We start from the raw sequence: 144,179 nt of genomic DNA on the forward strand, positions 1-144,179 counted from the left end.
CTGAGCATCTGAACCATGCAAATACAGAACAAAGCATAAAGGGACAGTTGAGAGGCAAACACAGGACATTTCCTCTGAGATTCAGGCCTTGTTAAATTAATAGTTCAACCCAAAAATGAAAATTCTCTACTCACCCTCATGCCATCCCAGATGTGTATGACTTTCTTTCTTCTGCAAAACACAAAGATTTTTTAGAAGAATATCTCAGCTCTGTAGGTCAAATGCAAGTGAATGGTAACCAAGTAAATGGTGACTTTAAAGCACAAAAGCAGCTTACAAGTAATGCATAAGACTCTGGGGGTTGTATCCATGTCTTCTGAAGTGATCCAATCAGTTTTGGGTGTGAACAGAGCAAACTCCTTTTTTATTATACATCTTGACATCAGCAGATCATGATTTCAAGCTCAATTACACTTTCTAGCTCCATCTAGTGCTCTGCACATAGAGATTGCAATGGCAATATGTTCAGTGAAAAGGAGTTACATTTTGGTCTGTTCTCACCCAAATCAGATTGGATCACTTCAGAAGACATGGATTTTTCCACTGGAGTCACATGGATTACGTTTATGCTGCCTTTATGTGCTTTTTAGAGCTTCAAAATTGTATTCACCATTCACTTGCATTGTATGGACCAACAGAGCTGCTATATTCTTCTAAAAGTTCTGTAGGTAGTTCAAAGCTGTCTTGGAATAGTTTCAAGGATAGATTCAGAACAACTACCATGTTCTCTGCTTGGCTCAAACAAAAAATGTCTCAGACAAAAAAGTATCTCATCCTTTGGGTGACTTCAAAACATCACAAACACACTTCCAAACGAGGCAATACATTTGTAAAAGTGCATTGTCATCGTTTGTCAATTGACTGATTACTGCAGAATATGATAGTTCACAGTTGGATACGACAGCTCTGAGCACAAGGAGCTGAGTTCAGTTACTATTGTTTCAAGTGGAGGAATGGAAGGGAGGGAGAAAGAGAGAAATGCTGAATATTTGTGCATGGGTTGAGGTCAAAGTTCATGACCCATCATTGACTTAGGAAGGAGGGGGTAGTCAGAAAAAGAGGTTTGCCTTGACATGGGAAAGAAAAGGAGGATATTTAAAAGACAAGTATAAGCATATTGATGACCAAATTATGGTGTTTGACTTGTTTACATATTTAAAGGAATATTCTGGGTTTAATACAAGATAAAGGAATATTCAGGATTCAATACAAGTTATGCAGAATCGACAGCATTTGTGGCATAATGTTAATCTCTCTCTCTCTCTCACACACACACACACACACACTCGTCACTCCTTTTCTTAAAAAAATAAACCAAAAATCGAGTTGACAGTGAGGCACTTGCAATGGAAGTGAATGGGGTCAATCTTTAGAGAGTTTTAAGGCAGAAATGTGAAGCTTATAAATTTATAAGAGACAAATGAATTCTTCTGTTAAAACTTGAGTATTATTTGAGCTGTAAAGTTGTTTAAATCATTGTTTTTACAAACATAGAAGGATTTAGGGGTTTATGGCATTATGTCGTCATGGCAACAAAATTGTAAAATTGGATTTTTTTTACTTTACAAAGAAAGGTTAGCAAGTGATTTTATCACACTAAAATCATGTTAACATGCATATTGTTTATGTCTTGTGGCTATACTTTTGAAACAGTGAGTATTTTAACATTTATGTATTAACCCCCATTCACTTCCATTGTAAGTGCCTCACTGTAACCCAGATTTTTACTTTTTTAAAGAAAAGGAGGGACGAGTCTAAATTAATTTTTGTGGTAATCAATTTTATGCCACAAATGCTGTCGATTGAGCTTAACTTGTAACATTCCTCCAGGAGGGCTATACATGATGTAATGTGAGGTAAATTGGATATTTTTGCTATCTGTTTTTAGTTGTATGTCCATCCTCAACAACACTGAGCTATCTGGTTGGAAGTGTGGTTAAGTCCAAGCTTCATACAACTTATAGCATATACATATACATTATATACATAAATGATAGGCTATAAGAAGTATAATACATACAACTGTTAAGGTCAATCGATCAGCATTTGTGGCATCACTGTTTCACAATTATAACCACAAGATGTTAACATGATTTTAGTGTGATAAAATCACTTACTAACCTTTTCTGTGTGAAGTTATAGCCATTTTTACAACTTCGTTGCCATGATGATATAATGTCAACAAACCCTAAAACAACTGTAAAAATGACAATTTAAACAACTTTACAGCTCAAATAATACATGAGTTTTAACAGAAGAATTAATGTAAGTGCTTTTATAAAATTATAAGCTTTCCATTCACTTCCATTGTAAGTGCCTCAATGAATCCAGAATATTTATATTCTTGATATCAAATATATCTAGCAGCAGCTGACTATTGCAGATTTATACAATAAGAATGACACAAATTTCTTTTCAAACCATGTTTTATTCCTAATATTAGATGTAGATACACAAACAAGTCTTTTTCTTGTTAACATCAGCAATGAAAAAAAAAATGCTTCACAGCACACTTTCCCCCAAGTGGTGGGGTTTGGTATTACAGACTAGAAACTCAGCAGGAATAGGCTGCAGATTTTACACGAGGTGCAGTTGCAACAGCAGTAGTATTAATAATGGTAATATTAATAATGAGTTTTATATAATAATAACAATAACATATAATAGTAGTGATATTAACAATTGATATTCTTTAACATATGGTTCTTCAATGAGTTGGTGGGATTATTTTTGAAGACGCATTATAATGTTGCACAATATCCTATTAATGGATGAGGAAAAAAAGACGCTTAAAAATAAGATTTTATCTAATTTAATGCCCAGCACTATGAGGAAACACTCTCTCCTACTGAGAGATGAGTTTTCACTCTTAGAACTGACTGTATAAACATATTACAATAAAATTATCATTCATTCTCCGTTTGCCCTAAAATTTCACTAACCAGATCTTTGAAATTCACATAAATCGACTCTTCTCTGGATTCTCTTATATTCCACAATGCAGCTGACCATCTAGCCAGTGTAAAACATCCCCACTCAAGAGATTAAAAAAAAGATGAGGGGGAAGAAAGAAGACTAGAACTTAGTGACAAAGAGGAAAATAACAGAAAAGAAAATCAACAGCGCAAATAAGTGAGACATAAACTATAACCCAGTGCATTTTGGAACTGATCTCGGGAAACAACTAAAAGTAGTGACTAAATTCAGTAGCACATATAGTCTCAAACTTATCTGCATGTAGGCTCAGGCTAAACAAATCTTAATGCTCAATGACAGTGTTCAGTGAGCAAAATCACTAGTCTACATCTTTCAACCTCAGTGGCGCTTTTATTCTTTAGGGAGGAGAACATCAGATCTGATAAGATGCCTTTCTGATCTTATCAAAATCAATTTTAAGTTTGTTTTGGTGACATTCTCCAGACACTGAAAACTGGAAAGATGGTCATTGGCTGTTTTAGAGGGCTGGACCAGGTTTAATAGGGAGTCTGTATAATTTTGCATCACATCAAACGTCACAGAAAAAACAGCAGCTTTCTGTTTACCCCCTTAAATGCATCTCCATCTAAAAAAAAAAAAAAGATTGACATAAGAGTGTATACTCCACTCATATCAGAGGAAGGGGCTTCATTGTATGACATCAAAAAACCTCACAATAATATCAACACACCAAGGCAAGCTTTCTCACAATCATAGGCAGAAAAATCTTTATCTTACAAAAATACTGATTTCATGCCACAGTACATTTGTAACCTACACATCATGCTCTTGAATAACTGCAAAAGTATGTTTGAAATCTAGTCTGGTTGATTGTAATGGATCCTGCCTTATGTTACTTTGCTGTTACCAGGAGATAATTCCCTCCTGCCCCGCAAGTATAAAACCTGCAATTATATATTTATGCTGTAAAAATTTCACATTCCTCCAAGGAAGATAATCTCTTGTAACTCATACTCTTACAAATAAAGGGAGCAGATTATCTCATTCACCATGAAGGGGGAAAAACTGTTGATTTGGTCCACATAAGAATGCCTAAGTCATTTTGTTTCACATTCAGAGTTTAAGCACATTCACAACTGATACACCTGAAAGCAACTTCTGTGTACACACACACACACACACACACACACACACCTAAAAAAACAGCATCAACCTTCAGGAGCATCACTGACACTAATCCCTACTTCAGCTATCAGAAAAGATGCTAATCCCTATAAAAATATGTAAAGTTTAGGGTTAAGAGAGAAAAACGTGCACGCCTGTGTGTGAATGGTAAAACTGATGCCTGAGAATCAATCCGAAAAACTCTTTAATAGGAAACTCGGTCATCTACATATTCAAATCAAACTATCAAGAAAGAGGAAAAAATATATGTCCCTCCTCACAATTCTTTGTAAGTTTAATGTTGGCTTGTGCAAGGGATTCTTGTGTTTTGTCTGTTTGCTTTAGAGCAAGAGTAAAACCAAAGTCTAAACCACAGCATCACACCTCAAATTCCAATTTTCACCACAAACACTGTCTTTTCAACAAGAGATGAGGTTAAGGGAACAGATGAACTGATGAAAAAGTCACACAATGTAGAACCCATACATCTCAAGGTATCACTCAATCAGAATGAAAGAGGGAGAACAGAGAATCTTAGCTCCAAGATAAAATAAAACTAAAACCGTTATAAATAGTTTTTTTCCCTCTTAAACTTGCAAGCCAAAAATAACTATAATTTTTTTTATATAAAAAGCATTCAACACAGTCATATCTAGTAAAATGAACAAATGCAAAAATTGTCAGTTAGAAGAGCATGTAGTTGACCAGCGCAAACCTTTGACTCATGGCCGTTTTTGTTTTCTCTGAACATGACCCATACCTAACTATACTTACAATTTTTTTTTTAAATAATCAATTTTAAATGGACTCAGAAACGCAAATAAACAATATTAATAGTAGCAATAACAATTAAATCTTTAGTTATACCAAAACAATGCCAAAAAAGGATTGTGGTCCTTCACAAAGAAAGTGAGAAGTTGAAATTCAGACAGAAAAATGAAATAATCAGGTGAAAACAACAAAACAGCACTCTTGGTCTTTCAAACATTACAGTATGGAAAAGCTATCTAGTGCAAAGCTAAAACTATTTTGAGGGGGAAAAACAAAGTGAAGAGGAAACTAGTCAAATTGAAAGGTATGAGCTGAACTTTCACAAAGCCTCTACTGCGTTGGCTCTTAGTTTGGGAGCTGGTCTTAGTCAGAAATGTCACTCCCTCCTCTCCAGAGAAGCCCAATTAACAGGGCTAACTCTGTGGATTTACAACACTTCGGGCCAAAAGTGCCACGATAGCTAGGATGCGAAATTGAACAAGATCCATGTGTGAAATGAGACGAATAAAAAACAAATTGAGTTGAAGAACGTAAAAAATGTATCACATTGTGACATGCGAGTTTGCTGCCCCTTTTCTATCATTTTCAGTTTCTTTCGAGTGTTGACAAACTTCCATCTCTTGTTTCCCTCATTGTGGAGATCGGTGACATATTTGGGTGCTTATTTCTTCTTGCCAAAGAAACTGAAGCGTTTTTCGCGGTCTCTCTCTTTGCCTTCTTTGTTGCGCATGACCACACCTCCTGCTTCGCCCGAGCTGGGAGAGATGGGTGGCATGGTCATTGCCCGACTCAGACCCCGTGTGCCACCTGGCGAACGTTCGTCGGATGACATGGATGTTTGGATTGCTCGAATCCAAGAGCTCATTTCAGCCTGGGGGAGAGAACGATAGTATTACAATATGAAATTATGTCAGGACACAGGAACGTCTTTTACCAAAACTATATGTAAAAATATAATTCTGAAACTGGTAAGAAATCTTGTTTTTTCCCCTTTCATTTATGGAAAAACTCACCTCATCCTTTGCTTGAAACAAGAACTCCTTTCCATCTCCAAGCCTGTAAAAATGTAAATACTGGTCACATGCTAATATTTTTACAGAATCTTGTTAATTAAGTATTTGCAGTTTAAAAAAATAAAAATAAAATACTAATAAAAACTATTTCCCCATCTCTTTCTCACCTAAGTTTAAATACATGTTTCCTCTTCTTGTAGTCATGGGCAACCTCACAGACAGCCTCATTGAGGCTGATGGGAACTTCTCCATGGTAAGGGATTCCATTTGAGGCACTTTTGTTGTCCTTATAGAAGCCCATACTGCCTTTACGTAATACACAATACACATTCTGCCACGATCTTAAAATGCAGAGAAAGAGAATGCCATTAGTCTATAACATCTCAGTAACGCCTTTTCAATTGCAAGTTCACTCAGTAACACTCCAATGGAAATTTTTCAGTGTAGCGCCATCTTTAATTTTTGACTGGAATTACACAGAGGCTGTGAGGGATAGACCTAGGTATAGGTCTCTTCAATGGGTTATACTCATATCTATACATACTGTAGATCCCTTATTAGCAGTTGTTCCTATGGACCGCAATACATCGGCATATCCACCATACTGGAAAGGTCAAGAGCCATCCATCAACACATGAAAGTAAACTGACAGATACGGTCTGCAACAGTCTTGAGTCTTTTCCAGCAAACTTTCAGATGATCTGATTTTCCATAAACATTGGGCAATATTTAGATGATATAAAAATTCCTGACTTCACTTCTAAAACAGTTTTAGAAGTTTTTTTTTCCCCATAGCAAACTGCAAATAAAGTCCTCTTCAAATGAATATATCTTGACAAACACATTGAAAATTAGCACCCAGTCTGTCATTGCATGATGAAATGTTTCCACACAAAAGCAGTTAATGCAGCAGTCTGAGGCTTCTTCTCTATTCACTTGCATTTTAACAGCTCTCCTTGTTGACCGTTCCAAGATGGCGCCTCGGTTGATGTATCCGAACCAGCCGAATGAGGCATCTACGTAGGTATATCTATGGTTATACTGTTGTTTAAAACATTTTGAATAGTTTCGCTGATGAAACACTGAAACAAAATACAAAATCTTTCCAAAAAATTTCAGTGCACAAAATACTCCAGATAACATGAGAAGTGGTTTTATACAAAAATCTTTGGATTTTATACAGCTTTTTACAACGCATGTCACCAGTCTATCCCTCACAGCCTCGTTTTCATTCACGTAAAAAATTAAACAGAGCAAGACCCATCTTCTTTCCATAAGCTCTTGTCATTTATCTGCTTCCAGTTTTACCTGGTGGCTGCTTTTTTGCTGTGCGAATCCATTTCCTGTTTCCTGCAGAGCATGCCCTCCATTGCTTCTGTTGCCGCCTCTGCTCCTCCTCGCCCTGGCAGTGTTGCTGAAGGGTCTTGCCGTGATGCTGAGTCCAGACCACTGTCACGGCCTGGACCATTTACAGACTCAGATTCTGATCCCTGGTTGACAAAAACATGCTAAAATTAGACTTAAAATGGGACACTTCTAATTAGGAGACTTCTAAAATAATGCTTATGTCACTAAGGTCACTGCTGTGCTGGTAAATACTACTGTTATTCATTAAAGGCTTTTTTTGTTCATGGCCTGTATAACTTGTTTACTATGTTACATGCAATACACATTCTGAAATTGCATGTTACATATTAATTGGCAGGCTACAAACTTGCTTTAAACTATTCATATATATAAAATACGAGTATATTCTATCTAAAATAAATTGACCTTATTAGAAATAAATAAATAAATAAATAAATAGATAAAGAAAGAAAGTTAAAGGGTGTTCAGACCAGTCGTTTCTTCATGACAATCTCATATTTTGTCATCTAAAACACATCTAAATGAAACTCCTAACTCAATAAGCATAATATGAACATGCACACAAAAGGAAAGCAAATGCGTACTTTAAAGGGGTTTTCACACTGGCAGTTTAGTCCAAAACAGAGCACGGTTCACATGAAAAATTGGTAATGTGAAAGCTGTTTTGCGAACCGGGCAGCGGACTGTGGTACCGAACCCGAGACTACCTGTAGAGGTTGGTCTGAGTTTGGCTGCAAGGGAACTGTGGTGTGGTTCCCATGAGTGAGAAATCAACCAGTCCAGGTCCTCACTTGTTTAGGAAGTAAAATTACTTGCGCATGTGTTTTTGCTGATTTCAGCATGATGACATCATCAGTTGCACAAAAACAAACACACACGTGCACCATGAGTGGCAGGGGAACATTGTGGGATGCAGAAGAGGTGAGGTGCCTTTTATATAGGTGCGTGAGCGAGCGTGCAACCAGCTGTGTCCTCAAAAAAGACTGTTTGTGAGCATCAGATATAGTCTCCATCTCCTGGACAAGTGCTGAATTACGGCATGCGACGCAATGTTTTATTCACTCTGGTGTGCCTAATGACGTCAGATTAATAAAAAAACACAAATATAGCGACCTGTGTCGTGTTTTCCATCACGTGCATGTTTGTGATGACGGAAAAGCTGCAGGTTTGACAATCATACGTGAGTCTGAAACCAGACCAACGGTGGGGGGGGGGCGCCATGAACAATCACGCTCATATTCGGACCGCAGCAAACCTGCCCAGTTTGAAAACCACCATAGACAAACACACAAAAATGCAACAACACTGGCATGTTACACCAAGGACAAACTAGGGGTAGTATGGAAAAGCAAGGGTAATGTGGGTATAATAATGAACTAACAATGCCACAAGACACTGGGACACATCTACCTGCAAGTTCCTCAAAAACTAGCCTATTTTTAGCAAGTACTGTACATACAATACAAGGAAAAATTGTTGCTTAAAAAAAAAAAAAAGAAAAGCTACTAGCCTTAGAGAAAAATAAAATCCGATGAGACTGAAGGAAATCAGAAGACAGACATTAAATTACGTATGAGTTGGATTAATAGGGAATATTAGTTCAGTTGTTATGATGCACCCCAACAATCATGACAAACTCACACTAGCTACAATACAAAGACAGCTGGCTACAAACAACAAAACTTTACTACAGAGAAAAAAGTTGCTCAATAACATCAGCACATAGAAATTTGATTTGAACTGGGAAACTGTGTGATAAAGTGCATCCCAAACATTGATGTTGAAGCTCAGCCATAAGCAAACAAATCTTTTACAAGTTAAAAAATTACAGTAGCCAAATAGAAGAAAATCATACGAAACAAACACAAAATGATCCATTGACAGCAATAGAAAGCAACAGAGTGTTTTGGCCCTCTAGCTGGTGTGGTATAGCTGCCGCCATGCTGCTAGGCAGTTGGGTTGTTAAGCACAAGCAGTGATGGGGCAGCAATGCTACACTACGGCTAAAGGCTGGCACTAGGGGGTTAGTACTCACACGCTCCTGTGCCTTGTGTGGTTTAGGCACAGGCTTAGAAACTGGGTTAGACTGAGGTTTAGTCTCTGGTTTAGGTTCAGGTTTCTTGAGTTCAGATACTGAGACCGATAATGACTGTGGATAAGAGATGTCACAAGAATATGTGTTAACATACGAGTATGTTAACGAGTTGTTCTGACATTTAAAAGAACATCCACACAATAAGACCACGAAAACATACTGGTCGTTTTGTTACACACTTGGTTGTTGCAACATTCTCACCACAGACACACTCTTCACGGACTCACGAGTTAGATTAAGCTTACGCCAGGATATTTATATCAACAGAAAAAATTGAGAGGAACACGAAAAGGACACTGAACACACAACAAGACAGCACAACTGAGACTGGACTGTGATTTGTGTTGTGATGGGAATTTTAAAACCGTGTCTGCATACTAACATATACACATAAATTGTCTATGTGAAAGTGAAGGCATAACTGGATCAAATGTGGATTTGAGACAACAGAGTGGATTCATGTCTGACCTGTGATGTGTCCTGGTCACTGTAGGCACCATTGACAGATACTGACTGGTTCAATGTCGTCTGGTCCAGACTCGTCCTTAAAAAGAAGCAATTGAGAAATATAAACATGTAAAAGAAAAAACAGAGTTACAAGGTAAAACAAAGAGAGTGTGGGATAAACTAACAAATACAAAAGGTAAGAGTTAGAAGTGAATGGAAAAAAAATGACCATTCCCTAGTGATTACAAATCAGGGGCACGGGGGCCTGGGTAGCTCAGCGAGTAAAGACGCTGACTACCACCCCTGGAGTCGCAAGTTCGAATCCAGGGTGTGCTGAGTGATTCCAGCCAGGTCTCATAAGCAACCAAATTGGCCCGGTTGCTAGGGAGGGTAGAGTCACATGGGGTAACCTCCTCGTGATCGCTATAATGTGGTTCTCGCTCTCGGTGGGGTGCGTGAAGCCTCCACACGCGCTATGTCTTCGCGGTAACACGCTCAACAAGCCACGTGATAAGATGTGCGGATTGACGTCTCAGACGCGAAGGCGACTGAGATTCGTCCTCCGCTACCCAGATTGAGGCGAGTCACTACGTCACCACGTGGACTTAGAGTGCTTTGGGCATTCCAAATTGGGGAGAAAAAGGGAGAAAAAAAGTACAGTTAGTGTTACTATAGTAAATTCAAGGGTGGTGATGTAGAATTCTGTGCCGAATTCAAATGGTTTCCGCTTCTCACGCCATGCTTCTCACTGGTTCTTGCAGAGCTGCGTGTTTAAGAGCTCGAGCTTTAAGAGATTTGTGCTTGCGTTGCTCTGTCCATTGAGCTGTATCCATCTACAGAGCCATACAGGTGCATTAGCCGAGGTTGTGCCTCCGCTTGTGTATTTGGCGCTGCTAAACCAGATACTTCAGATGTGTCGCTAGACTTCAAAATCAGGAGAACCATGTTACAAATGCGTACCAACCCGTAAAATTGAGAACCAACTGATATACTCCAAGTCTAGATAAACATTTTAATGCAAAGAGGAACTATAGATTTGATTAATTTGACTGATAAATGCACCCCATTTGTAACCTAATGCCCCCCTCTCTACTAATTTGCTCTCAGCGCCCCCTGGCATCCTTTAAACGCCCCCTGGGGTTACCACGCCGGTTGAGCAGCCCTGAAAGGAATATTCCGGGTTCAATACAAGTTAAGCTCAATCGACAGCATTTGTGGCATAATGTTGATTACCACAAAAATGTATTTCAACTCATCTCTTTTTTCTTTAAGAAAAAAAAAAAAAAAAAAAGAAAAAGGCAAAAATCTAGGTTATAGTGAGGAACTTACAATGGAAGTGAATGGGGCCAATTTTTGGATGGTTTAAAGGCAGAAATGTGAAGCTTAAAATTTTATAAAAGCACTTGCATTAATTATTCCATTAAAACTCATGTATTATTTGAGCTGTAATGTTGTTTAAATTGTCGTTTACAGTCGTTTTAGGGTTTGTTGACATTACATTGTCATGGCAACAAAGTTGTAAAATTGGCTATAACTTTACACAGAAAAGGTTAGTAAGTGATTTTATCACACTAAAATCATGTTAACATGCATATTGTTTGTCTTGTGGCTATACTTTTGAAACATTTAACATTTATGTATTAACCCCCATTCACTTCCATTGTAAGTGCCTCACTGTAACCCAGATTTTTGCTTTTTCTTAACCAAAAGGAGGGACGAGTCGAAATTCATTTTCAATTCATTCAAATCAATATCAAACCACAAATGCTGTCGATTGAGCTTCACTTGAACTGAACCAGGAATATTCCTTTAAGGAGGTTATTAACAATTTCTATTCGTTAAGCCTATTAAACTGAAATTCCCAAGTCATTTCTTTATTTGTATTTATCTCATGTCTTTCTCTGAGAAAGCTACTCAAGAAATGCCCCTAAAATCATAAAATTACATACAAGCTCAGGTGTCTCATTAAAGGGAAAAGGAGCTACTTGTGTTTCTGTAAACGTTCTGCAAATCTTTCCACTTGCAGTATCAACTGTTTTATTTTCAAAAGTAAATCAAGGTTCCATCAGAGCCTTACTGATGTGGCTGTAAGGGTACATATAAGAAAACAGTTTGGGAAACACTGCTCTAGTTGAATAGACTGATACAGTCTATATTTTTATACCTTGCAGCAGAATCATTCAACTCGGATGGTACCACTTCCTCTACAGGAGGAGGTGTGGGTGGTCGCCGGGCTCTTTCTTCCTCTTCCCTTCTTCTTTGAATCTCGTGTTCCTCCAGCTGACATAGAAAATGAAATGAAAGAGCGGGAAAATTAAAAGACGAATGATGCCATGAATGCATATTTATTTGTGTGGGTCTGTTTTTAACAAACCGTGGTGAGCTTCTCTAACAGTGTGAAGCGTTCTTCCCAGCCTGCTGCCAGTTTTTCAAAGGCTTCGTGGCGTTTGATGAGACTCTCGACCTCGTCTACATTAGATCCCAATTCTGCCGCCCTGACCAACGGCTCCTGCCCCGCCAGCCATGACTCAGCCATGGACGCATCCCGGCTAAACTGTAACACCTCCAGAACTAACACACAGAAAAGAGTGCTTGGATATAGTATGAGCAATAACATATAGAGAGGATGTGTCACACTGTCAGACAATTTCATCAAATACACATTTTTCTACATTTGAATCTGCTGCCTTTGATGTACACATCCTTAGGATGCCACTAGTGACAGAAATAAGCTTACTCCCACATACTCACCGATCTGTAAGTGGTCCATTTTCTCTTGCCACTTCTGATTAATTTCAGTGCGTTTGGCCTGAAGCTGAACCAATTTCTCTTGAATCTAGAAAATCACAGACATCCAACTTAAGACCTCAGCAACTCAGGGAGTGAGTGTGTGTGTGTGTGCGCATGTGGGCTTTCTTAGCTAACATGCAGTTGTTAATATGTTTAAATATGTATAAGTGTTTGTATATATCATATGTACAGCTCCATGCAGGATAACACAGTTGCATGCATGTGTTATCCTGCATGGTGCATAGAGAATATGCACGTGTTCCTTTTGAGTTACAGTGATTCGTAATGATATGAAAGTGTGAATTAGTGGCTCTTCATTTGTATGAATTTCCAGAGAAAGAGAGACCTCATCTGAAGCATAGTGGTTATTGTCCATGAGGGTGCGTCCCATTTCGCTGCTAGAAGTGAAGCTGTCTGCTCTAGTCTCTATCTCTGACTTAATGTCCTGATGGTTGGCGATGACCAGACCAGCTGAAGAGACATCCCTACAACACACCAATACAGCAACTCGTAATTAATAAAACAACTCATCAGTTGTTCACATACTTATAAATAGACCTTATTCACGGTAATTCCATGTTTGATTTTTGACATGAATGAAAACAAGGCTGTGAGGGATAAACTTACGGGCTCTTCAATGGCATGCACTGTAAAACGCTTTATAAAGCTCCTAGATCATATTTTATTTTCCACAACTCGTGTTTTATGGAGTTTCTTCTCTTCTAAAATTTCTTGGAAAGACGTTTTTTCCCCAAATTTTACTTCAGCAGAATGATTCAAAATACTTTAAACAACAGTACAACCCATTGAAGAGACTGTAAGTCTATCTCTCACAGCCTCTGTGTCATTCCCATCAAGAAAAAGTTCTAGTTACATCATTCATCTAGTTATATTGCCCAACTAATTTCTTATTAAACTGATACATAATTGCAATTTTGTGCGCTATATACAAAAAAATAATACTTAAAACTTTGTACAGTGGGGTCCAAAGTCGGAGTTCAGAATCTTTCTACTGGACCTCATTTTTACACGTACCCGTACCAACTCAAATATTCTTGTTACTCCCTTACATGTCTCTGATCACTACTTTGTTCAATTCCACATGACTCTCCCATCTACATTAAAACAGACTCCACATTTGGTTTTCTTTTGCCGTAACCTCCGTTCTCTTTCACCCTCTCACCTTTCCACTGCCGTCTCTACCTCTCTACCTACACCAAATGTATTTTCCACGCTTGATGTAAACACTGCCACAGACACACTAAGCTCTACTTTAACAACCTGTCTAGACAACATCTGTCCTCTCTCCTCTAGGCCAGCACGTGCTACACCACCCAGCCCCTGGATCTCTGAAGTCCTTCGTGAATATCGGACTGACCTCAAGGCAGCTGAGAGGAGATGCTGGAAATCTAAAGATCCAGCAGATCTAGGTAAGTATCAGTTCTCTGCTTGCAACTTTTTCAGATAATGTTAAAACCACCTATTACCAGAACAAGATCAACAGCACCACAGACACTCGCAGCTTGTTTAGAATATTCAACACACTTCTCTGCCCTCCCCCTCCACCACCTGACACATCACTGACAGCAGATGTCTTCGCCACATTTTTTACTAATAAGGTTACAACCATCAGCAATACATTCTCAGCACCACACCCTGTTAAACACCCATCTCCTGTATGCAACTCTTCTGTCTCTATGTTCTCTCCCCTGACTGACACTGAGGTCTCTAAACTCCTATCCAACCACCCCACCACCTGTTCCCTTGACCCCATTCCTTCTCACCTTCTCCAGGCGATCCCTCCGCCCATCTTACCTGCACTCACTCACATAATTAACACATCTCTGCTTACAGGCACTTTTCCCACTACATTTAAGCAGGCTCGAGTAACCCCGCTGCTGAAGAAACCCACACTTAACCCCACAAAAGTAGAACACTACAGACCAGTCTCTCTCATCCCATTCATGGCAAAAACACTTGAAAGGGCAGTTTTCAATCAAATCTCTGCCTATCTCTCAAAGAACAAGCTGCTGGATGATAATCAGTCAGGCTTCAAAAGTAGACACTCCACCGAGACTGCCCTGCTGTTTGTCACTGAGTCGCTGAGACAGGCGAAAGCTGAATCCAGATCATCCGTCCTGATTCTGCTGGACCTTTCTGCAGCCTTTGACACAGTCAACCATCAGATCTTGCTCTCCACCCTCTCTTTGCTGGGCATCACAAGAACTGTGCTTGACTGGTTTAATTCCTATCTCTCAGGTAGGTCCTTCAAGGTAGCCTGGAGAGGAGAGGTATCCAAGCCACATCAGCTATTTACTGGGGTACCTCAGGGATCTGTGCTTGGGCCACTTCTCTTCTCTATATACACAACATCACTGGGACCCATCATTCAGACACACGGTTTCTCTTACCACTACTATGCTAATGACACACAGCTCTACTTGTCTTTCCAGCCCAATGACACCACAGTGACTGCTCGAATCTCTGCCTGCCTGGCAGACATCTCGGCCTGGATAAAGGAACACCACCTGCAACTCAACCCAGCCAAGACTGAACTCCTTGTCTTTCCAGCCAACCCTGCTGTTGAACACAACATCACCGTGCAGCTGGGTGCAACTACAGTAACGCCTTCCAAAACGGTCAGAAATCTAGGGGTAACCACCGATAACAAAATACATTTCACAGACCACATCTCAAAGACAGCACGATCATGTAGATTTACACTCTACAATATCAGGAAGATGAGACCCTTCCTCTCTGAACATGCCACACAACTTCTTGTTCAGTCACTTGTCATAACTAGACTGGACTACTGTAACGCTCTCATTGCAGGCCTCCCTGTAGGTGCAATTAGACCCCTACAAATGATCCAGAATGCAGCAGTACGTCTGGTCTTTAATGAACCAAAGAGAGCAAGTTACACCACTCCTTGTCTCTCTCCACTGGCTGCCGGTTGATGCACGTATCAAATTCAAGGCTCTGATGCTGGCATACAGAACAGTCACTGGGTATGCTCCAGCATACCTAAAATCATTTCTGCAGAGCGACACGCCCACTAGAAGCCTGCGGTCGGCTAAGGAACGTCGCCTTAGCCGAACACTTTCCCGGACTTTCGGCTTCATCATACCACATTGGTGGAATGACCTTTCCAACTCCATCCGTGAAGCTGACTCACTTTCTGTCTTCAAAAAAACGACTAAAAACACATCTTTTCCATGAGCACATAACCAGTCACTAATTTATATATTTTTTAAAATATTGTTGCACTTTAATCTGTTTTGAATACTATTCTGATGCTAGTGAAACTTTTGTAATATGGCACTTTTTCGTACCACTGTCTCCTTTAGATGATTCGCTTAGGTTTTCCTCTTTTGTAAGTGCTTTGGATAAATGCGTCTGCCAAATGAATAAATGTAAATGTAAATGAATATATATTATATGAAGAAAATTTATTTTTCATTTTATGTCAGAACTTTTCTGATTTACAATTTTCAAAATCCTCATTCCTCATCATTAAAACAATCCCATGTTTTCAATGTGAACTTTTGTACCCCATTGTCTGTCCTGCAGTTGTCTGTATTGTTGTTCATGCAGACCTTACAGTATGTGTCACTGTTTGATTTAGACTTCACAATGTGTTTGTGTGTGTACATGAACCTCGGACTGTCATGTGACTGGATCTGTAAGTTTATTCCCTCCATCCACAGCATGAGATCTCTGACCATGTTTAAGAACCGGAACTTCTCAACTGTGTCCAACAGGAGCAGCCGCCTGGCTTGAGTGGCAGACTGAAGTCCCTCCCAGGCCTCTGTGACCGCACGCTCGTGGCGTTGGATGTCCTCAGCTTTCTCTCCTGCATATGCTTTTTGCAGACGTGCTGCATCATCCTGCACCTGCATGACCTGCAGTGAAGGGGCAAAGAATGATTGTTAAAAGAGGGAGAACAGAGAAGGATGATAAACAGTTCAAACCAGATGTGTTTTTGCATTCAGCCAAAGAGCACAGAAAGGAATAGAAAACACATGTCTCAAGATGTGCTTTTACAAGTTGCATATTTACATAGATGAACAATTAAAAACCAGCGCAGATGGATGTAAGAATGCATCCAGTGTGAACAGCCCCTGAGAAGCACAAGCAAACACTCACTCTCACCTGCCCACTGAGTGCCTGCACATCATGTTCATAGGCTGTATGCTGTCTAAGCAGGTGCTGGACAGTGTTCAGATCTCGCCCAAGTTTGGCCCCTGCTAGCGTTTCCTTCTTCTCCCGTATGAGCCCCAGAGCTTCTCGGGCATCCTGATGGAATCGGTGCAGCTCGTACGAGGCAGCCAGCATTTGTGTGCGTGTGTCGATGAGCTCTAGCAGGTCAGCCCAGGCCTCGTTGAGCCCATCCTTCCACTCAGCCACACTGGCGTTCTCTGGATGACCTGACTCTATAAGTTCATCTGCCTGAGCATTTACTGCATCCACACGCTCCTGACCAATTGTGCTGGTGTCCCGTGCAAACTCCCGGAATTTATCACGCAACATCTGCAAGATCGAGAAAGAACAGCCAAAATGTAAGATTATAACTGCATGGAATAATTTGTGGGTCAGAAGTTAACCAGAACTGTGGGGGCAAAAAACTTTCATGTAGTGAATTTCTTAGTTTTGTTTTTTCTGTAACCTTACTTTTGATACATTTCATAATATTCTATTCTAGGGCTATCTAGTAATTGGTTTAGACACTGTAGTGACCATTTCAATGAACTGATTCCACTGAAGTATTTGACAAGAATGTGAGACACTGTGAATATCTTAGCAAAAAATATACTCTTTTGAAAGGTAAAATATTTACTTTTTGGGTGAAATCAAAAAGCCTCAGTCACCTTTCACTTTATTTGCATCTTTTTTCCTTACAATCAAAGTGAATGGTGAAAAAGACTAACATTCTGCCTAATCTCCTTTTGTGTTCCACAGAAGAAAGAAATACTTTTTTTTTTTTGGTGAACTATCCAGGGGGGAAATATCTCCCTTAATTCAAGTTAACTTTTGAGACTGGTTAAATCTTCCATTTACATAAATATTAACCATGAAATTTAAAGGAATATTCCGGGTTCAATACAAGTTAAGCTCAACTGTCAGCATTTATGGCATAATGTTGATTAACACAAACATTTATTTTCTTTAAAAAAAAGCACAAATCAGGGTTACAGTGAGGCACTTGCAATGGAAGTGAATGTGGTCAAGAGTTTAAAGGCAGAAATGTGAGGCTTATAATTTTAGAAAAGCACTTGCATTAATTGTTCTGTTAAAACTCATGCATATTTAAGCTGTAAAGTTGTTTACATTCAATTTAGAGTTATAGGGTTTGTTGACATTACGTCGTCATGTCAACAAAGTTGTAAAATTGGCTATAACTGCACACAGAAAAGGTTAGTAAGTGATTTTATCACACTAAAATCATGTTAACACACATTGTTATGTCTTGTGATTATGCGTTAGAAAAAGTGAGTATTTTAAAGTAAAAATTTAACTTCCATTGCAAGTGCCCCACTGTAACCCAGATTTTTTAAAGAAAAGGAGGGGCAAGTCAAAATTTATTTTTGTGGTAATCAATATTATGCCACAAATGCTGTGGATTGAGCTTAACTTGTATTGAACCCAGAACATTCCTTAAAGTGCTGTTCCCACAGCCAACAATTCCTTCATTTCTGTGAAGATTAAAGGGAAGAAAAGACTAGTGTATTTCATACCGTCACATGTTCATAGTCTTGTCCGAGTTCATGAGATCCGGCTACAACTTCCCTCTCTGCGATCCACTGCTCTAAATCATCCACCTCTCTCTTCAGCTGGGTCAGTCTCAGTCTCTCCTGCAGTTTGCTTCTCCTTTCTTCTGCCAGATCCTTCAACCCTGCATACAGTTTATCCACCTGAGCCTGCCTCAAAGTGATTCTTTCACTACAAGAGGAAGACAAAGGAAATTGAATCAATACTTCATTTCACATTCAGCACTGACTGACATCTGACAGTCCTAAGATATCCAATCAAGCCCCTCACCTCTCTGGGTGTTCGCTGTTCACCATCAGTCTGCTGCTGTTGGCCAACTGGTGGATGGTCTGGGCGTAGTCCTCCAGAGCCTGCTCCAGAATCTGGTGTTTCTTCACCATCACCAAAGCGCTCTGCTCATCCTACAACAATTGTTCAGATATGTCAGCAAAGTATTTTAAAAATATTTATATTTCCTGCTCTTACAACCATCCAAAATTGTTCCCCAGTATCACCAATTGCACCTACAGTCAAAAAGTTTGAACACACCTACTCTTTCATTTATTTATTTTTTTCCTTTTTTCTCCCAATTTGGAATGCCCAATTCCCAATGCGCTCTAACTCCTCGTGGTCGCGTAGTGATTCACCTCAGTCCGGGTGGCGGAGGACGAATCCCAGCTGCCTCCGCGTCTGAGACAGTCAACCCGCGCATCTTATCACGTGGCTTGTTAAGCGCGTTGCCACGGAGACATAGCGCGTGTGGAGGCTTCACGCCATCCACCACAGCAACCACGCTCAACTCACCATGCGTCCTACCCTCCCTAGCAACCGGGCCAACTTGGTTGCTTAGGAGACCTGGCTGGAGTCACTCAGCACACCCTGGGATTCAAACTAGTGAACTCCAGGGGTGGTAGCCAGCGTATTTTACCACTGAGCTACCCAGGCCCCCCACCTACTCTTTCTTTATTTCTATCATCCATATTTTAGAATAATAATAAAATCATCAAAACTGAAAACAAAAATGGAAGTATAGGAATTATGTAGGGACCCTAAAAGTGTCAAACAAATCAAAACTATCTTATATTTTAGCTTCTTCAAAATAGCCACTCTTTGCCTAAATTACATCTCTGCAGACTCTGGGCATTTTCTGTCAGCCAACCAATTTTTAACAATATTGAAGGAGTTCCCTTGTTGGCTGCTTTTCCTTTATTATCCAGTTCAACTCATTCATTTAAGAATAAAAAAATGTAAGTGACATTTTAGTTGTGTAAAGACACTCATACTTAGGCAAAATTAATATTTGTCTACAAAACTCATTTTAACTTTTTTTGTTTAAGCATTTAGATCAAAAGGTTTTTAAGATTTTAAGAAACAAATTCTGTCAAGTCTGCTGAATCCTGTGTACATGTTCATCAGACTCCAAATGATCATCTTTTTAAAATTAACCTTTTATAACAAACCATTGAGAAAACATATTTGAAGCACCTTAAATTAATCATTGTAACAAACATCTACAACATACAGTTGACTCTCACTGACCTTTGCCTTCTCCTCTGACATCATATGAAGCTCTTGTTCTCCCATCCAGGCCTCGGCCTCTGCAGCATCTGCGTAAAACTGCTGTGCTTTGTTTGCCTCTGTTAGCCTCGCATGTCTTTGCTCTGTCTCAGAAATCAGGAGGGCCCACAATTCCCTCAGCTCTGCCAGACGACCATCTAGAGCTGATTTCCTCTCCTTGTCCACCTCGGACTCCTTTCCAGGGGGCATGTTCATACCATGAGCCTGGATGTCATCGATACGCGGCTGATGACCCTGAATCTCCTTCCGCAGAGTCTGAGGGAAGAATGGAACAATGGTCAAAGAATGAAAAAGAAAAAAAGTCTTTAGGGCCATCAAAAAAAAAATCAGTATTCATATCTTCAAAAACACACTGATCAAGTGATCGATTTACCTGGTTCTTCTTGATGAGCAGCTGGACGCTCGGCAGGTCTTTGCCATGCTCTGTGGATGTGGCGAGGGGCATCCTCTCCTTCACCCATAACTTTAGACAAAACATAAGATGTCACTCTCCAAAGTTTGTTTCATAATTTCTTTTAACCCAAACAAATCTTGTGAATGTGCGTATGAGAGTGAACTGCTCTTGCTTGTGACTCACTATCTCATCTTCAAGGTCTCTGTTGAACTGATGAGCCTCTTTTGAAGCGAGGAGATGCTGCCTCCGCTGTTTTAGAGGGTCCTGCAGCTGAGCGAAGCTGTCAGTCACCCTTCTCTGCTGTCCATCCACCTCCATTATCCCAGTATCCTCTTGGGCCAGAACTAGGGCCTGTGACTGCAGAGACTGGACCTCTTTCTCACGCACCTCCATCTGATGCTCCAGCATCTATACGTGAAAGTTCACATAAGGGTTCATAAGATTTAAAACATCTTACAAGATAAATTGGTTAATGGCAGTCATAATTATCCTATGTAAAAATAATTCCACAAATTTTCTTCAGGAACTTTCACAGTTGGATCTGGCACACTGAGAGAATTACTGCACATTTAAAATGTTTTTTGTGATTTCCATGCATTGCAGGACAGTTTGATTTCACCTAAAAGTGATCTGTGAATATATCGAGTAGTGATCATACTACTCGATCTTTGACTTACCTGGTGTTTCTTGAGCAAAATGTTGACGCTAGTGAGATCTTTTCCAAAGTCATCGCTCTGGAGTTGAGAGGAGATGTTCTGAAGCCAGGAGTCCAGCGCCGAGCAGCTCTGTGTGAAGAGCTCGGCTCGGTTAGCGTCAAACAGACACTGAGCTTTGGCTTGGGTGGTGCTCTCCAGCTCGTCCCACTGCTTCTGCAGACCACTCAGAGTCTCAGATACTGTCTGCTCCAACTCAGGCTTCTCCTTTACTAATGCCTGACCCTCCTAGAAGAAAGAGAGGCAGACATTAAGTCATTGCAGAAGCCAAGACTAAAAGTTACACTCACCAAACACTTTATTAAGAACACCTGTACAGCTACTTATTCATGCGATTAACTAATCAGCCAATCATGTGACAGCAGAGCAATGCATAGAATCATGCAGATATGGGTCAGGAGCATCAGTTAATGTTCACATCAACCATCAGAATGGGGAAAAAATTTATTATCTCAGTGATTTTGATCGTGGCATGATTTTTGGTGCCAGACGGGCTGGTTTGAATATTTCTGTAACTGCCGATCTCCTGGGATTTTCACGTCCAACGGTCTCTAGATTTTACTCAGAATGGTGCAAAAAACAAAAAACATCCAGTGAGCGGCAGTTCTGTGGACAGAAACACCTTATTGATGAGAGAGATCAACAGAGAATGGCCAGACTGGTTCGAGTTAACAGAAAGGCTATGGTAACTCAGATAACCACTCTGTACAATTGTAGTGAGCAGAATAGCATCTCAGAATGCACAGCACATCGAACCTTGAGGCTGATGGGCTACAACAGCAGAAGACCACGTTGTACACTTTATTAGGACCATAGTGTTCCAAATAAAGTGCACAGTGAGTGTATATCTTCTAATTTGACAATTGCATTTTCCATTGTAAACAATTTGCCTGTGGTTGCATTGGTTTAGAGGTACATCAGCAATATAAAAGCACTGGAAGATGATGTGTATATGTGTTTATACCTTGTCGATCTTGTCCAGCCAGTCTTTATTGGAAGCGAGCTCAGCCATGAAGGCCTGGTGCTTCTGCCACTTGCTGTGAAGGTTTCTGGCCTCATCATACGACATGTCCTGAGCCGTCAACATCTTCTCATTTATCCACAGAGTCAGCTATAGAGATGGGGTGGAAAGAAAACTAAATTTTCAATTCAAATGCTCTGAATGGGGCATCACTGGTTTCATTCTGTTGGACGTGCAGTGGTTTCATGCTGAAGCTTTTTTTATTAAAAGTCTCTTTCTATAATATTTAGCACTTTTTCAAAGAACAGCTATGGTAAAGTTTCTCAGTGCTAAAGCTTGATCATTTTCCACCCCAATCCAGTTTAAACATTTGCTAAATGTGCTAAAATTGTGCTGCGTTGTGAGTAATTTAAATAATTCATTATTTTCAGCACAACCACGTCCGTTTTAAAGAGCCAGTTCCAGGTGCCTGCATCACAGTGTTGGGGTGATGCTGTACAGGCTCAGTACAGTGTATCAGTCTGCATCATCCTCCACAATTAAGCACTTTGAAGTGTCCCGCAAGATCAACATTTTTGGCTGTGTTTGTGCTGTAACCGAATTTGCATGCAAATAAACTGTGCTATAGGCTGGTGCAATTCTTCTTTTATATCTTACGTAGTCTTTACATATATACTGTATGTATTTGTTAATCCTGCATGTATGTAGTATTATTACTTCTTGTCCATCCTGTAGGAAGTGCTGCAGCTCTCTGTTATCCTTCAATTTGGTCAGCAGCTCATTAGCAGCTTCCTTGTTCTTCTGGTGTCTGAAAGAAATTGAAAGAGAAGATGAGATAAGAAGAAGACTGGGCCTTTATTTAATGGATATCCCTGTTGGGATCAAATAACAGTGATACTTCAAGCATGTCTTATTCTGTTCCTGCTCACCTCTCCTGAATAGAGTCTGTCTTCTCCTGAATTTTGTCTTCATAGGTGTTACCATCGGATACAAGTCTCCGCCCTGACTCAACCACACAGTTGATCTTCTCCTCACTGGCCTCCATGGTGGTGAGGAAGTCCTCATGTTTCTTGATGGCCTCAAGTGCCCCTTGCAGGCTGGATGGCATCTCTGTGTGTGACAGGACATACTCCTATGGGCAAAGAGATATGTGAATGGGTTATTTCTCTCATCAAGGCTTCATCCTTCAATGATAAGTATTTATTTGCAAGACATGCAACTTATTAAAAATGGATTCCTCTGCAAATTGGTGGCATGTTAAAGTGTTTTAAATGTGAAGTGTTTAGCTAGAAACAAACACAAACAAAAAAGCAAACATATAACGTGAACTTACCTGGCTGTTGAGAAAGCCCTCTGCCTGTTTTGCATCTCGTAGCAAGGTTTGGAAGTCGAAGGCCTGAGCAAGGACACAGTGGCGGCTCTCCCACATCCTCCTCAGCTCATGCCAGCCTGTGTCCAATGCTTGCAGCCGCTGGGCTAAGAACATGTACTGTGCATCCGTCTGACCCTGTGTTACCTAAACACAGATAGAGCAAACTCATTTACCTTATTCACTTCAATTCTCTTCAAAACAACAAGAACCCAATCAGATCAGTACCCTAAAAATCTGTTTTATGTTACATGGAGTTGGGCTGCCTCATGGGGACTGCCATGTTGAGATCACATTACCAGCCAAATACTACTTATTTCACGTGAGAAGTACTCATTAACCCCCTGATTTTCATATACTTTCGTTAACGGAATAAATGATTTATGGCTGATACAAAAAGCATGTTTCTACAATGGCATCAATAACAAAAACTATTGCTTCTGCATGATACTGCACTGTGCCGTTAGGTTACTATAGCAGACCAAGAATACTGCCATGTAAGCCAGCACTACATAAACAAAAACTACAGAGTTCACTTAACCCTGTAAAGCCTGACTTATGAAAGAATTGTCAGAAAATATTAGTTTTTTTTTATATTACACTGTTTTTAGTGCCACTAGACAAACTATAAAAAATATTAGTAACAATATAATCATTACTATTACTTTATTAAAATAAGCTGTCATTTATCCCAACATAAGAGTCACTTTTCTTGCAAGTCCGCCATTTTAAATGGATCGATATAAACATTAAAACCACTTTTTTTTCAACAAATAACCACTAGATGGTCCAATAAACATATGAAACTTATATACACCATACGTTTTTTGGCTTTTAAGCTTGAACAGAGAGTGAAACAGGAGCCATCAAATGTTGTGTATCATATTTGATCATACAGCGTTATAGGGTTAAAGTGTATGCAACTGACCTCAGCTCCGGTAGCTCTCATCTTCTCATAATCTTCCTTGTAATTGTCCACTTCATTTTTTATGGCCTCATGTTGACCGAGCAGATGTTCTGCTTCTGCCAGAGAAGTAGGCGTGTCTTCAGAAGCCACAGTGGTCTGTGTACGAGACAGCCAGGCCTGGAAGTCATCAAGGTCTCTGAGGAAGCCCTGGAGCTTGGAGGCTTCACCCAATGACTCTTCGCGCCGCTTCATGGTGGCTCGAAGCTCCTCCCACACCTCCTGGATTTCAGCCAGACGACCCATAATCTCCTCAGCCTGGTCAGGATGCTCAGACGTCAATTTCTCAGCCTCGGAACGCAGGTCATCCAGCTTTCCCTGTGGAAATGGGCAAAAGCGAATGTGTAACAGCAAGAAAAAAGGACAGGGAAAAGTCAGAAATTATTAGAAGAAAACAGAAAGCCAGAATAAGATGGTTGGCTGGTCTTAGCAGGTTTAAGCTGGACTTATCCTGGCTGAGACGGTCTTTAGCTGGTCTGTCTAAATTCTCAATCTTACTAAGATGCTTTGAAGTTAGTCTAGCTGGTTTCCCAGCCTGGCCAACTGACAAGTGCCCAAAACCTCTCTAAAACCAGCAAACAGACTAGGCTAAACAAAATGGGAGACCAGCTAAGCCAGCAAAGAGTTTTTTTCTTTTCAGCAGGGTTTTTTTATGGTTGCAATGCATGCATAATTCTGCATTGTTTATTTTTACCTGTATAGCCTCGAGGTCTCTCTCCATACCAGTAAGCTTGCGTTGCAGGGCCATGACACCAGCCAGGTCGTTTCCAAGGCTCTGTGTGGACTCAATGACTTTGGTCTTCTCCTTCATCCAGCTCTTGATCTCATTACACTCTAGATGATAGTTCTGGATATTCAGTGCAGATTCTAAAGCTTGCTTACGCTGGTTGGCCAAACTCTGGAAATCAGACCACCTGCGGAAGGGGGAAAATGAAGAGGGAGGAGACGTGTAAGGCCATGTATGTGTTTGCTGTGTTTTCATGATTGCACTTGCACGAATCATTACATGACTTCATAAAACATTTGATCTGACATAATGGATACTTTTTTTGTGTATTTGAGTTGGTTTTGTAAGTTGTTAATCTCTCCTTTGTTGTGGTTTTGTCTGTGTAAGGGCATACAGGTGCATCTCAATAAATTAGAATGTCGTGGAAAAGTTCATTTCTTTCAGTAATTCAACTCAAATTGTGAAACTCGTGTATTAAATAAATTCAATGCACACAGACTGAAGTAGTTTAAGTCTTTGGTTCTTTTAATTGTGATGATTTTGGCTCACATTTAACAAAAACCCACCAATTCACTATCTCAAAAAATTAGAATATTTTGACATGCCAATCAGCTAATCAACTCAAAACACCTGCAAAGGTTTCCTGAGCCTTCAAAATGGTCTCTCAGTTTGGTTCACTAGGCTACAAAATCATAGGGAAGACTGCTGATCTGACAGTTGTCCAGAAGACAATCATTGACACCCTTCACAAGGAGGGTAAGCCACAAACATTCATTGCCAAAGAAGCTGGCTGTTCACAGAGTGCTGTATCCAAGCATGTTAACAGAAAGTTGAGTGGACGGAAAAAGTGTTGAAGAAAAAGATGCACAACCAACCGAGAGAACCGCAGCCTTATGATTGTCCAGCAAAATCGATTCAAGAATTTGGGTGAACTTCACAAGGAATGGCTGGGGTCAAGGCATCAAGAGCCACCACACACAGACATGTCAAGGAATTTGGCTACAGTTGTCGTATTCCTCTTGTTAAGCCAATCCTGAACCACAGACAACATCAGAGGCATCTTACCTGGGCTAAGGAGAAGAAGAACCGGACTGTTGCCCAGTGTTCCAAAGTCCTCTTTTCAGATGAGAGCAAGTTTTGTATTTCATTTGGAAACCAAGGTCCTAGAGTCTGGAGGAATGGTGGAGAAGCTCATAGCCCAAGTTGCTTGAAGTCCAGTGTTAAGTTTCCACAGTCTGTGATGATTTGGGGTGCAATGTCATCTGCTGGTGTTGGTCCATTGTGTTTTTTGAAAACCAAAGTCACTGCACCCGTTTACCAAGAAATTTTGGAGCACTTCATGCTTCCTTCTGCTGACCAGCTTTTTAAAGATGCTGATTTCATTTTCCAGCAGGATTTGGCACCTGCCCACACTGCCAAAAGCACCAAAAGTTGGTTAAATGACCATGGTGTTGGTGTGCTTGACTGGCCAGCAAACTCATCAGACCTGAACCCCATAGAGAATCTATGGGGTATTGTCAAGAGGAAAATGAGAAACAAGAGACCAAAAAATGCAGATGAGCTGAAGGCCACTGTCAAAGAAACCTGGGCTTCCATACCACCTCAGCAGTGCCACAAACTGATCACCTCCATGCCACGCCGAATTGAGGCAGTAATTAAAGCAAAAGGAGCCCCTACCAAGTATTGAGTACATATACAGTAAATGAACATACTTTCCAGAAGGCCAACAATTCACTAAAAATGTTTTTATTATTGGTCTTATGATGTATTCTAATTTTTTGAGATAGTGAATTGGTGGGTTTTTGTTAAATGTGAGCCAAAATCATCACAATTAAAAGAACCAAAGACTTAAACTACTTCAGTCTGTGTGCATTGAATTTATTTAATACACGAGTTTCACAATTTGAGTTGAATTACTGAAAGAAATGAACTTTTCCACGACATTCTAATTTATTGAGATGCACCTGTATTTGTTTGTGATGGTTCTGAGTGTGGTTAATCTATTCTTTGTTTCGGAGAATGTACCTGTTATTGAGTTGGTCCTGTGTCTGGTTAATCTGCTCTTTGTTGCGGTTGTCTGATCCAAGCAGCTGTTGGGCCACTTCATTGACATCAGATACACGAGAGCCCAGTGTGTTCATCTCTGGCTCTAGAGTTTCAAACCTTCAGTCAAACAAAACATCATTATTACAATATATCTACAACAAAGAAAAAACTATTATACCAACAAATTACGACAAACGTTTTTTGCTCTCACCTCTGCTGGACCACCTCCAGGTCTTCTAGTTTGGAGGGGATCTCCATGTTGTGCAGCCACTGTTCTTTTTCTCCGACCCACAGCTGACAGGCGCTAGCTTCACTGAACATGCGGTACAACGCAAGCGCTCCATCTAAGACCTGTTTCCATGATGATGACAACCCCTCTAACTCCTCATACTGCTGCTTTATCGCTGGGAGACGGCCTTCAACCTGTCGAAGAACGAGTGAGACTTTTAAATACATATTCTGGGTAATATACATGTATATAATTTATTTAGACTATCAATTCTTCTTTTTCTGATGTGTGTATGCACCTGTGGGGACTGTGCGTAAGCTGCAGGTAGTGTTGAGGCTTGTTCATGCAGTGAGTCTGTGAGTGATTGGTGACTCTGAATCTCCTCCTCCACCTCTCTCTGTTTTCTGGCCAGAGTCTGTGTGGAAAACTCATCATGGCCCACCTCTTGACTCGACACCTACAATGTCAGGAACAGAGATTAACAAAAGGATTCAGTCTGAAGAAAGAACTACTAAACCACTTAAATGCTGATAAACAAAGGTCTGAGCACAACCACTTTTGCAATACATAACAAGTCAATATACTATTTGAACATAACAAAATTAAACACAGTGTCCCACAGCTTTTGACCAGTTAATTTTCATAAAATTTTCATGATCCTTCTAGTCATTTGTGATTTCTAAATAAGACATTTCTTTTAATCACTTTACAGGGATTTTTCCATTTTACAAAGATTTTTTACAGAGGTTTTCCATGACGGTGGAAAGCCTGACAACAAAGCAGATAGACCAAAATACAATAGAACAAAGCTGAATTCACAATCCAGTAGTATCAAATAGTCAATAAAACAGAGTATATTCTTACAGGCTGTTTTATTCTTTCTGGAGAGTATACTGACCGCGTGTCTTGTTAAAAGAACAGACTTAAAGGAATAGTTCAACTAAAAATGAAAAATCTCTCATCATTTACTCACCCCTCATGCCATCCCAGATGAGTATTACTTTATTTATTCTGCAGAACACAATTAAGATTTTTAGAAGAATATGTCAGCTCTGGTCCATTCAATGCAAGAGAATGTTGACCAGAAATTTGAAGCTCCAAAAAGCATATAAAGGCATCATAAAAGTAATCCATAAGACTCCAGTGGTTTAATCCATGTCTTCAGAAGCAATATGATAGGTGTGGGTGAAAAACAGCTCAATATATGTCCTTTTTTACTATAAATCTCAACCTTTGACCAGCCCTGACCAGTAGGTGGCGATATGCACAAAGAGTGAGAATCGCCAAAAAACTAAAGAAGAAGAATGTGGAAGTTAAAGTGGATATAGTAAAAAAGCTCTTATATTGATCTGTTTCTCACCTATTATATCGCTTCTGAGGATGATGGATTTAACCACTGAAGCGATATAATGGGTATGGGTGAGAAACAGATCAATATAAGTGCTTTTTTACTGATCTGTTTCTCACCCACACCTATTATATTGCTTCTGAAGACATGGATTAAACCACTGGAGTCTTATGGATTACTTTTATGATGCCTTTATATGCTTTTTGGAGCTTCAAAGTTCTGGACACTATTTGCCTGCATTGTACGGGCCTACAGAGCTAAAAAATCTTCTAAAATTCTTTGTTTTTGTTGTGCAGAAGAAAGTCATACACATCTGGGATGGCATGGAGTAAATGATGAGAGAATTTTTATTTTTGGGTGAACTATTCCTGAAAAGTTGAATTGAAGTTAGAAGTCAGACATCTATGGTAGTAAAGTTGCCAAGATGAGTGTAAAGCTAAGTATCATGAAATTAAGTTGACATGAGCAGAGTTCTGCAAAGAAGAGTTGTTCAGTAGATTCTAACACATAATGGGAGAAATCTGAGTTACCAGTCTTAGTGTTTCCAGTATCCAGGCCTCCATGTCATTTGCATCTGTCTGGAACTGATGAAAAGCTACAGACTCTTGTAGCCTCTGCTCACGCAACTTAGAGACCTGCAGAAAGAGAGTTTAAAAGGTGACTAAGTTTTTGTTTAATACTGCAGTTAAATCATTGAGTTCAAGTCTTCCTCTGGTTCTTTACCTCCTCCAGGTGTTCCCACTGTGCTCTCACGTCCATAATTCGCTCAGTCACCTCAGGTGCTCCAAAGTGCCCTTCCTTCACCAGAGCCTCTCCCCCAGCAATGCTGTTCCCCAGAGGGCCATACCGGGCTGCCATCTCATCTCGGAAGGCCTCGTGTTTAGAGAGGAGGTGAAGAGCGGAGCTCAGGTCCTTTCCATAGTCTCCTCCGGAGAGGATCTGCTCCTGCTCTCTGATCCAGGCTGCCTCCTCTCCCAGCTCCCACAGGAACTGCCACAGCCTTTGCGAGTCATCCAGACGAGCTCTTCTTTCCGCTGCCAGCTGGCCCAATTCTCCATATGCTTGGCCCAGTTGATCCACCTTCTCCTCAACCAGCGCCGGGTCACAGGGCTTATAGTCTAGAGAAAGAGAACACAAATTGAAAAAAATTAAATTAATTTTATATATATATATATATATATATATATATATATATATATATATATATATATATATATATATATATATATAAAAATAAGGACCATTTTTGATACAGTTAATCTCATGATGAGCATATGTGTGGGGGTCATATACTCACTCTGTTCGTTTGACGTAAATCTCTTGGCAGAAGCCTGCACGGCTTTCACTCTTTCAGCCTGTGCTGATATATCAGCTTCCACAAGAGTGTGTTTTTGCAGTAAGTCCTGTACGTCATGAAGGTGTTTCCCACTGTCCTGAGATTGCAGACGACTCTGAACACATTCGCACACACAAAAATGTCTAAACACAAAATGCCCTCAAGAGACTAATCTAAGAGATGTTTACATCACCCACTTTTACACTGCTAGCAAGGCATCACTGCTTTTACATTCTGACTGCTTAATGTTAACCTTTGTTTTGTAGATAATTTCAGCTTTGAATGTGCTATTTTTTTGTAAACTTTGTACTTTTTAAAGGAATATTCCAGGTTCAATACAAGTTAAACTCAATCGACAGCATTTGTAGCATAATGTTGATTACCACAAAAATTAATTTAGACTCGTCCCTCCTTTTATTTATAAAATACAAAAATCCAGATTATAGTGAGACTATGGAAGTGAATGGGGTCAATTTTTGGAGGGTTTAAAAAGAAATGTGAAGCTTATAATTTTAGAAAAGCACTTGCATAAATTCTTCTGTTAAAACTCATGTATTATTTGAGCAGTAAAGTTGTTTAAATTGTCATTTTTACAGTCACTTTATGGTTTATTGATTGGTCGGATGTCCCAGTCTGTTGCAATTGGTCTACCGCTTAGTGCAGTGTTTGAGGGCGGGTCAAAGTTGTTCGCGAGCAGCCAATGAAGACCAGAGGTGGGTTTTTTGTTACCATATTACGTAGGTTAGTACAGGAACTAAGTCTGGAATTACTAACGACTCATTTTAGGTGTTCAGAATCAGTTCTTTCTTTTGGGAGTCAATAACTCCATTTGTCGTGCACTTTGATTTTTGAAACTTTGCAGACTTTTTTACATTCATAAACAGCTATATAACACACTACAGGAAAGGTAATATTTGAAAAACCATAATAGGTGCTCTTTAAGAATTAAAGAATTAAGAATTTAAGGAAGATTAAAGTGTGAAAATCTCCTATCGACTTAAATTGGTAAAATGTGCAGCATTCAAAATGTAACCGACAGAGATGGCATCATCGTTATATTTACATCCTGAATTGTGACTGGTCTTCTTTCTTACATATATTTGCAGTATTGAAATACTGGAAACACTAAGACTGGTAACTCTTTGAATTTTGATTGGTCTTTTCCTCTTTGCATATATTTATCATCATCTTTAAACCACAAAGTGACTATATGTTGATTCTTGTATCAGCACACTCTGGATTCTGGGGTGGTAGTCAGCAGCGATACTCACTGAATTACCCCCGCAAATACAGTTTTAAACTGTGACACTAAATCCCCATCTTCTTTCGGCTGCTCCCGTTAGGGGTCGCCACAGCGTGATCCACATATTTGACATGGCACAGGTTTTACGCCCTTCCTGACGCAACCCCCAGTGGCTGGGGGACTCTCAATCATCCGGGCAATTTAGAGTCTCCAATTCACTTAACCTGCATGTTTTTGGACTTGTGGGGTAAACCGGAGCACTCGGAGGAAACCCACGTGAACATGGGGAGAACATGCAAACTCCACACAGAAAGGCCCAGTTGAGCCGGGACTCGAACCCGGGACCTTCGTGCTGTGAGGCGACGGTGCTAACCACTGAGCCACCGTGCCGCCCCAACTGTGACACTGAATCTGCAATACAGTATACACTTCTCAAGAAACAAACATTTCCATCTCACATTGTGAAAGAAGAATGTTGGTCTGTCTGAGTAAGTACCTTCATATCTTCCATCCAGTCCATGATGTATCTCATTTCCTGCAGGAGGCGCTGCAGGTCTCCGTGTGCCATCAACCTCTCTCGCCGTGCCGCAAGTAGTTCCTTCAGATACTCCCACAGCCTGAGCACATTATCCCTCCGTGCCAGTATGCGCCGCACTTCATGATATCCCTCCGCCTCTAGTTCTCGAGCAACGGCTTCTACGGCAGCCACACGCTCACCGTACGCCTGGATGTCTGTCTCGATGGCCTCGTGTTTCCGAGTGGCTGCTTCCACAGCACCCAGGTCAACACCAAAATTGTCCTACAGGGGGCAATAAAGGGAAGTGGAAGATGTACTAAATGCTAAAACATAAATTATATTATGGTACTACATTTCCTCTTTCTCTCACCTGTGACACTAGTCGTTGGTTCTCGCTAAGCCAGGTCTCTCTCATAGCTGCTTTGCGGTCAAAGCGTGCGGCCAACATCTCCAACTTCTCCTGACGAATCAGCTCGTTTCTCAGTGCCAACTCCCTTTCATGTTCTGCTTTCTCCAACCTCTCCCATGCCTGCTCAGCCAAGCAAAAATACAACCAGCCATCTATAACACCAGAAAACACCAGCTACGTTTGGTGCCGTTTCACATCTAGAGGAATTTGTTGTGTATATACCTTGTTGATGTCAGAGATGAGTTTGCCCTCTCTTGGCATGTAGACTTTCTGATTGTTTGCTCTCATTTTACTTTGAATAGTGAAGAGCAAAACCTCCAAATTTCCCTTTTCAGTGAACCTGCCATACACACACAGGAGTAAAGTAAGGTACTCAGTCTGTACTCAGTTTTTTAATTAACCTTTAAAATATGCTTTTACAGTTTTCCCACACTTTTGACCAATGAACTTCCATGACCTTTCCATTTGTTTGAGATTTTTGGATAAATGTTATTTTTTTATTTTTTATCATTGTGATTTAGAACAATTCACTAATTCAAAGTCATTGATTTGTGAACCTGGTTGACCAAATAATTGAAAATAACTGCTTTGAAAGAATGATTTTCACCCAAATGGCTTGCAAACAAGTTTTAGTCTATACAAGATACTATACTATACAATATCTAGCAGATACAATATTTAAGATCAGAGCATACCAAGAAAAATCTATATTCACTATAGAAATTTTGATGACTTAAAAGACTGGTTTCATTTCCATAACTTTTCCAGACCTGGAAACACAATTCTCTGATATTTTCAGGTTTTCCTTGGCCATGGGAACCAAGCTTTTACAGTTTTGGACATAAGCATGTGTGGACATGTGCTCACTTAGGTGGTTTCTCTACGGTGCGGTAGGTGTTGAAGGCCTGTAACTGGTTCTGAACCCCACTGAGTGAGTTAGCGAGCTGGCGGTCATTCAGGGTGAAAATAGTCTGTTCAATCCACTGCAGCAACTCTGAGGCCAGAGTCTCATATTTCTCAATCAGCTGATCAGCCTCGATAGCATAGTCCAGCACCTAAAAAAAACAGAAACAGTCAAATATAGTTGCATTCACTTTAAAGACTGATAACTCACATTTATAGCTAAAGTCACTTATTGAAACACCTCAGGATATGGTTTTGCCTTTGTAAACATAAGGGTGGAATAACTTCAGAAATACATAAGAGTTGTTATTGAATGAAGTTGTTTTATCTCTCTCTCTACCCACCTTGCCAATTCTCTTCCCCTCTACAGCGAGTGCCTTCATTTTGCTGAAGTAGTGGTAGTATGTGGCCACATATGTGATGATGGATTTCTCATCAGGCTGGTCAACATTCACATCTAGAAAGAAAGAGATTTGCAGGATTTTTGTGTGTTTATGATAAAAGGTGTCAGTGAGCTAAATAATGGCCTTAATTCAAAGGGATAGTTCACCCAAAAATGAAAACTGTCTCATCATTTACTCCCCCTCATGCCAGCCCAGATGTGCATGACTTACTTTCTTCTGCAGAACGCAAACGAAAATGTTTTAGAATATTTCAGCTCTGTAGGTCCATACAAAGCAAATGGATGGGTGCCAAAATTTTAAAGCTCCAAAATGCACAAAGTCAGCATAAAAGTAATCTATAAGACTCCAGTGGTTAAATCGTTATTTTCTGAAGTGATGTGATAGGTGTCGGTGAGAAACAGGTCAATATTTAAAGTTGCGACCGACTTTACTTCCGTATTGTGACGTATTTCTGAGTTAAACAGCTTATTGAACAAGAAAAAAATGTAGGGCGGGGTTTATCCATTGGTTGTTAATTGGATTGTGAAAATATTGGCATTGCATAGTGGAATGGAGGCAGATCTGAATGTGAGTTTGCAGCGGACACACACACCCCTACCTCCGTGCTGCTTGAGTCAGAGCCGGTTATCGGTGAAATTGAGCAGCGATCTCAACACATTTATGATCAAACTGACAACATAAATGTATGAGCACATCGAGGTCTTTGCTAATGAAGAGGCTGTAGCCATTGAAAAATGAGTAAAAGTTATTAACGTTTTGAATCACAATACACCAAGTATAAAGGGGGAAAAAACACTTATTCGTGATAATCCCTTATCCCAAGATAACTGCATTAAAAAATACAAATACTGTACACTCCAGAGGCATCTGAATCGTTGTATTCATTAGTGATCACCTCAGCAAATCAGTCGTGAAATGTCTCGAACACAACCACGAATTCGCCATTATTCCTTCTCATTCGAAATGTAAATTCAAGCCAGCTGACCCGTAAACCAAGGAAGTTTGGATTAAGGAACGATAGTTTTGAAGGAAAACAGACAAAAATACACCTTGCCATCTTCACCAACATGCTATTGACACTTCGTTCAACTCTACGCAAGGTTGTGGAATTTATAAGAAAGGGGTGGGGTTTAAGTGGACTAAATGATTGAAGAAGTCCTGCATATGTTACTAGAGAGAAATCTGTCGTTTCAACAGAAGATCGAGTTATGACATTTTGATTAAAGATTATGAGGTAAAAATAAATAAATAAATAAAACTTATGCATAGATGAATCGTTAAAGATAAGATCAATAACATGCATTTAGAACAGGGGTTGGCAACCTGGAGTGCCATTTTTTTATTTTCCTAGTTAATGGCTGCGCCAACGTCCACCCGATACTGCATATCGCGGCGCCGTTTTGCGGCCCTCTTCAGCCTGTCATGACCTGTTCAGCTTATCACGGCCCATTTGGCCCTGTTTCTCGGCCAGCCCACTGGAAAAAGTTTCAGTTCTCCCTATGGACAGTCCGCCATACTGATTTAAGAAACATTTGGAGCGGGGACCTGGGTAGCTCAGTGGTAAAGACGCTGGCTACCACCCCTGGAGTTCGCTAGTTTGAATCCCAGGGTGTGCTGAGTGACTCCAGCCAGGTCTCCTTAGCAACCAAATTGGCCCGGTTGCTAGGGAGGGTAGAGTCACATGGGGTAAACTCCTCATGATCTCTATAATGTGATTCATTCTCGGTGGGGCGCGTGGTGAGTTGAGCGTGGATGCCGCGGTGGGTGGTGTGAAGCCATGGCAACGCGCTCAACAAGCCACGTGATAAGATGCGCGGGTTGACAATCTCAGACGCGGAGGCAACTGGGATTCGTTCTCCGCCACCCGGACTGAGGCAAATCACTACGTGACCACGAGGACTTAGAGCGCACTGGGAACTGGCCATTCCAAATCGGAAAAAAAAAAAAAAAAAAAGCATTTGGAGTGCTCTCTTAAATTTTTCTTACATTTTTATATATGTTCATGTATGTGATTTTCCAAAGTTTGAGTCCACTTGTGAAAATGTTTCTATTTTGCATTTTTCTAATTTGTTTATTTTTTTTTATTACAAATGATATTATCAGCATAATAGTTTGAGTGAAAACCCGATGATTTTGATATAATCATGATCCTTTATGTGAATATTCACAGAGCATCTTACATGCTTTAATGAAAGAAAACCTGTCCTTTTGTAGGCTGCTAAATGAGATACAGTTAATGTCACAAATGTGCTTATTTGATTACTGATCACAAAATTTTGTGCAATCTTAAATATTTCTTATATTATGTCATACTACATTTTCAAAATCACACAGAGGGGTAATCACTAGCATGCAAGCAACAGCGAGAGAGGAGCATTTGAAGTTTGTCGCACGTGCATTCCAATCTACATCTTGATGTAATCCTTCCTCATGATCATGCAGCATGTTTTCATCACCTGAATCGGAGACTAAACACTATTAAAGTGTAACGAGACTCACGCTGCGTACAAGCCATTCACACATCACAAGCCGATCAACTATTTAGCCATTTTCGGTGAATCACACCTACAAAATCCTAAAACTTTATTTCCAAGTTTAATGTATATTTTGATTAGACTCCGATTTTTATGTTTTCTCTTTTAATCTTTGAATGTAATTTTGAGTGTTTAATGTAATAATGATTGTTTTGAGAAACAAATGAAATACGGAATGTAGGCTGTCATTCGCGCAGCCTGACCAAAGTGAAGCAGACGCGATTACTCACGTGATTAAGTGAACGTGAAGCACTGCCGGCTCGTGATGTGCGAATGGCTTGCGTGAGCTGCACGAGTCTGTTGGGTATACTGCAGTCTCGTCACATTTTAACTTTCTGTTTAGTCTCCCATTCAGCTCATGAAAACATTTTGTGATCAAGAGGAAGGATTACATCAAGATGTAGATTGGAACGCAGGTGCGGAATTTCATCTAAATAAAATAGTCTACTCCTCTCGCTGTTGCTGGCGTGCCAGTGATTACCCCTCCGTGTGCCAATGCTGGCAATAGATAGGGTGAATTTTCATTTCATGCCGACTTTAAGTCAGTTTTTACCATACATTCTCCTCCCTGCCCAGTAGGGGGCGATATGCACAAAGAATGCAAATCACCAAAAACAAAAATACTGAAAATACTGAACTGTTTCTCACACACACCAATCATATTGCTTCAGTAGATATGGATTTAACCACTGGAATATTCTGGTTTAATTTTATGCTGTGTTTGTGCATTTTGGAGCTTCAAAATGTTGGCACCCATTCACTTGCATTGCGAGGACCTACAGAGCTGAGATATTTTACCAGAAAGTCTTCATTTGTGTTCTGCAGAAGAAATAAAGTCATACACACCTGGGATGGCATGAGGGTGAGAAAATGATGAGAGAATTTTAATTTTTGAGTGAACTATCCCTTTAAGTTAATCTTTCAATCAGTCTCTTCATTAGGCAGATTGTCTCTCTTTATCTGTGATTACATCACAGCTATTAAGCGGTGGTGCACACAAAAACAAACATACAGCATGACCAGTGTAGTCAGAATCACAAATGTTTGACTCTTATGGGCAGGTTCTTTAAATTAATCCGTCAAAAAGACTCATTATCAGAATTATTACAACAAATTACTTGTTGAATCATTAAACATCTGACTGACTTACTGAATGGCAAGTCATCATGACTAAAATTCATGTCCAACTCAAAATGAACTGAGCACTGTTGCTGTGCCAAGTGTACTTAAGGTTTTGTTACAGTTAATCAGTGTAATTTAATGACTGATTTACATATTGAATTACATAAAGAATTCTGCTTCACAGACAACTTCCACCCAAAGATTTAGTGTGTGTATTGTTGTATAGTGTGTACTAACCATCTGAAGGCAGATCTCTTTATGTACTTTATTTATTTCAATGTACGGGGAGGCAGTGAGCTATTCTTGTGTGTAGTACAAATGTGATTACATGTATTTGCTACAGATGCAAAAGTCTGTATCTCACCTTCTGGGTCTAGTAGCTTTGTAAGACCCAACTCCTTCTCGGCCACGTTAAAGGCATTCTGCAGGTTATAGTGCGCATTAGACCGCTTGAGATTATCAAAGTCAATCAAGTCTGACCTAAGAGAAAGAGAGAGAAATCAAGAACAGATAAAACGATTGTTCTTTGCAGTTTAGATGCCATAAAACACTTTGCTATGAGAACATTTCAGTTTGCCATCATAAGATTACATAACACTGCAGTGCACTTCTCCAACAACAGAGGGAAGCACTTAAACACTCCATTAGGAAAGAGATAAAGAGGGCTAGAGATGGATTTCTTTTCTCCCTATTTAGGCCAACTTTATTAAACTTTTCTTTTTCTTCTCCTCTACATGAAAAAAAAAAAAAAAAATGAGTGAACAGAAAGAACAAAGGTGCTGGAAGACAGCTGAGAGAAAAAAAGAAGCAAAAACAAGAGGCTGGTGGGACAGATGAGGGGCAGAGCAGGCGATCTTCCAGGGCCCACCTAGGGCCCACAGAAGAAAAACAATGTCACCACAAATGTGAAAATCATGCAATATAGAAAATACTTTTACTTCAGTGTGTTAAAGATATAGAGAACTAGTGTTGCAGTGAAATTATCGAAATGATGGTCTGCTGACTATAAGTCTGGTGTGACTATATGATATCAAAATAAAAACTACACTCAAAAAGAGTTTAATATTTACACAGAATCTCCATTTTTGATATCTGAAAACTTCTGGATACCTAATTGAATACCTAATCACCATCTGAAAATTAAAAAATGTAAAAGTGACCTACGCTCTAAAAGATGATCACAGTACAATATTTCAGATTCTGTGTGGAGTTCATAGCAATTTGTCATGCAAGTTTTTTGTGCTGCAAATCTGGACTTGGAGTCAAAAGGCTTTTACACCTTACATATCTTGGAACATGCAGTTTTAGGGTAAAAGGATTCCATCAGGTATTCCATGTAAATGTATACCATTATGGGCAAAGATTGCATACATTTCTAGAATGCAGCTGGTGGATGAAGCCCCTGCAGGCCTCTCTCTATGTGTGTGGGAACATGCTAAAGAATGTCTATTGAAATCGTAGTTATCAAAGCCTGTCATGTTTGAGAACAAAGGCCTTGTACCAGTGTACTTGTGTGCTGTGTGTGCTCAAATCAATACCTGTGTTTGTGCACAATGGCGTTGAACGCTAGACCATCTCTCCAGCTGGTGGTGAAGTTGTGGACGTTGACATTCGGGTACCTGGAGAGAAAGCAGGGTTTATTAGTACAGAACCAGAAATAGTGAGTGTGTTTACTAAAGCACTAGTAGAACGGACACATTATACTCATTCATGTACTCATTCTTTTCCACTCTTTCGTTCTCCTCCTCTCTTACCCTGCAGTCTTCATCTGACACCATAGCAGCAGAGCGTCTTTGGCTGATTTCTTCTCCTTGTTGTCTTCCGTCTCAACGCTAATATCTTGGATCTGTTCAATATAGCAAAACATAAAACAATAGTGTAAACTGATGTGGATGTCTACACAACAAATCTTTACCTCTTACAAAAAGTTAGTATGATTTGAGAGTGATTTAACCCAAACAATTTCAACCACTTGATCAATGAAGCTTTTCACTGCCAATCACATCATCTTCCACTAGTCTTGAATAAACATTTCCATATTGTGTTTTAGACATACAGGTGCATCTCAATAAATTAGAATGTCGTGGAAAAGTTCATTTCTTTCAGTAATTCAACTCAAATTGTGAAACTCGTGTATTAAATAAATTCAATGCACACAGACTGAAGTAGTTTAAGTCTTTGGTTCTTTTAATTGTGATGATTTTGGCTCACATTTAACAAAAACCCACCAATTCACTATCTCAAAAAATTAGAATACATCATAAGACCAATAAAAAAAAAACATTTTTAGTGAATTGTTGGCCTTCTGGAAAGTATGTTCATTTACTGTATATGTACTCAATACTTGGTAGGGGCTCCTTTTGCTTTAATTACTGCCTCAATTCAGCGTGGCATGGAGGTGATCAGTTTGTGGCACTGCCGAGGTGGTATGGAACCCAGGTTTCTTTGACAGTGGCCTTCAGCTCATCTGCATTTTTTGGTCTCTTGTTTCTCATTTTCCTCTTGACAATACCCCATAGATTCTCTATGGGGTTCAGGTCTGGTGAGTTTGCTGGCCAGTCAAGCACACCAACACCATGGTCATTTAACCAACTTTTGGTGCTTTTGGCAGTGTGGGCAGGTGCCAAATCCTGCTGGAAAATGAAATCAGCATCTTTAAAAAGCTGGTCAGCAGAAGGAAGCATGAAGTACTCCAAAATTTCTTGGTAAATGGGTGCAGTGACTTTCAAAAAACACAATGGACCAACACCAGCAGATGACATTGCACCCCAAATCATCACAGACTGTGGAAACTTAACACTGGACTTCAAGCAACTTGGGCTATGAGCTTCTCCACCCTTCGTCCAGACTCTAGGACCTTGGTTTCCAAATGAAATACAAAACTTGCTCTCATCTGAAAAGAGGACTTTGGACCACTGGGCAACAGTCCGGTTCTTCTTCTCCTTAGCCCAGGTAAGACACCTCTGACGTTGTCTGTGGTTCAGGAGTGGCTTAACAAGAGGAATACGACAACTGTAGCCAAATTCCTTGACACGTCTGTGTGTGGTGGCTCTTGATGCCTTGACCCCAGCCTCAGTCAATTCCTTGTGAAGTTCACCCAAATTCTTGAATCGATTTTGCTTGACAATCCTCATAAGGCTGCGGTTCTCTCGGCTGGTTGTGCATCTTTTTCTTCCACACTTTTTCCTTCCACTCAACTTTCTGTTAACATGCTTGGATACAGCACTCTGTGAACAGCCAGCTTCTTTGGCAATGAATGTTTGTGGCTTACCCTCCTTGTAAAGGGTGTCAATGATTGTCTTCTGGACAACTGTCAGATCAGCAGTCTTCCCCATGATTGTGTAGCCTAGTGAACCAAACTGACAGACCATTTTGAAGGCTCAGGAAACCTTTGCAGGTGTTTTGAGTTGATTAGCTGATTGGCATGTCACCATATTCTAATTTTTTGAGATAGTGAATTGGTGGGTTTTTGTTAAATGTGAGCCAAAATCATCACAATTAAAAGAACCAAAGACTTAAACTACTTCAGTCTGTGTGCATTGAATTTATTTAATACACGAGTTTCACAATTTGAGTTGAATTACTGAAATAAATGAACTTTTCCACAACATTCTAATTTATTGAGATGCACCTGTAGTTCTTATAAAATAAAACAATTAACTGCATGCAAAATAAACTCAGCAAAAAAAGAAACGTCCCTTTTTCAGGACACTGTATTTTAAAGATAAATTTGTAAAAATCCAAATACCTTTACAGATCTTTATTGTAAAGGGTTTAAACAATGTTTTCCATGCTTGTTCAATGAACGATAAACAACTAATGAACATGCACCTGTGGAACGGTCGTTGAGACACTAACAGCTTACAGACGGTAGGCAATTAAGGTCACAGTTATAAAAACTTAGGACACTGAAGAGACCTTTCTACTGACTCTGAAAAACACCAAAAGAAAGATGCCCAGGGTCCCTGCTCATCTGCGTGACTGTGCCTTAGGCATGCTGCATGGAGGCATGAGGACTGCAGATGTGGCCAGGGCAATAAATTGCAATGTCCGTACTGTGAGATGCCTAAGATAGCGCTACAGGGAGACAGGAAGGACAGCTGATCATCCTCGCAGTGGCAGACTACGTGTAACAACACCTACACAGGATCGGTACATCCAAATATCACACCTGCGGGACAGGTACAGGATGGCAACAACAACTGCTCGAGTTACACCAGGTACGCACAACCCCTCCATCAGTGCTCAGACTGTCCGCAACAGGCTGAGAGAGGCTGGACTGAGGGCTTGTAGGCCTGTTGTAAGGCAGGTCCTTACCAGACATCACCGGCAACAACGTCGCCTATGGGCACAAACCCACCTTCGCTGGACCAGACAGGACTGGCAAAAAGTGCTCTTAACTGACGAGTCGCAGTTTTGTCTCACCAGGGGTGATGGTCAGACTTGCGTTTATCGTCGAAGGAATGAGCGTTACACCGAGGCCTGTACTCTGGAGCAGGATTGATTTGGAGGTGGAGGGTCCGTCATGGTCTGGGGTGGTGTGTCACAGCATCATCGGACTGAGCTTGTTGTCATTGCAGGCAATCTCAACACTGTATGTCACAGGGAAGACATCCTCTTCCCTCATGTGGTACCCTCCCTGCAGGCTCATCCTGACGTGTCCCTCCAGCATGACAATGCCACCAGCCATACTGCTCATTCTGTGCGTGATTTCCTGCAAGACAGGAATGTCAGTGTTCTGCCATGGCCAGCGAAGAGCCCGGATCTCCATCCCATTGAGCACGTCTGGGACCTGTTGGATCGGAGGGTGAGGGCTAGGGCCATTCCCCCCAGAAATGTCCGGGAACTTGCAAGTGCCTTGGTGGAAGAGTGGGGTAACATCTCACAGCATGAACTGGCAAATCTGGTGCAGTCCACGAGGAGGAGATGCACTGCAGTACTTAATGCAGCTGGTGGCCACACCAGATACTGACTGTTACTTTTGATTTTGACCCCCCCTTTGTTCAGGGACACATTATTCCATTTCTGTTAGCCACATGTCTGTGAAACTTGTTCAGTTTGTCTTAGTTGTTGAATCTTTTTATGTTCATACAAATATTTACACATGTTAAGTTTGCTGAAAATAAAAGCAGTTGAATGTGAGAGGACATTTCTTTTTTTGCTGAGTTTATAATATTGCAGAAGAAAAAATAAGAGTAGTTAAGCTTCCTTGCTGCAAATAATAACATGCTCCTGTTTACTCATGTAAAGCTATCTACAGACTATAGATCTTTGGCACAAAGGAGACCTCTTGCTGAGAGAAATCTTAAACCAGGCATCCCATGACCTGAATAACCCCAATCACGTGCACTTAGAGTAGATAACACTGGCAAGCTCAATTAATTAAGTAATCTTGATCCATTCCAGAGTATATCAGTACAATTGTTTATTATATGCTTGAATTCTTTCAGCAAAGAATGCAAAATTGTTCAGTGGTTCAATCTATAATTCTGTCATTTCAGCAATGTAATAAAACGCAAATCACAAACATCTCAAACTAATCGAAAGCACTCACAAAAAGTATCATTGGGATTTGATAATTAGCATGTTTCAACTGAGTGAATTTTGAGCAGATAAATGTTTTATTCAAGCCATTTAAAAGGGCAATGAAGCCATACACAATAACATGCTAATTAGAACTGTGATGAATAAATAGATTGATAGAGCTGCTTGGAAGACAAACAAAAAGAACAAAACTGGGCTCAGGGATGAGACATAAGATCTCATCGAGCTGAAGCAGATAATAATAAATTCTGACTAAAAAGACCATTTATGGTTATGCATGTATGTTCGTGTAGATCTGATTGAAATATTCCAAAGTTAGGATTATATTTTACTGTGGAATCGACTGGACAGCACAATATAATGTCAAACTAAAACCATGCACTGACATAAGACTGAGCTTAGATTTAGTTTTAGTAATTGGGTTTAATCAGAGATTGCAACTATGACCTCAGCCTTCCTCATCAATAACAGTAATTCAGCAGTAATTTCTTTGATCACTGTTTCTCTTCACAACAGAATCACTATTTCTACCTGTCCCTCTTTCCATCTCTTTCACCTCTAGCAGATGCCACACCCTCCTTCATAGTATAACCTACCTGGAAACGAAGGATTATGGTCCAGATGAGACCGAGTGTGAGACGGTGGTTTCCATCAACAATATCGTGAGACCCCATGTTCTCCAGATGAACCTTCTGTTCTTTCAGGAACTGCAAAGCCTTGTCAACATTCTCCAGACAGTGGATGCGCATACGGCCCTTGGTGGGCTTTGGCTGAGGGAGAGAGTGTGAGGAATTAAGCAAGTGCATGGATAGGCAAAGAAAGTCAAAGAGGATGGATGGATGGATAGATGGGTGGATGGATGGATGGATGGATGCTGACCAGTTGTTCCCCGGAGAGAACCTCCAGCAGCCGGATAAGCATGCGCCCATCGCGGAGGTCGGTGTACAGGTCACCGATCCTACAGGTGACACGGCCCAGGTGAGAGTTCACCCATTTAGTGAAGGTCTTCTTCTGCACTGCTTCTCTCTCATCTGGAAGAGAAAAAGGAGGTTTGGAGGTCAAACAACACAAATTTCTACTATTATTCGGGTACACTGATGTCCGTGCACACACTCACACTTCATAAATACTGTATTTATATCGACTCATAAAAGACGGTTACAAAAAAGGACATTTACAGAAACCTTGCAGGTCACACATATTAGTACCCAATCACTAATATCAGATACAGATAATAATGCCTTCTCCACACACTACAAGTACCAATTAAGACACACATAAATGCACACACCCTGAACAAAATTCATAAGCAGCAAAGACTGCAACTGAATCTCAAAGATTACATATAAACAAACAAACAAAAAACAAATTACGCTGAGAAAAATTATGACCCTTATTATATTACTTCCAGGCGGAACAAACAAGACATAAATTTAACCGCTAAATCCCACGACAGGCACACATTTACAACTCGTCATAAAATTAACAATCATAAATTTGTGCGGTGGCCAAGGACTGACTCTAACTCTAAACTCTATTAAAGCAACTCAATTACCACAGAGCACTGATAGCTTTGACTGATTACTGCCTACATTAATCAGAGCAGACTTCACTCAAACCAGCCAGTTATTTGAGAGGAGGTGCGGAACTTCACGGAACAGTGGAGCAAGAGCTGTGTGACATGATAAAGCATCCTGTTTAAAGAAAAATCTTTATCCGACCATAACCTAAAACAATGAATGATACAGGGAGACAGGCAGAAAGAAAGACTAAAATGACAGGACTGTGAATAGGAAAAGAACACAATAAATGGAATGAAGGCAGGAATGCTTGATGTGACTGTGGACAGATGAGTGTCTAATGAGCAAAGGAGATGTTTCTCGAATGCAGTATTAGTGTTGCCATACTCTGTGAAAGCATATGGGGCTGGTCAGTAAGAGGCTCAGCCCACTGCTGTCATCTGCTTGACCTTTACAGAGGAACAGCAAGCTGTTTATCACAAACACTATTACATTCTCCAACTTATATACCACCTATATTCAGAAAGACAGAGTGGGACAAAGAGAGAGTGTGGCATGTTGTGTAGCATGCGCTAATACAAGATAATTCCTGTAACAAGTCTAAATGAAGCATGCTAATTCAATCGCTGGTAAGAAAAATGTTATGAGCTCAACACGCCTCAGCCATAAATAAAAATAAACACTGCTCTAAAGTCTAAACACTGAAACACACATGCCAAATAACACAAGAACATAAGAGCAAGAAGTAACACAAGGTCAGCATTAGAGCCATCTGGTCGCAGATCTTTTCTCTCCACACACACACACACACACACACACACACACACACACACACAAGGACTGAGCTAGCTATTACACCTGGTTTTGGGCCGTGTCTTGTCTCACATCAGGATTCACACATGCGCACACTGTTAATGCTTCTGCCCCTTTCCTTTCAGCTTATTAATGATGGAGAGCATTAAATACGTCTCTTAAAGTATCAAGTCAGGCTGAGTTGATGAACGCAGTTGTTTGTGAAGCACTGTATCAAGTTCTGTCCTTTTTGTTGTTGTGTTTGTACAACTGGTGATGTTAATCCTATTCAGTTGTAGTAATGTAAGAAAGTTCAAGTTGTATGTCTTTGTTGCTGTTATGGTCTTCGTTACCCGTTTCAAATAGCTTGTTCTAGATGATGATAACAATATTTATTATTATTATTATTAAGAGTCATGCAATGATGATTAGATGTGGCATGCATAACTTATAAAAAAGCCGTTTGTCTTCTTGAAATCTCATTTTGCATCCCATGTTTCTAGGGTACAGTAATGTTTTGACAGATGTTTGTATCAAGGCACATACAACTTTAAATTGGGTGGTTGGTACTTTCTACATCGTGTGCAGGGGTATTTGGGAACACTGCCAATTCTTGGGCAGGAGTTTTCATTTCATTCGAGTGTGTTAAAATAAGTGCCGATCGGTCGCTATAATGTGTTATTTTGAATGGCTGTAATCAGTCGCATGGAGATGTAATGTTGTCTCATGCACACAGACATGCATTCTACTCGTTCTACTTGCAAAGAAATATGCAAACATAAGTGTTCCCACACAAGATACACATTCACAGATGTGCAGATGCACTCTTGGTTTATTCAAATAAAGTTACAAAAGTGTGAATTTGAACCTGCAACCATATGCACTCGAGATGAAAATACTACCACTAGACCAAGCAGTCAGGCTCCTAACAACAGAGACAATTGATGTATTTTACCACGAGCCAACAATATCTCATGACAAATAGTAGCAGATTTAGAGCTGAAGTTATCCCTTTAATTATGTGAAATATTTGAGCGCTTGAATTTGTCAATCAAGAATGACTATTTAACAAAACAGACAATTTAAAAATAATCTTTTACTTTGCATAACCTAATTAATATCCATGAGTTTTGCTACTTCGCATGCCCATGAGAGCAGCGAAAGCATCAACAGAATGTACATGCACAAAAATCTTGACAGGAGACGATTACCTTCTAGATCCAACCCTGGTATTGGATCAAAAGTTAACTCATGCAAACACATTTTGAAACATAGGCAAAACCTGTAGACATACGACTAAGTACAACAGTGATTGACTATTAGACCGCTAAAGGTACTTGAACAGTAAAGGACACAAAATCTGAAAGTCCAGAATTAAGGAGTGTGTGTTTGTGTGTGTAGAGGCCTGATCCTGGTTAGACTGGACAGATTAGAAACCTATTACTGAAAGAAACTTGCCCTCGGCATGCTCGGAGACACACACACACACACAGGACTCAGAGACACACACACACAGAACTCAGAGACACACACACACAGAACTCAGAGACACACACACACACACACACACACACACACACAGTAAAACCTTAGAATCTAACTCTTGCCCCTGATTAAATTCTTGCCTGTATCATCTGATCTCTTTTTTCCTATTTTTCCATGATGAAACAATCTTTGCTTTACATATTTATTTATTGTTTGTTGCATTTTTACATTATTTTCAGTACACTTGAGCACGTTAACCCGCAAAAAATTGAAATTTTATTTAAGCTATTTTTTTTCTTTCAATGTGAGGACATAGACTAGCAGAGAACAAACACAGTATAATAGTATTGTCCAGCCTATACAGTTAAGCCAGTGTCACTATAGCAGAATCCAAACAACTCGATTTTGGCCAAGGGTGTCACACTTTTGCAGACTGTTTTGCTGTGATCTCTCTGACTCCCTATCATGTGGAGCTGGGTGAAATAACAACAGGAGTACCACAAGAGCATAAACAATTGTAATAGCGTGATTTAGAATGTGATTTATGGAGTAACTTCACCTTGTTATAGTGTGTGGCTGTGTATTTATCCCCTCAAGGCTTACTGTAGAACACCTATGTCCATATGCAGCTTTCATAGTCTCATAAAAACAGACTGTTGTGCCTCCACTTTCTGATTTTATCAGTCATTTTAGTGTGGAAATATGCTTGGTGACAGAATCACTGTGGATAACAATCAGCATTTGTGATGATATGCAGCAGAGTGCGATCGCAGATGAAAACGTTCAGATCAGCTTGAAATCTTGTCAGTTCTTCAGTAAAAGAAGCAGCTCATTGGCCACTTAAACAGAACTCAAGAGCCCACCCCAGCTACAGAAAGATTTTTTTTGTCATATTGGATCCTTTTTCCCCGTTGCTGTAACCATTAACTCAGCAGGGAGTCCTGACGGTCAAGTGATTAACGACCTTCCACTGGCAGACAAAAATACATACTTCGTCTCCCTCCGCTTGGATAATTATTATGTAAACAAAGCTCACACCTGAAAATCACTGGAAATATCGGCTTGCGTGGTGCCGGCTTTATATGTACATAGGCTGTAAAACACGATCTAAAGCCACAGTCAGACAGATGATCTCAAAAGTACTGTACCCTTCTCTTCAGAATAGGGCTTGGACCTTTTACCTTCACAGATATGATCAAACTCTCAATCGCACACAAGCATGTACAGGGAAATTCTCCACACACCACCAGCCGAGAAAACCTGTTCTGCCGCTTTCAAGCACACAAACACACGCACATGAACACAATGTCAAAAAGCACTGCTTTACTTTTCAATGTCTGCTTAACTGGCTTGGATGCACACAGATGCACAGACCTGAACTAGATGAGCAGACCTGGCTTACATTACATGCCTAGATCATTATTCCCTCTGGCCAGTTTGTGCAAATTTATTACTCTGCAATAACTTGGAAGAACATTTTAAACCAGTAGGGAAATTATATCTAAAAAAAACAAAAAAAGTGTATTGGAAGATGTTTTAATTACATATGAACATACATTCAAATATGAACAATTTCTGCGATCAAATATTTGAATGGAATTTTGGAATATAACTGCTAGTCCTACCTCACAAACTACTGCCACATTCACACAGCAGCAGAATACAGTTGTAAGTCCTTTTTTTGAGGGTGTGGGGGTGAGGGCATGGCCGAGCGTTTGTCTGGGGAGAGAGGAAGTGATGAACTGCTGCTAATTGTGATTTCTATGTTCACAGTGAGAGGTGGGGAGATAAAAAGGCTGCCAAAAACCCCAGAGAGTGTGAGCCGAGCCTGCATGTGTGTGTGTGTCCGTGCAGCCCGCAGTGTCAAGTGTGACATTTTCTTTAATTGAGAAAATAAAATACATTTTGAGTTGTATCCATTGTCTCCTGCTTCCTCCTTTCCCTCCACCATGAACGAACCTTATTACACTGGTGCCGAAACCCGGGATTTAGAGAAACAGGATACGCTGCCATGGAGTCGTTGCCACTGGAAGTCTTCTGGTCCCTCGCCAGCATCCACCAAGGCAAACACCAGGCCCTCATAGAACTCAGAAGAGAGCAGCAGCAGTGCTTTGGGGTGCTCTTTCAGGCCCAGGAAGAAGATCGACGGGATCTGCTACCACTGCTGGGAAAGCCCAGATCGCGGCGCAACAGTTTCCGGTCACCAACCTCCTGGATTACACAGTGCTGAAGAAGACCATCTTGCAATGGGTCAGCCATAGCCCAGAAGAACATCACCAGCGTTTATGTTCCTTAACGCCGAGTGAGGTCAGCCATCCGTTTACATTCACCCAGCAGCTCCGCGACACCTGCCGCCGGGTGCTGGCCAAGGAGGACAGTGACGTCGTCGTCAACTTGGTGGTGCTGGAGCAGTTCGCCTCCCAGTTGCCGAAGGGGAGGCCGAGTGGGTCTAGTGCCACCGACCGGTGTCGCTGGATGAAGCGGTCCAGCTGGCGGAGGACCATCTGGCAATGTATCCAGGTGCAGTTGTGCCCCCAGCCTTTCCTTCCATTAATGTCACCCCCCCCCCCATATCCTGTTCCATTTCCCTGGAAACGGAGAAATATTCCCCCAACCAAGAGCGGCCTCTCGGGCTGCTCCACCTAACTCTGTCTCTCTCCACTCTTCATCCCAGGTGAAGGAGCCCATGGCCACGAGTGTGGGCGGGAGGCTTGGGCCGGTCTGCTGGAGTTGGGGGCCTTGATCCGGGTCCCCGACACCCCACAGACCACCACCGATCAAGCAGGGACATACTAAATACCCGTGAGTATTGAGGGGAGTACATACCAAGCCTTGGTGTATTCTGGTTGTAATCAAACCTCCATCTATCAATGCTTGGTTCAAAAAGGGGCATTGGATTCAAATAATTGGGTAAAGGCGAGGTGTGAACATGGGGATATTCATGATTATCCTGTAGTGACCATCACCATAATATTCAGGGGACAAAAGCATAATTTTGAGGTGGTGGTTAGTCCTCGCCTCACCCATCCACTAATTTTGGGAACAAATTGGCCGGCTTTTCACTCATTATTAAAGGGGTTGTGTGTGGATGGGTCCTGTAAGAAAGTGAACTGATGTGGGATGTGCGAAGCACTGGCTGGGGAGGCGAGCCTTGGGCCATCTGCGGCTGCTCCGCGTCAGATTGATGCTGGGAAAGGGGTGGTGTTATCCTCCCCCGCCCTTAGGGAATTCCCGGCAGGGGATTTCCCGCTAGAGCAGTTGCGAGACGAAACCCTGCCACACGTCTTTGACCAAGTGATTGTGGTTGATGGTCAATGGTTCCAACCGGGCATCGCACTCTCATATCCATACTTTAATTATAAAAGATCGGTTATATAGAGTGACACAGGACACTCACACTCAAGAAAATACAACCCAGTTGTTGGTACCAAATAGCCATCGGGAAATGTTATTCCAGGCGGCTCATCATAATCCAATGGCAGGTCACTTGGGACAAGGGAAATCACTAAGCCATCTCATGGCTCGTTTTTATGGGCCGGGCATTCACGGGGATGTCCGGTGGTGCGTGGCATACCGTGAATGTCAGCTGGTGAATCCGCCGTTGCGCCCTCTTCCATTGATCGAGGTTTCTTTTGAGCGAATTGGCATGGACCTTGTTGGGCCATTAGAACAGACCACACACAGACATCACATTTGATAGTCCTAGTTGATTACGCAACGTGATATCCGGAAGCAGTGCAGCTGCGCAACATCTCAGCACGTTGCGGAGGCACTCTTCAAAATTATCTCCCGAGTGGGGATTCCGAAAGAAATCCTCACTGATCAGGGCCCGGCTTTAATGTCACATACACTACATGAGCCGCACATATTATTGGGTATTAAATCGATTCTGACAAGCGTGTATCATCCCCAAATGGACGGCTTGGTCGAAAGACATAATAAAACCTTAAAGAATATGATTCGTAGGGGTCTAGGTAGCTCAGCAAGTAAAGACGCTGATTACCACACCTGAAGTCGCAAGTTCAAATCCAGGGTGTGCTGAGTGACTCCAGTCAGGCTTCCTAAGCAACCAATTGGCCCGGTTGCTAGGGTGGGTAGAGTCACATTGGGTTAACCTCCTTGTGGTCGCTATAATGTGGTTCTCTCTCTCGGTGGGGTGCGTGGTGAGTGGTGCGTTGATGCCGAAGAGAATGGCGTGAAGCCTCCACATGTTCTACGTCTCCACGGTAATGCGCTCAACAAGCCACGTGATAAGATACGCGGACTGACGGTCTCAGATGCGGAGGCAACTGAGATTCATCCTCCGCCACCCGAATTGAGGTGTCACTATGCCACCAGGACTTAGAGCGCATTGGGAATTGGGCATTCCAAATTGGGGAGAAAATCCCTTTGGTGGTGGTGCGGGAAGCGGATTTCCGAAACATTGGCTTGCAAGTCACTATGGATGTTTTCACATTTGAGTCTTCTTTATATCTGTGCATGCTTGGAAGTTATTTTCCCGCTGAGCGGGCTTTTTTAAGTGCAGGACAGTCGCCTCAGGTGAGTCAAGTCCCGTCTTTCAACTGACTATGTCAACGTGTTAATCTTGCTCATCAAAAAATGTATGCTTTTGAGTAAGTAGCCTAGAAAATGACTGTTTAGGCTAGGTATGCCATTTTTTAAATCTGCTGATTAAGAAGGCTATTTTCAACGAGGTGCCGACTTTTTAACGGGTTAAACTATCTTTTATTCTGTGTGCACATCATGTTTAGAATACATTAGGTTTATTCTAGGCTACATCACAGGCCTATTTTTTTCTATCCTACAGCTATTTTTTTCTTCTTTTATTTACATCGCAACTATTATTGGTTAATGTTCTTTGCTGAACAGCTGTCATATTAGATCAATGGCTAATACACGACTGCACGTAAGTGAAATACATGCAACTTTTCAGCACATTTTTTTCTCTTGTATATTTGGCTTACCTGTTAATTATTTTCAACAATGTCCTGACTTTTTTTATTTGTTAAGTAACTTTTACTTGGTGAATTCCATTTAGAACAGGCTATTAGAGTTGCTCTATTCGTCCTGCACTAGTCATTCAATTGTTTTCAATAAATATGTCTGTATTTGCTAACGTTGATTCAGTGAATGTGTGTCATGTTCTATATTTAATGTACAATGATCATAATGCAAGGCGAGCACATCGCAGATAAATGTCCCTTTTCAGCGGGATTTAGCATCGGATTTGGAATAGATTAAGTACTATAAATGGGTTGCATATACAATTTCTTTTTACTGTTTTCTGAAGGTTAGTTTATTTTTAGACTTGTCGAGTAGTCGACTCCAAAATTTTCATTTAAATGTCAGTGACTGAAATGAGCTCAAATTAGTCATTCTTTCAATAGGTCGGTCCCAAACAAACCTTTCAGAGAACAGGAAGTCACATAATTCTGTACTTATATTTCATCACTAATAAACACAATTAGCTCACATTCATTAACTTCTATGGCAATATTCCAGGTATAGGTAAAGAGTTACCATAGAAACATAAAGGTCAATTCGTTATGGAACAGTCTCCTTTGAAAGTTAATATCTGCCTAGTTATCAATTACGCACACAAGAGAGAGAGAGAGAGAGAGAGAGAGAGAGAGAGATGTCACCTCAATACCAAGACATTTCCTCAATAAAAGTTGAGGAAACATTGGCAAAGAGATGTCGAAAGTTTAGAAGTGAATAATTAAACAGAATGGAAATTTTGAACTCAAGGTGAAGGACAAAATTATTTTAAGCCTGTGCACACATACACACAACTCAAACAATATATGGAGGAAGTGAAAAATGGACAGAGCTTAATCTGATATCAGAACAGAATCTGATTTTTTAAGTGTTTAAGATTTTACATTACTGGTACTCCCACTACAAAAGACATAAATACATGTATTCACTGTAACACACTCTAGGTAAAAGTAGCGGAATTGGAACAGGAATCCAACAGATCCAGTTATCTCTTCAGGATATGCTCCTGTGTACGTGGGACATTTGCAGTACTGGGGTACACCTCAGAGATAGTATATGTGTGAATCTACTGTATATCTTTGTGTGCAAGTGTGTGCAAATTTCACAAAAGGCTGGTTGTGTTGTGACAGAGCTGCTTCCCTGAGGTGATGTTCACAAGAAACAGCGCAAGACGGAGTGAGAGACGGACAGTATGGTCATATGCTCAGAATCAGAATCCTCAGATGGCGGGTTTATGTCTGCCTGTGTGTGCTGTCGGTAACCTGGACAAGCATGCACTCAAAGTAAACTGCCCTAATCCTCCTCATGTATTCTTCTTCTTTAATCGTCACATGAATGGATAAGTCCCAAGTACTGACATCATGTTTCTGACTGTTTCTCTTGTGACCTAGAGTTGTGATGCTGATGTCTTATGGTTGTTTTTGTTTTTAGAGTGTATCTGTGTTCTAGCAACATTAGGCAAGTGCAAACTGTTCTGCACTGCAGGATTTTAAAGCAGCTCAGGTATGTCTGAAAACTGACCATGTTTACATGTACTTCAGAAACTCCAGTTTTAATTTATTTCAGGGTTTTCGCATAAAGCGGCATTCTGAAACGTCATGTAAACAAGAACGTCGATTTCCTTATGCTGTTTAAGCGATAAAGAGAAATCGGTTTAACACACCTGGGTTTCTCCCAGAGAATGCGGCTTAACGTCACCATGTAAACGCATAAGCAGCGTTCTTACAGGTTTTTGAGGAGTGTGCGTTTGCGTGGACTGGATAACAAACTTCATAGGAAGGAGCCAAACAACAAGTCAACGCAGTGTACAGAATTCAACATTTCTGGGAGTACAGTGGTTAAAAGGACATACAGTACACTAAACTTTACCCATTTATACACGGCAATGTAAAATATCGACTGCCCCTCACCTTCACGAGTATGTGCTCATGCATTGGGAGAATCCCAGAGTTTTACGTAAGAGGGAAACCCCACTATTACAGTGCAATTCCACTGCAGGTCGCGAAGGAAACAGCAACAACTCTGGAATATCTAAAAATAAAGCAAAGCAACAGAGAACAAAAATATCGAAGTCTTCCTTGGATGCCATGTTTGTTATTTACACAAGTGTCACAGAGAAATTACATACACTATATTGCCAAAAGTATTCGCTCATCTGCCTTTAGATGCATATGAACTTAAGTGACATCCCATTCTTAATCCATAGGGTTTAATATGACGTCGGCCCACCCTTTGCTGCTATAACAGCTTCAACTCTTCTGGGAAGGCTTTCCACAAGGTTTAGGAGTGTGTTTATGGGAATTTTTGACCATTCTTCCAGAAGCACATTTGTGAGGTCAGACACTGATGTTGGATGAGAAGGCCTGGCTCGCAGTCTTCGCTCTAATTCATCCCAAAGGTGCTCTATCGGGTTGAGGTCAGGACTTTGTGCAGGTCAGTCAAGTTCTTCCACACCAAACTCGCTCATCCATGTCTTTATGGACCTTGCTTGTGCACTGGTGCGCAGTCATGTTGGAACAGGAAGGGGCCATCCCCAAACTGTTCCCACAAAGTTGGGAGCATAGAATTGTCCAAAATCTCTTGGTATGCTGAAGCATTCAGAGTTCCTTTCACTGGAACTAAGGGGCCAAGCCCAGCTCCTGAAAAACAACCCCACACCATAATCCCCCTCCACCAAACTTCACAGTTGGCACAATGCAGTCAGACAAGTACCGTTCTCCTGGCAACCGCCAAACCCAGACTTGTCCATCAGATTGCCAGATGGAGAAGCGTGATTCGTCACTCCAGAGAATGCATCTCCACTGCTCTAGAGTCCAGTGGCGGCGTGCTTTACACCACTGCATCCGACGCTTTGCATTGCACTTGGTGATGTATGGCTTGGATGCAGCTGCTCGGCCATGGAAACCCATTCCATGAAGCTCTCTACGCACTGTTCTTGAGCTAATCTGAAGGCCACATGAACTTTGGAGGTCTGTAGCGATTGACTCTGCAGAAAGTTGGCGACCTCTGTGCACTATGCGCCTCAGCATCCGCTGACCCCGCTCTGTCATTTTACGTGGCCTACCACTTCGTGGCTGAGTTGCTGTCATTCCCAATCGCTTCCACTTTGTTATAATACCACTGACAGTTGACTGTGGAATATTTAGTAGCGAGGAAATTTCACGACTGGACTTGTTGCACAGGTGGCATCCTATCACAGTACCACGCTGGAATTCACTGAGCTCCTGAGAGCGGCCCATTCTTTCACAGATGTTTGTAGAAGCAGTCTGCATGCCTAGGTGCTTCATTTTATACACCTGTGGCCATGGAAGTGATTGGAACACCTGAATTCAATTATTTGGATGGGTGAGCGAATACTTTTGGCAATATAGTGTATGAATACGTGAGCGAAAAGAAGGTCACTCACACAGCTCATGTAAACGCATACACCAATCCGAGCCACGTTCTCCATTATGAATATCAGGTTTTACCATCAGGGAGACGTTATAGGGTCCCAAAGTGTAAGAGCAATCGCTATAAATAATCTTTTGTGCCAGCATTAATTAATATCTTAAACAGTAGACTATAGAGAATTACAAGGTAAACAGGTGATTTTTTTGTGTGTATACATATATATATATATATACACACACACACACACACACACACACACACACACACACAGTATATGTGTGTATGTATACTGCATAAAGTAAATGTCATGGATGTTGTTGTTGTGTATGGCACATGTATGTTGTTGCAGCCGCCGATTCTAAGAAAAATTCTCTCTAAACGGACAAAGTTTAAACTAACTTAACCTGACACCAATTTCGAGCCTCAAGCAGCTCTCTCGCAATAAATGGCTTTCTGGTGTCCATGTAAATGTGGTCACTGAGGAATGTGCATGCGAGAATGGTGTTGTTCCACATTGGTTATGTTGAAAACACACTGACGGGGGTATTAAACTGTGTACACAGCATATTTATCTGCACACAAAAACACACAGACATGAATTATCTCTACGCTTTACATGGTAATACAGTCATGTTTTGAGAAAACAATACCAGTGATCTTATAAGATCACTGTATAAACAACACTAACTGGAAAGAATGAGCTCTGATGTACTAAAGATAAACTCTTTAACTCAAATACGTGCATGTTTTCATGCTGAGCTGTAGCCTCACACCATGCAATCATCTGCTCAAGAACAGACAGAAAAATTAAAACAAAATCCTTTTTTTTTTTTTTTATAGTTTTTTTTTATTAAATAACAAATAAAGTAATAACACATCCAACAGCAAATAAACCAGTTTACGTAAGGGGAAAATAGAGTGGGCGGTGTATCTCTGCAGCATATCAAAAAATAGAAACTAGGCGTCTGTCAACTGTGTTGCAACGGATGCTTCCAGAGTAGACAGCTTTATTGATTATAATGGGAATGATTTAGTTTGTAGACAGAGTCAGACAACATCTTGTTTTTAGCACTAATGAGTAAAGCTGTGATTTACTGACCAGAATCTGACCCACAACTAGAGTAACTCCATCTGGACTGAGTGCATTTGAGCCCATTAATAAACAAACACAATAAACTCACACAAAAACAGAGAAAAGGAGGATCAGGGGAATTCATAGAACAACACATTTTTAAACTCATGAAACTCATTTGGTGATTATTAATAACAGAAAGCCTCTTACACACAAACACACATCTGGTAGCAGTCATGTAATTGCTGCGGTCTAGCTGCTGTTTGGGCGTGCTGTGGGGAGCCATCCATTCCACCCTTTCATCCCTCTCTCTCCTGTCATTATTTTTAAACCCTATGCCTTCCAGGCCTCTTTCCTCTTCTTGCGTTCCTGCCCACATTTCCATCACTGATCACTAACCACTACAGTAGAGACCATCGATGTTGCCATGGTTACGGCCTATCGAGCGGAAATGGACCGCTCTATCCTTCATCATTGTGGGAATGTGGGTAATTGAGTCCTGTGACATTTTGACAGCCCATTAGTACTGTTGAACTATAAAGAAGCTACAGAAACATTCACCTCGAGCTTGTTTGTAAGACTAAGTAAAATGAGAGATGAAAGAGTCTGTATGTGTTCCTTAAAGTTCCTGTACAGCCTTTTAAATAACATGGTTATGTAAAATGCGTTATAAAAGTCTAGGTCACCCATTTGCATAGAATTAGTTCACTACATAACTTTTCAACCTGTATGCTTATCTACACATTTGTACTTTCCTATCTGTTTGCTCATTTACACAATTGTTTTAAAAAGGAGATAAAAATGTGTGACAATAAATGTTGATAATTGTTTAGGTGGATTTTAAATTCAGCTTTGACTAAACATAGAAAAATCATAAAAAAAACTGCATGAAATGCTGAAACTGATTTAAGTGACTGGTTTAAGGAAACAGCAAGCTTTTGGGCCCAGGAACCCGCACCGAACCATGTCGGTGGAAAAGGGCTAACTAAGAGCCCTCCAGAGAGCCCTCCCATTTCGTACCATATGTGTCTATTTTGTCAAGCTGTTTAAATGACATCTTTTCAAATGCCACCACCCTACCCAATTCTGTGAACCATTCTTGAAATGAGGGTGCACCAATTAACTTCCATCCTCTAAGAATGATCTGTCTGCCAATCATTACATTAGTTTGGACCTAGCCTTTTGTATATTTGTCACCTACTTAATGACTGCCCCATCACCCAATATACATAGTCTGGGGAAGAATGAAATTTGAGTATCTAAAACCTCACAGATCAAATTCTGGACTCTTACCCAGAATTCTTGAATCTAAGCGCAGAACCACAGAGCATGGGCCATGTCTCCAACCTCCAAATGACATCGCCAGCAGGTAGGTGCGTCTTTTAGACCAAGCTTAAAACAATCTAGAGGGAGTCCAGTAGAAACTATGCAAAATCTTAAACTGAATAAGGCATACCCTTGCATCCCTAGACATAGTTTTAATATTTTTGTAAATCCTTTCCCACTCCCCATCCTCCAATACCATGTTCAAATCTCTTTAAGTCCCCGTCACCAAGACTCTGAATCAATGAGGAATAATACACTGACACTTCATAACCCTTTCCAAAGGCTGTGAGCACAATACAGAGGGTGTCTGCAGCTTTAGGGGACTGTGTACTACCACGAAAAATTGTACAAAGTAGATGGCACAACTGTAAATACCTGAAAACTTGAGACCTGGAAATCCCAAATTGCTGGGTTATAGTTTCAAATGACCTCAAAACTCCATTTTCATAAAGGCTACCAAGTGTAGCAACACCCCTCTCAATCCATTCTTTGCAGCAAAAGGGGGAATTGTTAATACATAATTTGGGGTTCAGCCATATATTTGAGGAAACATTTAGGCAAGTATCAGAATTGAACATGCGAGAAACATTTGTCCATACTGAATGTAAATGTAAAATAATAGGATGCATTTTTGCATTTTTAGGCAATTTAATAGAAAGACTTTGCAATGGTGAGATTGGGGCAAGGACTGCTTGTTCAGTGTTGTACCAGGGAAGGGTTCTCTCAGGTGGAAGAGACCAATGGGCCAGGTGTCTGAGATTAAAAGCATAGTAATAAAACAAAATTTTGGGGAGGCCTAAGTATCCTTTGATTTACCATTTACCATTCTAAATAAAAGACTTAGATATTCTATCAAATTCTTTAAAATAAGAAAGAGGAACTTTTAGATGGAGAGACTGTAGTAGATAACTGAATTTGGGGATACAATTCATTTTTATAACATTGACCTTCCCTGCCATAGACAGATGTAGTAAAGCCCACCTATCCACATCACACGAGAACCTTTTCATTTATGGGTCAAAATTAACTAAGTCTAATTAATCTCTCAAATTTTCTGGAAATAAAATGACTAAATATCTAATGCCTTGCTTGGGCCATTGGGACAGGTTGGAAAGCCGTGGCAGGGCAATACGCTGTCAGAGTAAGAGCTTCCGATTTAGACTAATTCACCCTATAACCTGAAAGTTTGGAGAAGAATTAATAATATGGAGGCTAGGCATAGATCTTTTAGGGTCGGAGACAAATAATAATATATCATCTGCGTAGAGTAGAAGTTTATGCACCACACCTCCTGCTACAATGCCAGGAAAATATCCCTCTTTTCTTATTGTGGCTGCTAATGGTTCCAGGGCAAGACAGAACAATAAAGGGGAGAGAGGACAGCCTTGCCAGGTTCCCCTACCAAGAGAAAAAAATCTGAAATTAATCCATTAGTTTGCACTGCTGCTACCGGTTGTTTATAAAGTAACTTAATCCACTTAATAGTGTTCCCAAACCCATACATTTCCAAAATAAAAAGATCCCAAGATTTCCAAGTCCCATACCACCCTATCAAACGCCTTCTCGGTGTCAAGTAAGATTGCAGCTCTCGCCGTCAAATGAGATTGCAGCAATCGGGGTCTGATCATTTACTACTGACCATATAATATTTATAAAATGTCTAATATTATCAGAAGAACTATGACCACGTATAAACCCCACTTGACTTATATGTATAATCGATGTAATTACTCTGCTTAATCGACTAGCCAGAATTTTAGACAATATTTTTACATCTAACTGGATCAGGGAAATTGGATGATAACTTTTACACTATTTACGATTTACTTTATATACCTCAACAAGCTCCTCCAAAGTAATATCTTTTCAAGAAAGTCTTTTTGATCATTCGTCAATTTAGGAAGTTCTAATGGCTCTATGAAATTGCTAATATACTTATTGGAAGACGTGGATGTGGAACTATAAAGATCGAAATAGAATTCTTTAAAGGCTTTATTAATATCTGTGGAAGAAGTAAATATTTTGCCTCCAGAAGACTTTACTAAAGGAATGGTGGAAAAAAACTCTCTCTGTTTTATGTATCTGGCAAGAAGTCCCCTTCCTTGTCCCACGATTCAAAATATGTCTGTCATGCCCTGAATAACCAAAACTCTAACTTCTGTGACAAAATAGTCTTGTGCTGTTTGTTTACTGCGTTGTACTATGTTGAACTTACGTCGCTTAAGCGTGTGTGTCTGCTACATTTTTTTGACTTGTCCTAGGGAATTCACTGCTAGGTTTAGAGTTGTTTGTTACTGTGTGTGAAACTAGCATTGTTTTTAGTGTGTCTCTTAACAGTGCTTCACTTGTTTTAGAGTATTATTTATTGCTAAGTTTAGCATTGTTTATTTACAGTGTACTGAAGTCGCGTTTGTTCCCACGTTTGTCATCTCACACGACCCTTAGTTTTGGTTATCCACAAGACTAGCTTTGTTGTTCTAAGCAGCATTAAGTTGTGTCCAGCTTTTTTCACTTCACAACACGATAGCAGTGTGTATATATTTGACGTGAGTGCTGACGTAGAAGTGGCAGCCCTCGTGTGAAGACCTACTTGTGTAAATACCAGCGAGTCCACCGAGCAAGGACACCAACAAGGTACTACTCACCATAGCACTTAAGTATCTTTTAAAAAAATTATATATTCCCTTATGTCTACTCCACGCATAACATGTGCCCACAAGCTCATCCCTGTTATTGGTTACAGACAGTTTACAGGATATTGATGCAGGACACAATGCAACCCACACAACCTATGGCCACTTTGCACATCAGAACCTGCTATGCTCTCTTTTTCGGTTGGACTCTGGAATTGCCAGTCAGCTGTGAACAAAGCTGACTTCATTCCAGCCTTTGCCACTCAGTCCGCCCTCAGGATCCTCGCACTGACAGAAACATGGATACATCCAGAGGATACAGCAACACCCTGTGTTCTCTCCAACAACTTCTCTCACACCCCTCAAAATACCAGTAGGGGTGGGGGAACAGGTTTGTTCATTCCAAACAACTGGACATTTTCACCACACTCCTCTCTATGTAACAAAACTTCTTTTGAATTCCATGCTATTACTACAATGCAACCCACAAAAATCCATGTTGTTGTCATCTATCACCCTCCAGGTCAGCTGGCAAACTTTCTTGAGGAGCTGAATGTCCTGTTGTCCTCCTTCCCTGAAGATGGCAAGGCACTTGTGGTTCTTGGAGATTTTTTAACAAACCAAGACAAGCCCGAGGCCACTGAACTTCATGCTCTAATGGCCTCGTTTGACTTGGAAAGACTAAGCACTACAGCAACTAGCTGGACCTAATTTTTAACTATACCACGTAACGTAACTATACCAACACAAATATTCTTGTTACTCCTTTACATGTCTCCGATCACTACTTTGTTCAATTCAACATGACTCTCTCATCTACATTAAAACAGACTCCACCTTTGTTTTCCTTTTGCCGTAACCTCTGTTCTCTTTCACCCACACGCCTTTCCACTGCTGTCTCTACCTCTCTTCCCTCACAAAACGTATTTTCCACCCTGGATGTAAACACTGCCACAGACACACTAGGCTCTACTTTACCAAACTGTCTAGACTGCATCTGTCCTCTCTCCTCTAGGCCAGCACGTATGACACCACCCAGCCCCTGGCTCTGACGCTCTTCGTGAACATCGGACTGACCTCAGGGCGGCAGAGTGGAGAAGGTGGAAATCTAAAGATCTAGCAGATCTGAGTAAGTATCAGTCTATGCTTGCATCTTTTTCAGATAACGTTAAATCTGTAAAACCTTCTATTACCAGGACAAGATCAACAGCACCACAGACACTTGAAGCTTATTCAGAACATTCAACATACTCCTCTGTCCTCCCCCTCCACCACATGACACCTCACTGACAGCAGATGTCTTCGCCATATTTTTTTACTAATAAGGTTACAGCCATCAGCAATACATTCTCAGAACCACACCCTCTCAAACACCCGCTTCCTGTATGCAGCTCTTCTATCTCTATGTTCTCTCCTCTGACTGACACTGAGGTCTCTAAACTCCTCCTCTCCGACCACCCCACCACCTGTCCCCTTGACACTATTCCTTCCCACCTTCTCCAAGCCATCTCTCCACCCATCCTACCTGCACTCACACATATAATTAGCACATCTCTACTTACACGCATTTTCTCCAAAACATTTAAGCAGGCTCGAGTAACCCTACTTCTTAAAAAACCTGCACTTAACCCAAGTAGAGCAGACCAGTCTCGCTCATCACATTCATGGGAAAACACTTGAAAGGGCAGTTTTCAATCAGAGCTCTGCCTATCTCTCGCAGAACAAGCTGCTGGATGACAATCAGTCAGGCTTCAAAAGTGGACATTCCACCGAGACTGCCCTGCTATCTGTCACCGATTCGCTGAGACAGGCGAGAGCTGGATCTAGTTCATCCGTTCTGATTCAACTGGACCTTTCTGCAGCCTTTTACATTGTTAACTATCAGATCCTACTGCCCACCCTCTCAACTCTGGGCATCACAGGAACTGTGCTTGACTGGTCCTATCTCGCAAGTAGGTCCTTCAAAGGTAGCCTGGAAGTCACATCAGCTACTTACTGGGGTACATCAGGGCTCAGTGCTTGGGCCACTTCTCTTCTCTATATACACAACTGGGACCCATCATTCAAGCACATGGGTTCTCTTACCACTGCTACGCCGATGACACACAGCTCTACTTGACTTTCAAGCCCAACGACGCCACGGTGACTGCTCGAATCTCGGCCTGTTTGGCAGAGATCTTGGCCTAGATGACAGAACACCACATGAAACTTAACCCAGCGAAGACTGAGTTGCTCGTCTTTCCAGCCAACCCTGCTGTTGAACACAACATCACCATTCAGCTGGGTTCAACTACAATAATGCCTTCCAAAACAGTTAGAAATCTAGAGATAACCATCAATAACCAACTCAAATTCACAGACCACATCTCAAAGACAGCACGATCATGTAGATTTACACTCTACAATATCAGGAAAATAAGATCTTTCCTCTCTGAACATGCCACACAACTTCTAGTTCAATCACTTGTCATAACTAGACTGGACTACTGTAATGCTCCAACTGCAGGCCTCCCTGCATGAGCAATTAGGCCCCTGCAAATGATCCAGAATGCAGCAGCACGTTTGGTCTTTAATGAACCAGAGCACACCATTCCTTGTCTCTCTTCACTGGCTGCGGTTGATGCATGTATCAAATTCAAGACTCTGATGCTGACATACAGAACAGTCACTGGGTCTGCTCCAGTGTACCTAAAATAATTTCTACAGAGCTACATTCCCACCAGAAGCCTGTGGTTGGCTAATGAGCAGAGCCTTGTTGTACCAACAAAAAGAGGCACCAAAACACTTTCCCGGACTTTCGGTTTCACTGTACCACATCGGTGGAATGACCTTCCCAACTTGTACAGAACTTGTACTGCATATGATTTAAAAAACATTGTTGGAAATATTGGATAACAAATAAATATTGGAGACATAGTTACTGTATTCTTTCAGTGTATCAAAAACAGCAGCTCAGAGATTCTTCAAAACATCTCTTTTGTGTATGTAACATGGGTTCGGAACATGGTAATTAAGGGCCCAAACTTCAATGCATGGACAATGCATGGTCCCGTTGTACATTCATTACGTGCGCTTGTGTTGCTCTGGTGGTGACAAACCTCAGACCAAAGGTGGCAAAAGTGTTTTTTAGGCACCACGAAACAGCATGTCAAAAGTTGAGGAGTGTGTGCTTTTGTATTTGCTGAAAAGACGACAGAAAAATATGTCTGTAAATCTCAAATTGCTGCTCCGCCAAGACAATTGTTGATTGAAAAAAGAAAATCCGCTGTAGAGCCCCTTGCGCAATGCTGAAAATACAGCTTGTGCTTGCGTTAGGTTATGAATTGTGCTTTGACACATTTCACAACACAACGGCATGTGAATTTTGAGTTTGCGTAGCAACATTTGTCTGTGTTCACGTACTTGAGTATGAAAGGGCCTTAAAGGACAGTTTCATTTTGGTGAACTATTCCTTTAACTTCAAAGAGGTGTGTCCTGTAATCACTTGAATGGGCATGAGGGTGTAGTGATGTGACAGAATTATCCTCCTGCAGTGACTATTTCCTTCAACCAATCAGTTTCATCTCTCGTGTAGTTTGAAGGATTTTTTTCCCCTTTAAACTGAATGAGAGCTGAAATGGTTTGGGGGGGGGGGGGGGGGGTAAAGAACACACCTGTTTATACCGGCCTGTTGTTACAGCAAAGAGAACCAAGTACTTATTAAAGCACACACACAATAGTTACTGAATGACAAAGCAAGAATGTAGACACACACCTCTAATGGCTATAACTAAGATGGATTTTCCACCTGTGAAAGAATCTAAAACAGAAACCTGCCACCTTCATGTTTCCTCCCTGACGTCAGCCTTGCTGCAATGCTTTTATGCAGCAATTTTAATAAGATGTTTTCTAAATATTGATGTCCAGGTTTTTGAGTTATTTAGATTATTTTTGAAGGTACAGGCCCATACTAAGAGGAAAAACATCCTGCACAACACAGAGAGAGCTAGGGTCAAAATGAGTGGGTTCATAGTTGTTTTCATTGTGATGTCTGGAGGATGTAAGTAACACTTACTGGAGGGCAGAGAACAGAACAGCCACTGTAGGCTGCTTGTTCAGAACCTGTGTCCTGTTAAGACAGCACCAGCACTAACAATGTTCGACACATAATTTGACTGTTCTGTAACTTCATCTATACACATTCTTCATCCTATCAGTTTCAGAGATCTTGCATCTCCTGGCATAGGCATTATGTTGCTGCTAAAGTGACTTCACAGAGCACTGTCATCATTTGATCTCCTTTTGACACACTGAAATGTACTTTAAGAATGTTTTGAGTTTGGTTTCAGTTTGTAAAGAGCAGTTGTTTATGGAGGAGTGCGTATTTCTTTTTTGTCTGTTCAGTAGTGATCTTCTTTTGAGAGTGAGCTTTCTGAAAACTCCAGGTTTGAGATAATGCTGCACTTATGCTTGTATTTTTATTTTATTTTATTTATTCTAAAATGGGCTCAGGCATAATGTAGCAAAGTTGACGCAAACCTTAAAGCCATCAAGCTTAATTTCACTGATCGGTCTGAACAAACAGTTTCGGTGTACACTTATTCCAATTTTAGGAGATTATGAAACCACACAACAGCAACTTTGGCTCACTGTAGAGCACATGCGGGGTCTCTTTTCTAGAATGCAGCACACAAGAAGCCTACTATGCAATGGACTTCAATTTGGACAAGAATTCTGAATGCACCATCTAACATTTCTCATTATGACTAAAGCCAAAGCAGCTAATCAATCAATGTATTTGTACAGAGTAACTGATCCTCTAGCAACCAGAACACAGAATGCTGACTAACCACACTGAGATGACTTGGCACATCTGAAACTAAAAGTTTTTTCTTCTGGCACCAAAAAATTACAGAGCACTTAACCATGGCAGAGAGAGTGACAGTAGTTTAGGTTGTTCAAGAAGTTTCTACAGGTCAACAGAGGACATAGTTTGGGGATGGAGGGTAAATTTTGTCCGTGCATAAAAATGACACTTTAACACAAACACTTCAGAAAGAGGAAGTCAAGATATGTGCACTCTTCTGAAGGCATACCATACAGTGTGTTTGTTTCTCTGTGTTTTAGAGTATCATAGCTGAGAGGTTTAATATTTTTGCTGACATCTTGTGCATTACATCTTGCTCCGTTTAACAGAACATGCATGAACTAGCCCAAAAACCTTGGTAGCATTTTTTACAAAAAAAGTTGAAGAGCCATCAGTTTGCCAAGAGCCATCTCCAGCTGCAAGCAAGAACACTTCACTCCACTGAAATGCAGATATACTTGTCTAAAGCCAAATGTTCTTATGTCAGAGGGTGTGCTACTATACTGCGCTACCTGACCCCATTCCATTCCCTGCCATCTCTGTCAAACTAAATAGAATGCAAGCAATGCTCAATGAAAAAACTCTGACTCTTACATTTACAACTTGAGGTTAAGATGTTTGTTTAAAAACTAACCTAGAATCTTTATAATAAAAAAAACTAAAAAAAAAACTTAGTGCTAACAAAAAAGACTGTTTCATATTGTTAGACAGACTTTTGCTGAGAAAAGTGGCAAGCTCTGGGAGCTTTCTATCAGTTTTGAATTCATCTGATGCTCTTTCACCTTTCACATATTTAAGATCAAGTGTCTTGCCAAACCACATTACACATTGCAAGGCTCATGACCATTCTTCTTGCAAGTGAAAATGTAATTAATTCAGCTCCCCTAAACGCAGTTCCCAAGTTAATGTCAATTATATTGATTGGGCTTTTTATATTTCTTCATAAATTTAACTGTATAGGCTAGTCTGTATTTTTTTTTATTTTTTTAATTCATGTACATTGCACCGTTTTCAGTATACTGTATGTAGCTAAGATGTAAATGCTTGGCAATATGAATGGAAAAATATTTGTCCTGCCAATAAAGCACCCTAAGCGGAAAAACTAACACTATGAATTAAAAATGGTGCTTTTTAATTGAATTTGTTATTAAAATATATTTACTGAACAAATGAACCCATTTAATGGCCATTTTATCAAATACTCTGTATTGCTCTTGGCTGAGGAACAATGGTATCAGAGTATTTACACACACAGACGCAAGAGTAAGGACATCTGGACAGTGGGAGAGAGATAAGGAGGATTTTTTCCAGGAACAACACATTACTGTGACCTTCCCAAGAGCAGATCAGTAAATAAGTACGCACTGTAAAATAAGTTGACAGTAACATCAACAGACAGATAATAGGGAGAGTGAGTTTGAGAGTATGTGTGTGTGTCTGCATTAACACTTACTATATCTGTGCAAACTAGGTGGAGAGAGAACAAAAAATGCCATGGTCCATTCAAATGTAACAGTAGTGAGAGATACAGATCACTGATGTTATTCACACAAACTATAACTCACTCTCAAAAACTCAAATTCTAATTAAGTGAGTGCAAAAGTATGCATGCATTTGTGTTTCTGCAGTGGGATTAGGGCGGCATAACATGATTATGAAATTTGGCTAATGATTAATTGTGATTATGACGATTTAGGGCTTTTACAATTATGATGATTAATTGTCATACAAATTGTCATATTTTTGTCATAGGTGTATGTATGATTCATAAATATTAAGTAATTTGTTCATTTTTAATTTACATAATTTCCTTTAAGGGTTTAAAAACTTATGACTGACATTACAAATAATATTTTAAATATCAAAATATGTCTCTCCTTTTTGGTCAACTTTAGTCTTGGTCCATTTTGCATTTACACTGTTGTTGTTGGAATCCAGCCAACCTGAATAGCTACATTATATTATGTTATATTGTGAAAGTATCGTATAAGTATGCAAATCGTAAAATATTTCTGTCCAAAATTCTTCCCTTTCACACATTATTTTAAGCCTCTCTGATTAACCCCATGAGAACCTTATTTCACATGAAGACCTTTGAGAATCTGCATGTTATTAACACTGCATGTATGAACCCATACAAATAACAAATAACATTTGTCATTACACAATCATTAAATTAAAGTGAAACCAGAGCTTGTTTATATTTTTGTTGGAGTTTGGCGCAAACCTCTGCAGATGGCACCTGTATCGCAGTGCTTCAAGCCTGGTTCACAAGCGGTTTGATCTTCATGCCCTCTTTAGGAGCTGCACTCAGTGCTGTCCGCAGTGTGGCTCAGTGAGTCGGTCAGAGTTCAACTGAATGAGACACTCAAAAACACTCTGTTCATTTCCTTATTTGGACACTAAAATGTGATTGGAATTTTAAGTTCACAATAATTGTGGTAAATCTCAAATAACCACGATTAGATCAAATAATCGCGATCAGACGATTATTAAATAATCGCAACAGGCCTAGGTGAAGGTGCAATTTTTTACTTTCTACCTTCTCCACATACACATACTGTATATTTATCTATCTGCTCTCACACAGATCCCCCTCAGATCTCTGTAAACCCCCTGAGCCAGTCAAACAGACATTTATACACCGATCAGCCACAACATTAAAACCACCTGCCTAATATTGCGAGTATTTCTGTAACTGTTGATCTCCTGAGATTTTCACACACAACAGTCTCTAGAATTTACTCCGAATGGTGCCAAAAACAAAAAACATCCAGTGAGCAGAAGTTCTGTGGACGGAAACACCTTGTTGACGAGAGAGGTCAACAGAGAATGGCCAGACTTGTTCAAACTGACAAAGTCTACAGTAACTCAGATAACCACTCTGTACAGTTGTGGTGAGAAGAATATCATCTCATAATGCTATTCTGAGATGCGCTTTGGTGCTGTTTTGGCGGCAAGAGGGGGACCTACACAATATTAGGCAGGTGGTTTTAAAGATGTGGCTGATTGGTGTATGGTCTCAGTAGCTGGGTTTCCATCCAAATGCTTTTCATTTTTTAAACTAATTTCTAATTTCTGTATTTGGCCAACAGAAAATGTGAATCATTGCTCATTTGCATTCACTACATCATGGGCATCTTGAGGGAGTCTGCCTTGTCGTGCTGGATCAGTTGAATGACCTCCTTGGTTTAGGGAAGGTTCTACACTCTATTATGATTGTGAGGTCCCACTTCAATGACCAGCTGTGGGTTAAACACTTCTGAATGTTAAGGGCTATGTTCGAAGAATTGCTTTGTTGCGAGAAGGAATGGAAACGTGCACAAATGGTGAAAACGTCACTGTTTTGCAAATAAACGTTTTCCATCACCTTAATGTGCATTTTGACTAATGCGAAACTCAAAAAAATCCATCTCTGCCTACTGCATAAACTTGTAAGCGAATTTTGAGCTTATTGGCACATCAAGCATTTCCATTCAGGTTAAGCACAAATGAAAAATTTGCTTAAAAATAGTTTGATGGAAACCCAGCAAGTGTGTCTGTGTGTGTGTATGTGGGAGAATTGGAAGAATTTCTAAGCATATCTGTGTAATATTAGAAAAGAGAGAGAGAGGGGATGGGAGCATTTGTTTACCTCTTCAAGGTGACAGACATTAGGGTAGCGAACCCTTTAGACTTAAGCACACTCAAAAACGCATATCAAAATTTCAGAGTGATTTCTTTTCAATGACTGACATTCAATTACTTTTGTCAGCTCATATTCCTAAAGCTCAGGGTCACCATCTCACAAAAGTGTTCCCTATAGAGCGCAACAGCGCCCGCCCATTTTTTTTCAGCGTTCCTGGTTCTGGAAGTATTTTTCCCATTCATTTTTTACATGGGTAAATTATAAAATCCTTCATAAAAGAGTTCTTTACCATGAACCAAACCAACCAGCTCTGAGATAAATTATACAACACAAATTACAAATTTTTGTATTTGATTCCCCTCAGGATCATGGGTAGTGTAGTTCTTCCCCAGGGGGCATATTACAGAAATATCCTTACTTAAGAATCCTGTCTTATCTCTTTGGTAACCATGGCAATATCAGTTAGGATCTCATTTAGGACAAATCCTATTACAGAATAATTTCCTAAATGCATTCTCTCATCATAACTGTAGTTACGTAGCGCGTGTGGAGGCCCACGCTATTCTCCACGGCATCCACGCACAACTCACCACAAGCCCCTACGAGAGCACAAACCACATTATAGCAACCACGAGGAGGTTACCCCATGTGACTCTCCCCTCCCTAGCAACCTGGCCAATTTGGTTGCTTAGGAGACCTGGCTGGAGTCACTCAGCATGCCCTGGATTCGAACTCGCGACTCCAGGGGTGGTAGTCAGCATCTTTACTCACTGAGCTACCTAGGCACCTGTGGGTGAGATATGTAAAAAATATTTATCTTCGGACAATTTTTAAAGACATGATGGTAAAAACAGCTATTTGTCATTTTTGTGTTGGGGCCAGTGAAAATTTTGGCAGGGCCAGTAAAAATCTGAAGCACTGGCCCAACCAGGCCAGTAGAAAAAATTCTTAGCGTTGAGCCCTGCACAAAGTTTCTAATATCTTCATCAGTAGACGAAGACGTAGAACTATAAAGATCAAGATAGAATTCTTAAAAGCATTATTAACATCAATGGCCGAGGTAAATATTTCACCACTAGCAGTTTTCACTGAGGGAATGGTAGAAAAAGACTCTCTCTGCTTTATATATCTAGCCAATAGCTTCCCTGCTTTATCCCCCAACTCAAAGTATGACTGTCTTGCCCTGAACAGCCAAAACGCCACCTTCCGTGACAAATAGTATCCGACCAATATATTGGTCAGCATATATTTTACCGATATGCTCCGATATGAAAACATTTTTCAGAACACATAATGCAGAAAACAATGCTTTAGAATTGGTGTCATAACGTATTTTGTCCAGCAGAGCACACTCCGATTCCATTGTTTGAGCTGAGGGTGGCTCTGCAGACAGGGCGGAGTTAAACGGTGCGGATTTGAGCGATCTCTTCTCGTTAAATTGCTAACTAGTTTGTAAAATACATACTTGAAAGTTAATAAAAAATGAACCCATCATTTAATATAACTAATATAACGTTAACCCTGTCCCTGACAACCATGTCACTCATGTTTATCAAATCTGTTTGCTGTTAGCCAGCTATAGTTTGTCAGTGCAGTAAGTAATGCAGCAGATTGAAAGGTAAACATCAGAGCATCTTTTTGCAGCTCAGCAGACAATGGAGCAATGGTGGATTGTGTGTGGTGAGTGTTGATTTCGCTGTTACCTAGTTGGTGAAACACAATGCTGGAAAGTAAATAAAGTCCATCTTTTACTCTCTGTGGCAATGAGCTTACAGCTAACTAGCTAACCACGTAGCTATTTTCATACCTTGTCAGCGTGTAAACATATATTCACCAAACTCTTTTGTTTAGGATTCACAGTTTGGTACCCCCTTCAACCGAACAATTCCAGACGCTGCATTTATAAAATGTAATATTCAAAAGTCTGGTTTTCCAGACATTAAAATAGGATACATAATAAAAGTAGATTTAATAAATAGTATATTTGCCCTGTGTAAATAATAATATATAGGAACTGTATCTAAAATAAATGAGGGGTGATAAATACTAATACAACAGGCTGGTAAAACAGACATTTATTCATTTTAATATCCTATATATATATTGAATGTGTTGAAGCTTGACACCGGGTGACGCATCCTGAAAACTGCACCGTTAGATCGGTTTCATGCTGAAGAGCCGCTTAAAAGGACATTTTTTTTCTCTCTCTGATGCCTGTCAACCAAAACATGAGCTCATTGATGTCATTAAATGAGTCTGCTTTTTTATTCTATCAGTTACTCCTGGTCAGAGGCTTCCGTATATATTTAGTTTATACGTAGGGTTACATCCTACATAAATGTAATGGTGCAACACTCAAATATTTAGTAGTGCGGAAATTGTGACTTAGTGCCCATTTACGCCACAACTAGGCTAAGTTGTAACGTACGTATAGCTAGTGCAACCGGCCCCTGATGTTTATTTAGCTATTTATTTTATTTTTTATTTATTCTTTATTCAGATGGTCAGCAATTGACTTATACTAAACATACAGTACTGATGTTTATTTAGATATTTATTTTATTTGAATTTATTCTTTATTTTAATGGCCAGCAATTGACTGATACTAAACATACACTTTATTTTCTCAGTGTTCATTTCTAGAATTTGTTATAATAATAATGTCAAATGTTCTTTGATAAAAATATTTAAGAAAGCAGCCTTCTGAGTACCTTTGCATAGTCATATCGGTGCAAAATCGGTGCACAAGCCACATAGAAAAGGTCTGTTTTCATTCCAGCTCAAAAATTAACCATATCGGCCACCATATCGGTAATTGGTATCGGTCTCAAAAATCCCATATCGGTCGGGCTCTAGTGACAAAATACTATTATATCTGTAATTCAATCGGGTCAATTCTCTGAGGCCATCAGACAACATTCGGCACTTCAGCTCTGCCTCAGCATTTTTAATATTCCCTTCCAACTCCACGAGCTCTCGTGCATTGGATTTTTTTGGTGAATGAGGCATACTGTATGATCCGGCCCCTAAGAACCGCTTTAAGTGCCTCCCAAGCCACGCCCACAGAGGATATTGAGGACCAGTTGGTCTCCATATAAACATTGATTTCAGCCTTTAACATTTGTTGGAATTCAGGATTTTGCAAAAGGGATACATAAAAGCGACAACTATATGATTTCTTTTTCTCCGTATGTGGCAACACCTCTAAACTCACCAGGGTGTGATCTGAGACTAAGATGTTTCCAATTGAGCTATCAACAACAGATGATATGAGGGACTTGGATATAAAAAAAGAAAAAAAAAATCTATTCTAGAATAAATCTTATGAACTGATGAAAAAAAAATGTATAGTCCCTACCAGATGGGTTCAAAAGTCTCCAAATATCTATAAGACCAAGATTTTTACACATCCTGTGAAGCATCACTGTTGCTCTAGGGGGCTTGTGCTCATTGGTTGTTTTTGGTTTTTCGCACCATTCTCTATACACTCTAGAGACTGTTGTGCGTGAAAATCCCAGGAGATCAGCCGTTACAGAAATACCCAACTGGCACCAACAATCATGCCATGGTCTAAATCACTGAGATTTTATTTTTTCCCCATTCTGATGGTTGATGTAAAAATTAACTGAAGCTCCTGACCAATATCTGCATGATTTCATTAAACTGCTCAAAAAAACAAAAGAAAAGCACACATATCCAACGGCAAAAAACCAAACTGGTATCAGAAAAAAAGTCAGAACATCACGGCTTCAAAATTAGAAAAACTTATTTTAATGTTCTCACCTAAGTGTACCTACAGTACACTGATGGCACACGACTGGCTGATTAGATAATCACATGCATAAGTAGATGTACAGGTGTACCTAAATAAGTGGCTGGTGAGTGTAGACAGACAGACCTATAAGCGATTAGACAATCGCATGAATAAGTAGATGTATAGGTGTACCTAATAAAGTGGTTGGTGAGTGTAGACAGACAGACAGGTAGACATACAGACAGACAGACAAAGAATGAAAGGCAGAAAGTTTGTAACTTTCATTGCAATTTTTTTTTAATCTGTGATTTATTCCTCAATGATGCATTGAATTCTTTAGAAGTGTCGACAACTGTAAATGGACTCCATTCTGTCTGCGCCATCACACTCATACATACACATGCATTCACACATACTTGCACAAATGATCTTGGCGCATTTATTTAAATGAAGATAATTTCAACCACAACCGAGGAACTTTTGTTGCATTAACACTTGAAAACTGAGGAGAACCTGATCAAGCATGAAGACTTTGTTTGAGCAAGCCCCCTGATATGAGGCACCAGTACTTCAATAAAATGTTAGAAAAAGTCAACCAAAGGGTAACCTGACCAGAATTACCAGTGTGTGTGTAGGGGTGAAAGGAGGGGAGGATCAGCGAGTGCTCATGCAGAGAGGATACATGAGACACTTTGAATGTGTGTGTCTGTGTAAATGTGTGTCAAAACCTTGCTCAAGTCATGAGCCAAATTTCAGGCGGGTACACTGACGCAACCACAGAAATCATTTACAAAGAGCTGTATTCAAACACATGCAAGCTGCTCGCCTCACCTCTCTCAAATCTCCATATCTTCTTTAGTCTCTTTTTAGAGGTTGAATGATAACACAACGATGCACGGGAATGTTGGTTCCTATGTCATGTGTTTGTCTGGAGCTTTCCTAAGAACAGCACTGACTACAAGTTTACCATAACCAAACACTCTGTTATTTGTGTTATCAGTCAAACATTACCAGGGAATCGGCTACAAACGCAAGCTAAAAGCTTAATCAATTTAAACAGACTGGATGCCCCATTAGCAACTGTTCTTACAGAATCCACGGTTTATTTAGCCTACTGTACTTGGACTGAGTCCCTTGAGGTGTGTGTGTTCATAGTTCAAGGACCTGTTTTGCAGATGCCATTCTTTCTGTACAATAGATAATAAGCATGAAATGTACAATGCTCGAGTCATTATTTCCCTATTAACTGAGAAACACTCCCCATGACCTCAAGCACGCACACCACCAGATCAGATCTTGTGTCATGTGGGGGGATTAGCAAAGTTCACACATGCTATGCCTCCCTCTAACGTGTGGTTTTAAAGAGAAATAAATATTGCATGAATGATACACCCCAGGAAAACGCAAGCACAAAAACAAGGAAGGTGTGAATGTGTAACCTGTTCTTCAGACTGAACTCTACATTAATAATACACATGATTTGAGTTTCTACACCTCTTTCCACTCCTGTTATCCTCTCCACTCCCCTTCTTATCCTCTTCCCTTTACGTCTGTTCCTCTCCAATTCTTGCCCATCCTGTTATCCTCTCCTCTACGGTCTTATCCTGCCTCACCTTTCTGCTATCCACTCCCCTCTTGTCCTCTCTTCTTGCTCCCATTTTAACACAGTGTAATTTGGATCTGGGCAAAAGCCCTGTGGTACCTGAAATAAGGCCACTCCCTAGGAGACAAGCACAGGTCTCTGCATATCTCTCTCTCACACAGGAATAAAAATAAATCATTGTAGGCCTATTTTCACATCTGCACCATCTGTGGTGCATAGAGAAAAGGAGAGAGAGAGAGACAGATGGAAAGTAGTTCACTTCTATAACTAAAATCTGCAGAGTCAGACAGAAGTCAGATTTAAAGTTGAGGATGGAGTTCAATGAAGCATCTGTAAGATCACACATGACTGTTGATCCTTGAGTTTATACTTTTAAAGTTAGAGATCTTGATGACATCATCAAGGTTGTTGACTCTCTAAGGGGATTTATAATGCAAGAAAAGTTTTACGGCTCCAAAGACAAAGATGTGAGTGCGCCATGTTCTCAAAGTTCTCTTAGCAGAGAGGTTGAGCTCCTCTTAGAAATATGTAGGCTAATTGTTCATCTGCATTTGAGAGAAAAGAGCAAAGGTTGACGATAATTTAGAGCCTTACCTTGCAGCTGTTTGAAACGGCCCTCCAGGATGTTGGAATATTGCAGCTGGTTTACAAAGGCAGCTGCCGAGAGACATGGCTCAGGTTCCCGCTGATCAAAATCCATGCCTCCTCTCTTTTAATGTAAAACTCGCTAGCTTTCAATATGAACCCGCGCGCTCAGCTTTCATCCAAAACAAATGAAGAAAGCACCTCTGCCTCTGTTAGCCAGAAGTCTCAAGCATGGCACAAAACAAACAACAGAAGGTTGAAAGACAAATAAAACACAAAAAAAGAGCCCAAAATGTTTACATTCCCAGATGCAAAAAAGTTTGCTTTAAAACAAACTCTCCAGGTGTGCGCGTGCATCTAAGCGTTTCATCATTGAATGCTAAGCCGCGCCATGCTGTTTTGTCCGTTAAAAAAAAACCTTATCCTTTAAGTGATTCCTCCTTTCCTTAATCTCAGGTAAAAACAGAAGAATCACATGTGTAGATGAAGGGAGAAAAAGGTAAAGTAAGAACAAATGTTCTCCCCTCTTTCACCTCTTCTCGGCTGCAGGCGATGCAAAGCTCTTTAATCGCTCTCACACACTCACTGCGTACACACACATTTTGTTTGAGTAAGGCTGCAAAACTAGCTGCACTCGGCTTCCTAAGTAAATAAAGCCTCCTACTCTCGTTCTCTCTCTCTCTCGGTTTCTGAGCTTTACCATTTGCATAAGGTGTGTGTGTGTGGGAGGAGCGAAGCCCAGGCAGAGCGAGAGATAAAGACAGACAGGACGGGGGTGTGTGGGTGAGGATATGGAGGTGTGGACTGAACCATTTCTGAAAGTGGAGTGGGGGTGGAGCAGAATTCAGGAGATGGATGGTTTCACAGGAGAAATGGACGTGGGGAACCAGATCTTTGAGGTGATCAGATAATAAATAAATAAAATAAACCATTGAGGAAAATTGAGTTCTGTCAGCTTTTATAAAAAAAATGTGCATGCATTTTTATAAGGTGTAACATTAAGCTTGAGTGATTTCGATTTCTAAGACCACTATCTATAATTCATCATCTCAAACTCTCGCTCTCCAGCACACGTGCACAGATAAAGACGTTGAGGCAGGAAGGAAGTTCTTGTGAAAGATTCAACAAGCCAATACTGTCTTTCTTCCTGTGCAAATGTATGTGCGCTACCTCAGCACCGATGAACGTGGCTGGCAACGTCTGCAGTGACAGAGAGTTTATCATGGACTCTGATCTCTGGATGTAATGACTCTTTATGGACCAGTAAACATAATCTATTCTATTTGAGCAAAGAAATAGTCAGAAATGTCCTGAACAGGGAAGCTCTTTTTTCTAGCACACATTTGCATAAGGAATTGGCACACACCCACTTCTCCTTGTGTGCTTGTGTGTAGATTTTACAAGAGGAAGTGGTTTAATGAAGACCAGTCCAGTTGCAGTTTGTGCTGCTTAACAAGCGTCACAAACAGTGACCATCAAAGAGCAGAGAGCAAAGGTCAAATCATGGCCAGAAGCACTAGGCCAAATGTGAGTCAGCGTGTCAGCATGCATACATTTTCGAAATTATGGCAGAGATTATTTGAACACAAACATACCAAGTATTGATGTCTATGACATGGTATGATTTTTTTAATCTTCATCTTATCTTTTTTTATATTACTGTAGTAAGTACAACATTTATATGACACCAGGTCCCCTTGGTAAAAATGCACAGACTTGCAACATAAATGTAAATGTAAATGATAAAATTATTAATTTGTGCCAACATTTTCCTATCACCACTCCCAAATGAGGGAGTTCACTGTGCTATCACACAGACTTGGAATTGAAGCAATGCCAACAATGCATTTTGCTATAATAAAATTAAACTGTGCATGGGTGTGAGAGTCAAAGCTCTCCAGTACAGCAGTGTGGGACATGAGCTTTAGTCCCTCTGTCCATCAAGTTTAGGTCACTCTGTATGTTTACATACGCGGTTATAATTGAATGACAGCGGGTTTGGCGTAATCGAGCTACTGTCTTCATTTGTTTGTCCAAGTATACATGTCAGATGTGTCATCGAACATATAATATAATTATTACTGCGGATGTAATGTTTACCATCAATTTGCACGGGATAAACAATGTCTGTAAAAATCGCAGAGATGGGTGTGTCTACTCAATTTACACACTGCTGTCACACGTAACTGACCTATTAGAAAATATACACTGATTAATTATGTATGGAATATTAAACATGAGCATATATTGTTTCTATGATTATTAGAAGAAATTGATTGAAATATCTAGCTAAATATAACAGAACTGGTGACATTAACTATCTTGTAATCTTATATTACACTCTTGAATTAAAAATATTGACAATCCCTTCACATTATGTAATTTTATTTGTCCCTCCGGAATAAATATTCAGAAACAGGTTATACATAATTTCCCGCACTCACTCTGCTCAAATCATAAAAAATGATGTGCTTGTGTTCCTTCTAATTTTCCTAAGCAAAAGAAAAAAGGCTGTCACGATTATGACATTTGGCTGAAGATTAGTTGTCAAACAAATATTTGTGATTATGATGATTAATGGTAATACAAACTGTAATACTTCTGTCATAGGTGTATGTGTGCTTCATAAACCTTAAGCAGTCATTTGTTCATATTTAACTTTGACATTATTTCCTTTTAGACTTTAAAAACCTATATCTGTCTCCCTTTGTGGTCAACTTTATTCTTGGCCCATTTTGCATTTAGGCAATGTAAGGCAAGTTTATTTATATAGCACATTTCATACACAATGGCAATTCAAAGTGAAAAATTCAAAGAAAATACAAGATTTTTTTTAATATTAATTTTAAAATCAGTTAAAAACAAGAAATGAGAATAAAAAGAAATAAAATAAATGTAAAAATTATTAAACATTTATAAAACAGAAAAAAAATACAGAAATTGAGTTATGCAGTGCATTTAAACATTATTTTAAGGCTCTTTGATTAAACCCACACGCCCTTATTTCACATGAAGAGAAACCTTTGAGATTCTGCGTTTCTTCATTCTATTATCTCTTTAGGAATTGAGGGTGTCACACAGGGCTCCTCTCTGTGTCACTGTGTGTCATTAACACTGAGTATGAACCCACAACGACAAACAACATTTGCCATTACACGATTGTTATATTAAAGTGAAACTGGAATGCTTTGCGTTCACTAAAATCTTGTTTATATTTTCGTTGGCGTTTGGCGCAAACCTCCGCAGACGGCACGCAGATCACAGCGCTTCAAGCCTGGCTCAGAAGCAGTTTAATCTTAATGCCTTCTACAGGAGCTGCGCTCAGTGCGGCCCTCAGTGTGGCTCTGTGAGACGGTCAGAGTTCAATTGAATGAGACACTCAAATGCACCATTCATTCCCTTATTTGGAAAACATTTCATTGTAAATTTAAATTGCACAATAATCCACATATAAACTAATCCTGTCTGAATAGGGCTTTAGTCTGACTTCTCAAAAATCGGACTTGTATTCTTAGCAAAAACTAAGAATTTACTTATTATATTACAATTTAAAATGTGTGTAATATGATTACATCTACATCGTGCTCATTTTTCATGACCCTTCACTCAGCGACGGACAAATAACGAGTTGCTGTTTGATTTCATACTTCCTTACTTTCAAGTTTACTTAAAAGATTTCAAATTAATAATAAAATTTTCAAAAAACATGCAATTTAAATAATCCAAAACTAATTAGATAGGATTACCTAAAAAGTGTAACACTGGTTCAAGCTTAGTATTATAATCTTTTTTATTCTATCAAAAATAGGGTTTTTATTTTTCCTGATGTTTACTGTGTTATGGTGGTTTTCACAATTCTAGGTTTGAAGCAGGAAGTTGTTTATAAAGGCAACAGTAAATTAAACTCCTTTCAAATTAAATTCAATTATATAGACTGCACTCTTAGCTAGACTCTAAGCTATCAATTCTGTTAAACCTCATGTGTTGCTCAGTCTTTATCCAGCACTTTAGACAGACTAGTAAATAAACAAACTGAACAGAAGAATGAGGGTCCTTAATTTCAGAGTTCTACTAGTCTTTTTTTTTTTTTTTTGGGAACTTGTTTTATTTGAAAAAAGATGAAGTACTGGGTTGTGTTACAGAAGATCAATTCTTAGACAACATGTAGGGTACATAGATGTACGGAGAAACAGACGGCATGTATCTACTGTTGATTTCCAAAAGGAATATCTTAACAAGTATCAGGTAAGAAAATAAGAACACCAATAACAAGAAATTTAAATAAGTTCTCTCAAAAGGTCCACAATATTTGTCCAGGTGTCAATGGTTTCACTCCTTGCTCCCTGGAGTTTGGCACATAATCTCTCGTGGTTAGCAATATAGGTGACATTTATGGTCCAGATGTTGAACAGTGGTAGGGTGGGGGCAAGCCATGCCTGAAGGATAGTTTTTTTTTTGGCTGCTGTGAGAGTGGCAACAAACAGTTTGTGGTGTGCGACAGAGAGCCATAGATGAGACTAATCATTTAATAAGAACAGAGCAGGTGAGGGTATGATTTGGAGTCCCAATACGCCTGATAACACAGAGGCTACACTTGACCAAAAAAACAGAAATAACAGGACAGTCCCAGAACATGTGCATCTGGGTACCTACAGTCTTGGAGTTGCATATATGACAATAAGGATCAGTAGAGAGATTCATCTGACAGCATCTCTGAGTAGTGTAGGCCCTGTGGATCAACTTGAAGTGCATTAGCTGATGTGCAAGGTTCCAGGATGAGGAGAAAGTGTTGCCCCAAACCCTATAACACAGGTTTACTGTCGAGTTATGGCTCCCTCTCCCACGTCACAAATACAGGGATTTTCTCTGGCACCTGAGCAATACAGGACCTATACCAATAAGACACCACCCCCCTACCCACTGACAAGCAACTAAGCAAGGGATGAGAAACAAGCAGTGCATCAAAAGGAATTTTACATGCCTGAAAAACAGACCGAATCTGCAAATAAAAGTAGTATGTATGATCTGGTGAGAGAAGGCAGTTTTTATAATAGGATCGCATTTAACAGATAAGGTTCAATATATTTAAACAGAAAAAGGTACTTGTAGGTGCTGTGGGCTAACGATGGCTGCGTCTCGTTTGGAAGGCTGCGTCCTCCGGAGGTCGCATTTGTCGGCCACATACTTCTCGTTTCATAAAAGCGAGTAGGACACTTCAAATGCAGCCTTCGAATGCGACCTTCTTTCATGGGAATTCGGAGGATGCATGAGGTGCATCCTTCATGGGCACTCACAACCCACAATTCTTTGCTTCAACGGAAATGTCTAAAAAAAATGACGCCAATTTGCCCGTAAATATGATGTTCAAACGCAAGGAATGTTAATTCCCAAGTTGAAGTACCTCAGTAGATGGGTGCAGAGTATATAATATGTATAATTATATTAATATATAATTCAAATAAAGTATTAGACTAAAAGTACACCTGTAAAATCTATTTTCTTTTCTCTTTACATCATTATAACTCTCCTAAAATGTACCTCATGCATTCCCTTCCAGAGGAACTTTGTTACCGTCTCACTCGAAGCGCTCGTGCTTGTTAAAGAGTGGCGTGCTGTCATAGCAACCATGTTACGTTTCGTTTCCGTTTGTCCTATGAAGGTCGTCTCGTTTAAACGAGAATTGTTTAAAGGAGGACACTCAGTATACTGCAGCCTTCAAAGGATGCGTCCTAACTAGCACGCAGCCTTCGAAACGAGACACAGCCTAAAGATGCCTAAATGGCTCTCCAAGGCATCCACGAGCCCACCCCGAGCCAAACCAGGATGGCCCGCATGTGGAAAGCTCAAATGTATAATTCAAAATTCGGGATCACAAGACCACGCATGTTCTTAGGCCTCTGCAGGGTAGAAAAACTGATGTGGGGTCGTTTATTACCCCAAAAGAAGCTTGACATCATAGATTGAGTCTTTTTGAAAAAATCTGAAAGTTCTGTTTATTAAAATTGGTTTGATATTCAGTGATTGGCGAACAGCTTGAGCGAGGTTCCAGGGCTAGAACAAACAACAGCGGGCTTAAGGGGCAGCCTTGACACATACTGCATTGCAAAGAGAATGGTGTTGAACTGTAAGCTCCTGTTCACACAACTGCTGAAGGCTATCATAAAGCGTGACAACACTTTTAATAAAAGCCGGGCCGAAACCGAATTTCTTTAAAACAACCATATATAGTCCCATTCTAAGCGATCAAACACCTTTACAGCATCAAAAGAAAGGACAGCACCCGTCAGACAGTTATCTGTTTTATTAGTTATATGCATGATCCTCCGGATATTATCACTAGCATATCTGCCTTATAAAAAAAACCTGTTTGATCCAATTTTATAAGCGAGTCAATAAAAGCATCAATTCGAAGTGCTAAAGCCTAATCACATATTAGCTTATAACTAGAACATTGGAGTGGATCTTTATCCTTATTGAGAAAAAGGGAAATGAATGAGGTTTTTTGATCTCGGTGAAAGAGCCATGCTCTATAGCAGGGGTTGGCAACCTTTTTGATATGGAGTGCCATTTTTTATTTTCCTGGTCAATGGCTGTGCCGACAGAGTATTGATGGAGGGAGTAATTGAATCTCCATCGTTTAGGTACAGAATGGATAGGCTGCAAAATGAAAGAATAAAGGACTGGTTCATGATCTGATATAAGTATCTGAGCAATATCGACCTACAGACATCAGAGAAAAGAGGGGGAGAAACCAGTAAATAATCAATACGGGAGTATACCTTATGCCTATTAGAGAAAAGTAATATCTTTTGTTGTCAGATTCAGCAGACGCCAGGCATTCCAAACATTACAATCACTCAAAGTTTTCCAAAGTGAGGGACGTGTGTCAGCAGATTGCGGATGTGATTTATCTAAAACATTATCTGTTACTGTGCGGAAATCCCCTCCCAGTATCAAAATTTTAGTCTTTAATTCCCAAAACAGTAGCTGTTATACCATTTACAAATGCCCATTCGAATGGAGTCAGTGCATAAATTGATGCGAAACAAACATTCCTGTGCAACACAGTGCAAAGCACGTAAGTGACTAGGAAGGAGTGAGTTTGTGCTGTTTTCTTGTTCCACTGACTGTCACAGAAGAGAGATGGGTGGAAGGGTGCCCCACAGATGGGTGGAAATGTTTGTAGTAGCGTATGCTACCCCATTCAACATATTCTGCAAACTGTCTCTAATCTTTCATTCTACCATTCATTGGCCTACATGCAATTTACAAGTAATCCCAAATAACTCTAGACCATCATTAATTCATTATGTGCCTCAAATCAAGAGACACACATCTAACGATATAATTTGGATTTGATGCATTTTGACAACCATAACAGATGTGACTTGTGGGCTTTCACACTGGGCAAGTTTGCTGCGGTCCGATTCCAAGTGCGACTGTTCCCGGTGCCCCCCGCAGCGTTGGTCTGGTTTCACATTCACTTGATTCTATCGAACCCCGGTCCATTTGCGTTCATCTTATGCCATCACAAACACGCATGGAGAACACAACGCGACTCATCATACTTTTTTTTTTTTTGTGCCATTATACACAGCAGAGTGAACGACAACTGCGTATATTTGCGCTTCATGGCGTAACTCATCAGATGTCCAGGGGAAGGCGGCTTGCTGCTGCTCGCAAACTGTGTTTTTTGAGGAGACAGCTGATTGCAAGGAATTCATTTGCATCTTTGTTTACACTGCACGCTTACTAACGCTCGTGTCCAAAGTTAAGTTATCGCCACTGTCATCTCCTATTATACCCTATATTTATAACCTATAATAGTATTTATATATAGTATTTATAAGGTGTATAGATAGATAGATAGATAGATAGATAGATGTCATCATCAGCTAAAACACATGCGCAGGTTACTTTACTTCCTGAATGAGTGCGCACCCGAGTTCGAGTTGCTTTCACATTCACGCGAATCGCGCTACAGTTCCACTGCAGCCAAACTCAGACCACCTCCTACAGGTAGTCTCGGGTTCGGTACCGAGGTGCGCTCCCCGGTCCGCATGACAGCATTCACATTACCAATTTTTCATGCGAACCGTGCTCTGTTTCGAACTAAACTGCCAGTGTGAAAGCACCCTTGACCACTGGCTTTAACACATCTAGTGACAACAAAGAGAAAACAAGAGATACAGCTATTCATATTGATATACCATAAGAAAAAGCCCTGGGGGGCAAGATGAGAGAGAATTCACCACTGGAATAATAGCTTTAGAAGAATGTAGATATCAAGCCTCTGCATGTCAAGAGAAGATGTTATCTTACTGCACTCGAACGCCTTCTCTCTCATTCACACACACACACACACACACACACACACACACTGCTGTGTTGACATCCATGGTATGGTATACTTTATCAACAATGTAAAACCAATCTGCTGACAAACACATATGTTGAAATTACTATTATTACAAGGGCATTCCATTGACTTCTATTGTTTTCATATTGACCTAACAATATTTTCCTTACCCTTACCCTTCCAGAAAACTTTTTTTGCATTTTTTGATTTTTAGTTAAATCATTATTTAAAATGTTTATAGTGCTTAATTTGCAATAGACATACACACATACAGTACACACCTGTTTCTTGCAGGCTGGTCACTTTATTTTAACATGATAGCTATACTATGGTGCAATGAGCTTTCCAGGTGCACTGTAAAAGGCATATAGTGTGTATTTGTGCTTATGTGATGTGAGTGAATAAGTAATGCAGCTTTATGCCTCCCCCTACTGGATACAATCACACAATGCAACCTGTTGAAACCTTGACTAGCTGGTAAAGATGACATATCCACACAAACAGACACAACTCACAGCTTAACATGCACAGAAAGCACATGGGTGCAAGAAATAAAACCCCCACTCACGGGCATAAAGCAATGCACAGACAGAGGCAGAAGTGCATTAATCTGACCTGCAAGAGCTTTAATGCGGGAACGCTCGAACAGGCGCGCAGAACTGTTCTCATTATCCCACTCTGTTTCCGTTGCAATATCCCAGCGATTGTTGATGTCGTTGTACTGCTGCTGGATCTCGACACTGTCATAATCAGTCGGTGATATGGTACTCATGGTTGCCGCTGGAAACTCTACAGCTGCCCTGGAAATCAGAGAAGTCCGGAGTTAGACAATAAAAAATGGACTCACTATTTTACTCTTTACTAGAGGTCTCGGTAAATCCGCAATACCCACAGCATCCATGCCTAGTGCTGGTAAATTGTGTCCAAACATGATAACATTCAATCAGTGTGGTCCAGTGTGACAGAGTTTTGCATCAGATGACCAAACTGTCATTTGCCCTATCGGATCATTGCTGTGTTGTCACAATGTAGGCTATTACGTTCATTGACAATGAACGTGTTTTTATGCCAAAACACTCTTATGAGAGGAACTACTTTCTTTCGCCATGGATTCAGCGTCTTACATAAATACAGCTCAAGCCTTCGTTACTAATTCGAAAAACGTCACGTTAGAACTAGCAACGGAGGCTTGAGCTGCTTTAATGGAGTAACAAGTTAGTGTGTGTGTGTGTGTGTGTCCAGGTATTCCCTACATTGTGGGGACCAAATGTCCCCACAAGGATTGTAAAACCTGACATTTTTGACATTGTGTGGACAATCAGTCAGTCCCCATGAGGAAAACAGCTTATAAATCATACTAAATTATGTTTTTTGAAAATGTAAAAATGCAGAAAGTTTTCTGTGAGGGTTAGGTTTAGGATTAGGGTTAGGGGATAGAATATAAAGTTTGTACAGTATAAAAACCATTATGTCTATGGAGAGTCCTCATAAAACATGAAAACCCAACAAAACTACCGGTCAAAAGTTTTAAAACACTTAAACACTCTTTATAAAAAAATAATAATAATTCACATTTAGAATAATAGTATAGTAAGTCATCAAAACTATGGAATAACATAAATGGAACTATGGGAATTATGTTGTGACTAAACAAAATCCAAAATAAATCAAAACTATATTTTTGCATCTTCAAAGTAGTCACCCTTTGCCTAGAATTTGCAGACATGTACTCTTGACATTTTCTCAACCAACTTCTTGAGGTATCACCCTGGGATGCTTTTTAAGATTTTTAAGATCATGAGAAACATTTCAGTCAAGTGTTTCAAAACTTTTGATGGGTAGAGTGTGTGTGTGTGTGTATGTATATATATATATATATATATATATATATGTATAAAATATTCAATTTAACACCAAAGCGTTCCCATCCTTTAGAAATTAATGTAATACTAGATTAAACAGATTCTACTCGAAGCTGTTCACGTTCTTGGAATGAGAAATTCTATTTCTATGGCAACGCTCTAACTCCAAAAAAGCTATCTTAGCAACATGTTAACGCTACTCTACTGAAATCCACTGCAAGTAGAGATCGACAAATAATAGTTTTTTCCTAAATTCTTTCAGATATTCAAGCATTTTTCCTAAATTGGATAGCGTTTTAGTAATATCGGATCACCGACAAATGGCGCCATCTCGTGGCTGTTTTAGAAATTGCAAACAAAACCGCCATTACAGCACTGCGGTCGAGAGGAAACAATACTGTGTTCACAGGAAAAGTAACTTGCTTTTGCAATATGTTGCTTGAATTAATAAACTTTATTCAACGTAACAGCCATTCATGCTCAAGTGGGATGTTTAACATAAATGCTTATGTGTAGTTTAGTGTTAACACTGTAAGAAACGGAGCTGAACTCACGTAGTGAAAGATAAAACCTACAGACTGCCAACGACATATTACATTAATCAAATCGAAAAAGCCTTGAATGAATGCATGTTGGAAATATAACAGTTTAATATCATTCTCTGTTGGCTATGCTCATTAGTCTTGTAAAGTTGCCGTCCACCAGGTTGATGCGTGTTCCAATATAATGCCCAAATTATTATCTTCATGACACACCGCTCTAGTATAATTTTTGCATACACACGTAGAAAATCATGGGGCAAAATACTTGTCACATTAAACACAAAAAGCGTGTCTAAAATTGTTTTGTGTGGGGTGACAATTAGCATTGATGAGATGTGCTTGTCATTTGCTTCTCACTGTAAAACACAAAAAATAGTAATCTTTCGGCAGGTATTTTTAGGCAGCTGCTAGACCAAAGACATTTTTAATAATTCTGATGCCATTAAGGATGGACTCTGTATTTGCAACAATGTATTTACCATTTTTCACTTTCCTAAGAATGTACTGTATACAATTCCAGCACACCATTTGCCTTTGGCCTAAACCTTTTAAAACTATAGTTGAAAATGGAAGATCACATTTATGCAAAGTTGGTAGACTCCCTTGTATACATTTTTTTTTAATGTTATTATAGTTTAATATAAAAATGTTGCTATTTTTTTCTCTGTTGGGTCCTCTTAATAAATAAATGAATTCATGTGAGATTTCTTTCCAACTTGAGTGCAAGCTCTATAATTTACTTTTATAAAATTAAATTAGATTAATAAAAAATAAAAATAAAAAAATAGAAAATCGGTTCTGCATATCGGTTATTGGACATGTAAACATACAAATAATCGGTATCATATCAGTTGTAAAAAATCAATATCGGTTGATCTCTAATTGCAAGTCGATTTTCCAGTGCACTTGCGTGAAGAGGGCTTTTTGATACACCGAGATGCAACACAGAGTGTTCCAAATCAGTCACTTATGTGGCTCCATTTCAGTTAGGAAGCTGCCTATGTAGGCAGTAGAAAGCAAGGCAGCTCCCTAGGTTTTGGAACAGAGCCAGAGCATGTGCATACTTTGTTAAAACCTGTGTTTGTGTGACTACTTTGCATGCTTAAGTGCCGATCTCTGTGGTGGCCTAATTCAGTGTATACAAGCGTGTATTTGTATGTATGTTATAGAGAACAGCTTGTGTAGTATGTGTATCATTGTGTGTCTGTGTGTCCGATCTCTCTCAGCAGGGTCCAACTTTAATCCACTTGCCTCACCCCAACAGCATCTCACCAAAAGCTCCACCAGTCATGAGGGAAACAGAAAGGGCAGCCGGGTCTTACGTGAACATAACATTTTAGCAATTCAAAACGTACGTGCTGTATATCAGGTTTCCAGTGAAATGTCCAGCTGGGGGCACCAAATGCGAGTAAAATGGTGTTGTATTCAGACGCGGTTTTAAGGTGAATTTTAGATAAAACTTTTAAAAAATAAAACCAATAGTGTTTTAAAATAGACATCCTTGGGGGCCTGGGTAGCTCAGTGGTAAAATATGCTGGCTACCACCCCTGGATTTCGCTAGGTCGAATCCCAGGGTGTGCTGAGTGACTCCAGCCAGGTCTCCTAAGCAACCAAATTGGCCCGGTTGCTAGGGAGGGTAGAGTCACATGGGGTAACCTCCTCGTGGTCGCTATAATGTGGTTCGTTCTCGGTGGGGCGCGTGGTGAGTTGAGTGTGGTTGCTGCGGTGGATGGTGTGAAGCCTCCACACGCGCTATGTCTCTGTGGCAACGCGCTCAACAAGTCACGTGATAAGATGCGGGTTGACCATCTCGGACGCGGAGGCAACTGGGATTCGTCCTACGCCACCCGGACTGAGGGGAATCACTACGCAACCACGAGGACTTAAAAAAAAAAAAAAAAAAAGCACTTTGGGAATTGGGCATTCCAAATTGGGAAAAAAAAGGGGAAAAATCCCCCCCAAAAAAGACATCCTTAACAAATCAACGCCTAAACTTAACCATTAGTGTTTTAAAATATACATGAGATGTTAAAAAAGACATCCTAATCTTATCAATGCCTAAATCTAACCATTAGTGTTTCAGAATGCAGAAGCGAAATGAAAAAGCACATTTTGTGAAGCAACCACCTTATTTCGTGCTGCTTCTATGACTTTGTAATGACACGTGTCAGCTTGAGTTCATGGCTGGACTTGAACCATGGTCCTCCGACGCTAAGTTCAACACCCTATCAGGTGAGCTACCGCACAAATTATCCATATTGGAATAAGTGTATAAATGTAAGGGAGTCTGTATTAAAAGCATTAAAATATATAGTTTTTCAAAAGATGTGTTTGAGTAAAAGTGTGTCGATATCATAAAATAGCAGGTTCTGAGTAATAGAGAGAAAATATATATAAAGTCATAATCAGCCATTTAAGTCTGATTTCAGTGAAAGTGAATTAAACACACAGTTGTTGTAGTGTCTCTAGTGCTCATTTCTCCTGGAAACTGCAGAGAATTGCACCTGGAGACACATTTAACAAGTTTTGCAAAAATGTATATAGAGTCATGTTTTCACTATGAGACCATGTTGGAATGGGTTAGGGACTGGACTCTAGAGGATAAAGAAGGTCTTCCAGGGACACATAAACAAAGGAACCCCAGGTGCTCATAATGTTGATATTCTGATTCATTGATGGGCTTATGAGGGACACTGATTTACAGTGCATCACAGGGATTTACATCATACGGAACTACAGACCCTGTTTCACCCTCTTTCATCTATATACTTTTTTTATTGTGAATCTAAGCAACAAGCAAAATAATACTCATTTGACATCAAATGACAAGCTCTTTGACTTCAGGTGACAGAAGGTGTTTGATTAAGGATATATTTGGGACTTCAAAGGCAACTCTTCCCATTCATACCATTAAGATAATAGGGCTGGCTGGGCGATATGTAAAAATATTTTTTTATCGATAATCGTCTTAAAAAAATATCACGATATCCGATTATATCCTCAACTCGCCTGCCGAGGGTCGGTGAATAATTTTGCTTGTTGATTTTGCTATAAAAATTGAATTCATTATTGAAACACAAAAAACGTAAGACATTTCTAAATTCAAATTGCACTTTAAGTAAAACAAAAAAGCAATTAAAACATTAAAACGAAGTGATCAAAAACAATTTTATATAACCACCTCCCCAAATCCAAATATTTACCATCTCCCAAGGCCCTATTTGAAATCATGCAAGCATCTGACAATGACAACAGGTGAAAAATTACTAATAACCTACAAATTAAGAACTTAAAACAATTATACATTTTAAGATAATAATAATAATCATAATAAATAAGCCTAATAAATTCCCTTGTGTTCCCAAAATAATGCTGCCAATTTAAAGTATGCAGCTCATCCACACTAAGATTTCAGCCTTCAGCAGTTTAATAAATCACACTAGGACATATCACGAATTTAATTTGATTAATTGTCCATTTCAGTGTAAAAGGAATAACAGAGCATGCGTTCAAAATAAGCCTGTGAGCATTTTAAAGCTGTCGTGTGTCAATTATACTAGTACCAGATAGAGTCGGTGCTCGGCACTACCGGTACTGTAGAAACGTCGTTTAACACTCCTTATTGTTTCATCTTTTTTATTTTAGTATCAACTTAGTACCAAAGTACCGGTACTTTTGACAACACTAACGCACACACACACTTGCACACACACATACTGGTCTGATAAGAGTTCCTTGTATCTTTCCCCCATAAAAGCAGATCCTCGCCCGTTGGTTTGCATGACTCCAACAAGGCCCGTATACAAAGAGAGTACAATTCAATAAGAACCAAAATATTACAAGTATTGCGTTGTAGTATAACTTGGCTTTGCTTTAGAACAGTGTTTCCCAACCTTTTTTCTGCCACGACACACTTAAAAAAATTAAAAATTAAAAAAACACGGCATACCACTATCCTATATAACCATCGTCGATAGTTTTCCTTGTCCATGTTTTCTGTCTGTCTAAGTAGTGTGTTTACTCGTAATGTTTGAAGTTCGAAATTATCATTGTGTAATGAGGTCACAGGTGGCAAGAGCGCTAATTGGGTAATGAAAAAACTAATTTGCATCTTTTCTAATTTGTAGATTTGTTCTTGCAATGCCATTTATGTATTTATTTATTTTGTGGAATTTTATCATTTTCCACGGCACTACACAGTGGTTGAGAAACACTGCTTTAGAAGTACAGATGCACTGTATCTTCTTCTCTCATCTAAAACTTCTATGACACAACCACAGTGCCCCCCAGTGGACTCAATTGAAACTGTGAGATTTGGTGAGATTTCTGAAACTGATTTCAGAAACTAAAACTGCAAAATTACTGATGCTACAAACGTATTTCTGAGGAATTTCAACCCAAACAAAGACAGAAGGAGGGCTGTTACCAATCCCATTAGTGTGTGGATTAAGGAAGTGCTGAAAATAGAGACTGGACATAGTGTGGTTATCCTGGATTACACCCACACACTCAACGAGCATCCCTTTACTGACGCAACACACTTCTTCTGGCCTGAACACATTCACATACACACATCTTCAGTCACAAATTAGCACTGCCGCTTCAGGCCTGTTCCTATCATCAGCATTTTGATTTGCTCTGCTCTCAGTGTTGGGAGTCACAGTCACGGCATAATGCCAGTGACAGATGCAAGGCCTACATATCACTGTGTTTCAATTAAAAGGAGTTTTATACATTATTCTGCTTCAGACTGGACTTTCAGTCAAGATGATTGATGTTACAATCATGAAAGGTAGTCGATGCAATTTCTGACAATAAACACTGTGGAGCAACTTTAACCGACAGATATTTGGGCTTATTTATTTTCTTCATATTCTGTCTGATGTGTGATCACGTCTTTATCAGATATTTGTGTCCAACAGAAAAATATTCAGCTTAAAGGAATGTTCTGGGTTCAGTACAAGTTGAGCTCAATTGACAGCATTTGTAGCATAAATGTTGATTATCACAAAAAAAAAAACAAAAAAAAAAATTCAACTTGTTCCTCCTTTTCTTAAAAAACAAACAAAAAAAACAAAACAGAAATTGAGGTTACAGTGAGGCACTTACACTGGAAGTGAATGTTGCCCATTTTTTGAGAGTTTAAAGGCAGAAATGTGAAGCTTATAATTTTATAAAAACACACATTAATTCTTCTGTTAAAACTTGTATATTATTTGAGCTGTAAAGTTGTTTATATTGTCATTACATTGTCGTTTTAGGATTTGTTGACATTACATCATCATGGTAATGAAGTTGTAAAATTGGCTATAACTTTACTTTGAAACTGTAAGTGGTTTAATCACACTAAAATCATGTTAACATGCATATCCTTTATGTCTTGTGGCTATACAGTGAGTATTTTAATGATCAAAAATTGGCCCCCATTTATTTCCACTGTAACCCATATTTTTGCTTTTATTTTTTTTTAAAGGAGGGACGGGGGGCCTGGGTAGCTCATCATGTAAAGACGCTGACTACCACCCCTGGAGTCGCGAGTTCAAATCCAGGGTGTGCTGAGGGACTCCAGCCAGGTCTCCTAGGCAGCCAAATTGGCCCGGTTGCTAGGGAGGGTAGAAGGGTAACCTCCTCATGGTCGCTATAATGTAGTTCACTCTCAGTGGGGCACGTGGCGAGTTGTGCGTGGATGCCGCAGAGAATAGTGTGAAGCTTCCACACACGCTGTGTCTCCGCAGTAACGCGCTCAACGAGCCACGTGATAAAATGCACAGATTGACGGTCTCAGATGCAAAGGCAACTGAGATTCGTCCTCTGCCACCCCGATTGAGGCGAGTCACTACACCACCACGAGGACTTAGAGCGCATTGGGAATTGGGCATTCCAAATTGGGAAGAAAAAGGGGAGAAAATCAAAAACAAAAGAAAAGGAGGGACGAGTAGAAATACATTGTTTTGGTAAAAAAACATTGTGCCATAAATGCTTGGAAAAATTCACGTTTGCAGTTATTAAATGACAAATACTGATTTAATTTATGTAAGAAATGGGAAAATCATAGGTCATGTAGAAATTATGTGAAAAAGCTCTAAAGAACTACCAAGTATCAAGATGACAGACCTCTTAATGTGCAGGTCTTACCATTAAAATGAGCTGAGCCTGTACCACAATGAATGCCAAAGTCAGAGGGGTCTTAGCAACCGTCCCTAATCCCAGGATGGCAAAGGTGGTTCAGTCAACCATGTGTTTGCCTACTTGTGCAAATTATCCCTTATGAACGTATTCTGTGCATGTATTCACCCAAACACACACACACACACACACACACACACAGAAACTCCCCTGAGGAGAAGGACTCAGGTGCGACCCTTCAAAACACAAAGTGGGTCCCTCCCTCCAAATCTTTTTTACATCCCCCTCCAGTAATTATCTTAAATAAAATGCCTGAAGCATACTAAGGAATGTTAAAATCACTCTAAATAACAGTAATCCCAAACTCTGATCTGGTTGGGTGGTGCTGGGGTGGGGGTGCTGTAACACTGCAAATCCAAAAAGCAGCGACAACCCCATCCTATGTAGACAACCCATTTTTAAAGATCACCCTACACACAAGGCCCTCCTCAATAAAATAAAAAATAAAAAAAATGAGTGAGGAGAAAATTATGTTTAAATTAGTGAAAAACAAAGAGTGAATACACAAACAGTGCCCTAAAAACCCAATGAACAACCCCAGTCCTGCCTTTCATATGCCTGTAAACATAAGAATACACACACGTGCACAGTTTTTCTAACTAAATCTGGCTGGATGAGCCATATTAGCCAAAATAAAATTGTGAATGAGGGGTGTTCAAATTCTGCAGAAATCATCGAGGAAAAATTGTGCGCATATGTTCTTATGTGTTCAGTGCATTTCTGTACAGTATGCTTTCAATGTAGTACTCGGAGCTCCATTTAACACATTTTACTGTATTTCAATTCATTGTGTAGATTTCTCCGCCATCATTTTTCCCAAATAAAATTTAAGAAAAAACAAAACAAAAACAGAGAATTTATGTGGGCCTAGAAATGAGAAGAAAACTTTATTCAATCATAATAGGAAAGATATTTACTGTCAGTAGCATCAAACACTGGTATTTCAGCTCAGATTCTTTTCATAGGTTTTAAGTGTATTTAACTGAAGGTATTTACAAAATGTAACAAAACCAATTTAATTTTTTCATTTCTCTCACTTCTGTGCACACATGAAATCATACAAGACTGACACATACACAGAGATTGGCTGTTTGACTCCTGCTATTACAGACAAGACAAAGAAGGAGAGGAAATCAATAAAGTTTTAGGGGCAAGTGTGTGTAAGTGTGACCGCTCCTCATGTCTATGAGTGTGCCTGCAGGGTACAGACTGCACAAAATACATACACGCTCAGGCCTTTGTTCGGGCATCTATCCTGCAGATGTATCCTCTGCTAAGACAGCCATTCAGAACAGACCAATGGTGTGACTATAACTGTCTATTAGTAGCATCATCTGTAAGAAGAGAGAAAAAAAAGAACACACCCATTCATTTGTGCTGTCCTCACTACTGTGACTGGCTGTCTGCCAAACTGTCAATAGGTTCAAAATCAATAACCGATTCAAATAAATAACTCTTGAGTTTGAGACTGAATTGTATATATGTTTGACTGATTGACAGTCAAGAGTAATTGGATAAGGAATCAGACATCACTGATCACGCAGTATGTCCATGTTGCATGCAGCAATAGACCTTTTTAGCTCCGTTGAGCATTGTTGTGTATTGAAACTTCAGTTTTATCCTTTATCAATGGCACTGACCACAGGGCATAATAAATAAACAATGCTAGACTGATGTCTGCATTGCTCTCGTGACCTTACAGTTCATATAATCTCCATGTATGTTTTCAGACCAACATAAAATTTATGAAATAAAAGAATCTTTTCACCTCAGAATTTGATTATTCAGGAACCACTGTTTTATATGTCTTAAACGTTGAGTTAAATCTTCTGATTTGAGTGGAAGGATTGGGTAAATGTTCACCGGTGACTAATGAACACAGCAAAATAAATTCCAGATGTGTGTTGGGAGTCTTCTTCTGATTTTTACACAATATCAATAAATACAGTACATAAGTAAATAAAAAAACAACAAGTATAGATACGTTACCTTTGTGATGTTTGGTTTTTAGCAATAAATCATAGTACTTCAAGTTACCTCTATCTTTATTGCATGTTGAACGCTCTTAACAAACCAGGGGGCCTGGGTAGCTCAGTGTTAAAGACACTGGCTACCACCCCTGGAGTTCGCTAGTTCGAATCTCAGGGCGTGCTGAGTGACTCCAGCCAGGTCTCCTAAGCAACCAAACTGGCCCGGTTGCTAGGGAGGGTAGAGTCACATGGGGTAACCTCCTCGTGGTCAATATAATGTGGTTCGTTCTCAGTGGGGCGCGTGGTGAGTTGAGCGTGGATGCCGCGGTGGATGGCGTGAAGCCTCCACACGCGCTATGTCTCCATGGCAACATGCTTAACAAGCCACGTGATAAGATGCACGGGTTGACGGTCTCAGACGCGGAGGCAGCTGGGATTCGTTCTCCGCCACCCGGACTGAGGCGAATCACTACGTGACCACGAGGACTTAAAAGCACATTGGGAATTGGGCATTCCAAATTGGGAGAAAAAAATAAATAATAAAAAAATATATATATATATTTAAATAAAAAAAAACAGCATTTGCATTAAATTTCAGATACAAATGGGAAATTAACAATGCAAATGTGTTATCAATTAAAACGTCATGTTAAAAGTAAAATTAGCTTGAGAAGTGTTCTTTTCAGACTTAGTTCGCTTTGTTTATTCCTTGGATAATAATGTGAGCATTGTGCAGCTCCTCATGTTTCCTCATGGATGGTAACACTTTACCTGAAAATCACCTCGCCATTTTCCACATCAGATATTTTTGTACATTAAAATTGAAGATGACATATGTAGTAAAGTGCTGTGTCAAGCCAAGTAATCAGTTTAAAACGTTGAGGTTTGTTGTCAAGTTCAGTCAAGTAGTTTTCTTGTCTGTCGCTAATTTTGCAAAATTACTGATGCTACAAATTCTTGCATTTGCAACCATTTAAGTCAAAGTTGCAGTCTGGAGCCATGCAGATGAAATAATTTATACTGTTAGATCAGAACATTCCAATAGATGTATGTCACATCTGTTTACATCATATCTGCACTCACAAACTGACCTAAGAGCTACATATATACAGTACAAATGCAAGACCTCCAATGAGGCATTTATTCCTCATTGGAAAAAATTTCTTTATAGCCCTACCCTCATTACTCTAATTTTTCTTTCTGTGTGTCTCAGCTGGCTGATATGTTTTTGGAGGCACCCTTTCAATAAAAGAGATCTAAGAGACCATATGCCTCCTGGGCATTATGTGTGTCTCTGTTGTTCTCCCCTTGATGGTCTTACTTATTGGCACCCCATCATCACAGCAACGGCCTCTATTTCATCCCCGTTTATCCTCCTCTCCTAAATCACTTATTTTGATTAGAATGCAGCTAGTGTTCATAACACTGTCTGGATGTATGCTGGGAGGACAGAAGAAAAAAAATTAGCATGAAAACCACAATTCTCCTCATCCACAAACCTGCACTCCAAAACATTTCATATGAACGAATAATCAAACATGTCAACACTAGTGATATCAAAAAACCGGTACCAAGTACTAAAATAAAATTGAAAATAATCATGATACCAGTGTTTCTGTAGTACAGAGTCGACTTAATTCAATACCTGCACGCTGTCTGACTGACACACAACTTCCATTTGCTCGCACACAAATGTTCTCAAAATATGACAAATTAAAATGATGACATGTCCTATTTAGATTATTAAACTGCGAAAGACTTCAATCTTAGTCAGCACGAGCTGCGTGCTTGAATGCGTGAAGCCGACCACTCATATTCTGGAAACTCCAAAGACGCTGAGAATCATGCATGCTGAGATGACAGAACAGACTCAGAGCACACAGCACATGCAAACTATATATTTATATAATGAAATCACAGCATTTGTGCTTTAATGATCACACTGGGCCATTTAGTGAATGGTTTATCCCAAAGGCTTATCCGGACAGCTTCAGTCAAAGACACACATCAAAACAAAAGCTTGATTCAAAATAAAAGCTAGACACTTGAAATGAAAGAAACTGTGACAGAAATATTTTACAACCGTACAGTATAATAAATTGTAATATTAACTGTATTTATAATAATGATAATTAAGTAATATATCACAAGCAAGTGTGCTGTTGTACTGAAAAGTTTAGTTAAACAAATTGCAATGGTAAGTTGAAAAGTATTTATTCTATATTAATTTGTTAAATGTTTTAGGAATGAATTTGATTAGACACTATATTGATGATGAAATTAAACTTAAAAATATGGAATTAAAAAAAAATTAAAATGGAAAACACAAGATTTTGGAAAAAATAAAACTGATTTCAGTAGGGCCCTACTTAAAAACACAAGCAATGCATACCTCATTGTAAACACGAGTGACACATACATTTGTTTTAAATTATTATTTACTGTACATTGAAATGTAACTTTTTAAACAGGCTACAGGAGTGTGTTCAATAGCACATTACCATATTAGCATATTTTTACTGTGGTATCGGTATATCGAGAACCATGAAATTTCACTGGTATCTGTACCGACTACTGAAATTTTGGTATTGTAACAACACTAATACACAAATTTTTTTTTACAAATCTTTTATCAAAGTGAGGTAAAAGAAAAAACTAGTAATCACAAAACACTTTCGAACTTTCCTCTACTTTATGCTCTCACACACATCATGAAAGTACACAGCAGTGTTGATCAATGGTATGATGATCTGAGTTGATCAATAAAGCTGATTAGTTAACATTCCATTTCCACAATTCATACATTGACACTACATATGGCCAGCATCCATGCATGACTGCAAAACAACTGGGCAAAACTAATTTGGTTAATTTCAAAAGCAACAACCCCCTGTGTTGGGGCCAATAAGTCAACAAGTAAAAAAGGAATATTGTAGACCAGGGGCCTGTTCTTCGTACGCTGATTAGAGAGTTAGCTGGATTTCATTGTTGACAATTTGACACGATCCTGGATTGTTACGTTGAAAGATTACTTTCTGCTTGGCAGGGGTTAATGTTACGGCTCTCTATTAATTAATTAATACAGAAATATTGTGTAGTATAAATTTACCTAATTTATAGGCCTATATATTTTATGTATATATTTATTGACAATGTTATATAAATACAAATATTAAATCTCTTACATAAGTGTGTATCAAGAAATAAATACATATAATGATTTATTTCATATTCATATTTTTACTAAAGTTTATGACGTCACTGCATTGGTCTGTCGTGTCACCAACCAATAACTGCATTACTGATTATGGTTTCGAGTATTGATACATGTGCCCTTGTCAGCAAACACAAAAACGTGCAATTATCTTAGACAAATCAATCAACTTCTTCAAATCTGCTCATGCCTTTGAAGAACAGAATTAGCAAGAGAGGAATTTTCACAATTAGAAAATCTGGAATACACCATATCATCAAAGATGTATTAAGCAATGTATGAAGGACAGGCCCCAGGTTTTTGAACAAAGGACCCCTTTCACAACCTCAAACTGTTTGCGGACCCCCGCCCCACCATCGCAATAAATATAACATTCATTAAAAGTATTAAAATAACCTCAGTAATGAGCTCCAATAAGTTTAAATACATATGATATGAGGCTTGAAGAACAGCCAAGCACTGCTGTCCCATTGTACAGCAATTTACAAGTAAGCAATACAACAGAAGCGCTTCATATTAAAGAGATCACAAACACTACCACCCCTGGAGTTCGCTAGTTCAAATCCCAGGGCATGCTGAGTGACTCCAGCCAGGTCTCCTAAGCAACCAAATTGGCCCAGTTGCTAGGTAGGGTAGAGTCACATGGGGTAACCTCCTCGTGATCGCTATAATGTGGTTCGTTCTCGGTGGGGCGCGTGGTGAGTTGAGCATGGATGCCGCGTTGGGTGGCGTGAAGCCTCCACACGCGCTATGTCTCCATGGCAACGCGCTCAACAAGCCACGTGATAAGATGCGTGGGTTGACGATCTCAGACGCGGAGGCAACTGGGATTCGTCCTCCGCCACCCGGACTAAGGCGAATCACTACGTGACCACGAGGACTTAAAAGCACATTGGGAATTGGCTATTCCAAATTGGGAGAAAAAAGGGGAAAAATCCCCCCCCCCCAAAAAAAAGAGAGCACAAACATGATGTTAGGGAAACAGTCCATTGCTCAAATGTGGTTTTAGCGCCATCCACAGGGCGAGAACACTCCAAAGCTCAAACAGTACAGATTGTTTTGAAAATTCTTATAATTTCGCTTTACTGAATGCATGAGTTTACACATGAGTAAAGCATGATATTCTTCTGAAGAAAAAACATTTTTTATTGATTAATTTATGTTTATTCGTATAAACTGCAAGATCACACCACAATATTCATAATCAAACAACAGTAATGAAACAATAACGTAATTCAATCATTATTTATTGAGTCAAATTATTGTGTCATTGTTAATGGTAACTTTTTAATTTTCAGCAAATAAAAGGAAGGGAGAGTAAGAGTCACTTAGACCTCATTGTGCTCGATATAATTTGAAATACACGCTAAACTCCTTCTCCTTTTCACTGGATGAAGCAACTGCTCTGTGTAAATAACGTGTGTGAAAGTAATCCCGAGTCATCTTGAAGTGACATTTATTCACCAATCAGAGAAGTTGCTGGTACCATGGAAATAAGCTAATCTCCCCACACTTAAATTTGTGGTCCAGAATCTACAATTTTTTTTTTATATAGGCTGTTTGAATATATTGTTCAAAGGGTCAGTTGGTTGCTTGACCATTTTTAATTTTCCTAATTTTGTTTTTGAGTGATTACCTCTATGTATTGGTATTGCAAAACCACCAGTTTTTTATTTTTATTTTACTTGGTTTAACCATGACGGCCATCTTTGTGTCATGGTGTATGACAAATTTTGGTTATACGGATGTTTACGGAAACCTCAATATCTCAGCTCAGGATGGTCCTAGCTCCTTGAAAAAAAAAAAAAAGCACATTACAGTGTACATGTACATATATGAACATTTTGCACATTCTTTTTCCTTAGACTTAGAACTTGAGTCCTAATGTAATGATCATGATCGCTGAAAGTTCCACTCTTAGGGTCAATTTATAATGGGAAGAGTCTCAGTTCCAAATTGTTTTAGGGGGTACTGAGGTAAGCATAGTGTGCATGCAGAACATGTCAGGTTTGAGACATATATTTTTTTTTTTTTATGGGGCAAGGAAGTGCAATTCTTTTAACATTTCACCTCGCTTTTGGGTTGATTATCTCTGGTGGGGGACCAGACAGGAACCTGAAATTTTCACAGATATAAGTCCTCCATGGTAGCATTCTCTTGAGGTTCCACTGGTTGCAGAGCTAGGGCTAGTAGAAATATGTGGAAAAGCCTACATTATTCTTGCGTTTTGAGAAACGAACAGATGTAATACAAGTATAACAAATAATAAAAATGAACAGTATTTTACAGTAATTGTTTATGATTGACATACCACAATTTCAAGCTACACGTTTGATTAGAAGCTGTGAGATTTCCTCACTCAGTCTCTCGGAAATGTTGTGGGAGAGTCCGGTGGCAGTAGTCCACTCGGCAGGTGTCAGTTTACTGAGAACATTGTTCATGGGAACCCACGCGTTGTCCTCAGTAGATATTTTGAATGATGTTCTTGGTCTGGGTGGGTGTTAGAATTTTACAAAAACATCACAGTTTTCCTCACTGATGTCCTCAACCAAACCTAACAACCACTGGTCATCATAGACACAAGTGACAGTCATTATTACGTAGGATCAGGGGGACAGATTACATCTGCATGTTCTTCAAACTCTTGTGATGCAGATAAAAAGAAGCACCTGATAGTACTCTCTGATACCGCCTAAAATGGTGAATTTTTCTTGTACCTAGAATTCTCTCACACTTATCGAATCCGTCCTTGAGTTTCAGTTCATGAAGTTTAGTTACTTACTCGCTTTTGACATAACCCCCTTAATCTTCTCGTTGCAAAAGAGTAACATATCTTCAGGGGTGAGGACTGGACCCTCTGTTGTCTATCTGTGTACTATCAGTTCTAAGTCTAAGGAACAAGAATGCGCAAAATGTTTATATATGTGCATGTACCCTGTAATGTGCTCTAGAAATTAGTTTTTGTTCCAAGGAACTAGAACCATCCTGAGCTGAGATATTGAGGTTTCCGTAAACATCTGTATAACCAAACATTTTTGTGTGCCATGACACAAAGATGGCCACCGTGGTTAAACCAAGTAAAATTAAATTTAAAAAAATGGTGTTTTTGCAATACAAATATATAGAGGTAATTAGGGCTGGGCGATATGTCATAAAAAATTCTCTCTCTATATTTTTCAGCCTATTGACGATATTCGATATATATCTCGATAATTATGTATTTGCTCTAAAATGGCTCAAAAGTTATTTTTTTTTTTTTATCAGAGGAACCATCATTTCATCCAAACAGCCACTGTAGCTTAAGTAGATTAAATATTTTAAAGGCATTAAATAAATATCTAATAAATCGTTTTTCATTTTTCAACACAAGGGAGAATGAAATTCAATAATTTTCACTGATATGCACTTTATATTTATATTTCATACACAATGATACATAGTAGCTTAATAAAAAGCATTATTTACCTTCATATTGTAACGAGGAGGAGGGCGCGGCTGGGCCATGATGATGCACAGCCGGCGCTGAATCAGCTGATCAGTGAGATAAAGGGGAGCCGGAGGCACTAGTTCGGGAGAGAGAGAGAGACGCACGTAGCCGCGTTGCATGTGTGTGTGTGTGTTTGTTTATGTTTGTTTTATGTTGGTTTAAGTTTACCATTAAACTTTATGTTTACTGTTCAGCCATTTCCCGCTACCTCCTTGCCCGTCCTTTACCTGTTACAGTGGGGCTGAGATCCAGGAGGGAGGAGGGATGAGCTGTCTTGGAGTCCTCGCCCCTGCCATCCGCCAGGGGAGCAGCTGCGGCCGTCTGCCTGAGGACAGAGGGGTCGCTGCCATCCGCCGAAGAAGAGGAGGAGCGGTTCTGTCTGCCAGGGGCCGGAGAACTTGCTGCCATCTGCCAGGGGAGGAACGAGCTGCCGTCTGCCAGAGGGCGGAGGAGCGGTTGAGGACTGGGCGACAGCGCATCCGGGAGCCGGTGAGCAAGTTCTTCTCTCTCTTTCTCTCTCTCTCTCTCTCTCTCTGCATGTTGGGATTGTTGGGTGTGTGAGCGTTTTATGGGTGAGAAGAGCGACTGATTTTTCATTTTTCTTTCTCCTATTTCTTTTTTGGGTTGTTTTTTTTTTTTTTTAATTTATTATTATTTATTTATTTAGTGTGTGTGTGTGTTTGTTTGTTTGCTTGTTTGTTCATTTGTTTGCCGACCTCGTGGCGGGGTGTGGAGATGGAAGCTCACCCGAGTGAGTGGAATTCTTCTCTTTCACTCCGTCATGGAGTCAGGTGTGAGCCTGATGCCGGTGCATCTGTGGAAGATGTGCTCGTGGCTGTGGGTGAACATATTGGCTTTGAGAATATCATCTCGGCCTCAAGAATGAACAAGGCCATCGTGATCTTTTTGAAGGAGCGCGGTTTGGTTAGTCGGCTGATTGAGAGCGGCGTGTGGGTAAGTGCCGTTTTTTCTGTTATTTCACCGCTTGTCTCACTCTCAACGAGGGTTACTACTTCCAATATCCCGCCGTTCATATCTAACAGTGATATTGAGCATGAATTTCTGAGATTTGGAAAACTTGCTAGTGGAATAAAAATGATTCCACTCGGTTGTAAAAATCAAGCATTAAAGCACGTGTTTTCATTTAGACGTCAGGTGTTTATGTTCTTGGAATCGCAGTCTCTGGATATCTCTTTCCGTGTTCAGCATTTAGGGAAATCCTACATGATTTATGCGAGTACTGGTAGTCTGAAATGTTTCGAGTGTGGAGATATTGGACACAAGAAATTTGCTTGTCCACACAAAACGTAAACTGAGAATAATGTGAATACAAACGGAATGAAAACTGTGGTGCCAATAGCAGACGAACAAAGGGTTGAAGCAGGGGAAGATCAAAATGTAACCAAAAATGAGAATGTACAAGGTGTGGTTGTGCAGGAAAGTGTGGAAATTTCAGCAGGTGTAGTGGTGGAGGATAGTTCAACAGGTGTAGTGATGGAGGACATTTCAGCAGGTGTAGTGGTGGAGGAAAGTTCAGCAGGTGTAGTGGTGGAGGAAAGTTCAGCAGGTGTAGTGGTGGAGGACAGTTCAGCAGGTGTAGTGGTGGAGGACAGTTCAGCAGGTGTAGTGGTGGAGGACAGTTCAGCAGGTGTAGTGGTGGAGGAAAGTTCAGCAGGTGTAGTGGTGGAGGACAGTTCAGCAGGTGTAGTGGTGGAGGATAGTTCAGCAGGTGTAGTGGTGGAGGACAGTTCAGCAGGTGTAGTGGTGGAGGACAGTTCAGCAGGTGTAGTGGTGGAGGAGAGTTCAGCAGGTGTAGTGGTGGAGGACAGTTCAGCAGGTGTAGTGGTGGAGGTTAATAGTGAAGATAGAGGCTGCTTGTGTTGAACAAGTGCAGAACAGTCTTCTCTTTCACAGATAGAGGAGACAGGAACTAGTGATGGTATGGAAGAGATAGGTGATGATGATAACATTTCTGAAATGTCAGACAACCCTTCTCAGTGTGGAGATGAACAGCTGCACGCTGTAAAAGAAATTAATGATTTCTTAGATGAAACTTTTGGCAGAACAGTTGAAGTGCGAAAGTTTTTCCCAGACATCAGTAAGTTTTTGATTTCAGTGGGAAAAATACAGAAGTCTGTGGGTTTTGATGAGCTTAGTAGAAGAAAATGGTTTAGATTGAAGAAAACTGTCACAAACTTATGGAGAGGGAAAACCTCAACTAAAAGACTAACCAAACCATGTTAATGTAACAAGGGGTAAATCTTCTGTCTTGTCTTAGATTGTTTTCCTTCTCTCTGTTTGCTCTTTTTCTTTTCCCTCTTTTCATGGAGAGCTTAAAATTAGGAACAATTAATATTAATGGAGGGAGGGATAGAAATAAAAGGGCAGTTTTATCAGAATATATTCAGACAAAGAACATTAATATTATTTTTTTTTTACAAGAATCTCATAGTGACATGACAAATGAAATAGACTGGAAAATGTTGTGGGAAGGAAATATCTTTAGTCATGGCTCTAATGTAAGTGGGGGTGTTGCTATTTTATTTGGGAAAAATTTAAATATGACTGTTGTTTCTTCTTGTGAGATAGAAAGAGGATGGTGTTTAGCTGTTCAAGTTGATATAATGGGCCAGTTGTTTATACTTGTTAATATCTATGCTCCAAATAATGGAGCAGAGAGAACTAGGTTTTTTAATAAAGTACAAGATGGTTTAAGGCAATTTGATAAGAATGCTTTTTTAATTTTAGGTGGTGACTGGAATTGTACCCTAGATTTTACTTTAGATAGAAATGGAGAGGAACCCTGCCCTCCCTCAGTAAATGTTTTAAGTAATATTATTAGAGATTATGATTTATTTGATGTATGGAGAGAACAGCATCCAAAGGCAAGACAGTACACCTGGGTTAAAGCGTCCAGTGCACATATTAGTTCAGCTAGGTTAGATAGGTTTTATATTAGTAGAAATAGGAATAATAGAGTTTTAAAATCTATTATTTCTCAATGGTTTTTCTGATCATCATTTGTGTTTATTTGAAATAAGTTTGAAAAAAATCACAACGCTCTAGTTTTTATTGCCATTTTAATGTTAAATTATTGCATGATGTAGTTTTTTGTGAAAAGTTTGTTTTATTGTGGCATGAATGGAGAGAACAGAAAAGTGAATATGATGATATTATACAATGGTGGGAGGTGGGGAAAACCCAAATAAGAATGTTCTGTCAAAATGATTCTGCTCACAATAATAGTTTGGTTTAAAAAACTATTAGAGAACTTGAAAGAGACATTGAACAACTTGAAATGAGTGCAAGTAACAATAATTTAGCAGATGTAGAAGAAAAAAAAAGAATGCTTTAGGTTCTCTTCTTCATGAACATGCAAAAGGAGCTTTAATCAGAGCCCGTTTTTCCTTGTTGCAGGACATGGACACTCCTAGTTCTTTCTTTTTTAGTCTAGAAAGAAAAGAATTGGAGAGAAAACAGATGCTACATCTGAAACAAACTAATGGACCTTTGACGTCTGATCCAAAAGAGATGCGGACACTTGCAATGGACTTTTATAATGAACTGTTTGGAGCACAAGATTGTGATGGCCCTAGTATGGACTTTTTACTTAAGGATCTGCCTAAATTGAGTGTTGAGCAGCAAAAGAAACTGGACTCAGAGATACAAATACAGGAATTGTCAAAAGCAGTTCAACAACTTTCTGTTGGTCGGGCCCCTGGTATTGATGGACTTACTGCAGAATTTTATAAACATTTCTGGGACTTATTTAAAGAAGACATGTTAGAGGTTTTTAAAGTTTCTTTTGAAAAGAAGGAATTACCAACAAGTTGTAAAAGAGCTATATTGTCTTTGCTGCCCAAGAAGGGTGACCTTGGTCTTTTAAAAAACTGGAGACCTGTTGCTTTATTATGCACAGACTATAAGATTCTTGCAAAGTGTTTTTCAAATAGACTAAAGCAATACCTTGTGTATGTGGTACATAAAAGCCAGACCTACTGTGTACCCAACAGAACTATAATGGACAATCTTTTTTATTAAGAGATGTAATTGTTTTAGCATGTATGGATGATCAAGATTTGGGTATACTTTCTATTGAACAAGAAAAGGCTTTTGATAGAGTTGATCATTTTTATTTGTTCAGTACTCTTAAAGCTTTTGGAATTGGAAAAAAATTCATATCAGGGATAAAACTTTTATATGCTGGGGCATCGGCCATGTTAAAGGTAGGAGGTGGGCTTAATCGGCCAGTTTTAATACATAGGGGCATTAGACAAGGTTGTCCTTTATCAGGGCAACTATATTCTCTGGCAATTGAACCCTTGCTTTGTCAGTTAAGGAAGAAATTTCAAGGTTTTTAATTAAAGGGTTTGAAAACAGACCTGTTAATGTATCTGTATATGCTGATGATATAACTGTTTTTATAAAAAATGATAATGATGAAAGAGTGTAAAAATTTAAGTTTAAAAATCTATGAAAAGGCCTGGGAAAAGTCTGCAAAAGTCAACTGGGAAAAAAGTTAAGGATTTATTATAGGGAGCTGGCAAGAGAGACATCTCCCTGTACTTCCAGGTGGAGGAGGGGGAGAGAGTTGGTCAGACTGGTTGCACCCCGGCCTGAATCGGTCGGGGGAGGACTGTGACGAGGAGGAGGGCATGGCTGGGCCGTGATGATGCACAGCCAGCGCTGAATCAGCTGATCAGCGGGAGAGCGAGATAAAGGGTAGCCGGAGGCAGTTCGGGAGAGAGAGAGAGAGAGAGAGATGCACACGGCCGCGCTGCATGTGTGTATGTTTGTTTTATGTTGGTTTAAGTTTACCATTAAACTTTATGTTTACTGTTCAGTCGGTTCCTGCCTCCTCCTTGCTCGTCCTTTACCCGTTACATATACTTTGGGCTTAAGCCTTAAAGGGATAGTTCACCCAAAAACAGGGCTCTATGCTTACATTTTTAGGAGCACTTGAATAAAATAAATGTAGGAGCACAACTGTAGTCCTTTTTTTTTTTTTAGATGGTAACGTTAATGTGCAACAATATAACATGCACAAAAAGGCATGAGAAAACTGAGCTCATCAATTATGACAAAATTCAGGACAAAACATGACAAAGGAGTTTAAATTATTATAAACAAAATGTAATATTTTCAGTTAATTTGACAGGTTGTCAGCAAAAAAAAAAAAAAAAAAAAAAAAAAAAAACAGCAGCATGTTAACCTGTTTCAAGATAAATATACAAAAACACAATGTTCAGTCTTTGAAGTGTGGTCCTCTTAAATGTATTTAAGAACTCTAAATTGACATCTGCACTGCAAAACTCTTCATGAGCTTCAATCTGGGGTCGGGAATCTTTAGGCACCTCACGATTTGATCCGATTCCAATTCTGGGAGTCACAATCCGACTTCAAAAGGATTCCTGATACATCTACATTTTTTTCGTATTGCTTATTCTACTGTGCAAAGGCAAATCTATCAAGCATCTCGTATGTAATGTTCCATCTGTTTGCTCTGCGAGTAGAAGTCTCACCTGCTTATCATTTGTCTAACATGCCGTCAGGTGTGTGCACTCTTCCCGACGATGGCATGAGGTTGAGTAAATGATGAGATAATTTTCATTTTTGGGTGAACTATCCATTTAAACAGATTTTTTAAGATGTAAACAGATATGTACAGGTTGCACATGATTAAAAACAATGATAGCACTCATTATTTTTAATGGGAAAGTGGTTATTATTTTTACGTATTTAATTTTATTGAGCCATTTTGTTCTTCCAGTTTAAAAACAAAAATTTAACATCCAAAAATGGAGTATGTGAGTAAACTCTGAGATTCATTAGGACAGTACAGATGTACGTCAGTAGATTCAGGGCATTATTCAAAAACAGAAGACAATACTGAAAACCGAAAACTCAGTCATGTCAGCTCTCTTTTTTGTAACCTTTACATTGTGTGAAAGTTTCCGGGATTTACGCTTACATGGTTTACAGGCATTACATAGTCATGACAATGGAGTTGAAATATTAGATAACTTTACACAGACATGGTTAGCAAGTGATTTTATTACACTAGAGTTATGTAAACATGTACAGGTGCATCTCAATAAATTAGAATGTCGTGGAAAAGTTCATTTATTTCAGTAATTCAACTCAAATTGTGAAACTCGTGTATTAAATAAATTCAATGCACACAGACTGAAGTAGTTTAAGTCTTTGGTTCTTTTAATTGTGATGATTTTGGCTCACATTTAACAAAAATCCACCAATTCACTATCTCAAAAAATTAGAATACATCATAAGACCAATAAAAAAAAACATTTTTAGTGAATTGTTGGCCTTCTGGAAAGTATGTTCATTTACTGTATATGTACTCAATACTTGGTAGGGGCTCCTTTTGCTTTAATTACTGCCTCAATTCGGCGTGGCATGGAGGTGATCAGTTTGTGGCACTGCTGAGGTGGTATGGAAGCCCACGTTTCTTTGACAGTGGCCTTCAGCTCATCTGCATTTTTTGGTCTCTTGTTTCTCATTTTCCTCTTGACAATACCCCATAGATTCTCTATGGGGTTCAGGTCTGGTGAGTTTGCTGGCCAGTCAAGCACACCAACACCATGGTCATTTAACCAACTTTTGGTGCTTTTGGCAGTGTGGGCAGGTGCCAAATCCTGCTGGAAAATGAAATCAGCATCTTTAAAAAGCTGGTCAGCAGAAGGAAGCATGAAGTGCTCCAAAATTTCTTGGTAAACGGGTGCAGTGATTTTGGTTTTCAAAAAACACAATGGACCAACACCAGCAGATGACACTGCACCCCAGATCATCACAGACTGTGGAAACTTAACACTAGACTTCAAGCAACTTGGGCTATGAGCTTCTCCACCCTTCCTCCAGACTCTAGGACCTTGGTTTCCAAATGAAATACAAAACTTCCTCTCATCTGAAAAGAGGACTTTGGACCACTGGGCAACAGTCCAGTTCTTCTCCTTAGCCCTCTGAAGTTGTCTGTGGTTCAGGAGTGGCTTGACAAGAGGAATACGACAACTGTAGCCAAATTCCTTGACATGTCTGTGTGTGGTGGCTCTTGATGCCTTGACCCCAGCCTCAGTCCATTCCTTGTGAAGTTCACCCAAATTCTTGAATCGATTTTGCTTGACAATCATAAGGCTGCGGTTCTCTCGGTTGATTGTGCATCTTTTTCTTCCACACTTTTTCCTTCCACTCAAATTTCTGTTAAAGTGCTTGGATACAGCACTATGTGAACAGCCAGCTTCTTTGGCAATGAATGTTTGTGGCTTACCCTCCTTGTGAAGGGTGTCGATGATTGTCTTCTGGACAACTGTCAGATCAGCAGTCTTCCCCATGATTGTGTAGCCTAGTGAACCAAACTGAGAGACCATTTTGAAGGCTCAGGAAACCTTTGCAGGTGTTTTGAGTTGATTAGCTGATTGGCATGTCACCATATTCTAATTTGTTGAGATAGTGAATTGGTGGGTTTTTGTTAAATGTGAGCCAAAATCATCACAATTAAAAGAACCAAAGACTTAAACTACTTCAGTCTGTGTGCACTGAATTTATTTAATACACGAGTTTCACAATGAGTTGAATTACTGAAATAAATGAACTTTTCCATGACATTCTAATTTATTGAGATGCACCTGTATTATGTTTAAGTATTGTGCCTATACTTTTGAGGAACAGTGTGCATTTAATGTTTTGTGTATTGGACATGTTCACTTTCATGATATGGGCCTTACTAAACATAATTTTTTTTCTTTAGAAAAAGTGGGGTCAAAATAATTTTCTGAGGTAAACATCGGTATGCCACAAATGCTGTCAATAGAGTTTAACGTGTATTAAACCCGAAACACTCCTTGTAAGTATAAATATCTATTCATTAATGTAAAGTTTCAAACCAGTGAAGCTTTTTTAATGGTAATGAGTGCTGTTCTCACTTCATTCTCAAAAGTTTGAACAAAACATCCAAATCTTTTTGTAGATTTGCAAACTGTTCTATCGTTTTCACTAATCACACTTTTGTCCCATGACTGATATCCAGCAAAGTGCCCCAAAACTCTTCTTTTTCTTAATGTGAAACAGCCATCTTGGTTGTGTGTGTGTGTTTTGAAAGTAGTTCTTGACACCCTCCCATCCTCCCACTTTCCACCCCTATCAGTCAATTCCATCCCACATTAATACATATTTTCACGCATACTTTAAGATAATTTGTTCCATCTGAGATGTGAACAATTGGTGCTGAGCTAGGGGGATTTCATGACACGTTAATGCTGATCATCTAATGTATAGCTATGCAAGACTATAAGACTCAGTTTACACCTGGCATTAAGATGCGTTTTTGGTCATCGCAAGTGGTCAACCCTAAATACAGTTCTAAACGGTGTCTAAAAAGTTTTGTGATTGGATCACAAAAACCACATATGAAGGTTTTTAAAAAACGCATGTGACCACATTGGATTTGAGGTGTAAACACTAATCCATCCTGTATGCATCCTGGACAGCAGTGAAGCTACACTCTTCACCACTCAATCAACCAGTGCACTAAAACAAGAGTTTAAATTTTGCCTGTTACATGCAGCTTTAAAAGGAAATAACAATCAGACCAAAAAAAATACATACACACAATCATGAGAACTTCATGGATCTTCTTCAGTTTCTGATATCAACGTGCAGGGACACTTATGAGAAGCACACATCTAAAGCATCTTTAATAAAGGTACTTCACTTAAATAATGGATAATTGCTGTGTTTGTGTTTAGATTAAATTCAGCAGCATCTGGGAGAAACAGTGCTCCATTTTTTTTCTGCACTTTATTTGTCTTTTCTGTCTTTGTTGCACTTTAATATCATGAAGTAACAAAGTAACATAGTGACTGATATACAGTTGTGCTCAAAAGTTTGTATACCCTGGCAGAAATTGTGACATTTTGGCACTGATTTTGAAAATATGACTGATCATGCAAAAAAACTGTCTTTTATTTAAGGATAGTGATCATATGAAGCCATTTATTATCACATAGTTGTTTGGCTCCTTTTTAAATCATAATGATAACAGAAATCACCCAAATGGCCCTGATCAAAAGTTTACATATCCTTGAATGTTTGGCCTTGTTACAGGCACACAAGGTGACACACACAGGTTTAAATGGCAATTAAAGGTTAATTTCCCACACCTGTGGCTTTTAAAATTGCAATTAGTGTCTGTGTATAAACAGTCAATGAGTTTGTTAGCTCTCACATGGATGCACTGAGCAGGCTAGATACTGAGCCATGGGGAGCAGAAAAGAACTGTCAAAAGACCTGCGTAACAAGGTAATGGAACTTTATAAAGATGGAAAAGGATATAAAAAGATATCCAAAGCCTTGAAAATGCCAGTCAGTACTGTTCAATCACTTATTAAGAAGTGGAAAATTCGGGGATCTCTTGATACCGGTCAGGTAGACTAAGAAAGATTTCTGCCACAACTGCCAGAAGAATTGTTCGGGATACAAAGAAAAACACACAGGTAACCTCAGGAGAAATACAGGCTGCTCTGGAAAAAGACGGTGTGGTTGTTTCAAGGAGCACAATACGACGATACTTGAACAAAAATGAGCTGCATGGTCAAGTTGCCAGAAAGAAGCCTTTACTGTGCCAATGCCACAAAAAAGCCTGGTTACAATATGCCCGACAACACCTTGACATGCCTTTGGAGTGACGAGACCAAAATAGAGCTTAATGGTCACAACCATAAGTGCTATGTTTGGAGAGGTGTCAACAAGGCCTTTAGTGAAAAGAATACCATCCCCACTGTGAAGCATGGTGGTGGCTCACTGATGTTTTAGGGGTGTGTGAGCTCTAAGGGCACGGGGAATCTTGTGAAAATTTATGGCAAGATGAATGCAGCATGTTATCAGAAAATACTGGCAGACAATTTGCATTCTTTTGCATGAAAGCTGCGCATGGGATGCTCTTGGACTTTCCAGCACGACAATGACCCTAAGCACAAGGCCAAGTTGACCCTCCAGTTACAGCAGAAAAAGATGAAGGTTCTGGAGTGGCCATCACAGTCTCCTGACCTTACTATCATCGAGCCACTCTGGGGAGATCTCAAACGTGCGATTCATGCAAGACGACCAAAGAATCTGCATGACCTAGAGGCATTTTGTCAAGATGAATGGGCAGCTATACCATCTGCAAGAATTTGGGGTCTCATAGACAACTATTACAAAAGACTGCACACTGTCATTGATGCTAAAGGGGGCAATACACAGTATTAAGAACTAAGGTATGCAGACTTTTGAACCGGGGTCATTTCATTTTTTTCTTTGTTGCCATGTTTTGTTTTATGATTGTGCCATTCTGTTATAACCTACAGTTGAATATGAATCCCATAAGAAATAAAAGAAATGTGTTTTCCCTGCTCACTCATGTTTTCTTTAAAAATGTTACATATATTACCAATTCTCCAAGGGTATGCAAACGTTTGAGTACAACTGTATCTCGTCATGAAATCAGAGACCCTCCCCTCCAAATCCGGACACAAGTGGTCACATGAGATGCATTTAGCGACAAGTGGGCGTATTACAGAAAACTTCCTATCTTAAGTTAAGATCTGATCAGTTAAGTTAGGATTTTTCACAAATTCACATTACAGAAGCAAATCCTAACTGTAGTTAAGACAGGATAATGCATTTAGGAAATGTTATTCTGTAATAGCTTTTGTCCTAAATTAGATCCTAACTTAAATTGCCATGGTTACCAAACAGATAAGATAGGATTCTGTAATACACCCCCAGATGTAAACAGCGATATGTCTTCCTGACCACATGTGATCAGATAGCCCAAGACTCATCTTATACCAGGGTTAAACAGGTTCTAAATCCTGTGACCCTGCAGAATTTTATAAACATTTCTGGGACTTATTTAAAGAAGACATGTTAGAGGTTTTTAAAGTTTCTTTTGAAAAGAAGGAATTACCAACAAGTTGTAAAAGAGCTATATTGTCTTTGCTGCCCAAGAAGGGTGACCTTGGTCTTTTAAAAAACTGGAGACCTGTTGCTTTATTATGCACAGACTATAAGATTCTTGCAAAGTGTTTTTCAAATAGACTAAAGCAATACCTTGTGTATGTGGTACATAAAAGCCAGACCTACTGTGTACCCAACAGAACTATAATGGACAATCTTTTTTATTAAGAGATGTAATTGTTTTAGCATGTATGGATGATCAAGATTTGGGTATACTTTCTATTGAACAAGAAAAGGCTTTTGATAGAGTTGATCATTTTTATTTGTTCAGTACTCTTAAAGCTTTTGGAATTGGAAAAAAATTCATATCAGGGATAAAACTTTTATATGCTGGGGCATCGGCCATGTTAAAGGTAGGAGGTGGGCTTAATCGGCCAGTTTTAATACATAGGGGCATTAGACAAGGTTGTCCTTTATCAGGGCAACTATATTCTCTGGCAATTGAACCCTTGCTTTGTCAGTTAAGGAAGAAATTTCAAGGTTTTTAATTAAAGGGTTTGAAAACAGACCTGTTAATGTATCTGTATATGCTGATGATATAACTGTTTTTATAAAAAATGATAATGATGAAAGAGTGTAAAAATTTAAGTTTAAAAATCTATGAAAAGGCCTGGGAAAAGTCTGCAAAAGTCAACTGGGAAAAAAGTTAAGGATTTATTATAGGGAGCTGGCAAGAGAGACATCTCCCTGTACTTCCAGGTGGAGGAGGGGGGGAGAGAGTTGGTCAGACTGGTTGCACCCCGGCCTGAATCGGTCGGGGGAGGACTGTGACGAGGAGGAGGGCATGGCTGGGCCGTGATGATGCACAGCCAGCGCTGAATCAGCTGATCAGCGGGAGAGCGAGATAAAGGGTAGCCGGAGGCAGTTCGGGAGAGAGAGAGAGAGAGAGAGATGCACACGGCCGCGCTGCATGTGTGTATGTTTGTTTTATGTTGGTTTAAGTTTACCATTAAACTTTATGTTTACTGTTCAGTCGGTTCCTGCCTCCTCCTTGCTCGTCCTTTACCCGTTACATATACTTTGGGCTTAAGCCTTAAAGGGATAGTTCACCCAAAAACAGGGCTCTATGCTTACATTTTTAGGAGCACTTGAATAAAATAAATGTAGGAGCACAACTGTAGTCCTTTTTTTTTTTTTAGATGGTAACGTTAATGTGCAACAATATAACATGCACAAAAAGGCATGAGAAAACTGAGCTCATCAATTATGACAAAATTCAGGACAAAACATGACAAAGGAGTTTAAATTATTATAAACAAAATGTAATATTTTCAGTTAATTTGACAGGTTGTCAGCAAAAAAAAAAAAAAAACAGCAGCATGTTAACCTGTTTCAAGATAAATATACAAAAACACAATGTTCAGTCTTTGAAGTGTGGTCCTCTTAAATGTATTTAAGAACTCTAAATTGACATCTGCACTGCAAAACTCTTCATGAGCTTCAATCTGGGGTCGGGAATCTTTAGGCACCTCACGATTTGATCCGATTCCAATTCTGGGAGTCACAATCCGACTTCAAAAGGATTCCTGATACATCTACATTTTTTTCGTATTGCTTATTCTACTGTGCAAAGGCAAATCTATCAAGCATCTCGTATGTAATGTTCCATCTGTTTGCTCTGCGAGTAGAAGTCTCACCTGCTTATCATTTGTCTAACATGCCGTCAGGTGTGTGCACTCTTCCCGACGATGGCATGAGGTTGAGTAAATGATGAGATAATTTTCATTTTTGGGTGAACTATCCATTTAAACAGATTTTTTAAGATGTAAACAGATATGTACAGGTTGCACATGATTAAAAACAATGATAGCACTCATTATTTTTAATGGGAAAGTGGTTATTATTTTTACGTATTTAATTTTATTGAGCCATTTTGTTCTTCCAGTTTAAAAACAAAAATTTAACATCCAAAAATGGAGTATGTGAGTAAACTCTGAGATTCATTAGGACAGTACAGATGTACGTCAGTAGATTCAGGGCATTATTCAAAAACAGAAGACAATACTGAAAACCGAAAACTCAGTCATGTCAGCTCTCTTTTTTGTAACCTTTACATTGTGTGAAAGTTTCCGGGATTTACGCTTACATGGTTTACAGGCATTACATAGTCATGACAATGGAGTTGAAATATTAGATAACTTTACACAGACATGGTTAGCAAGTGATTTTATTACACTAGAGTTATGTAAACATGTACAGGTGCATCTCAATAAATTAGAATGTCGTGGAAAAGTTCATTTATTTCAGTAATTCAACTCAAATTGTGAAACTCGTGTATTAAATAAATTCAATGCACACAGACTGAAGTAGTTTAAGTCTTTGGTTCTTTTAATTGTGATGATTTTGGCTCACATTTAACAAAAATCCACCAATTCACTATCTCAAAAAATTAGAATACATCATAAGACCAATAAAAAAAAACATTTTTAGTGAATTGTTGGCCTTCTGGAAAGTATGTTCATTTACTGTATATGTACTCAATACTTGGTAGGGGCTCCTTTTGCTTTAATTACTGCCTCAATTCGGCGTGGCATGGAGGTGATCAGTTTGTGGCACTGCTGAGGTGGTATGGAAGCCCACGTTTCTTTGACAGTGGCCTTCAGCTCATCTGCATTTTTTGGTCTCTTGTTTCTCATTTTCCTCTTGACAATACCCCATAGATTCTCTATGGGGTTCAGGTCTGGTGAGTTTGCTGGCCAGTCAAGCACACCAACACCATGGTCATTTAACCAACTTTTGGTGCTTTTGGCAGTGTGGGCAGGTGCCAAATCCTGCTGGAAAATGAAATCAGCATCTTTAAAAAGCTGGTCAGCAGAAGGAAGCATGAAGTGCTCCAAAATTTCTTGGTAAACGGGTGCAGTGATTTTGGTTTTCAAAAAACACAATGGACCAACACCAGCAGATGACACTGCACCCCAGATCATCACAGACTGTGGAAACTTAACACTAGACTTCAAGCAACTTGGGCTATGAGCTTCTCCACCCTTCCTCCAGACTCTAGGACCTTGGTTTCCAAATGAAATACAAAACTTCCTCTCATCTGAAAAGAGGACTTTGGACCACTGGGCAACAGTCCAGTTCTTCTCCTTAGCCCTCTGAAGTTGTCTGTGGTTCAGGAGTGGCTTGACAAGAGGAATACGACAACTGTAGCCAAATTCCTTGACATGTCTGTGTGTGGTGGCTCTTGATGCCTTGACCCCAGCCTCAGTCCATTCCTTGTGAAGTTCACCCAAATTCTTGAATCGATTTTGCTTGACAATCATAAGGCTGCGGTTCTCTCGGTTGATTGTGCATCTTTTTCTTCCACACTTTTTCCTTCCACTCAAATTTCTGTTAAAGTGCTTGGATACAGCACTATGTGAACAGCCAGCTTCTTTGGCAATGAATGTTTGTGGCTTACCCTCCTTGTGAAGGGTGTCGATGATTGTCTTCTGGACAACTGTCAGATCAGCAGTCTTCCCCATGATTGTGTAGCCTAGTGAACCAAACTGAGAGACCATTTTGAAGGCTCAGGAAACCTTTGCAGGTGTTTTGAGTTGATTAGCTGATTGGCATGTCACCATATTCTAATTTGTTGAGATAGTGAATTGGTGGGTTTTTGTTAAATGTGAGCCAAAATCATCACAATTAAAAGAACCAAAGACTTAAACTACTTCAGTCTGTGTGCACTGAATTTATTTAATACACGAGTTTCACAATGAGTTGAATTACTGAAATAAATGAACTTTTCCATGACATTCTAATTTATTGAGATGCACCTGTATTATGTTTAAGTATTGTGCCTATACTTTTGAGGAACAGTGTGCATTTAATGTTTTGTGTATTGGACATGTTCACTTTCATGATATGGGCCTTACTAAACATAATTTTTTTTCTTTAGAAAAAGTGGGGTCAAAATAATTTTCTGAGGTAAACATCGGTATGCCACAAATGCTGTCAATAGAGTTTAACGTGTATTAAACCCGAAACACTCCTTGTAAGTATAAATATCTATTCATTAATGTAAAGTTTCAAACCAGTGAAGCTTTTTTAATGGTAATGAGTGCTGTTCTCACTTCATTCTCAAAAGTTTGAACAAAACATCCAAATCTTTTTGTAGATTTGCAAACTGTTCTATCGTTTTCACTAATCACACTTTTGTCCCATGACTGATATCCAGCAAAGTGCCCCAAAACTCTTCTTTTTCTTAATGTGAAACAGCCATCTTGGTTGTGTGTGTGTGTTTTGAAAGTAGTTCTTGACACCCTCCCATCCTCCCACTTTCCACCCCTATCAGTCAATTCCATCCCACATTAATACATATTTTCACGCATACTTTAAGATAATTTGTTCCATCTGAGATGTGAACAATTGGTGCTGAGCTAGGGGGATTTCATGACACGTTAATGCTGATCATCTAATGTATAGCTATGCAAGACTATAAGACTCAGTTTACACCTGGCATTAAGATGCGTTTTTGGTCATCGCAAGTGGTCAACCCTAAATACAGTTCTAAACGGTGTCTAAAAAGTTTTGTGATTGGATCACAAAAACCACATATGAAGGTTTTTAAAAAACGCATGTGACCACATTGGATTTGAGGTGTAAACACTAATCCATCCTGTATGCATCCTGGACAGCAGTGAAGCTACACTCTTCACCACTCAATCAACCAGTGCACTAAAACAAGAGTTTAAATTTTGCCTGTTACATGCAGCTTTAAAAGGAAATAACAATCAGACCAAAAAATACATACACACAATCATGAGAACTTCATGGATCTTCTTCAGTTTCTGATATCAACGTGCAGGGACACTTATGAGAAGCACACATCTAAAGCATCTTTAATAAAGGTACTTCACTTAAATAATGGATAATTGCTGTGTTTGTGTTTAGATTAAATTCAGCAGCATCTGGGAGAAACAGTGCTCCATTTTTTTTCTGCACTTTATTTGTCTTTTCTGTCTTTGTTGCACTTTAATATCATGAAGTAACAAAGTAACATAGTGACTGATATACAGTTGTGCTCAAAAGTTTGTATACCCTGGCAGAAATTGTGACATTTTGGCACTGATTTTGAAAATATGACTGATCATGCAAAAAAACTGTCTTTTATTTAAGGATAGTGATCATATGAAGCCATTTATTATCACATAGTTGTTTGGCTCCTTTTTAAATCATAATGATAACAGAAATCACCCAAATGGCCCTGATCAAAAGTTTACATATCCTTGAATGTTTGGCCTTGTTACAGGCACACAAGGTGACACACACAGGTTTAAATGGCAATTAAAGGTTAATTTCCCACACCTGTGGCTTTTAAAATTGCAATTAGTGTCTGTGTATAAACAGTCAATGAGTTTGTTAGCTCTCACATGGATGCACTGAGCAGGCTAGATACTGAGCCATGGGGAGCAGAAAAGAACTGTCAAAAGACCTGCGTAACAAGGTAATGGAACTTTATAAAGATGGAAAAGGATATAAAAAGATATCCAAAGCCTTGAAAATGCCAGTCAGTACTGTTCAATCACTTATTAAGAAGTGGAAAATTCGGGGATCTCTTGATACCGGTCAGGTAGACTAAGAAAGATTTCTGCCACAACTGCCAGAAGAATTGTTCGGGATACAAAGAAAAACACACAGGTAACCTCAGGAGAAATACAGGCTGCTCTGGAAAAAGACGGTGTGGTTGTTTCAAGGAGCACAATACGACGATACTTGAACAAAAATGAGCTGCATGGTCAAGTTGCCAGAAAGAAGCCTTTACTGTGCCAATGCCACAAAAAAGCCTGGTTACAATATGCCCGACAACACCTTGACATGCCTTTGGAGTGACGAGACCAAAATAGAGCTTAATGGTCACAACCATAAGTGCTATGTTTGGAGAGGTGTCAACAAGGCCTTTAGTGAAAAGAATACCATCCCCACTGTGAAGCATGGTGGTGGCTCACTGATGTTTTAGGGGTGTGTGAGCTCTAAGGGCACGGGGAATCTTGTGAAAATTTATGGCAAGATGAATGCAGCATGTTATCAGAAAATACTGGCAGACAATTTGCATTCTTTTGCATGAAAGCTGCGCATGGGATGCTCTTGGACTTTCCAGCACGACAATGACCCTAAGCACAAGGCCAAGTTGACCCTCCAGTTACAGCAGAAAAAGATGAAGGTTCTGGAGTGGCCATCACAGTCTCCTGACCTTACTATCATCGAGCCACTCTGGGGAGATCTCAAACGTGCGATTCATGCAAGACGACCAAAGAATCTGCATGACCTAGAGGCATTTTGTCAAGATGAATGGGCAGCTATACCATCTGCAAGAATTTGGGGTCTCATAGACAACTATTACAAAAGACTGCACACTGTCATTGATGCTAAAGGGGGCAATACACAGTATTAAGAACTAAGGTATGCAGACTTTTGAACCGGGGTCATTTCATTTTTTTCTTTGTTGCCATGTTTTGTTTTATGATTGTGCCATTCTGTTATAACCTACAGTTGAATATGAATCCCATAAGAAATAAAAGAAATGTGTTTTCCCTGCTCACTCATGTTTTCTTTAAAAATGTTACATATATTACCAATTCTCCAAGGGTATGCAAACGTTTGAGTACAACTGTATCTCGTCATGAAATCAGAGACCCTCCCCTCCAAATCCGGACACAAGTGGTCACATGAGATGCATTTAGCGACAAGTGGGCGTATTACAGAAAACTTCCTATCTTAAGTTAAGATCTGATCAGTTAAGTTAGGATTTTTCACAAATTCACATTACAGAAGCAAATCCTAACTGTAGTTAAGACAGGATAATGCATTTAGGAAATGTTATTCTGTAATAGCTTTTGTCCTAAATTAGATCCTAACTTAAATTGCCATGGTTACCAAACAGATAAGATAGGATTCTGTAATACACCCCCAGATGTAAACAGCGATATGTCTTCCTGACCACATGTGATCAGATAGCCCAAGACTCATCTTATACCAGGGTTAAACAGGTTCTAAATCCTGTGACCCTGCAGATTGGACCAAGAGACAGAAGCCAAAAGTTACGGGTTAAAGAAGACAACTGAGCACCAAAATTCGCAGAATATGATTTTGAAATGTACAATTCTTGGTATTTGCTTCTGATAATTAATCTATAGATTTGCTCTTTAAATAACCCGTATGTATAAAGTGTAAGAAAATATTGTACATCGTTTGAACCTCTGTTATTGTGCAGCGCCACTGTGTCTGTATGATTACACAAAATAGGGGACATTGTGACCATTCAAGGAACACACTGTGGAAAATAAGTTTATTTTGTTGTTCTGCAGAAATAGTCCAACTTGTGTATAACCTTTTTAGCGTCTTTGTTCCATTGTTGTAAAAAAAAAAAAAAAAACTCAAGCTCAAAAGATTATTATCCTCCCCACTCTTGAAAAAGAACATGAGGATTGAAAACATTGCAGTCCAACAAAAATAAACGAAACCAGTTATGGTATGTGCATGGCCTTACATCTATACACCATTTCAAGACAGTTTAAGGAAGTGACATCTTTTTGTTCCTTGTTCCTTCCTGCTAGTTGTTGCATTCCAAACGGGATAAATCACCCTTCGAAGGGCACTTTGATGGGAGAACAATCATGATGGTCATGCTTTAAGATCGCTTCAAACAGAATTTCCAATAAAAATGACTTAAAAGGGGAGTTACGAATGACCCTTATTTTTGAGCCCCAGACCTTTTAGGCTTTCAAAGCTCCTACAGTGGACATAGGGATGATCAGTTTTGAATGAAATGCACTCTCATTCAAAACAGCAGTAGGCGCTTCATTCATAGTGACAATTAACGTTACTAACGCTAACACGACTGTCATAAAATGTCTATATTAAAATGTGGATCATGTTCGGTGGCTGGAATCTCCCTGGACAGCTGGAACTAATGGAAATTGAAGTGTTTAGATCTCTGAAAAAGCAACCGCAAATGAACGCATGAATTGCTGCAGTGAAGCGAGGCTGGATAAGTTCAGTCCTAACAACTGTAGCACACATCTTATCTCTAGTCATTTAGCAGACACTTTTATCCTAAACAACTTACAAATGAGGAACACAAAAAAATAAATCATTACCTTGTCCGCAGGCCACGCAGTTTCATTGAACGGCTTCATGATTAGCCTAAAATAGGAGCAAACCAATTTTCCCAATCTCTCCGCTGAATAAATAATTGTAAGCATATAAACTACAATACAATTTCATCGCCTCTTTCGCGTAGTCGCTCAGTATCAACAACACGTATGGATAAGTCACTTCAGGGAAACGTTTGATGTTATTTGAGGAACATATGTTAATTCAGATCCTTATTTAAAGGATCCGGTAATGATACCAAAAGTGCTTCAGGAATAGGTGCGTTCCAATTCCTTTGTTATTGTTTACATGCTTGAAATGGTCTATAAACTTTCAACCAGGCAGAATGAGAGCTGTCAAGTTAGTTCAGGTCTATATATATATCCTTCTCAACAGTTCCAGGGGACTGGCATTTCTTTACAGAGAGTACACTGTCTGTGAAGACATATGTAGGATGTACTGTAATGTGTTTTTTACATTTTACTTAGTGACAATTCATTAGTGTCTGGCTGCTTGTGGAGCTGCTTTGAGAAAATGCAACATCTGCAACATGATTAAACACTGCTGATGATGTGGTAACAGACCAAAACAATGACTCAATTTAATGACTTGATTTCATAAAATAGCCACAAATAAAAAAAAAATATTGTAAGACATAACTGCTCGGAGCATGCTAATCATGAGCCAGACTGCTTGCATTTCATTCTCACTTACTAAAACATGAGAGACAAATTCCCCAATGAACACTAAACATGGTCCAGTTTAGTGCTGAAGGGGAAAATCACCATAAACTACAGTTGTCTCTAAAACCAATTGAGCTGACATTAATTCACAAATTTCTGCAGTTTTCCAGACAACATTATCATTGACTATGGCAATAGTTATCAGAATATTTATGGTGAAGTACTGCAAAGACATGACATAACTGGCAAGTGTAGACATCACATGTGAAACAATAACTGATCACAGCCCAGAACTCCAATTTGGGTACTTAAAGGTAGAACTACTCTTTATTTATCCAAGCCTATATTGTATGTGCCGCAATGACCTGCTTTAAGCTGACATATTACCCTCTGATGATCATTTATATAGGCTAATTCATTTGTTAACCTTGTCAAACTTGACCTTGATTGTCAAAAAAGAATAAAATATTTAAAACAATGTTTAATTGAATAAGAAAAGCCACTTCCTGCAAGCAAACTGAGCTACTAAAAGACATGTGGGCAGCTTTCCAGATGATTTTACATTAGATAAAAGCATCATCTTCACCCTACTATGAGAGAAGGTACCTAATACCATTTCGGAAATGGCCTAATATGATTTAACATACAGATCTTGAATCTTAAAAAATGTAAAAATACATGAATTCTCCACTGCTAAACTGTAAACTCAACTCAGTTCGAGTTCTACAACTGGTTGAGATACTGGAACTGCTCTGGCCTGTTGAGCGTTGGCTGAGACTCCAGCTGACCTGAAGCTTCATAGTCACACTAACCCTGATCCCTGATAAAGATCATATCACCGTCACCATCTTTGCTCTCTGCTGCCTGTGCCCTGGTCCAACATGACACTGTGGTGATGTGTAGGAATGCAAGTGCATTAGTGGAAACAAAAGCACCGGCAGTGGTAATGATGACTTGGCTTATAGAAAACACAGCAGCCTGTGCAGCAGGACAATAGTCGCTTCATCAACAGCAACATGCAGACAGCAGAGTATGGGGGGGATTTAGATCATCAGCACTCTGGGGGGCCACTGTCGCATTCCTCTCATCTCTCCCATTACTGGTGCATCCATCCATTTATCTCTTCATCCATTCATCAACCCAGCCAACATAGTCTTTCAGCCAATGATTCATTAGTACATTTGAGCAGATCTGTATGTCGATCGATCTGTCAGTTAGTATGAATTCATCCATGCATTGATTCTTTGTTAAATTTGTCCATCCACCTATCCGATATTTGGAAATTAACAACAAACCCTTTGGGGGGGTTATAGATGTTGAAGTATTGCAATTTTTCCCTCACAATATTGTATTGATATTTGCATTTTCCACATTAATTTTATGGTCAAACCGAATAGACCTAGTACTTAAACATCAGTCCATTTGAGGCCACAGTTATTATGCTTTTTCGCTAAGACAAACTAAAATCTTTTGACGTTACCCACAGCAAACAAAAGTTGTTGACAGCATGGATGCGTCGGAGACTACTCAAATCCGCTTTCCTATTTAAATTCAAGAGTTTGGCAGCATTTTGGTTTGTCCAGGGTTTTTTCTGCATTAAAAAGTGCATGATATTCATCTCTCGTTTGGCACTTAACACACATTAAATATGCTACGAGAGCCATCACAGACCCACTAGCACGAGGGATCCACTCTGCTGCGTTATTTTGGCATGCACCAAAGTAATGTCATATATTTTCTGTTAGAAAGGTTTTAGATATTAGGAAACAAACTGATCTCGTTTGCCTTCAGATATTCCTAAAGATTACTTTAATCAGTAAGAGCTTCACTAAAGGAAATCAATATCAGTTGATCAGTTTGATTGCACATAGCACCTTAATACATCGAATTCAGGGGGCCTGGGTAGCTCAGTGGTAAAATACGCTGGCTACCACCCCTGGAGTTCGATAGCTCGCAAGATCGAATCCCAGGGCGTGCTGAGTGACACCAGCCAGGTCTCCTAAGCAACCAAAATGTGGTTCGTTCTTGGTGGGGCGCGTGGTGAGTTGAGCATGGTTGCCGTGGTGGATGGCGTGAAGCCTCCACACGTGCTATGTCTCCGTGCTCAACAAGACACGTGATAAGATGCGCGGGTTGATGGTCTCAGACGCGGAGGCCACCCGGACTGAGGCGAATCACTTCGCGACCATGAGGACTTAAAAGCACATTGGGAATTGGGCATTCCAAATTGAAAAAAATAATAAAAAAAATAAATAAATAATTCAAAAGCCCAAATGCTTAGATGATGAAAATATCTTATATCAAATGTAAACCTAAAATGCAATTAATAATGTTATATATTAATTAGAGGCAATTGTGTAATAAACCAATGTCGATCTTGTGAATCACTGTATTTGTCAGTCATTACCGAGGACGATTTTTGACCCAGTAAAATTCAGCCGGGTCAATTTACGTGAACACAACAACATTTTTGCAATTAAAAATTTATGTGCTGTATAACACATTTGGCTGCAAGTTTCCAGTGAAATGTCCAGCTTGGGGCGTGTAGAAGCCAATAATGTAATAACTACCATTAATGTAATAACTACCAATAATGTAATACATATTCCATTCTTAATGTAATAACTTACCAATAATGTAATAAAATGTCTGAACCAATAACGTAATAACTTTTTGCCCATAATGTAAAAAGTTCTTACATTATTGGCTGGGTAAATAAAAAAATGTATTATATTATTGGCAGTTATTACATTAACAGTAGTTATTACATTATTGGCTGCTACAGGGTGCCAAAAGCAAGTAAAATGGTGTCGTTTTCAGACGAGGTTTTAAGGTGAATTTCAGATGTTTTTTTTTTTTTTTAAACCTAACCATTAGTGCAGTTCCTTAATAGGCAGCCTGCAAGAGACATATGTTTGGCCCATGCTAAAGGCCTGTTCTCACCAAATCCGTGACGATTATGTGAGACAAACTTCCTATTAAAGGTCTACACGGAGTGCGTAAAAACTAAAAATGAAAAACAATTTCACCCCTCTACAGTACGCAGTGCTGTTGTTGTTCTACAAACATTTATACCAGTCTCATGCACGCACTTTCAGCTGTTAGAGATTAATATATTGAATGCTATTAAAGCATTAATTTACCTAATTTGGCATAACTGTTTCATTGTGTTCTGTCCATGGTGTTGATGCATTCTGAGGAGTATATAATCTGTATTTTTATGCGAGTGAGATGAGTAAAGAGCGCTGTTGCATAAATATACGTCCTATTTATATTTGTACATGTATTTTGCTACGAGTGTATTCCAAACAGACTCCCGAAGCCAACTACTTTTTATAATGTCTGGATTAATGTCCAGCCAGATTAATGCCTGGATAATATAACACAAGGTAATGTGATACAAATACACGTGGAATAGTGCACATTAAAGTGCACCTATTATGATTTTTAAACATGCCTAATTTTGTTTTCAAGGTCTCATACTATAGATTTACATGCATCAAAGGTCAAAAAACACTTTAATTTGCTCATAATTTAAATTGCAACATTACCTTTTTTTCCCAGTGTCAAAAACGACTCCTTCAATGATCCGTTCTAAAGGATTAATTCTAAACTCCTCCTTTCAGACAGCCTACTCTGCTCTGATTGGTCAGATGTCCCAGTCTGGTGTGATTGGTCTACCGCTTACAGCGCGTTTCAGAACATGTACATGTAAACAGACCAGAGGCGGGTTTTTTGTTACCAAATTATGTAGGTTAGTACAGGAAGTAAGTCTGGAATTACTAATGACTTGTTTCAGGTGTTCAGAATCGGTTCTTTCTTTTAGGTGTCAATAACTCCATATTTCGTGCACTTTGATTTTTGAAACTTTGTAGACTTTTTTTACATTCACAAACAGCTATATAACACACTACATGAAAGGTAATATTTGAAAAACCATAATAGGTGCTCTTTAAGAATAAAATTGTACAGAAAAAAAATTATGCATAGCCTAATATTAAAGATAATTTATAAGAAAACATTGGCTCATGGTCTTTTCTTTATTGAAATTATTGCAATACCTTGTTATATTATCCTTAAGAACAATAACAGTATTAATGCTAATAGGTCTAATAATTGAATCTGCAATTATTGAAAGTGCAAGGAGGACATGGAGATTCAAATTGTTCATTAAAGATTTTTTTTTCAGTTGTGTAGTTGTGTATCTGTATATAAACAAAATGTTCATAATTGTTTGAATAAAACAGGATACTAATACTGAGAAAAAGAATTAATAAAATAATACAAATATTTATGTGTGACTCTTAATAATAAATAAATAATAATAAATATAGCTGCGAGCAGCAATGACGGGCCCAAGCACCATGGGTCCATTTCCACCTGTTGGCTTTCGGAAAACAATGCAAGATGGACACAGCAACAACTCAACATTAATGTAAATTTGGACCCTAATCATACATTGAGTAATAGATATATGCCACCATTCCAGTTTGACTACAACTTCACAAAATTTTCCATCAGCAGTGTCTAAACAATTTAAGCAATTTGGGTAAATGTAAGAGAACTTTTTCAAAGCCTGTTCAAAGTACTATACTTCCTGCTTCCAGTTGGTGGTGCTATGACCATGACCCACAATAGCCACGTCCATGTGATTAGCCCCCATGAAAAAACATAGAACTCAATTTTAATCTAAAACACACAATGCACGCAGAAGATATGAGACACTTCCTGTTTGCCTATTTTTGCCATTAATTTAGTGAATCGCCATGGCAACACTGTTCGATATTTAAAAATCTGTTTGCAATTTAACATCTTCGATGTCTTGGCATAATGTTGTCTAAATGTGGTGACAGTCTCATGAATCACCATTCAGAGAATCAACCAATCTATGTATCTATCTATCAATATAAATTTTTATTGTAATTTTAAATTTTTTGCTGATTAATTTGACATTTTTGCTACAATTTCATATAATTATTTATTGAAAAAAAAAATTTGATATAAAGATTATACTGTAATGAAGTTATTTAAAAATGTTATTTATCCATAAACCGGCTTTAAATTAAATTAACAAATGTAATTCATGGCATTAGGTGTTAAGATAGTCTAAGTAGATTTTAATATGAGCAGAGAAGTCATTTAGGCTTGTAATTTCATTGCAATTCTGATGTTGCATTTTTTTCTCTGTTCACTGTCAAAATAAATGAAGTACATTAACTTTGAGTGCATTCGTTATTCATACGCACAACTGTTTAAATAGCCTCTAAATTAATGTAGGGCAAATGATTAGTTTAGTTAGTTAATTTAGTTAGTTTAGTTAGTAATTATGAAAAACATAATTAGTTTAGAATACTGCATGTTCGGCCATAGAATAATTATTCAAAGCATAAATTACAAACTGGTTACCAACAAACAACTATTTGTCATGGTTCCGGCATTTGTGCCGGCTCATACTGTTGTTTGTTTTTCTCACTCCCTCGTGTCTCACAGGTGGAGCCGGCACGCGATCAGCGTTTCCATGGGAACGGTGATCAATCTCGGGGAGATGCTGATCACAGCAATGATTTACTTGCTCGTTACCATCTGCTTCACTCTGATTGCACTCCCTACTTATTCCTTGTGTGTCACCTAGTTATTTGCCCATTTATTGTTCAGTGTTATGTTAACTGTGCTCTCTTGTGTAGTTGGAGCATGCTCATGTGTCTGTTGGTTGCCCCTATGTAGAGGTGCAGTTACCTTCCTGTTTGCCGTCGCCCTCGCCAGTTCTGTGCCCAGTTCATGTGGAGGAGTATTCCTCGGTCTCTGCCCATGTCTCGGGGACAATATCATCTGGGCTTTGCTTCACAACACACCAGCTTCAACTCTCTTCGGATTGTTCCTGACTTCCACAAAGCACACACTTATCATACGAACACACCCTTCACTAGCCCATTGCAGCTCGCTGGATTTCAGCCTTCTGCAGCTGGCGCCAGTTGTGCCTTTCTTGACATTGAGAACTTTGTTAATAAAACCATTGAACCATTATCTCTGCTTTTGGGTCCTTTGTCTGTCCCCCCCCCCCGTGACACTATTGATCCACGACCTTGCCACAACGTTGTCACGATGGACTGGCACCATTCCAAAGTTACGTTGTCCCAACGAATACAGGAATTTCACTTTTCCGGTTGTTGCAACATAATCAGTTACATTGCCACAACTAAAGTTTGGTCATCGAATTACGCTGTATTTAGGAAATGGCCATGTAATTTGGCTAGCTGGAATTACAAAATGGCTGAATTTGCTGCTGTTTTTCTCAAATTTTGCAATGCAATTTGCTGTATTTTTTGGGGTTGTTTTGCAGTGAAAACTCACAAATCATCATTATATACCTCTGTAATTGTGTTAATTACATTGTAAATGCAATTACATATAAATATTTTAATGCATAATAACTGAATATGCAGTTAGCAACCAAAAAAATAAATACAAAATGCACACAAAAATATCATACATTTAGGTGAAAGCTGTGGGTATTGAAAGACCTTTAATTATTTTTGTATTACAATTTTCTGCCTCAGTGAATGCAATAAAACTTATCTAAGTTTAAAATAGATGTACAATAAATCTGTAAGCTAAAAGTACAAATGAGGATTCAATAATTAGGCCTGTTGCCATTATTACATTGTCTGATATTTAAATCTGGTATATGACCATATACAGCCATGGCCCATGCATTTTAAGTCTAGGCCTTCAGAGCGATTCATGCCATTAAGAAAACACAGTTTCACAATGAATAAGACACCGTATGCCCATCATACACTACGTGGCAGTCAACTAATAATACCAATTGACATTTTAAAAACATGTCCATGCACGAAAGCCAGAACCAAGGAGGTCTAATACCAAGAAAAATCTCTCTAATAATATTTGCGATTTAAATTTTGCTTGCAATACATTTTGTTTTGTCAGGGTACACGGTTACTTTTCAAAACTTGATCCAACACTGAATGCTCAAGCAGCCTAATTTACACTTAGAAAACTCCTGATGTTGCTATAACAATGCAAAAAGCACTTACCAATTTAATTGAAGTGAAAATCAGCCCTCCTTTCCTGTTTAATTAATCAATCGCATGATCATGTAGAACATCTCAGGTTTGTAAATCCATAAGGATCTCTTTCTCAACAGCAATACCAGCAGTGATGACAGCTGACTCGTTAGCAAGATCTCGCGCTCTTCGCTTTCAAATTACGTACATTACTTAAAGCGTGATTGCGTCACTCAAGGCCTGGACTGGGACATATCCTAAAGACCACACCCACAAGAACAAATAAATCAATCTGATTGGCTGCTGAATCTGACAATCTAACTTTAGATGCTCATTCATTTGCACTGTTGAGGGATTCTGTGGAATTCTGGAGCTCAGACTCACGTGCTGCTTCAGCTAATGAGCATGGATTCAGGCATGCGATTTGTGAAACAGTTGTCACACTTTGCTTATAAGCATCGAGGAATAAATTCTGACTGGATACATTTTTTAGTTTTTTGCTATTTGTTTGTAGATTAATTAGGAGTGGTAAGTGATTGGAAATACATAGGCAAAAAGGTCAATGAGAATGAAAGGATGAAAAAATATTTATTTATTTATTAGGCATGTTACGCCAGCAGAGAAGGCTTTGCTGGCCCTGAGAAATCGCCACTGGCCATATATGAACAAATACAATTAGAGTTCATATATTTGAGCATTTATGTACACATTTAAATTCCACAAGTGTTTAAAAAACATGTTACATATATGAAAATTGTCATTTGTCATATTCTGTATATTGCATATATCTACTGTATATAATTGACATTTTTATATCAGTAAAAACATTTATGAACACTTTCAGCATATAAGTGTTCAGCATATATTGCCATTTTCAGATTCGTAGCCTACTGTATAGCACTTCAAATTCTAATCACATTTTATTACACAACTAATGGGGATTTTATGTGAATGTTAGGGATTTTGTCTCTCATTCTCAGCACGCAGGGTGAAGATTAAACGCGAGCTGTGATGTATGTGTGCTGTCTGCGGTCCGTGAAAGTTTAGAAGGATTTTGATAGTGAACACACAACATGGAGGAGACGCTACACTGTTACTATAGAGATGATACAAACATCATAACATATTCCTTTCTTTGTATTTAGCAGGTATTTAAACCCCATGTTAATCACTCTCACCTGTCTACATCATTTGTGCTTGCTTCTGGTTTGTGATGTGTTTGGTATCGTTGAAACATAAATTTTTGGCAAAGATTTAATCTTTCACCACATCAAAATCAAACACATCTCTACCTGAAGTTGATTGAGAAAATGAACTGTGTGCAGAGCAGGGATGGGCGTATCGATCCTAAAGTATGGATACTTCCGATACTGATGTTGTATTAAAAATATCGATCCTCACACAAAAATATTGATTCTAAATTATTTATTTATTTTTTAACTAGGGACATTATTATTTGGTTACCATGAACAATAATCATAAGCTTCAAAGTGAAATAAAATGGATTAGGCTATATTAGCAAATACTTGTGCAGGATGGGAACGGTTTCTTCTTCCACTCATCTTAACATTCATAAATGCTGAAAAACACAAGCAGACAAGCGCTTGCGCCGTCACAAGGCTCGTTCAAACAAGAGGGATCAGTGCCTTGTAGAGGTAATGATAGAAAATCAGAGAAACAGCTTCTGGTCATGTAGGCTAGGGCCCCCTACCTGAAATAAGTGATGATACGTGTGGCCGCCAGAACAACGAGTAGGCTTTTGACCTGGAACTTTTTCAATCTAATAACACGATGCCGCAGCACCGTTAACTGAATTGTGTTTTATTATTATAATTTTTAAAAATGTACAGAGATTCTCTCTAAATGCACACAGAGATGCATTGGGGAGCACTGGCAAGACAGACAGTCGGACTAAGCTGATCCACCAATCAGCACATTCATTTCAGACACGATTAGATATTTGCTAACCAATCATATTTTCCATTTAAGTAAGGGGCGGGACATTTCCAGCGTCTTATACACAAGCATTCCTGGAGAAACTATAATTTGAACTGCATATTTATTTCCCTGCTAAATGTAAATATATGTATATACATTTAAATTTAACTTACGCAATTAAACATTGTGAAAATACTGCATGTTATTGCACCCCTGATAGTTTTTGATGCTCTTTTTTTTTTTTTGCCTTTTACTGCTGTCGGTGGTGCCTTTTTCTCGTGATATCAATTAAGTTTTAAGCATTTATATTTCTAAGTAGGAAAACAATTTCACTCTACACAGAAAAGCACATTGTAGTACACAAATAAAAAAAAAACATGAATTTTTATGTAGGCTATATATGGTAATACAAGATAATGTGTTAATATGAACATTATTATGAAGTATTAAAAATTAGTTTATTAGTTAGAATAATAAAGTATTAACAATTTTCATAGTAGCCTAATAAAAGGAACATGACACCTATTAATTTAAATACATATTTAACATGAAGTTACCATACCATTGTTCTTAGCAGTGTACTCTACACCATGCCAGCAAGAAACTTACCCTGATATAAATATTGTAAGTTTATGTGGGACTATAATTACAACAGTCCCAATTTTAATGGGAAAAAAATTCTTACACATTTTACATGAACTGTATAAAAATGTAAATTTATTTTAGAGATCGGATGCATGCGTTTTTCATAAATTCACAGTATGCCCACCTCTTCAAACACTACTACACCACTGCTTTGAGTAAATTCACGCGAAAATAAATCTAAAGGTGACATTTCTTATTTCTTATAATTGTGTGTAATTGTTGTTAATAAGTAATTAAAAAATTACTAATAATTATCTGTTTATGCAAAAAAAAAAATAATGAACTTGAATTATGACTAAAAATATTATTTTAAAATTACCCATTTTATCCCAAGTAATCGCAAAAAAATAAATTTAATAGAAGTATCGGTATTGGTATCGACGATATTGGACTTGAAATTATTGGTATCAGATTGAAAAGAGAATAAGTGGTATCGTCCATCCCTAGTGCAGAGCTGGAATAGATGAAAGCTACACTGAAGAAGTTCAAATAGATGTTGTTTCTGATTTAATATGTTTCGGTCACTGCATAATTTCCATACTTTTGTGTTACTTCTTAGTTTTGATGATGTTATACTCTAAAATCTGAAATGTGCAGTAACAAATAATAAAGAAGAGACAAGTGTGATCAAACTTTTCTACAGAGTTCTAGTCTTACACTGAGGGGCCGTTCACATTGAGCGCGTTTGTGTGTCCGTCTGCGCTGTTTTAAACCTGCGCTAGATAGACGTCTTTGATGGCTTGTTTGTGTTTTTAAATGCCATGTCAAGTTAAAAAGAACTTAAAACTGTTAAACGTCTCAAGTTGAGACACATACGTTTTGCTCTTCGTGGCGCTGCGTATAATTTTATTGCAAAAACAAATGCATTCAAGCATGTGAAAGGCACGTAACATGATTTCAAACATTGCGCTGAAATTTAAAGAAATATTTTGAATATTAGCTAATATATAGGACTATGCAATTACACAAACACCGTCAACACAAGTCACGCCAGCTTCTAGCAGAATTAAAACTATTAAACATATTCAGAGTTGAATACTGTGGCTGTTCACTTGCGAAAAAACGTGGAATAATTTCACGGCTCCCAAAAGCTATCTTGTTAATTACAAAGAAAGGAATATGTTATGATGTTTCTTTTAACAGCAAAAATCAGCACAAAGAACGACACCGGTTCAGAGCGATTTGGAGTGAAGTCACTGCTCTCGAAAAGTTTCATACTATTTCTAAGGAAGATAAATAGTTACAGTGTTTCTATTTAACGACACAAATCAGCACAAACGAACGACTCACCGGTTCGGAGCGATTTGGACCACATGGGGTGGAGAGTGACTTCATTGCTCCCAAATACAAGCTGTTATTTCTAAAATACAGACGTTGTTATTTTCCTAGCCATCTTAAACAGATATTTAACTTTATCTTTTTGTTCTTTTGATAAACATAGTTATCTGAAGAATGTAGTTACACATACTTAGACATATATAACAGACTGCGCATGTGCGAGAGGTTGACGAAAGAGGGATCCCTTCAAAGACGAAAGGGACTTTGAGTTGGGAATCATTCAACAATGGAGCTTGGCTGCCCTCTACTGGACATTTCTTGTAATAGCCACTCAGAACTGGGTTAGACATAGACAATAGACAATACTTTTTTTTCTAGTATTTTACATTTCAGTTGATATTTTTATTATATTTTATTTATATAAAAAATAAGAAATATGTTTATTAATAATAAACTTAAATTCAAGCATGCCAAATACGTCAAAACATGTGAATATACACAAAAAGGAATGATGACATTTAATTCATTACCATGGCAACAGTAATTAAGATATCAAGAATTTTAAATCTGCACTGTCTTGACATTATTCAAAAAACTTTTGCCCAGGAACCTGAATGACTCCACTGCTACCACAGTGCTGTTTAGAATGTTGAGCGGGGTCAACGTTGAGGTGTTCCTCCTAAAGTCCACTATCATCTCCACTGCTTTGAGCATGTTCAATTCCAGGTTGTTTTGACTGCACCAGTGAGCCAGCCGTTCAACCTCCCTTCTGTACACAGACTCATCATCATCTTGGATGAGGCCGATGACAGTGGTGTCATCTGCAAACTTCAGGAGCTTGACAGAGGGGTCCTTGGTGGTGCAGTCATTGGTATACAGGGAGAAGAGTAGTGGGGAGAGCACACATCCCTGGGGGGCACCAGTGCTGATCGTACATGTGCTGGAAGTGAATTTCCCCTGTCTCACTAGCTGCTGCCTGTCCGTCAGAAAGCTGGTGATCCACTGATAGATAGATGTGGGAACAGAGAATTGGTGTAATTTAGTCCAGAGAATAGCTGGGATGATGGTGTTGAAAGCCAAACCGAAGTCCACAAAAAGGATCCTTGCATATCTCCCTGGTCTGTCCAGATATTGCAGGATCTGATGCAATTTCATGTTGACTGCATCATCCACAGACCTGTTTGCTCGATAAGCAAATTGAAGGGCATCTAGAAAGGGACAAGTGATGTCCTTCAGGTGGGCCAACACCAGTCTCTCAAATGACTTCATGACCACAGACATCAGAGCGACGGGTCTGTAGTCATTAAGTCCTGTGATTTTGGGTTTCTTTGGGACAGGAATGATGGTGGAGCATTTAAAGCAGCAGGGAATTTCACACTGCTCCAGTGATCTATTGAAGATCTGTGTGAAGGTGGGGGCCAGCTGGTCAGCACAAGATTTTAGACAAGTTGGTGAAACACCATCTAGGCCCTGTGCTTTCCTTGTCTTTTGTTTCCAGAAGGCACGGCACACCTCCTCTTCACAGACCTTAAGTGTAATTTGAGTAGCAGGAGGGGGAGGAGGGTGGTTGCAGGAGGTGTTAATGTTTGTTTGAAGTGAAGGTCAGAGCGGGTGTGGGGTATGAGACTGGGCCTTTCAAATCTACAGTAAAACACATTCAAGTCGTCAGCCAGATGTTGGTTCCCTTCGGTGTTGGAGCATGGTATCTTGAAGTTAGCAAAGTATTTTAGGCCTCGCCACACTGATACAGGGTTGTTAGCTGAAAACTTGTTTTTCAGCTTATCAGAGTAGCTTCTTTTAGCCACTCTGATTTCCTTATTCAGTGTGTCCCTGGCCTGATTGTACAAGATTTTATCCTCGCTTCTGTAAGCATCCTCTTTGGCCTGACGAAGCTGCTTGAGTTTTGCTGTAAACCATGGTTTGTCATTGTTGTATGCTAAATAAGTCCTAGTAGGAATGCACAGATCCTCACAGAAACTGATATATGATGTCACAGTATCTGTGAGCTCGTTCTGGTGTGGCATATAATGTGCTGTCTGTATTTTGGCAGGTGGGTCTGTAATACAAGCATTAAAATGTATCGTTTTTCAAAAGATGCGTTAGATTAAAAGTATGTCGATATCATAAAATTGCAGGGTCTGAGTAACAGAGAGCAAAATAAGTATTTATAAAGTCATAAGCCATTAAAGTCATGATCTGAGTGAAAGTTAATAAAACACAGAGTTGTTGTAGAGCCTCTAATGTTCATTTCACAAGTAAACAGCAGGAAATTGTACGTGGAGACACATTTAACAAGTTTTGCAAAAATGAATATAGACTCATGTTTTCACTATGAGACCAGGTTGGGAAAATCCCTGTATGTCATTTTCATGTCCAAACATTTTAATGTCCAGATAGGTCTCAAAGATCTAGTGGCCAAAAACTAAAAAAGCAGCTCAATTTACACTTATTTTAGTTTTAATTATTGTTATAGTATGCTTTATTGATGTACTTTCAGTTTTGATTTATTGAAGTTAATTTTAAGTCGCAATGACTTGATATTACTATATACTGTATGTTTAGTAAACTTCAAAAACATTGCTCACCTCTCAGAAGACTGTTTTTTGTTTTGTATCTCTTTTAGTTGCAAGGACTGCAGGTCTTAATGTCTAATATAGCTTATATGTTCACTTATCATAAGGCTGTTTTTTATTATTTTTTAAAGGTCAAAGTAAAATGTAAAAAGACTAATTTAAGGGTCAGTATCGCTTATGTTCACAATAAATACACAATAAATGGCTACATACAAATTATTTCAGACACATTTAAATTAATTTTCCGATGCATTTGGTGATTTGGTAACAATTCTCTGAAGTCCTTTGAAGAAAAATGAGAAACAGTGATTAAAATAAACACAATATATCAGAGTTTTGAATCGCAATACACCAAAAGCAAAGAATCACAATAATATTGTTTCGTAACCTAGATTTCGATATAATATCGTACCATCAGTGGAGATGGAATTGTTGCATATTAACATACAAATGAAAAGAGATTCACAAATAAATTGAATGAGATCCACAAATAAATGCAAGGAGTTTCACAAAAATAAAGTGAATTCACACATAAATAAAATGAGATTTACAAATATATTTTTTAACTCACAAACACAACACTTTCAGCATTCATTTGTGAATTGAATGCATTTATTTGTGGATCGCTACAAGCATTTGTCGATTTTGAAATAAATCTAGCGTCAAGATGTGCACACATCTACAAATAGGTGGACTCCACCCATCGTCTACTCAATCCAATCAGATAATGGCCACATTACTCGGACCAATCGTAGCACGTTCTATCTTCAACCAATCACGCTTCACTTTACTATCAGGGCGGGACCAGAGTCACATCTCTCATAAGCAAGAAATTAAGCACATACAGATAAGCACCAAGGCCGCAAACTTTTAAAGAAACGGACATCAGAGGAACTGTGATTTAAGGTTCGTATCATTTTCTCCCAGTTACAAATGTGTAGTGTCTTGTTAAATGTCGACAGCTGAAAATTGCTCATTTGTGGAGTGTGCTGATCATTAGCTTTATAGCTAACCTGGCTGATTGTATGAGTGTTATTTTAACTTTAACCAAGTTTCTTGACTGAAATGTGTCGTAAAAGCCTACTCTTAATGTTACATGGCAGATCCAAACAGACACACTACTAGACACTACAAAAGATCAATAGTACAGATAGTGTCTTTATAAAACCTGAATCATATTAGATGATCTTAGGAGCACAAACCATAATTTAATACCCTATATTAAAGTGTAAAAAATTTTAGTTGTCGAATAGTCGTTTGATCTCTTTTGACGTAACATGAGATCACATTAAACACGAATTATGCATGCAAGAGCAGCACTGCGGATCACGCCTGACTGAGGAGAGGAAGAATTACACAGCTCACAGTCCAGATGCACTCTACACTTTCCAGACAACTTCAGGTGACGTAGATCGCAAAGTATGAGGGAATTATACAAAAATACCGAATAAGTAAATAGAGAAGCACTCTCGTTGTGGAATAAGTGGAGCCGGAGCTCTTTAAAGGAAACGCCCCGGCGTTACATCTTAATTGCAGTTATATTTAATGCGTTATAGCTTTATTAAAGATCAAATAATATGGAAGCAGATCATGTAAATAACCACAAACTCCGAATCTGTCATTTCTGTGTGGTCAGCACCTCTTCTATGAGTTGCGAAGTGTCCCGATCTAAGGGGGAGAGATTGAAACTGCACCCAGCTGAAGCACACTCTGTCGCAGGGACGCTCATCCCTCGAGAGTCCACGCTTAATGCAGCTAGACCATAACGTGATGGCTCTTGACTTCATTGAATCATAATATATGCGTCACTGTGCATTTCTTATCGTGAAGAAAATTGGCAATAAGCAGCTTTATTAATAAGAGAGAGTTTGTTTTTTTGTGGGTTAAAGATGGATTGAAGTGAACAGAAAGGTGAGAGAGATAGTCTTCGCCCCATTACACACTGCAACAAAATATGTTTTTGATTTGTTTTTGTTTTGGCTTATTTTCCAATATAAATATATAAAAATCCTTTAAAACAACGTACATTTTCTTTAGCAGCTATACTACAGAAGAAAAATTTTTTATCTGAGAATGTTATTTTTTTGAATATCTAAAAATCCTTTTAAAAAAGATGCATTCACCTGAGAAGAAGCATATAAGATATTTAGACTTGCTTTTAGAGAACAGATCTTGAATATAAGTATATTTTGTCTTTACTGCACTCGCAGAAGTATAACCAAGTGAAAAAATACACTTATATACAAAATACACTTATATTTAAGATACATTCTCTTACAGGAGTCACGTGATGCCATGCGAGGAGCAGACGTGTGAACGGTGAGCTCTGCACACTTTGCTAGTTTTGAATTATTTTTGTGTCATAATCCGGTGAGATTCGATACATCCTGCTAGATATAGGTTCTTTGAAGTCAACATGGCAAAGAAGTCAAAATCCTCGGGCTCCGGATATATAAAAAGACACTTACGTCCTCAAGCTGAAACCTCCGAAGGGCCTGCGGACCAGGGACTCAATTTGGATAGTGCAGTGGGAGAAATCCAGCATCAACTGTCCAACATGTCTGTGCTGCTGACGAAAGTTGTTGCCGACTTAGAAGATCTTGCTGTAATATGTAGAACGATTATGGCGATGGAAATGAAATTTTCTGAGTTGGTTACAAGAGTGGTGGACGTCGAGAAACGGATCGATTATCTGGAGTCATCGGAGAGGAAATTAGCCGCTAATGACCAAGATAGATTTGGAGAATCGAAGTAGGCGAAATAATGTACGAATTGTTGGAATTCCTGAGCATGAGGAAGGCCGAGATATGGTGAAATTCCTAGACAGGCCCTTCCCGAGTCTGCTCGACATAACAGGCCATAAACTGGAAATCGAGTGACCTCACAGAGTCCCAGCTTGCAGATCCGCTGAGGGAGACAGGCCCCGAACAATTCTGGCCAAATTTCTGAGATCATCCGATAAAGATCTTGTGTTGTGCAAGGCAAGGAGCAAAGGAAAGCTTTCTTGGAAGAATCACAACATTTTCTTGTTCCCGGACTTTGCGAAAACGTGATCGATTCAAGGAATGCAAGAAACTCTTACATCAACGGAAGAACGCAAGAACAAGCCTTGTCTTTCATAGAAACAATGGGTGAGTAACCATCTGTTGTTTCTCATGAGAGTGGATTGTCTCGCTGTACGTACATTTGGCTGTCCGAAGAAGCTGAGCGCCATTTTTGCTTCTTTTTGTGTTGGTTCCGCCGAGCGGCTGGAGTTCGTTTTGTGGAATAACATTTCTTCAAGAAACTTTTGCATTGACGGTAGATCACTTTTACACTTAAGTTCCCGGCCAGATTGAGAAGGGATACTAAGTTTGGCCGCAAAATATCTTCATACCTACAAGCGATGTCTGTCATAAAATCAATGGACTGAGGAAGTCATAGTGTGTTTCTTATGTGGCCTATAGACTCGCTCAATACACTACTGACCGTCTGAAGAACTGGGACACCTGTTTTGTTTCTTTTTGTACTATCCGCCAAGAGGATGGAGGATTACGTCATCTGCTGCACTCATGACCATCCGGCTCGCTGAACATTTGTTTGTCTGTCTAAGGAAACTGTATAGCTTATATATATATATATATATATATATATATATACACATACATATATATATATATATATATATATATATATATATATATATATATATATATATATATACACATTTATATATTATATTTATATATATATATATATATATATATATATATATATATATATATATATATATATATATATATATACACATTTATATATTATATTTATTATACTATCCGCCAAGAGGATGGAGGATTACGTCATCTGCTGCACTCATGACCATCCGGCTCGCTGAACATTTGTTTGTCTGTCTAAGGAAACTGTATAGCTTATATATATATATATATATATATATATATACAAACATTTATATATATATATATATATATATATATATATATATATATATATATATATATATATATATATATATATATATATACACATTTATATATTATATTTATATATATATATATATATATAAAATTTTATTGTGCTGGTTCCGCTAGAGACTAGAGCTTGGCTTGTTTTGTGGAGGAACACACCTTCGGGACAGTTCTGTGAATGAAGATATATAAAGCAGAGTGAGTCTTTTTCTACCATTCCCTCAGTGAAATCTGCAGGTGGTGAAATATTTACCTTGCCATTGATATTACAGGAATACTTCACCCAAAAATGAAAATTTGCTGATAATTTGCTCACCCTCAGGCCATCCAAGATGTATCTACGTTTCTTTCTTCATCAAAACAGAATTTAAGATTTTTAGGATTTAATTTCAGGCCTCCTCCTCTAAACAATACAAGTAAATGTCCTCCATTTTTTGATGGTCCAAAATGCATATTTAGGGTGCATCAAAATAATCCACACAACTCCAGTCGACAAATAAAGTTCTTCTGAACCCAAACGAATGATTATCTTTAGAAACAAAACAATACTTATATACTTTTTAACTACAAATGTTTGCTTCCGTACATCTCTGTGATGTGCGCTCATGAGAGGAATGACGCAAGCTCGTTGGTAAAGTCACATGTCACGTAGAGGAGGAGGCAGGAAGCCCGGATCAGTCTGATTCTTAAAAAGGACAAAGAGCCAAGCTAGACGTTAACATTTTGTCAAAAATTTTGGCTAACCGATTAAGTGAAGTTATGACAGCTCTTATACATATAGATCAGGTAGGGTTTATTCAGGGCTACAGCTCTTCTGATAACAGTAGGCGTTTCATCAATATCATGTGGTCAGTGGCGAATGATCAGACTCCGGTTGTGGCCATTTCACTTGACGCCAAAAAGGCGTTTGATATGGTAGAATGGGATTATCTTTTTAAGATGTTGGAAATATAGACTTTTATTGGATGGCTTAAGTTACTTTATAGACACCCGGTGATGGCGGTACAAACAAATGGATTAATTTCAGACTATTTTAGTCTGGACAGGGGCACCCGGCAGGGTGCACAAATATGAAAAATTGGAGGCAATAACAACTAACCTTAATCAAATCAAATCAAATCAAATCACTTTATTGTCACACAGCCATATACACAAGTGCAATGGTGTGTGAAATTCTTGGGTGCAGTTCCGATCAACATAGCAGTCGTGACAGTCGTAACCTTATTTTGTCATCAGATCACAGTTTTGCTTAGCAATTATGCTTTTAAAAATGTACAAAAAGCTTTTTTATTGTTCAATAATACATAATATCCATTGAAAATGGATCTGTTGAACGCATGATAGACCAACATTTTAATAGAGCCACAATTAAAGATAAATACAAGATAAAAAAATTATTAAAAATTTTTTTTTTAAAAGATACAAGATATGATAACATGACGATTGATGCGAGTGTGTGGGGGGAGGCTATTTCACACATCTAAAAATCATGCATATTCGACATGCTCTATTTTTCATATTTCATTTATTTTGGTAGGTGTTTATGTATATACACACAGAGAAAAAAAATGTAAACTTTACACAGTGCAGTAAATTTAAGTTATCCATATGGGTGTTGTCTTGCTTATGTCCTATATGCCGACAGTTATAATTTAGTCAATAATTGGCTGATAAATATCGGTGACCGATACATCGCTGCATCACTAATAGGGAGCTTCGTAAGGTCTGCCCAAACATTTTGCAACAGAACCTCTTAGAAACTGCTTACAAAGCACATACAGTAAACTTATTCTGTTTGATCTGGACCTGTTTAGTATGGAGGAATGAATAACATTCAACTGTCCTAGATGCTCTTCAGTTTGGGGTATATTTTATCATGTTACCTTAAAAATGACTGAAAGTTCAGAGCAGGGAGCGAAAATGTCAAATTCCTGGGACACAACTAAGGCAGTGGAAATAAATAAATTGTGCTCAGATGAAGGGCTCAAGACAGCAGGGAAATTATTAGTGCCCCAAAATCCCCGTCCAGACAATATGAAAGCCTGTCCCACTGAATTAGGTGTGCAAGTGCAATAGACACTGATGGTCAACACCAGCACCAGACTGACCGCAGATGTGACCGTAATCCCCATCCATCCTCAACCGCATGCTGTGTTAATGTTATCAAATCAAATGTTCTCGCCCTATCATTCCATTTATACAGCATTTAATGGAGACACTGCCATGTCCTTTTTAATTAAATCATTAAACACCCCAATCTGCCTAAGATAGCCTTCCAAAACACTGACATTAAAGGGGACATATTATGTAAAATCACCACTTTTTCAATTTTTTTGAACATAATTGTGTGTCCCCAGTGTGTGTAGACAACTACAAAATATGGTAAAAGACCATCCCCTTGTTTCTTTCCTTTCTCCATCAATAAAAAACAGTGTCTCCAAATGAGCCGTTCAGGTTTGCAGTCCCTTATGACGTCAAAAGTGGAAAGGTACTGCCCACGGCTTGCAAAGCGATCCGCCTGAGTAGCTTAGGTCCACCCTCATTCAAACCTGAGCAAGCAGCGCACAGTCCGCCATATTTATTTCCACGCTAGAGCCGCTTGGGTCTAAGGATCAAGGATGGATTGATACCAACCCTCTGTAACCCAACTTAAGATTTGCAAGTCGTAAGTTTCGCACTTTATACTTTTTTAATGTTTGCAATTTGGCTTTCTGAATTTGCTTGTTTGCACGTTGCGCGAAAAACACTTGTTGTGAAAACATTGTGCTTTGTGTAATGTAACAACTAGTCCCTAACCACCTTATTCCATAACAATGAAGCTGTAGCTCTGTTTCGGTTACGATATAAACTGATTGGCATCCTCCACAGTCCCGCTTAAGTGGTCATGCAATGAAGATTTTCTGTGTAATAAAACCGGTCATTATTTCAAAAATGATTACGAAATGATAGTGGTATTTTTCGACAACTATCGCTGTTTTTCATATTTCATAAATCTAACTTTGTTAAGCACAGTATAGTAAGATGATTGACTTAGGGTTTGTTCACACTTGGCAGGTTTGGTTTGATTAAAATGAACTCTGGTGCGATTGCTCTGTTAATGCGGTTCATTTGAACAAGTGTGAACGCTGCCATTCGAACCTTGGTGCGCACCAAACAACCGGACCAAGACCCCCTGAATAGTGGGTCTCAGTCCGCTTCCAAATGAACTCTGGTGCGGTTCTACTGATATATGAATGCAGCTTGGACCAAAGACGTCTAAACGGACCAATAACAGGATGTGATGTCACAAGATGCGACCCTAAAAATCACGTGATTTGATAGCATATAAAGAGCGGTAAGAGCATTGTACGTAAAACAAAATGAGCAGAGGGCAAACATGGAGCAATGAGGAGGTAAAATTCCTTATTAACATTTGGTCCGACGAGCATATTTCCAGTATACTGGAAAAAATGCTCAAATGTTCAAAATGTTCAGTGATAGGTTAAGGGAAATTGGGTCCAACGAGCACATTTAGCCCAGCAGCCAGCATTGTTTTGGATGTTCGGCAAGTTCCGTCGCAAAATATACGTCATAAAAGCTGTCCAATCAGGCTGTGACCTTATCCTTATGCCTTTTGTTTTGTATCTTTAGGTTCGGTGATGAAAAATGCCAGTGTGAAAGCTAAGCGAACCGGGACTAAATGTATCAATTTATTTTTTGGTTCGGACCGAGAGAACCGAACTACAAGTGTGAACACACCCTTAGTGTGTTCTCCGTGTTATTTATAATTTTTTTAACTGTTTAAGTTCTTCTGCATTGTTGTCACCGGTGTATCCATGGCACCAGCAGGAAAGACACAGCCCACTTCCAGAAAGGGGTGTGGGGAGCAGCAGTTCTTTTGCATTTAAAGCTACAGACACTAAAACAACCCGTTTGGAACAGGGCTACAAAAAAAGGGGAATAAAGGCATTGTAGAGCGATCTGTTAGGTATTTTGAGCTGAAACTTGACAGACACATTCTGGGGACACCGTAGACTTATATTACATAGTGTAAAAAGGGGCATAATATGTCCCCTTTAAAGCTGGTTGTTGTTTAGTACAATTAAACAAGGACGTTAGGTTTTGTAACTCCTATTCTTCCATGAGAATTTTCTGGCTATGTTTTTTCTAGCCTTTGATCCAAACAGCGCAACAAACAGGCCATGCATCTGCCTCCCCTCCAGCGCCTATGACAAATCAAAATAACACAGCAGATGGCATGCAAGAAGCCCAAGATGCGATCAAAGTCATATTGCACTGCATTGCATTGTACTGCATTTAAAAACGCATTTAAAAGCTTGCACAGCTATCTATCACTCTCATCAGCGTGTTGAACTTTACAGACATACAGACACACGTCGAGACAAAAGGGGAGCAGCATGATCATCAACACCAGACCAGTGTGAGCTAACAGTACAACAGTGCCATAAATCACCACACAATTTCACATCAACGACCACACACACAATGCGTGGAACCTGGTCGCCATTATTAAACCGCGATGACTAGAGCGTAATCTTTAAATCAGCAGTCCGTTACCGATGAGTAGACTTACCGATGGCGTGGCTGTTTTCCCAGTCAAACGAATCAGACCTCTCAAAACTGCTCTTGGACGAAGACAAAGCAGAATGGTTTCGCCCAGCTCACATAGGTGTTTCTCCTGTTCTCTCGTTGTCCCGTCTTAAAATCCCAATAGCTCTGTTCTGTTCCGTTAAATCCGCATCCTAAGTGTGTGTGTTTTTCAGCCCGAGCAGTGCGGCGCTTATGAAACACAAAGCGAATCCTTCGCGTGACGGTGAGCTCAGGTAACCAAATTCAACCCGTTATTTCTGTTTTCCTCCCATTTATGAATGGAACATTGGTGTCCACGCGACCTCCTCTGTATCTCTTGTCCCACAACGTCCGTCCCTCTTGTCTTTCTTTAGTCCGCCTGACCGACGAAAGAATGAATGGGTCTACTACAGCGCGAGCGTACACATACAGCTCGATCGCCTACACACGAAAGACAGCAGGCGAGAGTGACACATGTCATATTAGTATTTTAAACGCGTTTCACGCCCACGTTTAGTGCACTTGTGAATTAATTTTGCCGTCCTCATTCCTGTGTTTGCAAAGCCTATGGGTGTTTTAATACATCAATTGCGCCAATGAGCACCGGGAAAGACAGCCCAGACTACTTGCTGTGGATGGATATTTGCCACCATGAAGTAAACCAGATGTAGAAAGCCAGTCAGTAAGAGTGTCATTAGGCTGCTTTTACATGTAATTAATTCGATGCTTTTTCAACAGTCTTCTCACGTACTCACACTATAGGTATACACTTACTGGTTGCATGGTCTATCAAAGCCAGAAAATAAACTGTGCATCAGAACAGGGCCATAGTAAGGAATTCTGGGCCCACTGACTGTATATTACCTTGCTATTTTAAAAAATACAATTCATGTAGTGTTGTGGGGGCCCACCTGGACCTATGGGCCCCTAGAATCATTCTCACCTTTCACCCCACTAGCTATGGTCAACATCCCTTTCAAAGCATGTCAATTCAGTCAGCAGCCATCTTTGGCAGATATTTTCAATGTAAACAAATAGCATAAAAGTACCACTTCTATCTACTGGATGGGGAAAGAATCTCCAAAACTGTTGGTCAAGATTATGATCAAAGAGCATATTTAAAATCAGACAACAATGGTATCACAAATTGTGCTTCTTCAGCTCAGATCACGCTAAAAACATTATTACACTTTACAATAAGGTTCCATTCATTAACATTAGTTAATGCATTAGGTAGCACGAACAATGAACAATATATTTTTACAGCATTAATTAATCTTTGTTAATGTTAGTTAATAAAAATACAATTGTTCATTGTTAGTTCATGTTAGTTCATTGAGCATTAACTAATGTTAACTAATTTTAAACTATTGATTTAAAAAAATGTATTAGTATATGTTGAATTGATCATTAACTAAGATTAACAAATGCTTAAAAAGTGTTCTTCATTGTTAATTCATGTTAACTAATGTTGTTAACTTATGTTAACAAATGGAACCTTACCACGTTATTTTTTAGGCTGGTTCAGCTTTTGTGCTTGCACGTTCTTGAGTTGATTGGCAGGTGATTTTGCTAGGACTAAGGATAAGGCGGAACTTCTTTTTCTACATCTGTTGGCTGTTCCAATTTCTCCCATTCATTTTATTAACAGTGGTCCATTTCTGCTAAAGTGTCTCTGCTAAACCACACATGCAAGCAGGTCCAGACTGGTCCAGATGGATTTCACTGAACAATAATCTATCACATGGGTCAGCAACCTTTTTGACATGGAGTGCCATTTTTTATTTTCCTGGTCAATGACTATGCCAATTATTACCTAATAATATTTGCATAAAAAATATATGACACTGTCCATGACACTGACCTTGCCACAACCTACAAACTCAATTGAAGCCATAAGTCTTACCATGTTCTATGGGTGATAATACTCTACTACTAATTTTCTAAAAAAGCAACAGATTACCACATTAATTCAGTTCATTCATAATATACACACATTTGCTCTTTGTCTTAAGCCTGATTCGCTGAAAACTGCTCCGTTAATGTTTTCACATTCACAGTTATGAATGACATACAAATCACATACTGTACATGACATATTTTCAAAGCAAAACAGCAAATTTAGCCAAACGGTGAATAGTTTGCACCCTTGGAAATTACTGCTGGTCTGTACAAAATTTCAGTCATCAAACAGTGGTCAAATATTGTTTAGTTAGATACTTACATCTCACATGACACAAACACTCTTAACCTGAACTGCTTGCTGATGCGTGTCGCTGGGTTAATCCACAAGGATTCCTGCTTAGCTTCCCAGAATCAGAATGAGCTTTATTGCCAAGTATGCTTACACATACAAGGAATTTGTCTTGGAGACAGAAGCTTCCAGTGCACAAACAGTACAACAAGACAGAGATAATAATAAATAAAAAAAATAGAATACAAATAAAAAGTGAAACTTGAGTCTTGCCTTCATCGATTTGATTGG

At 39.2% G+C, this 144,179-nt stretch overlaps 1 protein-coding gene across 3 annotated transcripts; it reads right to left on the bottom strand.

Moving 5' to 3' along the window:
• Positions 1–2,408: 2,408 nt before the first annotated feature.
• Positions 2,409–83,455, bottom strand: LOC127433510 (spectrin beta chain, non-erythrocytic 1-like). 3 transcript variants are annotated; one of them, XM_051685502.1, is made up of 41 exons: positions 83,284–83,455; positions 43,554–43,705; positions 43,271–43,444; positions 38,885–38,976; positions 38,669–38,749; positions 37,495–37,610; positions 33,415–33,527; positions 33,035–33,222; positions 32,390–32,507; positions 32,129–32,287; positions 31,738–32,040; positions 29,960–30,113; positions 29,386–29,780; positions 29,193–29,297; positions 27,613–27,771; positions 27,297–27,508; positions 27,065–27,202; positions 25,007–25,226; positions 24,277–24,630; positions 23,313–23,495; positions 22,909–23,111; positions 22,697–22,787; positions 21,983–22,129; positions 20,983–21,246; positions 20,489–20,713; positions 20,285–20,374; positions 19,873–20,166; positions 18,625–18,755; positions 18,321–18,525; positions 16,738–17,115; positions 16,243–16,487; positions 12,932–13,070; positions 12,547–12,631; positions 12,170–12,366; positions 11,960–12,075; positions 9,817–9,892; positions 9,289–9,402; positions 7,194–7,375; positions 6,053–6,226; positions 5,886–5,928; positions 2,409–5,743 (listed from the first exon to the last, which is right to left on the bottom strand). In XM_051685502.1, exons 1-41 carry the CDS (start codon positions 83,438–83,440, stop codon positions 5,534–5,536), a joined length of 7,182 nt encoding a protein of 2,393 aa, XP_051541462.1. In that variant the 5' UTR covers positions 83,441–83,455; the 3' UTR covers positions 2,409–5,533. The 3 variants fall into 3 exon arrangements, with proteins under 3 accessions (XP_051541462.1, XP_051541443.1, XP_051541452.1); XM_051685483.1 differs by lacking the exon at positions 83,284–83,455 and adding an exon at positions 74,319–75,035; XM_051685492.1 differs by lacking the exons at positions 9,289–9,402; positions 83,284–83,455 and adding an exon at positions 74,319–75,034.
• Between the last annotated feature and the right edge of the window lie 60,724 nt (positions 83,456–144,179).

Source organism: Myxocyprinus asiaticus, chromosome 4, assembly GCF_019703515.2.
Source record: "Myxocyprinus asiaticus isolate MX2 ecotype Aquarium Trade chromosome 4, UBuf_Myxa_2, whole genome shotgun sequence".
NCBI lineage: Eukaryota > Metazoa > Chordata > Actinopteri > Cypriniformes > Catostomidae > Myxocyprinus > Myxocyprinus asiaticus.

Coding starts and splice junctions, on each gene's coding strand:
- LOC127433510 (XM_051685502.1), bottom strand. CDS start 83,440: ATGAGTACCATATCACCGACTGATTATGACAGTGTCGAGATCCAGCAG. Junction 29,781..29,959: donor ATTTACGTCAAACGAACAGA/GTGAGTATATGA, acceptor CTCTTTCTCTAG/ACTATAAGCCCTGTGACCCG. Junction 24,631..25,006: donor GAGACCTCGAGGCTATACAG/GTAAAAATAAAC, acceptor CCATTTCCACAG/GGAAAGCTGGATGACCTGCG.